The sequence below is a fragment of the Lithobates pipiens genome, unplaced genomic scaffold (assembly GCF_037356315.1).
Source record: "Lithobates pipiens isolate NorthernLeopardFrog02 unplaced genomic scaffold, aLitPip1_a1.2 Scaffold_25, whole genome shotgun sequence".
NCBI lineage: Eukaryota > Metazoa > Chordata > Amphibia > Anura > Ranidae > Lithobates > Lithobates pipiens.
Genome location: NW_027507787.1, coordinates 98,077,577 through 98,221,755, shown reverse-complemented (window position 1 = coordinate 98,221,755; position 144,179 = coordinate 98,077,577). Strand labels below are relative to the sequence as shown.

At 46.5% G+C, this 144,179-nt stretch overlaps 1 protein-coding gene across 1 annotated transcript; it reads left to right on the top strand.

Annotated features, from left to right (window-relative positions):
• Positions 1–51,480: 51,480 nt before the first annotated feature.
• Positions 51,481–126,049, top strand: LOC143930443 (uncharacterized). The gene is made up of 7 exons (XM_077454762.1): positions 51,481–51,519; positions 84,669–85,865; positions 86,454–86,567; positions 99,035–99,091; positions 106,242–106,454; positions 112,850–112,966; positions 125,796–126,049. The coding sequence occupies exons 2-7, from the start codon at positions 84,669–84,671 to the stop codon at positions 125,868–125,870; spliced, it is 1,773 nt and encodes a 590-aa protein (XP_077310888.1). The 5' UTR covers positions 51,481–51,519; the 3' UTR covers positions 125,871–126,049.
• Positions 126,050–144,179: the final 18,130 nt, after the last annotated feature.

Below are 144,179 nucleotides of genomic sequence, written 5' to 3'. Positions count from 1 at the left end.
GGACGAGCGAGCGCCCCCCCCTGGACCGTACCAGGCCGTGTGCCCTCAACATGGGGGGGTTGCTGCTTTGGGGAAGGGGGGCGCCCTGCGGCCCCCCCACCCCAAAGCACCTTGTCCCCATTTTGATGAGGACAAGGGCCTCTTCCCGACAACCCTTGCCGTTGGTTGTCGGGGTTTGCGGGCGGGGGGCTTATTGGAATCCGGGAGCCCCCACCCTTTGTGAATGAGTAAGGGGTACATCGTACCTCTACCCATTAACCTGGGGAAAAAATGTCAATAAAAAATCACAACACAAGTTTTAAAAGTCCTTTATTAAGCAGCTCCGGGGGCTTCTTCCGACGTCGGGGGGGGGTCTTCTGGCGACTTCTCCGCTCTGTTCGGCCTCTTCTCCCAGTGTCCGGCCTCTTCTCCCGGGCTCCTCCACTGTCTTCTTGCAGCTCTTTTACTAGCGGAGGAGTCCGGTCTCCTCCGCCCTCTGTCCTTCTTCTCTCTTCTTTCTTCTTCCGATGTTGACCAAGCGCTGTCTTCCGCTGTACTGGCGTCGTGCGCAGCGACTTATATAGGTATGGGGCGTGGTCACCGGATGATGTCACACGGTGACCTCACCCCATTATGACGTTACAGTCCCAGGGCATGCCTACCTTTAAATTATAGACTGATTATTTCTTTGTCAGTGGGCAAATGTAAAAAATCAGCAGGGATTCAAATACTTTTTTCCCTCACTGTATAAGCTTGTACTGTGCAGAAACAGGTTTGTCAAAGTGAGTCAGCACTTGCTGCATTCACCATAAGAGATCCACTTCCATAACTGGAGGTGGGCAAAGCACACTGTCACTCTGCCCCATTGCCAACACTTCAGCCAGGATTTCAGCGCTGTAGGCTGGCACTTCCTGATAGCACCAGGCAAAGGGAGCCCAGCCCTGCTGCTAAACAGTCTAGCAGCCGTATGTAAGCACTCACCAGCTCTCATTCCTGAACAGCTAGAAACTCCATAACGTCCCTTCCGCCCATAGCTCTTAAAGGGCCATTTTATTTTTTTATGACAATTTTTTTTTTTATTGCATTTTAGTGTAAATATGAGATCTGAAGTCTTTTTGACCCCAGATCTCATATTTAAGAGGTCCTGTCATGCTTTTTTTCTATTTAAGAGGTCCTGTCATGCTTTTTTGCTATTACAAGGGATGTTTACATTCCTTGTATTAGGAATAAAAGTGACACAATTTTATTTTTAAACAGTGTAAAAAATAAAAATTAAAGGTAAAATAAATAAGAAAAAAATGTTTTTAAACTTGGTCCCACCAAGCTCAAAGCGAATGCATACGTGAGTAGCGCCCGCAATTGAAAACGGTGTTTAAACCACACAGATATCGCCACAATCGGTAGAGTGAGAGCAATAATTCTGGCCCTAGACCTCCTCTGTAACACAAAACATGCAACCTGTAGAATTTTTCTAAATGTTGCCTATGGAGATTTTTAATGGTAAAAGTTTGTTGCCATTCCACGAACGGGTGCAATTTTGAAGTGTGACATGTTGGGTATCAATTTACGCGGCGTAACATTATATTTCACAATATAAAAAAAATTGGGCTAACTTTACTGTTTTAAAAAAGTGTATTTTTAAAAAGAAAATGCACTTGTAGGACCGCTGCGCAAATACGGTGTGACAAAAAGTATTGCAATGACCGCTATTTTATTCTCTATGGTGTTAGAAAAAAATGTATAATGTTTGGGGATTCTTAGTAATTTTCTAGCAAAAAAAACAGTTTTGAACTTGTAAACACCACATATAAAAAAGAGGCCCGATCTTAACCACTTTCAGACCGGACCATTTTGCTGGTCAATGACCAGAAGTCTTTTTACAATTTGGCACTGCGCTGCTTTAACTGGTAATTGCGCGGTCATGCAATGTTGTACCCAAACGAAATTTGCGTCCTTTTTTTCCCACAAATAGAGCTTTCTTTTAAAGGTATTTGACTGACTCTGCAATTTTTATTTTTTGCGATATAAACGTAAAAAGACCGCAAATTTTGAAAAAAAATGATATTTTCTACTTTTTGTTATTAGAAAAATCCAATAAACTCAATTTTAGTCATACATTTAGGCCAAAATGTATTCAGCCACATGTCTTTGGTAAAAAAAAAGTCAATAACTGTATATTTATTGGTTTGTGCAAAAGTTGTCACATCTACAAACTAAGGTACATTTTCTGGAATTTACGCAGCTTTTAGTTTATGACTGCCTATCTCATTTCTTGAGGTGCTAAAATGTCAGGGCAGTACAAAACCCCCCCAAATGACCCCATTTTGGAAAGTAGACACCCTAAGGAAATTGATAAGAGGCATGTTGAGCCCATTGAATATTTTATTTTTTTGCCTCAAGCGATTGAATAATGACAAAAAAAAATGTTTTTTTTTTTTTTTTTTACACAAAGTTGTCACTAAATGATATATTGCTCACACATGCCATGGTTATATGTGGAATTGTACCCCAAAATACATTCTGCTGCTTCTCCTGAGTACGGGGATACCACATGTGGTCGACTTTTTGGAAGCCTAGCCGCGTACGGGGCCCCGAAAGCCAAGCACCGCCTTCAGGATTTCTAAGGGCATACATATGTCATTTTACTCCTCACTACCTATCACAGTTTTGAAGGCCATAAAATGCCAAGATGGCACAAAACCCCCACAAATGACCCCATTTTAGAAAGTAGACACCCCAAGCTATTTGCTGAGAGGCATGTTGAGTCCATGGAATATTTTATATTTTGCCACAAGTTGCGGGAAAATTACAAACTTTATTAATTTTTCACAAAGTTGTCACTAAATGATATATTGCTCACACATGCTATGGGCATATGTGAAATTACACCCCAAAATAAATTCTGCTGCTTCTCCTGAGTACGGGGATACCACATGTGTGGGACTTTTTGGGAGCCTAGCCGCGTACGGGGCCCCGAAAACCAAGCACCGCCTTCAGGCTTTCTAAGGGCGTACATTTTTCATTTCACTCCTCACTACCTATTACAGTTTTGAAGGCCATAAAATGCCAAGATGGCACAAAACCCCCACAAATGACCCCATTTTAGAAAGTAGACACCCCAAGCTATTTGCTGAGAGGCATGTTGAGTCCATGGAATATTTTATATTTTGCCGCAAGTTGCGGGAAAATTACAAACTTTTATTTTTTTTTTTTTTTTTTCACAAAGTTGTCACTAAATGATATATTGCTCACGCATGCCATGGGCATATGTGAAATGACACCCCAAAATAAATTCTGCTGCTTCTCCTGAGTACGGGGATACTGCATGTGTGGGATTTTTTGGGAGCCTAGCTGCGTACGGGGCCCCGAAAGCCAAGAACCGCCTTCAGGCTTTCTAAAGCCGCGTACACACGGGCGGATTGTATGGCCTACTTAGTCCGCCGAAACACATTTCAGCGGACAGTCCGCTCGTGTGTGGGCTTCAGCGGACCTTTTCAGCGTGCAGTCTGGCGGACTAAGTATTTCGGAATTTTCGAAATTCTGTCCGTCATACTTTGGTTTCAGCGGACAATCCGCTCGTCAGTAGGCTAGTCGGATGGACTAAGAATGACTAATGCCCAGAAAGGATTTACAGGGCGGAAGCGCTCGGTCTTGTAAAACTAGTGTTCGTATTGAAGCTAGCATATTCGTCATGCTGCTAATTTTGTGTTTTTTTAATATAGCCCATTCTTTTCTTCTTCATAATGCAAGAAAAGTGAAGTAGCTTTGCTGCTTATATTCACACAGAGTTATCACAAATGTTTTTATTCATCCTCATCCTATGATTAATATTCCAATTTGAGAAAAATAGAAAAAAAAAAAATATATATATATATATATATATATATTTATGGTGTGGAGCCCTCTGACCGATACGGTTAAGGATGACAAACAAGGTTAACATAAACTCGCTTACTTGAAATGGACCTGAAAGTGTGCCCTGGTCTGACGTACGGTATACCAAAATAAGGGGGCATACCTTAGATAGAAAGTGGGTGATAAATGAAATGAATATGAATGGAGTGAAATGAGTACTCTCATGAGGAGTATGATGCTTGAGAAATGCCCTGAAAAAGGGGATGGGTGGGTGGGTATCGCGCACCGGAACCGACGAGGAAGACAGGCGAACGGGCTGGTTATATACTCCACCGGGCTCCTCCCATAATTTCAGGCCACCATACTGGCCTTTCTATTTATGGTGTGGAGCCCTCTGACCGATACGGTTAAGGATGACAAACAAGGTTAACATAAACTCGCTTACTTGAAATGGACCTGAAAGTGTGCCCTGGTCTGACGTACGGTATACCAAAATAAGGGGGCATACCTTAGATAGAAAGTGGGTGATAAATGAAATGAATATGAATGGAGTGAAATGAGTACTCTCATGAGGAGTATGATGCTTGAGAAATGCCCTGAAAAAGGGGATGGGTGGGTGGGTATCGCGCACCGGAACCGACGAGGAAGACAGGCGAACGGGCTGGTTATATACTCCACCGGGCTCCTCCCATAATTTCAGGCCACCATACTGGCCTTTCTATTTATGGTGTGGAGCCCTCTGACCGATACGGTTAAGGATGACAAACAAGGTTAACATAAACTCGCTTACTTGAAATGGACCTGAAAGTGTGCCCTGGTCTGACGTACGGTATACCAAAATAAGGGGGCATACCTTAGATAGAAAGTGGGTGATAAATGAAATGAATATGAATGGAGTGAAATGAGTACTCTCATGAGGAGTATGATGCTTGAGAAATGCCCTGAAAAAGGGGATGGGTGGGTGGGTATCGTGCACCGGAACCGACGAGGAAGACAGGCGAACGGGCTGGTTATATACTCCACCGGGCTCCTCCCATAATTTCAGGCCACCATACTGGCCTTTCTATTTATGGTGTGGAGCCCTCTGACCGATACGGTTAAGGATGACAAACAAGGTTAACATAAACTCGCTTACTTGAAATGGACCTGAAAGTGTGCCCTGGTCTGACGTACGGTATACCAAAATAAGGGGGCATACCTTAGATAGAAAGTGGGTGATAAATGAAATGAATATAAATGGAGTGAAATGAGTACTCTCATGAGGAGTATGATGCTTGAGAAATGCCCTGAAAAAGGGGATGGGTGGGTGGGTATCGCGCACCGGAACCGACGAGGAAGACAGGCGAACGGGCTGGTTATATACTCCACCGGGCTCCTCCCATAATTTCAGGCCACCATACTGGCCTTTCTATTTATGGTGTGGAGCCCTCTGACCGATACGGTTAAGGATGACAAACAAGGTTAACATAAACTCGCTTACTTGAAATGGACCTGAAAGTGTGCCCTGGTCTGACGTACGGTATACCAAAATAAGGGGGCATACCTTAGATAGAAAGTGGGTGATAAATGAAATGAATATGAATGGAGTGAAATGAGTACTCTCATGAGGAGTATGATGCTTGAGAAATGCCATGAAAAAGGGGATGGGTGGGTGGGTATCGTGCACCGGAACCGACGAGGAAGACAGGCGAACGGGCTGGTTATATACTCCACCGGGCTCCTCCCATAATTTCAGGCCACCATACTGGCCTTTCTATTTATGGTGTGGAGCCCTCTGACCGATACGGTTAAGGATGACAAACAAGGTTAACATAAACTCGCTTACTTGAAATGGACCTGAAAGTGTGCCCTGGTCTGACGTACGGTATACCAAAATAAGGGGGCAAAAACATTCAGGTAGGGGTTGCATTTTATTGATCCAAGTTTGTTTACTGGGTGAGCTCGACAAAGGCCTGGGTCATCTCCGCTTGCGGAATGGGTATGTAGCGGGCGAAACAGGTGGACCTCCATCTGCCCAACTTCTTGACAATGTGAGTAGGACAGAGGTGAAGGATACCCGGGAGTATCCTGACGCGTTCCACCGGGCAGCGTTCAGAGGTTTAGTGAGAAATGGCAGAAGAGGACTAACTCCTGGTTGATCAGCCAAAAAAAGGGGCCGACAGGCGCGTGAGAATGGCGACCGGGTACCAGCGGTTGTTGGACTTATAGAGGTGTATGTCCGAACCCGAGCCAAGCTGCTGCGTCTTGGAGACTGCTAAGTGTAAGACGAAATGGTCTTCGTATCGGACCAGGTGGTGCTCGCACAGCATGCGTGCTGTGAGGCTACAACAATTAAAACTCGCTTGGCCGTAAGAAGCCGTAGAAGGCCAGGTGTATGGCTGCTTGTAAATGACACTAATGTGGAGACCGAAAAGGTGAAGTGGCCAGGAAATCTGACATATTTCTAAACGTCTCCTGTAACAGGCAGTCGTTTTGGTGCCGGCCATCGGCTGGCGCTTTCTGGATACCGCGCATAACAGCCCGAACGGCGTAGTAAAATAGGAAGGCTACGGTAGGGTCCTGGAGGGACGTGAAATGTTGTACACCGGTCAGGTATAGCCGGATCGTATTAAAGGATAACGCCAACTGCGAGTGGCAGTAGGCAATGAAGGCTATGACTTGCTTGACACGGGACGTCTCTGTACTGTGATACGTGATGAAGTTGGTTAAAGGCCCTCCAGGCTGATTGATAGGCTTTGAGGGTATTGCGGGAAAGGGAGTGATCAAATGAGTTGGGTAGCCGCTAGGAGGTGAGGGGCTAATCCAGGGTCAGTTGAGACCAGTCCGAGATAGCTGCTGATGTTAGTCCGGCTCCGGGTACCTGAACGAAAACGAGACAAGGTTAAAAGCGGGAGAGGGCGTCCGCTGCCTGATTGACTTTACCGGGGATAAAGGAAGAATGGATGTTGAACTGAAACAACAACAAGAGCTGGACCAGTCGACGTAGGAAGGACATAACCAACAGAGAGGGCGCCTTGGCGCAGCCAGGAATTGCCAGTAACTGGGGAGGCCAGGGAGCTGCGAGCCAGAGGTGGCCAAAAAAACAGCCGCAAGCCCGTGGAGGCCGCTGCGTCGGTCATCACCTGGGGAGAAAGGGAAGACACGGAGGGAATGAACAGGGAGACGTCATTCCCAGACGATAGGTATTCCTCCCGCATAGCAAGGACTGCTATTGCCGCGGGAACCCGGCTGAGGACTTGCTCTGGATCCTGTGAGAGGGACAGTAAGACCAATAGGCGTGACACAAAGGCGCGACCCCTGAGGGATGATGTGCATAGCGACGCTCGACATGCCGTGAAGGGACTGTAGGTGTCTTTCGGATGACTAAACTGGGGAATATGCGAGGATATTATATGTCCGTAAAGATGGCAGTTGTAATGGGCGAGCATTGGCCGATGGCTATGGGCTGATGCCTCTGGACGCCTCGTAGTGGGGATCTTGCTGTATGGGCCGTAGCAACAGATGGCTCTCCGAGCATTGTAAGGATAAGAAATGTTGAACGCTGGCTAGAAATAGCCTGGGCGTGCTACAGGAAGAAGCCAGTCGCGTGTGTCAACATGATCCTGGTGCGGACGGAAGTAGAACTCAACTGTCCTAAGGAAGAGACGGATAGACAGACAACAGTGAATGGTTTGTAAGAAAGCCACGGGAGACGAGAGGCCAATTAAGTGCTGCTGAAAATGACGTGTAGCCAGTTTGTGTGCCACTGAGAACGTGCTTGCCAATGAATGATTGCAAGAAGTTATGCTAAGTCACGAGCCTTGGCGTGACTAAAAGTTGTGTTTAAACATGTGCTTGCGACAACTGCCCGGGAGTTTGTCACTGGAGATGTATACGTAGTGACTGTGAGCCATTCGTGTTACCGCATGTGCACTGCGAAGACTACAGGAGTTGTGCTTGAATGCATGTTTGGATGCGTGCTTGCGATGATTGCAAGATGTTACCCAGGATGCGTGCTTGCCATGACTGCAAGATGTTATGCTAGGATGCGTGCCTGCAACTAATGCAAGGAGTTGTGCCAGGACTCGTGCCTGCAATGACTGCAAGCAATTATGGTAGGCTTCATGGGTAGCCAGGCCGGAAAAGACAGAAGTCCATCCGGTCCAACCAAATCAAAATAAATAAGGTATCACACAACCCGACACCCAATTCTACGCCCGCAGCTGATCCAGAGGAAGGCAAAAAACCCCCAACAGAGCATAGGCCAATTTGCTACAGCCGGGGAAAATTCCTTCCTGACCCCTCGAGAGGCAATCGGATTTTTCCCTGGATCAACTATACCTATAAATATAAGTACCCCGTAATACAACGTACATTTAGGAAGGTATCCAGGTCTTCCCTAAAGCAATCTATTGAGCAAGCCAGAAGTGCCTGCCAGCAATGATTGCAACAAGTTGTGCCTGGACACCTGCTTGCAACGATTGCAAGAGGTCTATGCTCAAATGCGTGCTTGCCATGATTGCAAGAGGTCTATGCTTAAATGCATGCTTGTAATGAGTGTAAGAGGTCTATGCTCGAATGCGTAATTGTAATGACCGCGAGAGGTCTATGCTCGAATGCGTGCTTGCAGCGATTGCAAGAGGTCTATGCCCGAATGCGTGCTTGTAATGAATGCAAAAAAAGGTCTATGCTCGAATGCGTGCTTGCAACGATTGCAAGAGGTCTATGCTCGAATGCGTGCTTGTAATGACCGCGAGAGGTCTATGCTCGAATGCGTGCTTGCAGCGATTGCAAGAGGTCTATGCCCGAATGCGTGCTTGTAATGAATGCAAAAGGTCTATGCTCGAATGCGTGCTCGCAACGATTGCAAGAGGTCTATGCTCGAATGCGTGCTTGTAATGACCGCGAGAGGTCTATGCTCGAATGCGTGCTTGCAGCGATTGCAAGAGGTCTATGCCCGAATGCGTGCTTGAAACGATTGCAAGAGGTCCATGCTCGAATGCGTGCTAGTAATAAGTGCAAGAGGTCTATGCTCGAATGCGTGCTTGTAACGATTGCGAGAAGTCTATGTCTGGATGCATGCTTGCAACGATTGCAAGAAGTCTACGCTTGGATGTGTGTTTGCAACGATTGCAAGAAGTCTGCGCTTGTATGTGGAGAAAACAGCGAGACACGCCTAAACGAAGCTGTGTTTCCCTTTTGAAGGCAATCTATAATGAAATGAGGCCGAGGAGCAAGGCCCCCCGGCAGGCATCCAAACATTGAAGAATCAACTGGACCCAAGCCGGGAAGCGGTATGTGACAGTGAAATGAGAGAACCTGCCATGACAGAGATCCGGATCGCCATGCCACAACTTGCGACCGAGCACGAAACGGATTCTGGAGCATGTACTGAAATGAGGCCATTCCTGGGGCACGCCGAGACGAATTTGGTACACCGATGTGACTATTCGTACCGGAACGTGATAGGTGAAATGAAATGAAAAACCCATGACAAAGACAAGAATCAGAGGACGAGCCCATGAACCAAACAGATGAATCCTGTCTTTGGAGCATGTACTGAAATGAGGCGTAGCAGCTGGGCACACCAGAACGAATCGGTGCATAAGGAATGCGACAGGATTCGAATTGGCGCGTAATAAGTGACAGAAATGATATGCCATGACAGAGACAAGATTCAACGACTGGACTGATGGTTACAACAAAGAATCCGTCTCTGGAGCATGTACTGAAATGAGGCGTAGCAGCTGGGCACACCGGGACGAATCGGTGCATAAATAAACGCAACAGGATTCGAATCGGAGCGTAATAAGTGACAGAAATGGTATGCCATGACAGAGACGAGAATCAGGGACCGTGCGTGAACCTGCGAGTGATTCAGTCTCTGGAGCATGTACAGAAATGAGGCCGAACCCTGGGGCACTTCAAAGCGAATCGGTGCACCAGAGGTGCGACAAGATTCGCGCCGGAGCGCGACTAGTGACAGAAATGATTTGAAACGGTAGAAATGACTGGGAGTGAAATGATTTGACATGAGATAAAATAAGATACATAACATAACTGCATGAATGAAGAGACATATATTCGAACTGGAGCAGACAAAGCGAAACGTGCGGACTGCTTGCCTTGTCGTAACAAGCAGTCGGCTGTGAGTCGAACGATTCGACCGATACTAATAGAAATGCTCGGGCAGACGAATGGTTTCGAATGCCGTACCTGCGAATGAATCGCCTGACGTGGCGTAATCGAACGTGTCGAAAAGTGATAACGACTACATCGAAAATAGAAAATAGTGACATGCGTACGAGGGCCACAGTAAAACATTCGATTTAAAAGAAGCGAGCGGGTCGAGAGTACAGGGAATGTTGATGGTACATCGAAATACATATCTGAAAAGGGGATGCCGAAGCCAAACCTGCGACAGCCGGCCCAACGTGAAACGACAAATTCGATGGGTACGACGACACTCCGACGGCGAAACCCACGGACGCTGATGTACGGGAAGACGAGTTGTCAAGACGGAAACGAATAACGCGGGAGCTCACGAACAGGCTCACTGCCTCTGGTCTGGATAGTCGGCCCTTGATGTCTGACGTATCAGATATCGCGCACCGGAACCGACGAGGAAGACAGGCGAACGGGCTGGTTATATACTCCACCGGGCTCCTCCCATAATTTCAGGCCACCATACTGGCCTTTCTATATATAATTTTATAATTTATCTATTACTATATATTTTTTGAACTACTATTGTCAGTTTAAAATTATTTATTTATTTATTTATTTTTTGTGGGGGGGGGGGGTGTTTAAACAAGATGGACTTGTTTTTTTTTTGGCCAAGCAGACTATGTAAGTAGAGATAGATAGATAGATAGATACCCAAACCAGCATTTTAGCTTACACATGATTGAATGTTCAAAATCAGCAGAGCTTCCCCTCATTTCAAATGTTAGCCTCAAATTTACAGCGACTGCACTTCCAAGTTCACTTGCAGTGCTTTAAAAATTGCACTTGAAGTTAGCATATTTATATTAACATGGACGTGTGTTTTGTAAATAACCCCCATAGTCTTTTGACATGTACCTGCCTACTCACAAATAAACTCTGTTTTTTTAAGCCAAAAAAAAATAAAAAATTACAATATTTTTGGAGACAATTTTGAAGTTTGTGAAGCCTTTTGTCCCCCAGGCACACATCAAGTGAGTGGCCACCAAAATTCAGATCCTGTGTAACATGAAAATAGGGAGCACAACATGGTCCTAGAATCCCACAGACCAGGAACAGCAGCAGATGAGATCTATGTCCCCAGACTGTGGTACTACAACAGCCTGCATCTTCTGTTAGAGCAGACTGAAGCCAGGCAGTCACTTCTGACTCTTCCGTCTAGCCTTCCCTCCACGCTTCGCTGGAGGCTGTGCCTCTGGTGGTGGACTTGTGGTAGGAGGAGGAGGAGGAGGAGCAGTAGGGTCTGCGTTGTAGAGTCTGGTGGTTGGTGTTAGCTCACCCTTCAGACCCCGTTGAATAGTGTAAAAAAAAATGGCTTCGCACAAGTTGCGCTGTCCCTTCTCCATTTCAAGCAACTTGCTTGCCAAATATGTAGCGTAGGCCTCCTCAGGTTTGGGGGGTTTACTCAGCACTTGGGTGGCTTGGCGTATAAGTGCCAATGACTCCTCCTCTGTCTGCGTCATCCTCCTGGGCCTTTTTCTGGCTAGGCGGAGGGGAGGGACCTGACTTTCGGCCCGACTCCTGCTGGGCCCAGCTAGCTCCTGCGTGTGGCTGGTCCCGGCCTCCTCCTCCATACCACTGGTCCCGGCCTCCTCCTGGGTGAGCTCATCCTGTGTAAAAAAATAAATAAATAAAATATGTCTATATTTTGAAATCATCAATCACTGACAATTTTACAGTTCTCACTTGCAAATACATTTGTCTGGAAATACAAAAGGCTATCATTTTGACACCATCATTTTTCCATCAGTTCACCAAGATTTGAGCCACATTTGTGGAAACTACTGTATCCTTATATCTAATTTAATTTGTGATGAAATCCTAGATTTGGAAGCAATTCAAACATTGAACTTTACATCATTAATATTTGAGCAATCCTAACTTTAGAAACTAAAATATACCTGGCTCCAGCTGGGCGCATCAACTTCGTCCAGCAAGGAAGGGTCTGGATCTTCCTGGGGTGGCTCACCTGAGGTGGAGGGAAGGGTGGAGGGAAGGGTAGATGGAAGAGTGGAAAGTGACTGCCTGGCTTCTGACGTGTCATCCAGAAAACGCAGCCTGTCATAAAAACCACAGCTTAGGTACATATATCTGTGTCACGTACCAGATAAGACCAGAACTGTGTGGACTGCAACAGAGGAAACCCAAACGTGTATAAGTGAAATATGATTTATTAAAGAAAGTGAATAATATGAATACAACCACACAGTGCAATAAACCAACCAACAAAGACCCCCAAACAACAACAGACAGATATGTACAATAAATGGGAAATGCAAGTACCGTAAACGATAGGCAGGCCAGGGTCATACACAGAGGATCAGCAAATAAACAAGGGCAGTCCAGAATCAGAGTCACAAGCCAGGCCAAGGTCATACACGGGGAGATCAGCAAATGGGGTAAGGAACACAGGACAGGGAGAGGATGGATGGATCAGACTTCAGGACAGGAATAATGGTAACAGGTGGGACAGGGTTGGGACCAGGACAGGGAAACAGGATCAGAGCCACGGGTCACAGGTTCAGGGTACAGGAACAGGTTCAGGATCGCAAGCAGCAGGTCAGGGCACAAGGAACAATACCGAGGCAAACATATGACTGCTTGCCAGCTATTTATAGGCCTGTGATTGGCCTCAAGTGACACCTGATTGCAGGAGGTGCTGCCTGCTCCATACTGCCAGGATCCATCCGCTGGTGGACGCCAGTACTGCGGCCCAAAGATGATATAGCATCAGCAGGGAAAAGCTCTCCTGACAGCTCAAAACTGACAGGAGACACCTGCTGGTGGACCTCAGTACTGCACGCCAAGAGACAGATATTATCAGCGGATGGAACATTTCCTGACAGTAACCCCCCTCAAAGGAGCGGCCTCCGGACGCACCAACTAGCTGCTGCTGGGACAAGTCCATGGCATCAAGCTGGGCAACAGGCAGAGTCATAACAGGTTTAGCAGCAGGCACATCAAGCGAGGCAGCGGGTACATCAAGCTGGGCAGAGGGCACAGGCACTCCAAGCTGGTGCAATGGGCACCGCAGGCTGGACAGCGGGCACCGGCACTTCAGGCTGGACAGCGGGCACCGGCACTTCAGGCTGGACAGCGGGCACCGGCACTTCAGGCTGGACAGCGGGCACCGGCACTTCAGGCTGGACAGCGGGCACCGGCACTTCAGGCCGGGAGGCAGGCACATCAGACCGGGAGGCTGCAGGGCAGGCACCGGGACGGCAGGCTGGAAGGCATCGGACTGGCAGGCCGGGACATCAGGCTGGAAGGCATCGGACTGGCAGGCCGGGACATCAGGCTGGAAGGCATCGGACTGGCAGGCCGGGACATCAGGCTGGAAGGCATCGGACTGGCAGGCCGGGACATCAGGCTGGAAGGCATCGGACTGGCAGGCCGGGACATCAGGCTGGAAGGCATCGGACTGGCAGGCCGGGACATCAGGCTGGAAGGCATCGGACTGGCAGGCCGGGACATCAGACTGGAAGGCATCGGACTGGCAGGCCGGGACATCAGACTGGAAGGCATCAGACTGGCAGGCCGGGACATCAGACTGGAAGGCATCAGACTGGCAGGCCGGGACATCAGACTGGAAGGCATCAGACTGGCAGGCCGGGACATCAGACTGGAAGGCATCAGACTGGCAGGCCGGGACATCAGACTGGAAGGCATCAGACTGGCAGGCCGGGACATCAGACTGGAAGGCATCAGACTGGCAGGCCGGGACATCAGACTGGAAGGCATCAGACTGGCAGGCCGGGACATCAGACTGGAAGGCATCAGACTGGCAGGCCGGGACATCAGACTGGAAGGCATCAGACTGGCAGGCCGGGACATCAGACTGGCAGGCCGGGACATCAGACTGGAAGGCATCAGACTGGCAGGCCGGGACATCAGACTGGAAGGCATCAGACTGGCAGGCCGGGACATCAGACTGGAAGGCATCAGACTGGCAGGCCGGGACATCAGACTGGAAGGCATCAGACTGGCAGGCCGGGACATCAGACTGGAAGGCATCAGACTGGCAGGCCGGGACATCAGACTGGAAGGCATCAGACTGGCAGGCCGGGACATCAGACTGGAAGGCATCAGACTGGCAGGCCGGGACATCAGACTGGAAGGCATCGAACTGGAAGGCCAGGACATCAGACTGCAAGACATCAGACTGGAAGGCCGGGACATCAGACTGCAAGACATCAGACTGGAAGGCCGGGACATCAGACTGCAAGGCATCAGACTGGAAGGCGGGGACATCAGGCTGGAAGGCGTCAGGCTGGAAGGCATCAGGCTGGAAGGCATCAGGCTGGAAGGCATCAGGCTGGAAGGCCGGGACATCAGACTGGAAGGCATCGAACTGGAAGGCCAGAACATCAGACTGCAAGACATCAGACTGGAAGGCCGGGACATCAGACTGCAACACATCAGACTGGAAGGCCGGGACATCAGACTGCAAGACATCAGACTGGAAGGCCGGGACATCAGACTGCAAGACATCAGACTGGAAGGCCGAGACATCAGACTGCAAGACATCAGACTGGAAGGCCGGGACATCAGACTGCAAGGCATCAGACTGGAAGGCGGGGACATCAGGCTGGAAGGCGTCAGGCTGGAAGGCATCAGGCTGGAAGGCATCAGGCTGGAAGGCCGGGACATCAGGCTGGAAGTCGTCAGGCTGGAAGGCCGGGACATCAGGCTGGAAGTCGTCAGGCTGGAAGGCCGGGACATCAGGCTGGAAGTCGTCAGGCTGGAAGGCCGGGACATCAGGCTGGAAGTCGTCAGGCTGGAAGGCCGGGACATCAGGCTGGAAGTCGTCAGGCTGGAAGGCCGGGACATCAGGCTGGAAGTCGTCAGGCTGGAAGGCCGGGACATCAGGCTGCAAGGCCGGGACATCAGGCTGCAAGGCCGGGACATCAGGCTGCAAGGCCGGGACATCAGGCTGCAAGGCGTCAGGCTGGAAGGCCGGGACATCAGGCTGCAAGGCGTCAGGCTGGAAGGCCGGGACATCAGGCTGCAAGGCGTCAGGCTGGAAGGCCGGGACATCAGGCTGCAAGGCGTCAGGCTGGAAGGCCGGGACATCAGGCTGCAAGGTGTCAGGCTGGAAGGCCGGGACATCAGGCTGCAAGGCGTCAGGCTGGAAGGCCGGGACATCAGGCTGCAAGGCGTCAGGCTGGAAGGCCGGGACATCAGGCTGCAAGGCGTCAGGCTGGAAGGCCGGGACATCAGGCTGCAAGGCGTCAGGCTGGAAGGCCGGGACATCAGGCTGCAAGGCGTCAGGCTGGATAGCAGGCAGATGATTGGCAGAATCAGGAGGGTGATCAGGTTCGACTGGCATGCAGGCAGACTGGAGCAGGTTGGTTGATGCGGAGGCAGGTTGCGTTACTGGCAGGATCAAATGGGTAGGAAAGAACTTCCGTCTCTTTTTAGAGTTAGCTACTGAAGGCCTGTAGGTAGCTGCAGATCTATAGGTAGGGGATGAAGCAGACTGGAGAGAAGGGTTGGAATATGGCAGGGAAGAGGTAACAGTGGCTGGGGGAAGTTCTTGAGGGATAGTGGGCCGTAGTAAAGAGGCCGTTGGATTAAAGGCAGGATATGTGCAGCAGGAAGAAACAGGGTATTGATATTTGGTGGGAAGTAGAGTATATTGGGCTGAAACTGAGGTTGCCATAGGTGATGGAGGAAGAGACTCTTGGGCAGGCAGGTGTTTGGTAGCAGAGAGGGTTAGTTGTGGGCTGGCTGTGGCTGATTGCAAAATACCAGACCATGCTAAAAGTAGTGGTTGTACAAACTGCGGGTTACAGACTGCCTGTCTAACAAGGGATTGTACGGAATCAACACATTCTATTATCATCTGTTGGGAACAGGCTGTGTAATGCTCAAAAAAGTAAGGGGAATCATCTTCCAGAAGCCATACCAGTGATGCGACTTGATTAATACTGAAGGGGGGAGAAAAATCATCCTGGCCCTCTGGGATGCAGGGCAGGGCCAGCTCTGTGCAGATTTTAATTAACGGCTGAACATCCCCAAACAACATACAGCCCTGATCAACCCAGGAGTGAGCTAAACGAATGGTTTCCAACAGCTGATCACTGGTCCACCCTTTCAGTGTCTGGCGGAGATAGTCACCACTCTCAGACGCCAACAAAGCATAATAACGGATTACCTCTAAATTCATTTCAGTAAGCAACCTGAACCAAGATGGTTCCTCTGTGTAGCCACTTCTGGTCAGGGATGGCCTCGGTATTCTGTCACGTACCAGATAAGACCAGAACTGTGTGGACTGCAACAGAGGAAACCCAAATGTGTATAAGTGAAATATGATTTATTAAAGAAAGTGAATAATATGAATACAACCACACAGTGCAATAAACCAACCAACAAAGACCCCCAAACAACAACAGACAGATATGTACAATAAATGGGAAATGCAAGTACCGTAAACGATAGGCAGGCCAGGGTCATACACAGAGGATCAGCAAATAAACAAGGGCAGTCCAGAATCAGAGTCACAAGCCAGGCCAAGGTCATACACGGGGAGATCAGCAAATGGGGTAAGGAACACAGGACAGGGAGAGGATGGATGGATCAGACTTCAGGACAGGAATAATGGTAACAGGTGGGACAGGGTTGGGACCAGGACAGGGAAACAGGATCAGAGCCACGGGTCACAGGTTCAGGGTACAGGGTACAGGAACAGGTTCAGGATCGCAAGCAGCAGGTCAGGGCACAAGGAACAATACCGAGGCAAACATATGACTGCTTGCCAGCTATTTATAGGCCTGTGATTGGCCTCAAGTGACACCTGATTGCAGGAGGTGCTGCCTGCTCCATACTGCCAGGATCCATCCGCTGGTGGACGCCAGTACTGCGGCCCAAAGATGATATAGCATCAGCAGGGAAAAGCTCTCCTGACAGCTCAAAACTGACAGGAGACACCTGCTGGTGGACCTCAGTACTGCACGCCAAGAGACAGATATTATCAGCGGATGGAACATTTCCTGACAATCTGATCTGCTGCTGCTCCTGATGTTTGGGAGTCTAGGACCTTTTTGCGCTCCCGCCTATACATGTTACACAGGTTCTGAATTTTGGAGCTCACAAAGTTAAGGTCTGCCTGGGGGAGTCGGGTTTTCACAAACGTCAAAATTGTCCCCAGTGTCTTCCTCCGGCCAGGACGGCTTAAATATAGTGGGTGCTTGGAATCCCACAGGCTCCTGTGCATCTCTAACATATCTATAAATGTGGAGAGGAAGGCCTCCTCCTTAAAGGGGTCTGGAGTGTACTTTTGCATTTTGATTTCTGAAAAAAAAAAAACATAAATACTAATGTCAGACCAAATGCACACTATTTATATTGTGACAATGTAGGCGAGACACACACTACACCCACACTGCCCCCACACACACACTACCACACACACTACCCCCCCACACACACACACACTACCCCCCCACACACACACTACCCCCCCACACACACACACTACCCCCCCATACACCCACCCCCACCCCCACACACACTACCACACACACTACCCCCCCACACACACACTACCCCCCCACACACACACTACCCCCCCCCACACACACTACCCCACCACACACACACTACCCCCCCACACACACACTACCCCCCATACACCCACCCCCACCCCCACACACACTACCACACACACTACCCCCACACACACACTACCCCCCCACACACACACTACCCCCCCATACACCCACCCCACCCCCACACACACTACCACACACACTACCCCCCCACACACACACTACCCCCCCCCCCACACACACACTACCCCCCCATACACCCACCCCCACACACACTACCACACACACTACCACACACACTACCACACACACTACCCCCCCATACACCCACCCCCACCCCCACACTACCACACAAAACACCAACCCCACTCAACCACCAACCCACATAAAAATCAACTAACCATCCACAAGGTGAAATCCCACTATATACATTCCTAACGCAGGCCTAAAACCCTAGAAATAAAAAGATAACCATCTTACCGTCGCGTGTATCACTCGCTGCTTCCGTTCGGACAAACGTACGGCCTCGCGGTATGTACAGCGCATGCGTTCAAGCTCCGCCTGCGTCGCCCACGTTGCCCGCCCCTGACGTTCCGTGTGACCGTATTTCCCCGCCCCTTTTACCCTCGTTCCACTGTGGGAGAATGATAGATGAAAATGGCGGACGGAATTTCAGTGAGCAGCGCGGAGGAAAGCCCTGAACCCCATGCTTCTGGAGCAAGGAAGAGGTATAAGGCCACAAACATGGCCTTTGAAGAGATGGTGGAGATGGTGGATATACTGAGAAGGGAGGATTACGATGGGGAAAATGGCCCGTATCCCAAACCCAATATCAGAAAAAATGGCATCATGAATATAGTTGTGAGCACTTTGGAAAGCAAATTTGGGGTCCGAAGAGCCAAAGATCAGCTCCGGAAACGATGGTCTGACATCAAATCCAGGGAGCCGGACCAATACAGGAGAATCAAAAAGGCCCTGAAAAAAAGTGAGTACTCTGCGCTTATCGTGACGGTCGGACATAATCGTTCGTATAGGTATACGATATTTTTGTAAATCTGGCGAATTTTATCGTTCGTGTGGTTGATAGTCCATGTAATGAGCGAATATGCTCGTTCGTATATGTGGACATAAATAGCATGAATTTGTATATGGTGTAAATTTATCTGGTGTTGGATTAGATTTTAATTAGTTATACATTTTTTTTGTATTGTTTATGATAAACTGAATTATCACACTCAGTTTAGGATATCTTTGTGTGCATGTCTTTATAGCTGCAGCTGTTTCATAAATGTATTCAGTGTAATGTAGTCTAAATAAAAAAAAAGAGATAGATAGATAGATAGATAGATAGATAGATAGATAGATAGATAGATAGATAGATAGATAGATAGATAGATAGATAGATAGATAGATAGATAGGTAGATAAAATGCTGGTTCAACATCTGGACTGGGAATCATTTAGTGTAGTTTGGGACATCATAGAACATTTTTTGACATAATCACACACAGGTACTCCAGGGCATGATTAGAGTGTGTCCGTCTGTGAAACTTGGACAAAAGATATAAAGTATCGCAGTTTGGTTAAAGGCTAGGTTCACATTGCTGCAATGTACGAGATCGAATGTGATTTGCACTGCACTGCAGTGCAAATCACATGTGATCTCTGTTTGATGCGATTTCAGCCATACATATAGTATGGCTGAATTCGCATCACATCCGGCCCAAACTTGTACATGGCCCTTTTTTTAGTCCACAGCAGAATCGGATCACATGGGTGTTCACACCATGTGGTCCGATTCCTGTCCGAGTTTAAAGATTGCACTGTGATATGAGAACTAATTTGGAGGTGTCAATAAAACTTTACACTGACACTGGGAGTGTCAGTGTAAAGTTTTATTGACACCTCCAAATTAGTTCTCATATCACAGTGCAATCTTTAAACTCGGACAGGAATCGACCTGGGAGCAGGTCACATAGGGCAGTGTGAACTGCCTCCGGGAGGCATGCGATGCGTGAAACCACAGTAGATTTGCAGCGTTCGCACATCGCAGCAGTCTGAACACAGCCTAACTAAAAAAATGTCATTTTAATGATGTATTAAACTAGGATCTTGTAATAACCAGCTAATAATTGTACACCACTTCAAACCAATGTTTCATATTCCAATTTCTGAACTCAAATATCACTATGCTTAAAAGTATACCTTTTTTCTTTTGTTTTTTTCATTCTCATAGGGGAACAAAGACTCAGACAAGAGGCGGAGCAGCCCAGGACCCCCCGACCTCACCAGCCTGATTGGGCAGTTAGCCCAAGCCCAGTGTCCGAGCTGGAGCAGCCCAGCCCAGTGTCCGAGATGGAGCAGCCCAGCCCAGTGTCCGAGATGGAGCAGCCCAGCCCAGGGCTAGATGTGGAGGAGGAAGAGGTGGTGGAGATACGCACCCCACAAAGTGAGTGTCTGACAACCCAGCTTAAGGTAAACAATTAATGGCTGTATATTTTAACACATTTTTTTATCTACACATGTTTTTAGGTGATGATCTGGTTGTGGAAGGACAAGCCGCGGAGCCATTTTCCTCTGACAGTGCCCAGAGACTGATTGGTCAGATCATGGCCTGGAATGGCAAGATTGATGAAATGCAGAACAAGATGCAAAACATGCAACGAGAACTGGACACTATGAGGCAGGAAATGAAGAACATGATCGATGTTTTAGGGAGAATCTAAGCCCCTTTTCCCTAAAACGAAAGATCATGTTCTTCATTTCCTTGTAAAAAAGTTTTTAATGTTTTAATAACATTGTTTTTAGAGGCCAAATTTTGAAGATGCACGCGGTGTGTCAACATGTGCTATGTGCCATCAGAGGATCGCAATGTACGCATTTTGTGTTTGCAAACCCTTCCTCATTCTAGTATGTGAGAGGAAGGGATTGCACCCACCAAACACGTCCATTGATCACTCATGATGGTAGATAGCACATGTTGGCATTACCAATTTTTGGTGTGCATCTTCAAAATTTGGCTTTACCCCTTGTTTTCTGTAAATAGTTAAAAATTCGATTTTATGTATTTTTTTTATTTTATTATATGTATATATATATATATATATATATATATATATATATATATATATATATATATATATATATATATTTAAATGTTTACAAAAACAAAACAAAACAAAAAGAAAAATATCTAAAAAAGAGGCACTGGTTGGAATGTGCACTATTAAAAATTAAAAAAAAAAGATGTGTGTGTGTGTGTGTCTACTTCTTTCAATACCAGTTTGGGAAGTCATTTTGTGTTGTCTGTCACAAAGGGCCTTATTTACTATTGGCAAAAACCACTTTGCAATACAAATGCACTAGGACAGGAATATGCAATTAGTGGAAATCCAGCTGTTGCAGAACTACAAGTCCCATGAAGCATAGCAAGACTGGCAGCCACAAACAAGCATGAGACCCAGAGGCATGATTGACTTGTAGTTTTGCACCAGCTGGAGGTCGGCCAATTGCATATCCCTGAATTAGGAGAATGTAGGAGACAAGCACCGTGAAAAGCAAACAAGAACCAAACTTAAAAATTTGATCAGACAATACATATTTAAACAAAAAGAAATTTTTATTGGTCAGCTGGCATTGGAATAGCCCCCCTACCATTAAAATAGGTGACATACCGGTCACGCACCTCACGTGCTGTTTGGGGGGCTAAGCCAGGATGGGCATGATCCAGCCCTGTGAGTTCAGGTAATATTAGTCCGGCCTCAGGCCCAATTGGTTGCAGGTACTGGTTTCCAGAAAGTTTGCGTAAAAAATTGTGCAAAATGCAGCAGCAAAGAATTACATAGTTCAGTTTGTACTCTGCCAAGTTTATTGCTGTCATCAACAGACGGAACCGGCTGGTCATAATACCAAAGGCATTCTCCACAACCCTTCTTGCTCTGGCCAGCTGGTAATTAAAAACACTCCTCTCCGGGGTGAGGCTCCTTTGGGGGAAGGGTTTCATCAAATGGTCACTGAGACCGAACGCTTCATCAGCAATAAAAACAAAAGGTAGACCCTCCACATTATCGGCATCTGGTGGCAAGTCCAGGCCACCAGTGATGAGACGGTGGCAGAACTCGGTCTGCCTAAACACTCCTCCGTCAGACATCTGGCCGTTCTTCCCCACATACAGAAAGTCACATTGTGCTGACACCACCGCCATTAACACCACACTATGGAACCCCTTATAATTCCAATAGTAGGACCCCGAATGGGGTGGGGGCACAATCCTCACATGTTTCCCATCGATCGCCCCTCCACAGTTGGGAAAGTCCCAACGGGCAGCGAATTGGGAAGCCACAGTCTGCCATTCCTGTGGCATGGAAGGAAACTGGGGAGTCAAACACAGGAGAAAAAAAAAAAAAATTAGTCATTAAATCAAAACAATTCATAACAAATAAAACTCAAAAACATTTTGGAACAACAGTTAAACAGAAATATTGAAAAAAAAATTCTGCCAAAAAAAAAAATAGACGGCCCAATTCACAGATTACTCAGCCCTCTGATGGACCAGGGGACATAAGTTAGGTGGGTGAGTGGGGTGGGGGCCTAATTAATGAGTATACTATCCCTGCAACCAATTTGAGTGGGGTGGGGGACTAATTAATGAGTATACAATCCCTGCAACCAATTTGAGTGGGGTGGGGGCCTAATTAATGAGTATACAATCCCTGCAACCAATTTGAGTGGGGTGGGGGACTAATTAATGAGTATACAATCCCTGCAACCAATTTGAGTGGGGTGGGGGACTAATTAATGAGTATACAATCCCTGCAACCAATTTGAGTGGGGTGGGGGCCTAATTAATGAGTATAAAATCCATATATATATATATATATATATATATATATATATATATATATACATACATACACACAAAGGGTGTATACAAAGAGTATACAAAGGGTGGGGGGCAGTAAAACAGTACAATGGAGCTGACAATATGAATTAGAGAAAAACAGTCTCGGCTGTGGGTGTATAGGGGCCCAGGATTGCATGCTGGGGACGTTAGTGAAAGCAAATATGCACGTGGGACACAAAAAGGTAAAAGCTATAAAAAAAATGACACACAAAAAAAAAAAAATTACATAAAGAAAAAATAATTGCATGCATTAATATAAAGGGGACATTCACAGCATATTCCTGTCATGGATATTAAAAGTCATGATGAAATTAATACAAACATACAATGCATATAATGCAATATTAAAAGAACAAACTTACCTTCATATATTCCTTCTGCAGGACCCGAATAATGGCAGAACAGGTCTCTGGAATAATGATCCCCAGAGCCTGGGGGGAGATGCCTGTAGAGAACTTGAGGTCCTGAAGGCTTCTCCCTGTCGCCAAGTAGCGCAACGTGGCGATGAGCCTCTGCTCCGGAGTGATGGCTTGCCGCATGCAGGTATCCTGCCTGCTGATATAAGGGGTCAGCAAAGCCAGCAGACGGTGAAAAACGGGGTCCGTCATCCTGAGATAATTCCTGAAATCATCAGGATTATTCTCACGGATCTCACGAAGTAAAGGCATATGCGAGAATTGGTCACGCTGGCGCAACCAATTCTTTGTCCATGAGCTCCTCCTCACCCTGTTCACAGACTGGGCTCGGGTCAAAGTATTAACCCCAACACCAAGCCCCAATATAGCACGAACTCGTTCCCGAGTACGTCCACTCTCCATGGCTTTGAAACGGTCGGCTAGACAAACAAGCTTAACTGAACGCACTGAAGAACAGCCAGACCTATGAAGAACGACCTGAAACCCAGAAACGAGCGGACCAGAAGCGCCTAACAATAGGTACCAACTGATCCACGCGTACCGAAAGACAGATACAAACCTCACAGGTAGACTGCACCGCAGAAAACGGACAAATTAAGCTGAAGTCTGAAAAGCGCGAATTGTCTCTAACCAAACTTCTACTAACGCAAAGTCAGCAGAAGGAGCCCAAAGGGTGCTTTGCTGTGTCTTGGACATCCTATTTCTAGTCCCGTCGTACGTGCTGTACGTCATCGCGCAAGCTTTCGTCGGACTGTTTGGCTATCCGTGTGTGGTCAAGTCCGTTCAGTGGAAAGTATGACGGACTGTCCGTCGGATTGTATGACGGACTAAGTAGGCCATACAGTCCGCTCGTGTGTACGCGGCTTTAGGGCGTAAATTTTTGATTTCACGCCTCACTACCTATTACAGTTTTGAATGCCATAAAATGCCAAGATGGCACAAAACCCCCACAAATGACCCCATTTTAGAAAGTAGACACCCCAAGCTATTTGCTGAGAGGCATGTTGAGTCCATGGAATATTTTATATTTTGCCACAAGTTGCGGGAAAATTACAAACTTTTATTTATTTTTTATTTTTTTTCACAAAGGTGTCACTAAATGATATATTGCTCACACATGCCAGGGGCATATGTGAAATGACACCCCAAAATAAATTCTTCTGCTTCTCCTGAGTACGGGGATACCACATGTGTGGGACTTTTTGGGAGCCTAGTCGCGTACGGGGCCCCGAAAACCAAGCACCGCCTTCAGGATTTCTAAGGGTGTACATTTTTGATTTCACACCTCACTACCTATCACAGGTTTGAAGGCCATAAAATGGCAAAATAGCACAAACCCCCCCCAAAATGACCCCATTTTGGAAAGTAGACACCCCAAGCTATTTGCCGAGAGCCATGGTGAGTATTTTGCAGCTCTCATTTGTTTTTGAAAATGAAGAAAAAAAAAATAATGTATATTTTTTTTCTTTTTTTCAATTTTCAAAACTTTGTGACAAAAATGAAGGTCTGCAAAATACTCACCATACCTCTCGGCAAATAGCTTGGGGTGTCTCCTTTCCAAAATGGGGTCACTTGGGGGGATTTTGTGCTATCTGGGCATTCCATGGCCTCCGAAACTGTGATAGGCAGTGAGGAATGAAATCAAAAATTTACACCCTTAGAAATCCTGAAGGTGGTGCTTGGATTTTGGGGTACCGTACGCGGTTAGGCTCCCAAAAGGTCTCACACTTGTCGTATCCCCGTACTCAGGAGAAGCAACAGAATGTATTTTGGGGTGTAATTTTACATATAACCATGGCATGTTTGAGCAATATATCATTTAATGACAACTTTGTGCAAAAAAAAATAATAATAATAATGTCTTTTTTCCACAACTTTTGTCAAAATATAAAATATTCCATGGACTCGACATGCCTCTCAGCAAATAGCTTGGGGTGTCTACTTTCTAAAATGGGGTCATTTGGGGAGGTTTTGAACTGTCCTGGCATTTTATACACAACATTTAGAAGCTTATGTCACACATCACCCACTCTTCTAACCACTTGAAGAAAAAGCCCTTTCTGACACTTTTTGTTTACATGAAAAAATATTTTTTTTTGCAAGAAAATTACTTTGAACCCCCAAACATGAAGTGCTTTTTTTAAAGCAAAAGCCCTACCGATTAAAATGGTGGGTGTTTCTTTTTTTTTTTCACACGGTATTTGCGCAGCGATTTTTCAAACGCATTTTTTGGGGAAAAAACACACTTTTTTTTATTTTAATGCACTAAAAATCACTATATTGCCCAAATGTTTGATGAAATAAAAAATATGATCTTAGGCCGAGTACATGGATACCAAACACGACATGCTTTAAAATTGCGCAGAAACGTGCAGCGGCGACAAACTACGTACATTTTTAAAAGCCTTTAAATGCCTTTACAGGTGACCACTTTAGATTTACGGAGGAGGTCTACTGCTAAAATTAGTACCCTCGATCTGACCTTCGTGGTGATACCTCACATGCATGGTGCAATTGCTGTTTACATATGACACCAGACCAACGCTTGCGTTCAACGTTGCGCCTTAGCAGGGGGGGACAGGGGTGTTTTTTTTTTTTTTGCTTTTTTTTTTTTTTTTAAACTGTTCCTTTCATTTATATATATTTTTTTATGATTTTTATTGTTATCTCAAGGAATGTAAATATCCCCTATGATTGCAATAGGTAGTGACAGGTACTCTTTTTTGAAAAAATTAGGGTCTATCAGACCCTAGATCTCTCCTCTGTCCTCAAAGCATCTGACCACACCAAGATCCGTGTGATAAAATGCTTTCCCAATTTCCCAATGGCGCTGTTTACAACCCGCAAAATCTAAGTCATGAAATGCTCGTAGCTTCCGGTGTCTTAGGCCATAGAGATGATTGGAGCCATTCTGGTCTCTGATCAGCTCTATGGTCAGCTGGCGGAACCACCGGCTGTATTCTCAGGTTCCCTGTTGGGACAGGAGAGCCTGAGAAAACCATGGAAGATGGTGCGGGGGGGGGGACATTCCCTCCCACTGCTTGTAAAAGTAGTCTAGAGGCTAATTAGCCGCTAGGATTGCTTTTACATAAAAGCCGACCGCTGGCTGAAAAGAATGATACCAAGATGATACCTAAACCTGCAGGCATCATTCTGGTATAAGTACTCAAAGTCCAGCAACATACCAGTATGTTGCTGGAACTGGTTGGGCATATATTGTAATTTTTTTTTCATGCAGCCTGTGGGCTGAATGAAAAAAAAATATTGATCGGTGGGTATGCCCACCATTAGATACCTCCCTTCATCCACCCACTTCTAATGGTGGGCATACATGCACCATTTATATATGCCGAAGCATGGGGGCATCCTCCCGCAAAAGGTAGGAGCAGATCGCTCCTCCACCCCTTATGCCCCCATGCTTCGGCATATATGCTCTTTTTTAACTGTGGTGGTGAAATCACCCCCGACAGTGCTGGAGTCGCGGCTTTATGTATCGTGGGAGCAAACGCTGTTGCTGTCAAGATAAATAAATCCACGCTGCAACTGAATGGCGTACCTGCTAAGCAAATGATGGTTAACAATAAAACAAAGTAACATTACAGTATAACAGTAGGACTTACCATACCTGCAAAGCAAATACAAAAAAAAATAGCAAAAAATAACACATTTAACACAATCTGTGCCTAAAATATATATATGCCGAAGCATGGGGGCATCCTCCCGCAAAAGGTAGGAGCAGATCGCTCCTCCACCCCGTATGCCCCCATGCTTCGGCATATATGCTCTTTTTTAACTGTGGTGGTGAAATCACCTCCGACAGTGCTGGAGTCGCGGCTTTAAGTATAGTGGGAGCAAACGCTGTTGCTGTCAAGATAAATAAATCCACGCTACAGCTGAATGGCGTACCTGAAAACAAAAAATGGTTAACAATAAAACATTGCAGAATAGAATACAGTACAAAGGAGCAGAACAATAGAGAGAGAATAGAGAGAGAGAGAACAATAAAACGACAACTATTTTTTTTTTTTTTTTTTTATATATTTTTTTTTTTTTGACTTTTTTTTTTTTTTTTAAACACTTTTTTATGTAACTTTAACACTTCTGTTGTAACGGTTCCAGCGGTTTGGGTCTCTCAAAATGCGATGGCATCTTGGGAGACCCTGTGAACGTGTGCCTAGCCTGTGCAATGCTGTACCCTACTCTAAAACTCAACTAGTTCATGGTAGCGTTTAAAACATTCACCAATGCAAAGACCAGGATTGTCAGGACAGCGGGGACAATAATGACGGGAGTCACGCCTATATCCGCGCTTTCTGCAGACACGACATTTTCTTTGGGGGGCTCGTTGGGTAGGGGTACTCGGGAGGACATAAGGATAATGCCTCTCATGCAGCCGGCTTACTGCATCTGGTTGGGGAACGTGAGGTGGAGCACCGCCTGGATACAGAATGGCTCTGACGATATCCTCCTGGAATTTAAGGAAGGATCCAGTCCGTCCTGAAGCTTTGTGTAGTACATAAGCATTCAGTATAGCTAATTGGAATAAATAAACAGACACTTTTTTGTACCAGTGTCTGGCCTTACAGGCAACTAGATACGGCGCCAACAACTGGTCATTGAGGTCCACCCCTCCCATATTAAGGTTATATTTGTGGACACAGAGGGGTTTCTCCACAATACCAGTCGCCGTAGGAATTTGGACCGTTGTGTCTGCATGAAGGGAGGTAAGAACGAAAACATTCTTATTATCCCTCCACTTCATAGCGAGCAAATTATTACTGCGCAAGCAGGCTCTCTCCCCCAGCCTAAGACGGGACTCTACAAGCCGCTGGGGAAAGCCCCGGCGATTAGGTCGCACGGTGCCACATGCTCCAATCTGCTGATCAAACAAGTGACTAAACAGTGGCATGCTTGTGTAATAATTGTCCACGTACAAGTGGTACCCCTTTCCGAATAAAGGTGACACCATGTCCCACACTATCTTGCCAGCGCTTCCTATGTAGTCAGGGCAGTTCTCCGGCTCTACGTGACTATCTTTACCCTCATAAACCATAAAACTACGTGTATAGCCTGTGGCCCTGTCACAGAGCTTATACATCTTGACCCCGTATCTGGAACGCTTGTTGGGGACGTATTGTTTGAATGACAAGCGACCAGAAAACTTAATCAGGGACTCATCAACGCAGACAACTTGATGGGGAGTAAACAAGTCTGCAAAACGTTGGTTGAAGTGGTTTATGAGGGGCCGAATTTTGTAGAGCCGATCGTATTCAGGGTCTCCACGAGGACGACAGAGTTCATTGTCGCTGAAGTGCATGAACCGCAAAATCTGCTCGTATCGTGCCCTGGACATGGAAGCAGAGAACACGCGCATATGGTGAATTGGGTCAGTGGACCAATATGACCGCAACTCACTCTTTTTGGTTATGCCCATGTTGAGGGAGAGGCCCAGAAAGATTTTAAATTCGGAAACCGTAACTGGTTTCCATTGTCTGGCAAGGGCGGACTGGGGAATAGTGGCGATGTGTTGACCAGCGTACAAATTGGTTTGGTCCACAATAGATCTATAGAGATCTTCGGTGAAAAACAGTGAGTAAAAGTCAAGTGTCGTAAAATCAACTGTTTCCACGTTAATGCCAGGTTGGCCAGTGAATGGGGGAAGTACGGGTTCTGCAGAAGTGGTGGGCACCCAATTAGGATTGGCGAATTCTGCAGGAAGGGCACTATGGGTAGGACGGGCCTGTCTTTGTCTTTGTCTTGGTGGCAGCGGGACACTACTTGTGCTTGCCACCTTGCCAGCTTGAACTGCACTTATGGGACTCGCCACGTCACCACGTGTTACTGCAGTGCTGGATGTACGTCCAGGGTGTACTAGGCCGCTGGTGCTTGCCAGTTCACCAGAAGGATGAGCGGCTCTAGTACGTCTCTGCTCCATACGAGTGACCTGCGGTTCCTGCACCTGAACAACAGAATACATTCGGGATCGGGCACACCTGTCCTTAACAGGGACCTCATCTCCGTCGTCAGAGCTATCTGTCATGGAGCCGCTGTCCTCTACAGGATCGTATTCTGAGCCTGAATCTGACAGATGAGTGACGTCCTCTTCACTATCTGTCATGCTCAGAAACGTGTAGGCCTCTTCACTAGTGTACCTTCGCTTTGCCATTTTGGGCTCTAAATTTAGGGGTACACTAGTGAGACTCACAGGTAAAAAAGCACCTAGCCTGTCAGCGACTGTTTCAAAACGCTACAAAAAAAACTGTTAGCGAATGCAGGGATCAAGCCTGACTCTGCGAACGCTGCAGTTATGTGTGTTGTGTTTTGTAAGTGACAGTGATCGATCGATACTGCACTTGGGTGGGCTGGGCTGGGCTTGGCGGAGGGGCTAAACGCAGGTGCTAGCAGGTATCTGGGCTGATCCCGCTAACAATGCGTTTTGGGAAACCTAAAATGCTGGCAACGCTAATATAGATCTGATCAGATACTATATTACTAAGGGAGGTGTATGCTTTGCGCGTGGGTGTTAGCGGTACTGGCACTAACCTGACGCTGCCTGGGGCGACGCAGACCCTATCTGACCCTCAAACTTATATCACCCGCTGGGTGATCAGGGGGTTAAACCTTTATTAGGTAATAAATGGCGGGTGCCCTGAAACAAAAAAAAAATAACTAACCAACCAGCGTCACCTGTAACAGTTATATGGTGATCACTGGCGAAAGGGTTAACTAGGGGGCAATCAGGGGGCTTTATGCGGTAGTATATGGGGGTCCCTGACGCTATAAAAAGCTGCGGCGAACCTAAATACTTACCTGCCTAACTAGCGTCACCTGTGACACTAATACAGCGATCAGAAAAACGATCGCTTATTAGTGACACTGGCGACGGGGGGTGATCACGGGGTTAAACCTTTATTGGGGGGGTTAGGGGGGTACCCTAGAGCTAAAGGGGGCTAACCCTAACTGCCCTAACAGTTATTACAGTCACAAATGACACCAATGCAATTATAAAAAAATAAAAAAATGCAATTGGTGTCACTGTGACTGGGGGTGCAGGGGTGATTGGGGGGGTGATCGGGGGGTGAAGGGGGGGTGAAAAGTGTGCCTGGCGTGTTCTACTGTTAGTGTAGTGTTAGGTGCAACTCACCGATCCTCTCTCCTCGGTGCCAGAACGAAAAAGACCGACACGAGGAGAGATTACATCACTTCCTCTGCCTGTGTTTACATTACAGGAGAGGAAGTGATGTTACACTGCATTTCCATTGGTCAGGAGCGATCGCGAGGGGGTGGCCATGAATGAATGGCCGCCCCCTCATCCCGGATCGCTCCTGAATGGATACCGACCGCTGCTGGCACCGGGGGGGGCCCGATCGGGCCCCCCACCAGCGGGAAGGCAGGGACGTACAGGTACGCCCATATGCCTGCCCGTGCCATTCTGTCGACGTACATCGTCGTGCGGCGGTCGGCAAGTGGTTAAAGTGGTTAACCAGCTTTCTTTTCAAAATCTGCTGGGTGGCAGAGCAACAGCATGGCGTTGTGCTGCAGCGTCTAGCTGTGAGCTCCATGCATCTCCCAGGTGAACTGTTAGGAGAGAGGGCTCTCCCACATAAGCAACACCTGTTACCACATCTGTTTCATGTGGCTTATCAGTCTGCTGGATCGTTACCTGTACATGTGTATTAGTCGTGGCTGGACCTGAACGCGCAGCCGTACTTGTCCGGATACAGGCTGCTTTGGCAGTTTTTGTGCCCGCCGCTACCCGCCCGTCTGCTCTAGCTGTTACCAGCTGTTACCAACCAGCTGCTGCTCAGCCCGCGAAAGTCGCTGATTGGGAGTGTGAGAGGAGGTGCTCAGAGTGGCGGTTTTATGTCCAGAGCTGGGAAAGGCTGCTGAAGATCTCTGCATGTCACCTGACCTCCTTTCTGTGGAAGTCAGAATCCTCCGCCCCCCCTGGAGAGGATCGGAGAAGATCGCAGGCCTGGAGCGGTGAGTGGTGAGCAGGGCCGAGCACTGAGAGGAGAAAGCCAGCTTCTATACTGTACCCCACTCCTGTATTGCGGGGAACGGATCCAGTGCATCCAGTGGGTCAGTGAAGAGCTGCGGAGGACTGAGTGAGAGGCAATCTTGCAAAGGATTAAGAATCATAGTTTATTGGAAGCATCCAAGGATGTAGGAGGTCTACAGGAAAGGTAAAGAAGGGGGTGTAGAGGTGTAGCAGAGACAGTTTCAGTGCCAGGTGATTGTGCTGCATTGATCTGGACTGGCTTTGGGTATGGTAAGCAGGCTGTGGACTATACAAAAGTCTGTATAAAAGAGGGTGTGGCTTGCGCACGATCCGCATGGCCGCTCGTGCTTGAGGCTCCCGCTAGCCGACCGGATAATCACCGCTAAACGGGCAAGATCAACCACATCGAAGGGATTACCGAACTCTGGTAGTTGCGCACAACTCGACAGCATGTCATCCCGCAAACGAAAGGACGAAAGAAACGTCCAAAAGCTGACGGCCCTCTCTTTCCAGCGCGGAGGCCTCAGACAAGATGGCGCCGCCGGTGCAGCATCGCGAAATACGAAGGCTTATACCGATCTTCCTGACGGGGATCCAGGAGACATGGCCAGAGAATGTTCATCCTCGCCCCGAGCAGACTCTCCTCCGCTAACTCCGAACTCTCAGAGCCCAGCCAAAGCGCGGATGCGCCTGGATGCAGCTTACCAGGCCGGAACCACTGTGAGTACAGACCTCCATAATGCTAGCGCCATAGCCTCACTACAATCCTCCATAGCGGCCTTCCCTACATCGGGGCAACCAGTCCTAGACTCTACCATGAAAGACATGTTACTATCCCTCCAGTCTTCCCTCATGTCCAACTTATCTTCACTGATACACAACTTCTCAGCAGATATGAGACGCATGGGGGACAGGGTGCAGTACATGGAGGACAAAATTGAGGAGTGTACAGAGACTGTTAATGACTTAGTTGACTCCTGTACGGCCCAGAAAGAGGACACGGAATGGATCAAACATAAATTGGCGGACCTTGAGGAGGAGGTATGAAACTGCTTCATTCCTGGGGCATACACCAGGATCCCCCTCAGAATCACCAACCAGGCCCTAACAAACAGGCCTCTCCACCCCACAGCCGTCCGAGGGACCGCTCTCACCCCAACTCAAAATTAAAGCTCTTGCCCGTTCTTACTACGAGCTACTGCTTATAATCCGGACCGGCTAGAGGTTTGCTTCTCCTGAGTCTGAACTCTACCCCCTAGTCTACTCAGCTCCCGCTCAGGCGGGTGTTAGCTGATCTGTTCTGTTGTGAAGCTCAGTTCCTGTTAGCTGCTTCTTGAACTGTTAACATTTCACATTTCTTTTTTTTCTCTTTTTCTTTATTTTTCGAGTGTTTTTGTTCCCAGCTTACACCAGTGTTCCTGATTCTAAGGCACACCAGCCCCAGAAGCGACGTGACTGATCGGTGACCCCTCGTACCTCCAAGTGCGCTCATCGGAATCCTGCTATTCCCATCGTGATCATCGCAACTGACTATCCACCGCGAATACCTACGCAACTAAAGTACAACAGCGCCCAGCGGCCGTAAGCTTGATATCTTCCAGCTGTAAGTGCAACCTATTCTTCACCTACGAACATTAGTCACCATGTCATTCACAGTCCTCTCCCTAAATGCAAAGGGGTTAAACCACCCGGCTAAACGTGCATCCCTATGGAAAACAGCCCTGTCGCTTAATAGCGATGTGTTCTGTGTACAAGAAACACATTTCACCACTGACTCTCCTCCCACTTGCCAACATAAGCTATTCCCTCATATCTTTAAAGCATCCTTTACGAAGAAACAAAGAGGAGTTTTCATTGCAATTCGTGACACTGTTGACTTTCAACTTCAACAATGCATCACGGACACCGAGGGTCGCTACATTATCTTGATATGCAGGATCAACAACACTCTGTATACTTTGGTGTCCCTCTATGCCCCCAACCATCGCCAAATGACATTTCTAAAGTCCCTATGGAGGAAGGTTGAGTCCCTCCGGCAAGGGCAAGTCCTCTGGTGCGGGGACTTTAATCTTGTTCCTAACTTCGATTTAGATTCTACAGCAGGATGCAAGAGACATGCTTCACCACTAGATGGGTTTTTACATTCAAATGACTTGTTTGATGTATGGAGGTGTTGTCATGCGACTGAACGTGATTATACATTTCTTTCACCGCGTCATAACACCTACTCACGTATAGATCTATTTCTATCTGATAAGATTTTGCTTTCCAGAATCTCAGCCTCGGTGATTCACACTACCACCTGGTCGGACCACGCACCTATTAGTATCACTATTGACTCGAAATCGCAACACCCTAACTCCAAACTATGGAGGCTCATTAGCTATCTTCTTAATAACCCGTCCACAGCCACTCATATTCAACAACAATTGGAAGAATTTTTCTCCATTAACGCCAATTCTGTATCTGACCCAGAGGTAGTGTGGAACGCCCACAAGGCAGTTATTAGGGGTGTTCTCATACAGGCAGGAGCCAGAGCGAAGAAAAAGAGAGCTCAACATATAGACAATCTGACAACCGCTATAGCGGCCGCTGAAACTCTCAACAAACACAACCCCTCCCCCGCTACACAAACGCAGATTTTTAAACTCCGCCATGAACTAAGATCTCTATTGTTAGAGTCCTTCGAGAAATCGTTCACTAAGTTAAGGGCGACAAACTACTCCACGGGCAACAAGGCGGGCAAACTCATGGCCCTGAGATTAAAAGGTCATAGGACCAAATCCAAGATTCCGTATATATATCATCCTCACACTAAAGCTAAAGTTCTCAAACCTACTGAAATTGCGGATGCATTTGGCACGTACTATAGTGACCTGTACAATCTAAAAAAGGACAAGAGCACCATACAACCCACGCAATCGGACATACTAGACTTCCTCGCCCACGTAGACCTTCCCGCTTTATCCCCCACACAACTAACTACACTTAACGAGCCCTTCACGGTCCCTGAGATAGAACTCACGATCAAAAAACTCCCCATCGCTAAAGCCCCTGGCCCTGATGGATTCAATGGGGAATATTACAAAAGATTCCACAAACTATTAGCTCCTGTTCTATGCGAAGTATACAATTCGGCAGCTCAATCCTCAACATTCTCAAAAGACATGCTTAGCGCAACTATAATAACTCTTCCAAAGCCAGGTAAGGAGCCTAATGTACCTCAGAATTTCCGCCCCATCTCCCTACTAAACGTAGACATAAAAATCTACGCAAAAATGATCGCCAATAGACTATTAGACATTACCCCAGGCCTGATACACCCAGACCAATCGGGGTTCACGAAGGGTTGCCAGGCTTCAGATGCCACCAGACGAATGGTGGATATCATTCACCAGGTGCCGCACACGGGTGCCCCCTCTGTACTCCTGTCCTTGGACGCTGAAAAAGCGTTCGACAGAGTGCACTGGGGGTATCTGTCTGCGGTACTGGAAAAATTTGGTTTCACGGGCCCCATTTACAGCGCTATAATGGCTCTTTATTCCTCCCCCTCTGCCCGGGTATATTCGGCGGACGCACTATCATCCCGGTTTGACATCTCCAACGGTACTAGACAGGGGTGCCCCCTGTCCCCCCTAATCTTCAATCTAGTAATAGAACCCCTCGCGCAATCCATCCGAATGACTGATAACATACAAGGTATAACCATAGGCAAAAATGTCCATAAGATAAGTTTATTTGCGGACGACGTTATTCTCATGCTCTCTGAACCCACCACATCCCTTCCGGCAGCTCAAAGTATCCTTGCACATTTCAGCAAAGTATCATTTTACAAAGTAAATGAAGCCAAATCGCAAATTTTGAACCTGGGCCTTGATGCCTCCACCAGCTCCATACTACAAAACCTGTTTCCATACTCATGGGCAGACAGGAGCATCACTTATCTAGGGGTTCAACTAACCAATAACACTGCCGACCTTTTCTCCCACAACTTCATCCCCTTTCGCACTCAATTACAGATTGACCTCCGCAAACTGGCATCCTTTCAGCTGTCGTGGATGGGCCGCCTCGCAGCCTTCAAAATGCTTCATCTACCCCAAGTGTTGTACCTATTCCGGACCTTACCGATCATCATTCCCCACTCCTTTCTTAAATCATTACAAGCTATTCTTTCAGCCTTTCTATGGCAAGGCAAAAAGGCCAGAAGTGCACACAAACTCCTTGTTAAACATCGCTCGGCGGGTGGGGCAGGCTGCATTGACTTCCACGACTATTACATGGCCTCTATCTTGACACAAACACGAGAATGGATAGCCCCCTCTCAAACTACTCTTTGGGGACAGTTAGAAGCATCACTAACCCCGGGGAATCACCTGCATGTATGGTTGCTCTCCTCCAAGTGCCATCCCACCAGAAATCCACATTTTCCCCCCACTATGTTAGCCACCCTCAGGACATGGAACAGCTTTCTACACCTCACCAACAATCATACTAACAGGGCCACTTTAAAAACTCCGATACTCGTCCTCCAAGAAAAAATTGACTTGGTATCCTATGCATCTTGGCGAGCCAGAGGTATATCGCATATCAATGATCTCTTTGCATTGGGGCATCTGAAAACGTTCCCTGACCTGCAGAAAGAGTACCAACTTCCAAACTCAGGCCTCTACCTGTACCTTAGAACCAAGCATTACCTCCATGCATCCCCAAATTGGGAATGCAAAATCCCCCACCTTGCATGGTCCTTACGAACCCGACTTGCAAACACAAAGGCATTTCTCTCTTCTATGCTATACTCCAACAAAAACACATACTTGTTAAATCAGCTCCTATGCTCAAATGAGAAAGAGACCTCAGCCTCACGTACACACCCGAACAATGGGCCAAGGCAATCAAAACTACTTACCAATACACTAGATGTGTCACATTATGGGAACTGATGATTAAAATAACCCATCGGTGGTACTTGACCCCAGACAGGATGTCAAAGTTCTCTGATCAGCATTCTACGAATTGCTGGAGGCAGTGTGGGAACAAAGGGGATGCACTCCATATTTTCTGGAGTTGCCCCAAACTGGTACCCTTTTGGGAATCGACCTTTAAGTTAATATCTGCTATATCCCAAGTTGTAACTACCCCACGTCCTGACCTAGCGCTGCTCTCCTTGAGCCTTGACCAATTCCCAACGAAGATGAGGCACTCTATCTCACATGTCTTGCTGGCAGCTAGACTGGGAATAACCAGACGGTGGAAAAACCCTACCCCACCGACTTTAGCGGAAGTGATAAGCACCACGCATTTACATCACATTTACGAGCTAACGCTTGCACGCAGTAATCCCAAGAGGGACCAGGTGATTCACAACTGGTCCCCTTGGTCAACTTGGATTGCACACACCAACATTCTTCCGCTGGAAATTTGCTCTCAACCACCCTGAGGTTCTTCTTCAATAGGATTAACAGACGTTACTTTAGAGATTCTCTGTTCCACTTTCGTTATGATAATGTACTCAGTTGTTGTGCTTATGTTATTACTGTATTATGGTTTGAAACAATATGCTCTCGGAACGAATGGGATCCCGAACCGCTTCCTGGGGGTGCTGCTCTCCTCCCGGACACAGAAGTGTTCCCGTAAGGGGTGTCTAGGTGGAGAGGAGTTCCCCGCCAAATTTTGGGTCGCGCTCTTTAGCTCTACATTTAAGAGGTGTTCGCACCAAGGGTTATCATCTGGTTGTCTACATAGACCTATGCATAATGTTTATTCTGTAGCTAGATATTTTGTATGTTACCTTTACTGTTGACATGTAAGAAATTATTCGACCTGCGATACTTGTAATATGTGAAAACCTAATAAAAATTTAACTTTTAAAAGTCTGTATAAAAGACTGTATGGAGTAGAGACTGTGAGAGGTCTGGTGTAGGCGGGAACCGACAACAAACTGGTGGCAGTTTTGATACTTTTCTCCGGTATACCCCACTGAGTGTTATTAAACGGATTGTAAAGTGATTTTTTTTTTTTTTTAAATAACAAACATGTTATACGTACCTCCACTGTGCAGCTCGTTTTGCACAGAGTGGCCCCAAACCTGGTCTTCTGGGGTCCCTCGGCGGCTGTCTCGGCTTCCTCCCGCAGGTGCTTCTCACATTCATGTGAGCTCCCTCGCATGGTGAGAAGCATCTGCGGGTGCGCTCCCGTGATACAGCCGGCGGCTATAGCCGCTCGATGTATCACACGGCCCCGCCCCCCCTGGCGATCTGCGTCAGTGGATGTGATTGACAGAAGCGCGAGCCAATGGCTGCGCTGCTTTCCATCCATCCACTCCAGCCAATCAGCGGCCAGGCTGAACGGTGGAAAGGACGTCGGGGGACGAGCGCGGGACTTTCGAGAGGTGAGGTAAGTAAAACGGGGGGGCTGGGGGCGCAGGCACTGTCAGATGTTTTTTCACCTTAATGCATAGAATGCATTAAGGTGAAAAAACATTTACCTTTACAACCCCTTTAAGCTCCTGGAAAGAAGGGAGGGAGAGAAGCAATCCTACACCTTTGGTTGGGAACCATTGGAGACTATTGGTGTCCTATGAGTATACTTGTCTGCACCTTATAATTGTCTTTAAAGTTACATACACCTAGCCTGCTCCTCTCAGCATAGGACTACATAGAAATTAATTAAATACCTGCACACCCGCTTGCAAACGCAGCATACTTCCGCATACCCACCTGCATTTCCACCCCACAGCAAGTGCACAATTTCACAATTATGTAAGTATTATTTTGAATATATACTTATATGACTTGGTCACTTAATATAAATATTATTTCAACATCATATAACAATTTTGACTGCATACTTGCCTGCAAAATTGACATCAACAAATCTGATCGTATTGACAATACGCAACTATTAAGCTATCTGCATACTTTTGTATCTTTTCATATGTTTAAGGGTCAGTTCACACCAGTTGCAGTTCCATGCAGTTCCGTGCAGTTCCCTTTTTTCTGCACCAGAAAGTGACCAGAAACTGACTGCATGGTGTGAACTAGAGCCATTGGAATACATGGAAAACACACTGTGCAGGCATTTTTAGTGCAGAAAAAAAGCACACGGAAGTGAACAGAACTGCGTCTGGTGTGAACTGGCCCTTAAAACAGCTTTCTTTTCACATACATCTGCTTACTGAGTTTCAAGTTGGCAGAGACCATCATTCCTTGACTGTTAAATGTAATAATGTCCTTTTGCATTATACAACCTAAATGCTTGCAGTGCCCTCAAATGTCAGGGCCCATAGTCAGTATGCAAGAGGGCCCTGCAGCCCCCTTCAAAAGCCCCTGTCCTGGCTGGGTCTGTCACGCCATAGTTGGCATGTTCAGGAGAGAATGCAAGCCCCAGTAATGCTTCTGGGTAGTGGGAACTCCTACTTCGGCACAACACTGGACATCCAGACACCGGAAAAACAGCAGCAGTAGCTCTAGGATCCAGACCTCTGTCACTTTTTATAGCACATAGAATGGGGGGGGGGGGGGGGGAACAACTGAAAAGAACTTGAGAAACACAATTAAAGAGGAGGTCCACCCTAAAAAAAAAAAAAATGCATAAAAAAGCTCTAAATAAATAAATAAATAAATAAATAAATAAACATTTTTCACTTACCAGAAATGGCTGTTGCTAGGCGGATCGTCCTAATCTGCCTCTTCCTATTCCGCAGTGATCTTCGGTCTTCTCCTCCTCGCGTTGTCTTCTGGTGAATGGTGCGCGACGTATTGTGGGAAATGTGTGTGTCCCACAACACAGCGCACCCCATTCACAAAGAGCTGCACGACTTGCGCATGTGCAGTAGAAAACGGGCAGTGAAGCGGGCACCCTAGAAAGGTAAGTGCTTATTAAAAGTCAGCAGCTACAGTGTTTGTAGCTGCTGACTTTTACTTTTTTTTCGCTGGCCCACCACTTTAAATTTCAACTTCCCGGGTCGGACATCGTTCACTATTACCTGTCTACATGTGTTACTATTGTACTCAAAGATATGGAAATTACGGGTGTAGCTGTGACACTTTGGGTAAAGTGTCATTCATGTGCAAATTTAGTTTTTGCCTCAGAACAGTAAAGGGGTTCTGAGGGTTAATTATATAGATTAACTTTGACATCATTTTGGCTGGGCTGTGTTAGAGTTCTGCCTGGTCATGTGTACGGTGAGGTGCACATGACAGGCCAGAACCAGGCCTGGTTGGACATTTTGGGTATCAGCTTCCCCGGAGCCAATCAGTGGGTGTGCCAGGCCCTGCTGAGGAGTCTGGGGAGGGGTAATTAAGATGTTGAGGTCACGTGTTCCGGGTGGTTCGTTCGTGAGGCCCTAGCGGTCTGTTCCTGATTCTGGACCGGGGTAGCCCATGAGGGGTCCCGGTCACGGGAGTGTTCGTCACTCCGCAACATGCTTTGGTTTGTTTAATCCCAATAAACTCGCCTTGTCTGGGGTAGGGATCCATCTGTTCCCAAGTCTCGGAACCGGCTGGTCCAAGGCGCAGTAACTGAGGGAGGAATCAAGGTGTCCGGGTGTGCTCGGGGGGGAGGACTCTTCGGAGGAGGGTCAACAAGCTGGCATCCTGAGTAGGGATGAGCTTCGTGGTCGAGTCCAACATACGTTCGACTCGAACATCTGCTGTTCGCCCGTTCGGCGAATACGAACGTTATGGGACGTTCGCGCCAAATTTGTGTGGCGCTCATGCCCCACAATGCACTGCACCATAGCACTGCATTGCTGGCTCATGATTGGCCAAGCATGCACTGTGACCCCGCATGCTTGGCCAATCACAGCACCGGCAGTGAGGAGAGCCATGATTGGCCACAGGCACAATGCCTGTGGCCAATCATAGCTCAGGCTGTGTAGTACACGCCCCACACTATATAAGGCCACTAGCGCGGCGGCCTTGTGTAGTGTGTTGGCGTCTGTAGGAGTTAGTGGGTGTTCTGTGTACCTTCAACACAGTATACACCGTTAGTTATCGGCCGATTTTGCATTCTTGCTCTTCTGTAGTGGGTGTTGTCTGCGTGCCCTGACCGCAGTATACACCGTTATATACACCTATATAGCTAGCTATATTGCTCTTTTTTAATAGAGCTTGTAGTCAGTTGTAGGAGATTGTGCGTGCTGTCTGCGTGCCCTGACCGCAGTATACACCATTATATACACCTATATAGCTAGCTATATTGCTCTTTTTTAATAGAGCTTGCAGTCAGTTGTAGGAGATTGTGCATGCTGTCTGCGTGCCCTGACCGCGGTATACACCGTTATATCCACCTAAATACCTAACTATATTGGTCTTTTTTAATAGAGCTTGCAGTCAGTGGTAGGAGATTGTGCGTGCTGTCTGCGTGCCCTGACCGCAGTATACACCATTATATCCACCTATATAGCTCTTCTCTAATTGAGCCATCTGCCATCTGCAGGAGTTAGTGGGTGTTGTGTGCCTCCAGCACAATATACACTACCCAATTGCTGGTTTTCCCATCTCCCTTCAGGCCATTACCATGTCTGGACAGGCAACAAGGAGAGGCAGACAGGCGCGAGCCGATAAAAGAGGGCAAGCAGGCTCTGTGTCTAGAGACAACAGTGCTGGTCGTGGACGCGGTGCATCGTCATCATCAGCCCGTGGCCATGGGACACTCTTGTCCTTCTTTTCGGCAGCTGGACATGTTGAGCCGCAACATGCCGAAGACTTGGTAGAGTGGATGACCAAGCCCTCTTCATCCTCCTCATCCTCTCTCAACCAGGCTCAGGGTACTAGCCAAGCAGCTGCCAACACATCGTCTTCCCTCCTCTCAATGTCATCATCAGTGACTCCTTCCCTAGACCCACCATGTCCTCCTGAGGAGTCTCCTGAACTCTTTGAGCACAGTGTTGGGTACATGCTCCAGGAGGATACCCAGTGTTTTGTAGGCTCTGATGATGATACTCAGCTAGAGGAAGGCAGTAGCGTGAGCGCAGAGAGAGGGGATGTTCAAGAAGGACAGCATTCTGGCAGTCATGTTCCACAAGCTGCAGCATACTGCCAGGTTTGTTCCAGCGATGAAGAGGGAGGGGATGATGAGGTCACTGACTCCATGTGGGTGCCTGGTAGGAGAGAGGAGGAGGCACATGTCCAACGAGGCAGGATGCCCTCCGGGGGCCAGCTTAGGGGCAGCATACCGACTGAATCACACCGCAGAGCTCCACCTGTGCAGGGCGCTGCCTCTGCGCGTTATTCTAAAAGTTCTTTGGTGTGGGCCTTTTTTCAGATCGCACCGCTGCTATTTGCAACATATGTCTCAAGCATATCTCGCGTGGCCAAAACATCAGCCGCTTGGGCACCACATGCTTGACCAGACATATGTTGACCCACACCAAAGAACAAAGCGGACCTCTCCTTGCTCCTCATCAGCTGGGATCTCCAACCCCACTAGACCTTCAGTCCTCTCTGAAACCTGCTCTGAGAGGAATGAAGGTGTAGAATTAGGTGTGTCACAGCCAAGTGCTTCCGGGCACTCTGCTAGCAGTACACCCCCGTCCGATTATAGCAGGCAAATGTCCCTGCCCCAACTGCTGGACCGTCAAAAGAAGTTCACTCCCAGCCATCCACATGCCCAGCGGTTGAATGCTAGCTTGGCTAAATTGATAGCACGTTAACTGCTGCCATTTCTCAGTCGGTAGACTCGGCCCCTTCCGTGAGTTTGTACAATATGCGGTTCCTCAGTAGCAGGTCCCCAAATGCCACTTTTTCTCACGGAAGGCGATTCCGGCTCCCTACCGGCATGTGGAAGGCCATGCCTTTGCCTCGCTGGACAGGGCGGTCAGCGGTAAGGTGCATATTACCGCTGACTCATGGTCCAGCAGGCATGGACAGGGACATTACCTGTCTTTCACGGCCCATTGGGTCACTTTTTCTGGCAGCTGGGAAGGATGCAGGACATGGTGCAGTAGTGTTGGAGGTTGTTCCGCCACCACGCCTCCAAAATGCTACTATTGGTTGTGACACACTTCTCTCCTCCACCCCCTCCTCTACTTCTTCCTCCATGGCCTCTTCCAGTGCTCTGTCCTCAGAACCAGCGGTGCTTCGTAGGCGTTCCAGGGGCTACGCAAGTATGCAGGCAAAACGATGCCATGCCGTGCTTGCGCTGGTTTGTTTGGGGGACACTAGCCACACTGGGGCAGATATTTTGTCAGCTCTGCATGGGCAGGCGCGAGAGGTTGTTGACGCCATGCCAGCTTAAGCCAGGAATGGTGGTTTGCGACAATGGCCCCAACCTCCTCTCCACCCTCCGACAGGGACAACTGACCCATGTGCCCTGTGTGGCTCAAGTCCTTAACCTGGTGGTGCAGCGGTTCTTGGGCAGGTACCCGGGCTTACAGGATGTCCTGAAGCAGGCCAGGAAAGTCTGTGTGCATTTCCGCCGATCATTTAATGCCTGTGCTCGGCTGGCTGAGCTCCAAAAGGAGTTGAACCTGCCCAAGAACCGCCTTATATGTGACATGCCCACCAGGTGGAACTCAACGTTGGCCATGCTGCAGCAGCTGCACATGCAGCAGAGGGCCATCAATGAGTACCTGTGCAACTACGGCACCAGGACAGGGTCAGGGGAGCTTGGTTTTTTCTCACCAAGCCAGTGGGGCATGATCAGGGATGCATGCACTGTCCTGTCACCGTTTGAGGAGGCCACAAGGATGGTGAGCAGTGACAGTGCATGCATCAGTGACACTGTACCTCTTGTCCACCTCTTGGAGCATACGCTGCGTGGAATAATGGACAGGGCACTTGAGGCAGAACAGAGGCAGGAAGAGGAGGACTTGCTTGCCTCTCAAGGCCCCCTTTACCCAGACAGTGTTCCTGCTTTGCCACCCATCACACAGGAAGAGGATGAGGAGGAGAAGGAGGAGGAGGAGGATGATTGTGTCAGCATGGAGGTGGAGGCTGGCACTCAGCAGCAGCAGCAGTCTTGTAGGGATGATTTACAGTCCCAAGAAACCCCTGGACTTGTATGTGGCTGGGAGGAGGTAGCTGCAGATCATGTTGTCCTTAGTGACCCAGAGGACTCCGGACTGAATGCCTCAGCTAACCTACGCTGCATGGCCTCCCTGATCCTGCAAAGCCTGCGGAAGGATCCTCGTATTCTTCGGATCAAGGAGAGGGACCATTACTGGCTGGCCCCTCTCCTTGATCCACGGTACAAGGGTAAGGTTGCCGACCTTATCTTGCCGTCGCAGAGGGAGCAGAGGATGAGACATCTCCGGGAGGCCTTGCAGAAAGGTCTGTGCAACACGTTCCCAGAGACTGGGAGGTTACAAACTCCTGGTCCTGGACAACGTGTTGCTGAGGCATCGGTCAGAAGGAGCAGTGGAGAAGGTGGCCGTCTGACCGATGCGTTCAGACAATTTTTTAGTCCGCAGCCCAAGGTATGATGGTTCCAGCAACCATCACCAGTGTCTGATTTACATGGTGCAGGAATACCTAGGGGCTAGGTCAGACTTGGACACCTTCCCGCCGGACTTGCATTTCGGCGGACAATCCAGCCGTGCGTATGCCAGTCCGCCGTACTTTTGAAATGAACAGACTTTTCCCGCCCGGAGAAAAGTGCGCTCATTTTGAGCATGTTTCCAGGTAGGCGGGGCCTGCGAAGGATGCATTGCTGGCCCCGCCACCTGGTATAGACTTAAAGGGGAACCCCAACGCCGAAAAAAATCGGTGTGGGGGTCCCCCCAGGTCCACATCATACCCTTGTCTGAGCACGCTACCCGGCCGGCCAGGAAAGGGGGGGACGAGCTAGCCCCCCCCCCCCCTCCTGAGCCGAACCAGGCTGCGTGCCCTCAACATGGGGGGGTGCCTTGGGGAAGGGGGGCCGCACGCCCCCCCACCCCAAAGCACCTTGTCCACATGTTGATGAGGACAAGGGCCTCTTCCCGACAACCCTGGCCCCCCACCCTATGTGAATGAGTATGGGGTACAATGTACCCCTACCCATTCACCTGTGGAAAAAAGTAAAAATAAAACACAACACACAAGGGTTAAAATAGTTTATTGCACAGCTCCGTGGGTCTTCCGTCTTCGGGGGTCTTCTCACCGGACTCCTCCGCAATCTTCTGCTAGCTCTTTTGCTAGTGGAGGAGCCCGGCTTTCTTCCTCGCCGCCGGTCTCTTCTTCCGACTTCGGGGGTCTTGTCCCCCTCTTCGGTTCTTCTTGCCGGGCCACCGCGCCTTCTTCTAGCTCTTTTACAGGCGGTGGCCCGGTCTTCTGTCGCCACCGCCGTCGCCGCCTTCTGTTCTTCTCTTCTTCTCTTCAGATGTTGCCTCGTCGCTCCCTCCGCTCACAATGACGGGGACCGGGCGCGCGGCGACTTATATAGGGAAATCGCTGGATGATGTCCCCGCCCAGTATGATGTCACAGTCCTAGCATACTCTGGGACTGTGACATCATAATAGGTGGGGATATCATCCGGTGATGTCCCTATATAAGTCGCCGAGCGCCCGGTCACCGTCATTGTGAGCGGAGGGCGCGACGAGACAACATCTGAAGAGAAGAACCGAAGATGGCGACGGCGGCGGTGGCGGTGACAGAAGACCACCGCCTGTGAAAGAGCTAGAAGAAGGCTCGGTGGCCCGGCAAGAAGAACCGAAGAGGGGGACAAGGATGGTGAGCAGTGACAGTGCATGCATCAGTGACACTGTACCTCTTGTCCACCTCTTGGAGCATACGCTGCGTGGAATAATGGACAGGGCACTTGAGGCAGAACAGAGGCAGGAAGAGGAGGACTTGCTTGCCTCTCAAGGCCCCCTTTACCCAGACAGTGTTCCTGCTTTGCCACCCATCACACAGGAAGAGAATGAGGAGGAGGAGGAGGAGGAGGAGGATGATTGTGTCAGCATGGAGGTGGAGGCTGGCACTCAGCAGCAGCAGCAGTCTTGTAGGGATGATTTACAGTCCCAAGAAACCCCTGGACTTGTACGTGGCTGGGAGGAGGTAGCTGCAGATCATGTTGTCCTTAGTGACCCAGAGGACTCCGGACTGAATGCCTCAGCTAACCTACGCTGCATGGCCTCCCTGATCCTGCAAAGCCTGCGGAAGGATCCTCGTATTCTTCGGATCAAGGAGAGGGACCATTACTGGCTGGCCCCTCTCCTTGATCCACGGTACAAGGGTAAGGTTGCCGACCTTATCTTGCCGTCGCAGAGGGAGCAGAGGATGAGACATCTCCGGGAGGCCTTGCAGAAAGGTCTGTGCAACACGTTCCCAGAGACTGGGAGGTTACAAACTCCTGGTCCTGGACAACGTGTTGCTGAGGCATCGGTCAGAAGGAGCAGTGGAGAAGGTGGCCGTCTGACCGATGCGTTCAGACAATTTTTTAGTCCGCAGCCCAAGGTATGATGGTTCCAGCAACCATTACCAGTGTCTGATTTACATGGTGCAGGAATACCTAGGGGCTAGGTCAGACTTGGACACCTTTCCCACCGAAAATTCTCTGGCTTACTGGGTCTTGAGGATGGATCACTGGCCAGAGCTTGCACAGTATGCAATTGAGCTACTGGCCTGTCCTGCATCCAGCGTTCTTTTGGAACACACCTTCAGTGCTGCTGGTGGCTTTGTTACCGATAACAGGGTGTGCCTGTCCACCGACTCAGTTGATCGACTGACCTTTATCAAGATGAATCAGTCTTGGATCACCCACAGCTACCAAGCACCTGAAGCTGATGTAACCGAATTATTATTTTTTAAATATCACATCCCTTCAAGACTGCCTATGCTGATGCTGAGTGACTGTCCTGTTATGTTGATTGTCTATCCTCTTCCTCCTCCGCTGATATGTTGGAAGAACATTTTTGGTTTTGGGTGATGCCACCAGCCCAATTTTTCAGCCCCTGTTTAACAGGGGCGTTTCATTACAATTTTTGATGCAATGCTTTGCAGCAGGGCTCATTCCTGCACCACAACTAGAGTATATGGGAAAGGTTGCAGTGTCGTGGAACCAGCACCAGTGCCAGCAGCCCAATTTTTCAGCCCCTGTTTAACAGGGGCGTTTAATTACAATTTTTGATGCAATGCTTTGCAGCAGGGCTCATTCCTGCACCACAACTAGAGTATATGGGAGAGGTTGCAGTGTTGTGGCACCAGCACCCGTGCCAGCAGCCCAATTTTTCTGCCCCTGTTTAACAGGGGCATTTAATTACAATTTTTGATGCAATGCTTTGCAGCAGGGCTCATTCCTGCACCACAACTAGAGTATATGGGAGAGGTTGCAGTGTCGTGGCACCAGCACCAGTGCCTAAGGCCCAATTTTTCTGCCCCTGTTTAACAGGGGTGTTTAATTACAATTTTTGATGCAATGCTTTGCAGCAGGGCTCATTCCTGCACCACAACTAGAGTATATGGGAGAGGTTGCAGCGTTGTGGCACCAGCACCAGTGCTAGCAGCCCAATTTTTCAGCCCCTGTTTAACAGGGGCATGTAATTACAATGCTTGATATAATATTTCACAGGAGGGCCCGTTCCTGTGCCCACCCAGAGTAACTGTGAGGACTTATAGTGTTGTGGCACCAGCACCACAACCACCAAAGGTCAATTTTTCTACCACTGTTCAACAATGGCATGTAATTACAATTCTTGATATAATCGTTCACAGCAGGGCGCTCCAGCGCCCATCAAGAGTCACTTTGAGGGCTTACAATGTTGTGGCAACACCAACACCTTGTTCCGCCATTTCTGCAGAGCATATAGGGCAGGCCCCTACTTTCAAACATCCAACTTACAAACGTCTCCTACTAGCAAACGGAAGGAGACAACAGAAAGTGAGATGAAAAAAGACGGATGGCAAAACAAATTATACAGGGGTGATAACCCTTCCCTATGTTTTCCAAAAAGCTTAAAAATAGATTTTTTGACTGGAGCTACACTTTAAAAATGTACCAGTTCAAAATTACACACAGATTCTACTTAACACAACAAATCTACACAGTCCCTGTCTTGTTTGCACCGCCTGTATACTGCTGTTCTGAGTATATAGGGCCTGGGGGCCCCAGGTCTTTCCCTTTTTTAATATGGGTACGGGGTTCCCCTTAATATCCGTACAAGACCCAAAGGGGCTGGTAATGGGCAGGGGGGGCTACCCATGCCATTTTTCTCAATGATTTTCATCCATATTGCCGGAACCAGATATTACATTAAAAACGCAAGCAGTTTGAAATGACATTTTTTCCGTTAAATGTCATTTTGTGCAGGGACTGTTCTAAACACGGGAAACACGTGGCACTTCACAGGCATACTATAGACACCCCCCAGGCACCATATTTAAAGGAATATTTCACTTTTTTTTTCACTTTAATCGGCATTAAAATCAGTGCTCCCGCCAAAACGGCCATTTTTAAAAACAGGAGCCAGGTCCCCAAACCCTTTTTAGGACAGTATCTTGCATATTAGCCATTAAAATTAGCACTTTTAATTTTGAACGTTCGAGTCCCATAGACTTCAATGGGGTTCTAAAGTTGGTACGAATTTTCGGTCCATTTGAAAGTTCTGGTGCGAACCAAACCGGGGGGTGTTCAGCTCATCCCTAATCTTGAGAAGTAACTGGTTACTGAGTAGTGAAGGACATTGACAAATCCACACTTTTTACAGTACTGTCAAGGAGACAGAGAACGTTCCAGGTACTGAGGAAAAAGGTTCCTGTTCACTTTCAGTTACAACTTGTTCAAGGTCAGAAATTTCACAAGTTCTGAATCAAAGTGCTGATTGCCAAAATCTCTGGCTAGAGATTTGTTCAGCCTTGAAGCGCCCACTCCCTGGGTGGTACTAGAGACTTTGTTATATTTGCAGTTCAAGGTGCCTGAGTTTTTTCACCCATTGCCCTCTGTTCCCATAAGAGACTGTATTGTTGGATGTTACCCCTGCAAATAAAAACCTTTCAAAAGGACTTTATTGGTGTCAGAGTCCAAAGTTGTTGGGTACCAACCCTGGGAACCCCTAGATGTGGAAGAACAAGCCAAGTGGAGGTAACCGGTAAGCCCAAAAGTTAAGGCCGCCCTGCCATGGGTTATGGCTGCTACACAGGTAAGTCAAATTTCCTCTTAACTGTACAGTAAAGGACATAGGCTGAGTATTCACAGACCCTGGGATGTGTCCAACCAATAAATGAAAAGGGTGAGCAACATCTAGGCAAATGGATCTGTGGCAACAGTGCCAACATTAATTAAGGTCAACAGCCCCAACTTCAGAGTGAACTAATTTTTTTCGATACAGGTCCTTCATGCCCACATCCAGGGGTGGTGCCAGGTGAGTACTTGGGTGGGCTGAAGCACCCCCATAAAAACCTAACCAAATCTAGCATCCATAACATATATCAGAATTTCACCTACGTTTATGCCGCATACACACGATCAATCAATTGGGTGAAAAAGTCCAGCAAACTCAAGTCCGCCGGACAATCCCCCCGTGTGTAGCCTCCGGCGGACTTTTTTTACCTGAAAGTACGGCGGACTTAGAAAGCAGTTTTGCACTCCAATCTTCCCGCCGGACTTGCATTTCGGCGGACAATCCAGCCGTGCGTATGCCAGTCCGCCGTACTTTTGAAATGAACAGACTTTTCCCGCCCGGAGAAAAGTGCGCTCATTTTGAGCATGTTTCCAGGTAGGTGGGGCCTGCGAAGGATGCGTTGCTGGCCCCGCCACCTGGTATAGACTTAAAGGGGAACCCCAACGCCGAAAAAAATCGGTGTGGGGGTCCCCCCAGGTCCACATCATACCCTTGTCTGAGCACGCTACCCGGCCGGCCAGGAAAGGGGGGGACGAGCTAGCGCCCCCCCCCCCTCCTGAGCCGAACCAGGCTGCGTGCCCTCAACATGGGGGGGTGCCTTGGGGAAGGGGGGCTGCACGCCCCCCCCCACCCCAAAGCACCTTGTCCACATGTTGATGAGGACAAGGGCCTCTTCCCGACAACCCTGGCCCCCCACCCTATGTGAATGAGTATGGGGTACAATGTACCCCTACCCATTCACCTGTGGAAAAAAGTAAAAATAAAACACAACACACAAGGGTTAAAATAGTTTATTGCACAGCTCCGTGGGTCTTCCGTCTTCGGGGGTCTTCTCACCGGACTCCTCCGCAATCTTCTGCTAGCTCTTTTGCTAGTGGAGGAGCCCGGCTTTCTTCCTCGCCGCCGGTCTCTTCTTCCGACTTCGGGGGTCTTGTCCCCCTCTTCGGTTCTTCTTGCCGGGCCACCGCGCCTTCTTCTAGCTCTTTTACAGGCGGTGGCCCGGTCTTCTGTCGCCACCGCCGTCGCCGCCTTCTGTTCTTCTCTTCTTCTCTTCAGATGTTGCCTCGTCGCTCCCTCCGCTCACAATGACGGGGACCGGGCGCGCGGCGACTTATATAGGGACATCACTGGATGATGTCCCCGCCCAGTATGATGTCACAGTCCTAGCATCCTCTGGGACTGTGACATCATAATAGGTGGGGATATCATCCGGTGATGTCCCTATATAAGTCGCCGAGCGCCCGGTCACCGTCATTGTGAGCGGAGGGCGCGACGAGACAACATCTGAAGAGAAGAACCGAAGATGGCGACGGCGGCGGCGGCGGTGACAGAAGACCACCGCCTGTGAAAGAGCTAGAAGAAGGCTCGGTGGCCCGGCAAGAAGAACCGAAGAGGGGGACAAGACCCCCGAAGTTGGAAGAAGAGGCCGGCGGCGAGGAAGAAAGCCGGGCTCCTCCGCTAGCAAAAGAGCTAGCAGAAGATAGCGGAGGAGTCCGGCGAGAAGACCCCCAAAGACGGAAGGCCCCCGGAGCTGTGCAATAAACTATTTTAACCCTGTGTTGTGTTTTTTTTGTACTTTTTTCCACAGGTGAATGGGTAGGGGTACATTGTACCCCATACTCATTCACATAGGGTGGGGGGCCGGTAACCGGGGGCCCCCTTATTAAAGGGGGCTCCCGGATTCCGATAAGACCCCCGCCCGCATACCCCGACAACCAACGTCCAGGGTTGTCAGGAAGAGGCCCTTGTCCTCATCAACATGGGGACAAGATGCTTTGGGGTGGGGGGGCCGCGCGGCTGGTCCCCCCCTTTCCTGGCCGGCCGGGTAGCGTGCTCAGACAAGAGTCGGATGTGGACCTGGGAGGGACCCCCGCACCGATTTTTTCGGTGTTGGGGTACCCCTTTAAGTCCTTACCAGGTGGCGGGGCCAGCGACGGCTCCTTCGCGGGCCCCGCCTACCTGGAGACGTACTCAAAATGAGCGGACTTTCCTTCGCGTGTGTGGGCGAGTCCGTTCATTTCAAAAGTACGGCGGATAGTCCGGCGGACTTAGTACGCCATATTAGTCCACTGAAAACGTGCCGTGTGTGGGCAAGTAGCCCGTTCGGAAAGTCCGGCAGACAGTCCGGCGGGAAGTCCGCCGGACTAAGTCCGCCGGATAGTCCGCTACGTGTGTACGCGGCATTACATACACTATATTGTGAAAAGTATCAGGATGCCTGCCTTTACACGCACATGAACTGTAATGGCATCCCAGTCTTAGTCCGTAGGGTTCAATATTGAGTTTGCCCACCCTTTGCAGCTATAACAGCTTCAACTCATCTGGGAAGGCTGTCCACAAGGTTTAGGAGCGTGTCTATGGGAATGTTTGACCATTCTTCCAGAAAGGCATTTGTGAGGCATTGATGTTGGACGAGAAAGCCTGGCTCACATTCTCTGCTCTAATTCATCCCAAAGGTTTCCCATCGGGTTTAGGTCAAGACTCAAGACTCAGACTATGCAGGCCAGTCAAGTTCCTCCACCCCAAACTTACTCACCCATGTCTTTATGCACTGTGCAGTCATGTTGGAACAGGAAAAGGCCATCCTCAAACTGTCTTGGTATGCTGACGCCTTAAGAGTTCCCTTCACTGGAACTAAGGGTCCAAGCCTAACCCCTAAAAAACAACCCCACACCATAATCTTCCCTCCACTTAATGATTTAGACCACTGCACAAAGAAAGGTCCATAAAGACATGGATGAGCGAGTTTGGGGTGGAGGAACTTGACTGGCCTGCACAGAGTCCTGACCTCAACCTAATAGAACACCTTTGGGATGAATTAGAGCCAAGACTGCGATCCAGGCCTTCTCGTCCATCAGTGCCTGACCTCACAAATGCGCATCTGGAAGAATGGTCAGACATTCCCATAGACACACTCCTAAACAGCCCAAGTTACAAGGGACTTGTTTCTCTCTGTGGAGGGAAATAGAATCGCCTGGCCGCTGTTTCTGATGCTTTGCTTCTAGTTACAGCTACAGGAGCCCTCTCAGGACTGCTCACACTGGCAGACTGATCTATTAACCACTTGTGGACCAGCAAGCGCTGATTTACGTCAGCAAAATAGCACTAGTGGGCAAAAGGGTGTACAGTTAGAATCACTTCCTAAGACACACTTAGCTTACGGCGCCTGGTATTCCCAGGCGGTCTCCCATCCAGGTACTAACCAGGCCCGACCCTGCTTAGCCTCTCAGATCGGACGCTTTCAGGGTGATGTGGCCATAGGGGCGTGGCTGTATGGCAATCATCATGTTACATGTGACGCGACACTCCGCACCAGGAAGTGGAAGTTCGAGACTGAGGAGTGGGTGAGGGTGAGACAGTTACCGCACATCTTGACCGCAATATATCGTTAAAAATCTGCATGGAAGTTATTTGCTGTGGTATTTCTGCTTGCTTTGCATTTTATTGATGTGAGTGTGATGGTGGAAGATTACGAAGTGTTTTATTAAACTGGTTGTACTTTATCACACTTTTGGAGCACTTTTTATTATTTACATGTGGAGAGATCTCTTATATACACGGTTGGATTTCAGAGATTATTTTAACCCTTTCTGTGTGGTTTAAAGCGTCTTGAGCCAAACACGGGAGTGTGAGGCATATCGAGCTGGTAAGTGCGTTGTCTGAAGGGAGCAGAATCACTGGCACAGAGGTGTGGTGGATAATTAGAAGGATACTACACTGAAAATTAACACATTGGATTTTTCATATGGACTTTTGAATATTAAGCTTATTTGTTTTCACTTGTCACAGGGTGATAATAATATTTTAAGCACAATAAGTTTTGTTCATTATTCATATGTAATTTTTATTTGGTTTTCACTTGTCATAGGGTGAAAACAACATTTGAAGCACATTTTCATTAGGATAGGCATTTATTGTTTTTACTATATCATTATAATTTCAGCTCCACTATTTTTCTTTTTAATTTTGATAGGGGTTAAAATACTATTCACATTTTTATAGCACTGATCTCTGTATGAATGACAATGGTCCCAAAATAGTGTCAAAAGGGTCCGATGTGTCCACCATAATGTCGCAGTCACGATAAAAATCGCAGATCGCTGCCTTTACTAATAAAAAAAAAAGAATAATAAAAATACTATAAAACTATCCCCTATTTTGTAGACGCTATAAATTTTGTGCAAACCAATCAATATACGCGTATTGAGATTTTTCTTCACCAAAAATATGTAGAATACATATCGGCCTAAACTGAGGAAAAAAATGTTTTTTAACCACTTGCTGACCGCCGCACGACGATGTACGTCGACAGAATGGCACGGGCAGGCATAAGGGCTTACATGTACGTCCTTGCCTGCCCGCGGGTCGGGGGCCCGATCGGGCCCCCGCCCGGTGCCTGCGGTGGTCGGTATTCGTTCGGGAGCGATCCCGGACGAGGGGACGGCCATTCATTCATGGCCACCCCCTCGCGATCGCTCCCGACGAATGAAAATGTCCCGTGACATCACTTCCTCTCCTGTAATGTAAACACAGGAGAGGAAGTGATGTATTCTCTCCTCCGTGTCGGTATTTTTCGTTCCGGCACCGAGGAGAGAGCATCGGTGAGTTGCACAAGCACTACACTACACAGTAGAACATGCCAGGCACACTCACACCCCCCCTTTACCCCCCGATCACCCCCCAATTACCCCTGCCCCCCCCCAGTCACAGTGACACCAATTGCATTTTTTATTTTTTTTGCATTGGTGTCATTTGTGACTGTAATAACTGTTAGGACAGTTAGGGTTAGCCCCCTTTAGTTCTAATGTGCCCCCCTAACCCCCCCAATAAAGGTTTAACCCCGTGATCACCCCCCCTCGCCAGTGTCACTAAGGCTGGGTTCACATTGCAGCGGTTTATGAGAACAAATGTGATTCGCACCGCACTGCAGTGCAAATCACATCCGATCTCTGTGCGATTCGAGTTCAGCCATACAGATAGTATGGCTGAATTCGTGTCGCACCCGCCGCACCCGCCGCAAATTCGCACGGGACCCTTTTTTTGGCCCGCAGCAGAATCGGATCGCATGGGTGTTCACACCATGCGATCCGAGTTTGCAGATCGCACTGCGATATGCGAACTGATCTGGGGGTGTCATTAACATTTCACTGACACTCCCAGCAGTTCGCATAGGGCAGTGTGAACTGCCGCCAGGAGGCATGCGATGCGGGAACCCGCCGCGGATTCATGGCGTTCCCGCATCGCTCCAGTGTGAACCCAGCCTAATAAGCGATCATTTTTCTGATCGCTGTATTAGTGTCACAGGTGACGCTAGTTAGGCAGGTAGGTATTTAGGTTCGCCGCATCTTTTTATAGCGCCAGGGACCCCCATATACTACCGCATAAAGCCCCCTGATTTCCCCCTAGTTAACCCTTTCACCAGTGATCACCATATAACTGTTACAGGTGACGCTGGTTGGTTAGTTATTTTTTTATAGTTTCAGGGCACCCGCCATTTATTACCTAATAAAGGTTTAACCCCCTGATCACCCGGCGGGTGTCATTTGTGACTGTAATAACTGTTAGGGCAGTTAGGGTTAGCCCCCTTTAGTTCTAAGGTACCCCCCTAACCCCCCCAATAAAGGTTTAACCCCGTGATCACCCCCCGTCGCCAGTGTCACTAAGGCTGGGTTCACATTGCAGCGGTTTATGAGAACGGATGTGATTCGCACCGCACCGCAGTGCAAATCACATCCGATCTCTGTGCGATTCGAGTTCAGCCATACAGATAGTATGGCTGAATTCGTGTCGCACCCGCCGCAAACTCGCACGGGACCCTTTTTTTGGTCCGCAGCAGAATCGAATCGCATGGGTGTTCACACCATGCAATCCGAGTTTGCAGATCGCACTGCGATATGCAAACTGATCTGGGGGTGTCATTAACATTTCACTGACACTCCCAGCAGTTCGCATAGGGCAGTGTGAACTGCCGCCGGGAGGCATGTGATGCGGGAACCCGCCGCGCATTCGTGGCGTTCCCACATCGCTCCAGTGTGAACCCAGCCTAATAAGCGATCGTTTTTCTGATCACTGTATTAGTGTCACAGGTGACGCTAGTTAGGCAGGTAGGTATTTAGGTTCGCCGCATCTTTTTATAGCGCCAGGGACCCCCATATACTACCGCATAAAGCCCCCTGATTGCCCCCTAGTTAACCCTTTCACCAGTGATCACCATATAACTGTTACAGGTGACGCTGGTTGGTTAGTTATTTTTTTTATAGTTTCAGGGCACCTGCCATTTATTACCTACTCTCACTAGTGTACCCCTAAATTTAGGGGTGTCTACTTTCCAAAATGGGGTCATTTGGGGGGGGTTTGTGCCATCTTGGCATTTTATGGCCTTCAAAACTGTAACGCCCTTAGAAAGCCTGAAGGCGGTGCTTGGTTTTCGGGGCCCCGTACGAGGCTAGGCTCCCAAAAAGTCCCACATATGTGGTATCCCCGTACTCAGGAGAAGCAGCAGAATTTATTTTGGGGTGTCATTTCACATATGCCCATGGCATGCGTGAGCAATATATCATTTAGTGACAACTTTGTGAAAAAAAAAAAAAAAAGTTTGTAATTTTCCCGCAACTTGTGGCAAAATATAAAATATTCCATGGACTCAACATGCCTCTCAGCAAATAGCTTGGGGTGTCTACTTTCTAAAATGGGGTCATTTGTGGGGGTTTTGTGCCATCTTGGCATTTTATGGCCTTCAAAACTGTAATAGGTAGTGAGGAGTGAAGTCAAATATTTACGCCCTTAGAAAACCTGAAGGCAGTTCTTGGTTTTCGGGGCCCCGTACGTGGCTAGGCTCCCAAAAAGTCCCACATATGTGTTATCCCCGTACTCAGGAGAAGCAGCAGAATTTATTTTGGGGTGTCATTTCACATATGCCCATAGCATGTGTGAGCAATATATCATTTAGTGACAACTTTGTGAAAAAAAAAAAAAAAATTAAAGTTTGTAATTTTCCCGCAACTTGTGGCAAAATATAAAATATTCCATGGACTCAAAATGCCTCTCAGCAAATAGCTTGGGGTGTCTACTTTCTAAAATGGGGTCATTTGTGGGGGTTTTGTGCCATCTTGGCATTTTATGGCCTTCAAAACTGTAATAGGTAGTGAGAAGTGAAATCAAAAATTTACGCCCTTAGAAAGCCTGAAGGCGGTGCTTGGTTTTCGGGGCCCCGTACGCGGCTAGGCTCCCAAAAAGTCCCACATATGTGGTATCCCCGTACTCAGGAGAAGCAGCAGAATTTATTTTGGGGTGTCATTTCACATATGCCCATAGCATGTGTGAGCAATATATCATTTAGTGACAACTTTGTGTAAAAAAAAAAAATATATATTTTTTGTCATTATTCAATCGCTTGAGGCAAAAAAATAAAATATTCAATGGGCTCAACATGCCACTTATCAATTTCCTTAGGGTGTCTACTTTCCAAAATGGGGTCATTTGGGGGGGTTTTGTACTGCCCTGCCATTTTAGCACCTCAAGAAATGAGATAGGCAGTCGTAAACTAAAAGCTGCGTAAATTCCAGAAAACGTACCTTAGTTTGTAGATGTGACAACTTTTGCGCAAACCAATAAATATACAATTATTGACTTTTTTTTTACCAAAGACATGTGGCTGAATACATTTTGGCCTAAATGTATGACTAAAATTGAGTTTATTGGATTTTTCTAATAACAAAAAGTAGAAAATATCATTTTTTTTCAAAATTTGCAGTCTTTTTACGTTTATATCGCAAAAAATAAAAATCGCAGAGGCAATCAAATACCATCAAAAGAAAGCTCTATTTGTGGGAAGAAAAGGACGCAAATTTTGTTTGGGTACAACATTGCATGACCGCGCAATTACCAGTTAAAGCAGCGCAGTGCCAAATTGTAAAAAGACCTCTGGTCATTTACCAGCAAAATGGTCCGGTCTGAAGGTGGTTAATATATTTTTGGGGGATATTTTTTATAGCAAAAAGTAAAAAATATAGTTTTTTTTCAAAATTGTCTCTATTTTTTTGTTTATAGCGAAAAAAATAAAAACCGCAGAGGCAATCAAATACCACCAAAAGAAAGCTCTATTTGTGGGAAAAAAAGGACGTCAATTTTGTTTCGGTATAACATTGCACGGCCGCGCAATTGTTTCTTAAAGCAACGCAGTGCCGAATCGCAAAAAGTGCTCTGGTCAGGAAGGGGGTAAAATCTTCTGGGGCTGAAGTGGTTAATCTATTGGAGAGAAGCTGTGAGTGTATGTGGGTGGGAACAGGAAGAAGCTGCACAGACAGTAAGTGCGGAAACAGCAGGGCAGAGAGGAGAGAAGCTGGCTGCCTATTACCAGATTAAATATGTAAGTATTCTTCTGATAAAATGTTGTTGTGTCCAATGTATTTATGCATGTATTTGAGTGTATGTATGTATCTCGGTGTGTGTGTATATATATGTGTGTGTTTGTATACATGTATATAACTGAGCATATATACAGTATATATCTGTGTATATATCGGAGTGTGTATATATGTGGGTGCATGTGCGCACATGTATGTAACTGAGCATATGTATATACAGTATCTCACAAAGGTGAGTACACCACTCACATTTTTGTAAATATTTTATTATATCTTTTCATGTGACAACATTGAAGAAAAGACACTTTGCTACAATGTAAAGTAGTCAGTGCACAGCTTGTATAACAGTGTAATTTTGCTGTCCCCACAAAATTACTCAACACACAGCCATTAATGTTTAAACCACTGACAACAAAAGTGAGTACACCCCTAAGTGAAAATGTGCAAACTGGGCCCAAAGTGTCAATATTTTGTGTGGTCACCATTATTTTCCAGCACTGCCTTAACCCTCTTGGGCATGGAGTTCACCGGAGCTTCACAGGTTACCATGGGAGTCTTATTTCACTCCTCCATGGCAACATCACAGAGCTGGTGGATGTTAGAGACCTTGCACTCCTCCACCTTCCATTTGAGGATGCTCCACAGATGCTCAATAGGGTTTAAGTCTGGAGACATGCTTGGCCAGTCCATCACCTTTACCCTCAGCTTCTTTAGCAAGGCAGTGGTCATCTTGGAGGTGTGTTTGGGGTCCTTATCATGTTGGAATACTGCCCTACGGCCAAGTCTCTGAAGGGAGGGGATCATGCTCGGCTTCGGTATGTCACAGTACATGTTGGCATTCATGTTTCCCTCAATGAACTGTAGCTCCCCAGTGCCGGCAGCACTCACGTAGCCCCAGACCATGACACTCCCACCACCATGCTTGACTGTAGGCAAGACAGACTTGTCTTTGTACTCCTCACCTTGTTGCTGCCACACACTCTTGACACCATCTGAACCAAATAAGTTTATCTTGGTCTCATCAGACCAAAGTACATGGTCCCAGTAATCCATGTCCTTAGTCTGTTTGTCTTCAGCAAACTGTCTGCGGCTTTCTTGTGCATCATCTTTAGAAGAGGCCTTCTTCTGGGACAACAGCCATGCAGACCAATTTGTTGTAGTGTGTGGCGTATGGTCTGAGCACTGACAGGCTGACCACCCACCCCTTCAACCTCTGCAGCAATGCTGGCAGCACTCATACGTCTATTTCACAAAGAAAATCTCTGGATATGACGCTGAGCACGTGCACTCAACTTCTTTGGTCGACCATGGCCAGGCCTGTTCTGAGTGAAACCTGTCCTGTTAAACAGCTGTATGGTCTTGGTCACTGTGCTGCAGCTCAGTTTCAGGGTCTTGGCAATCTTCTTATAGCCTAGGCCATCTTTATGTAGAACAATAATTATTTTTTTCAGATCCTCAGAGAGTTCTTTGCCATGAGGTGCCATATTAAACTTTCAGTGACCAGTATGAGAGAGTGAGAGCGATAACACCAAATTTAACAGACCTGCTCCCCATTCACACCTGAGACCTTGTAACACTAATGAGTCACTTGACACTGGGGAGGGAAAATGGCTAATTGGGCCCAATTTGGACATTTTCACTTAGGACTGTACTGACTTTTGTTGCTAGCGGTTTAGACATTAATGGCTGTGTGTTGTTATTTTTAGGAGACAGAAAATTTATACTGTTATAGAAGCTGTACACTCACTACTTTACTTTTACTTTATTATTTTACATTCTTTCTGCTGTCGCTATAGGGAGAGGTTGCTGTGTGGAGCAGGGAGAGACTGCAGTGACCCAAATCGCTAGCTATTAGGTCCACAAAAGTTCTTTTAAGGACTGGTATGGTATAGGTCAGTGATGGCGAACCTTTTTGAGTCTGAGTGCCCAAACTGAAATAAATAAGTTGGTTTTGTGTTGTAAAGTGCCAACACGGCAATTCACGAGAGAGGGGTGCTGAGAAAAAGAGAGTGGGTGTGTGAGAGATATGGGGGTGTGTGTAAGAGAGAGAGGGGGTTGTGAGATAGGGGTTTGTGAGAGAGCGAGAAAGGGGGCTGTGAGAGAAAGGTGACAGAGTGAGGGGGGACAGATAGATAGAGATGGGGGCACACACAGAGAGGGGGGACACACGGGGGGCAGAGAGAGAGGGGGGTCAGAGAGGGCGAGGGGGAGGGGTGTGAGAGATGCTGAGAGAGAGAGGGGGCAGAGAGAGAGAGAGGACACATAGAGAGAGAAAGGTGACAGAGTGAGGGGGGACAGATAGATAGAGATAGGCGACACACAGGGGGGCAGAGAGAGAGGGGGGCAGAAAGATGGGGGCACACAGAGGGGGAGGAGTGTGAGAGATGCTGAGAGAGAGGGGGGGGGGCAGAGAGAGAGATATGGGACAGAGATAAAGGGGAGGGCACAGAGAAAGAGGGGACAGAGAGAGGGGGGACACACAGAGGGGGGACACACAGAGAGAGGGGGACACACAGAGAGAGGGGGGACACACAGAGAGAGGGGGGGGGACAGAGAGGACACAGAGAGAGAGGGGGGACAGAGAGGACACAGAGAGAGAGGGGGGACAGAGAGGACACAGAGAGAGAGAGGGGGGGGGACACGGGGGCTGAAAAAGTGGAGAGCTGAGAGAAAGGGAGACCTCTAGCTATGTCCTTATCTGCAATCCCTGCTCTGCCTCCCTGCCCCAGTCTTCGTCTGCAGGTATTCAGTGTATAATTGTGCCCGGTACCTGTCTCCATCCCTGTTCCATCCAGCGGCTCCCTCACAGCCTGTGCCTCTCGCCTGTCCTTGTCTACTGGGCCCACAGTCAGTCTGTTCTCCGGGCCTCACTGTTGAAGGAGGTTTGAGGAGTTCAAGCTCTGGAAGGCACTAGGGATGCTGCGCCCCTCTTCAGCCATAAAATGAAGCAGTGAAGCTCTTCTCTCCCTCCCGTGCGTGCTGTCAGGCCTGTAGCCTACCACGCGGAGAATGTGGGGCCGCCCACTCACTCGTGCAGACAGTTTCCCACACCTCGCCGCTGCCTGCTTCTCTCCCTCACGTGCTCTCAGGTCTGTAGCCTTCCGCACGGAGGCTGCAGAGCCACCCACTCACTCGTGCAGTTAATTTCCTGTACCTCGCCGCTGTTTGCTGCCATGTTCTCCCCACCGTGAACCAGGACCCTCTCGCGTGCCCACAGAGATGGCTCTGGGTGCCAGCTGTGGCACGCGTGCCATAGGTTCGCCATCACTGGTATAGGTGTTAGGTGTAGTTCAGGATATAGGTTTGAGGCACTGCTATTCAAGTCATTGTTGCAGCAGCCTGTCTTTTGTCAGTGTAGAGAGAGGGACAGGACGCTGTGTGCAGCAGGGACAGTCAGTTTAATCATTAGCTGTTACTATTAGGTCCACAAAGTCCTTTTCAGGACTGGTATGGTAAAGTAGTACAGGATATAGTTTTGAGTGCTATTCAAGTTATTGTTGCAGCAGCTTGTGTTTTGTCAGTTTAAATAGGGACAGGCAGGAAGCTGTGTGTGGCAGTGAGGGACAGTCAGTTTAATCAGTAGCTGTTACTATTAGGTCCACAAAGGTTCTTTTCAGGACTGGTATGGTAATAGGCTTGTACACGTATAATATTCTTTCTTCCAAATATAAAAAGAATATTATACTTGACTGCTGCTCTTCTGCTGCAGTAGTCCTTTATGAGTATAGGGACTGAGATACAGTCTGCTAATCACAACCTACTAGTTCCACAAAGGTCCTTATAAGGACTGGTAAGGTATAGCGTACTACAGTACATAGGGTTGAGTGAGGTACAGTCTGCTATTCCTTAAGGACTGGTATAGGTCCACAATATATAGGGTTGAGGTGCACTACTGCTGACTGCTGCTCTATTCTGCAGCAGTCCCTTATCAGTATAGGGACTGAGGTACAGTCTGCTAATCACAACCTACTAGTTCCACAAAGGTCCTTATAAGGACTGGTAAGGTATAGCGTACTACAGTACATAGGGTTGAGTGAGGTACAGTCTGCTATTCCTTAAGGACTGGTATAGGTCCACAATATATAGGGTTGAGGTGCACTACTGCTGACTGCTGCCCTATTCTGCAGCAGTCCCTTATCAGTATAGGGACTGAGGTACAGTCTGCTAATCACAACCTACTAGTTCCACAAAGGTCCTTATAAGGACTGCTAAGGTATAGTGTACTACAGTACATAGGGTTGAGTGAGGTACAGTCTGCTATTCCTTAAGGACTGGTATAGCTCCACAATATATAGGGTTGAGGTGCACTACTGCTGACTGCTGCCCTATTCTGCAGCAGTCCTTTATCAGTATAGGGACTGAGGTACAGTCTGTTAATCACAACTAGGGATGAGCCGAACAACCCCCGGTTCGGTTCGCACCAGAACTTTCGAACGGACCCCAAATTCGTACGAACGTTAGAACCCCATTGAAGTCTATGGGACTCGAACGTTCGAAATTAAAAGTGCTAATTTTAACGGCTAATATGCAAGATACTGTCCTAAAAAGGGTTTGGGGACCTGGCTCCTGCCCCAGGGGACATGGGTCAATGCCTAAAATGTTTTTAAAAATGGCCGTTTTGGCGGGAGCACTGATTTTAATGACGATTAAAGTGAAATATTCCTTTAAATATGGTGCCTGGAGGGTGTCTGTAGGATGCCTGTGAAGTGCCACGTGTTTCCCGTGTTTAGAACAGTCCCTGCACAAAATGACATTAAACGGAAATAACACCATTTAAAACTGCTTGCGGTTTTAATGTTATATCTGGTTCCTGCAATATGGTTGAAAATCATTGAGAAAAATGGCATGGGTAGCCCTCCCTGCCCATTACCAGCCTATTTGGGTCTTGTACGCATATTAAGGGGAACCCTGTACCCATATTTAAAAAAGGAAATGTGTGTGGCCCCCAGGCCCTATATACTCAGAACAGCAGTATACAGGCGGTGCAAACAAGACAGGGACTGTGTAGGTTTGTTGTGTTAAGTTGAATCTGTTTGTAATTTTCAACTGGTACATTTTTAAAGTGTAGCTCAGTCAAAAAAACTATTTTTAACCTTTTTGGAAAACATAGGGAAGGGTTATCACCCCTGTATAATTTGTTTTGCCGTCTATCTTTTTTCATCTCACTTGCTGTTGTTTCCTTCCGTTTGCAAGTAGGAGATGTTTGTAAGTTGGATGTTTGAAAGTAGGGGCCTGCCCTATATGCTCTGCAGAAATGGCGGAACAAGGTGTTGGTTTTGCCACAACATTGTAAGCCCGCAAAGTGACTCTTGGTGGGCGCTGGAGTGCCCTGCTGTGAACGATTATATCAAGAATTGTAATTACATGCCATTGTTGAACAGTGGTAGAAAAATTGACCTTTGGTGGTTGTGGTGCTGGTGCCACAACACTATAAGTCCTCACCGTTACTCTGGGTGGGCACAGGAAGGGGCCCTCCTGTGAAATATTATATCAAGAATTGTAATTACATGCCCCTGTTAAACAGGGGCAGAAAAATTGGGCCTTAGGCACTGGTGCTGGTGCCACCACACTGCAACCTCTGCCATATACTCTAGTTTTATTGCAGGAATTAGCCCTGCTGCAAAGCATTGCATCAAAAATTGTAATTAAACGCCCCTGTTAAACAGGGGCAGAAAAATTGGGCCTTAGGCACTGGTGCTGGTGCCACCACACTGCAACCTCTTCCATATACTCTAGTTTTATTGCAGGAATTAGCCCTGCTGCAAAGCATTGCATCAAAAATTGTACTTAAACGCCCCTGTTAAACAGGGGCAGAAAAATTGGGCCTTAGGCACTGGTGCTGGTGCCACAACACTGCAACCTCTCCCATATACTCTTGTTTGATTGCAGGAATTAGCCCTGCTGCAAAGCATTGCATCAAAAATTGTACTTAAACGCCCCTGTTAAACAGGGGCAGAAAAATTGGGCTGATGGCATCACCCAGAACCAGAAATGTTCTTCCAACATATCAGCGGAGGAGGAAGAGGATAGACAATCAACATAACAGGACAGTCACTCAGCATCAGCATAGGCAGTCTTGAAGGGATGTGATATTTCAAAACAAATTATTCTGTTACATCAGCTTCAGGTGCTTGGTAGCTGTGGGTGATCCAAGACTGATTCATCTTGATGAAGGTCAGTCGATCAACTGATTCGGTGGACAGGCGCACCCTGTGATCGGTAACAAAGCCACCAGCAGCACTGAAGGTGCGTTCTGAAAGAACGCTGGATGCAGGACAGGCCAGTAACTCAATTGCATACTGTGCAAGCTCTGGCCAGTGATCCATCCTCAAGACCCAGTAAGCCAGAGGATTTTCGATGGGAAAGGTGTCCAAGTCTGACCTTGCCCCTAGGTATTCCTGCACCATGTAAATCAGACGCTGGCGATGGGTGCTGGAACCGATCATACCTTGGGGCTGCGGACTAAAAAATTGTCTGAAAGCATCAGTCAGACGGCCACCTTCTCCACCGCTCCTTCTGACCGATGCCTCAGCAACACGTTGTCCAGCACCAGGAGTTTGTAACCTCCCAGTCTCTGGGAACGCGTTGCACAGACCTTTCTGCAAGGCCTCCCGGAGATGTCTCATCCTCTGCTCCCTCTGAGATGGCAAGATAAGGTCGGCAACCTTACCCTTGTACCGTGGATCAAGGAGAGTGGCCAGCCAGTAATGGTCCCTCTCCTTGATCCGAAGAATACGAGGATCCTTCCGCAGGCTTTGCAGGATCAGGGAGGCCATGCAGCGTAGGTTAGCTGAGGCATTCGGTCCAGAGTCCTCTGGGTCACTAAGGACAACATGATCCGCAGCTACCTCCTCCCAGCCACGTACAAGTCCACGTGTTTCTTGGGACTGTAAATCATCCCTACAAGACTGCTGCTGCTGATGCTGAGTGCCAGCCTCCACCTCCATGCTGACACAATCATCCTCCCCCTCCTCTTCCTCCTCCTCATCCTCTTCCTGTGTGATGGGTGGCACAGCAGGAACACTGTCTGGATAAAGGGGGCCTTGAGAGGCAAGGAAGTCCTCCTCTTCCTGCCTCTGTTCTGCCTCAAGTGCCCTGTCCATTATTCCACGCAGCGTATGCTCCAAGAGGTGGACAAGAGGTACAGTGTCACTGATGCATGCACTGTCACTGCTCACCATCCTTGTGGCCTCCTCAAACGGTGACAGGACAGTGCATGCATCCCTGATCATGCCCCACTGGCGTGGTGAGAAAAAACCGAGCTCCCCTGACCCTGTCCTGGTGCCGTAGTCGCACAGGTACTCATTGACGGCCCTCTGCTGCGTGTGCAGCCGCTGCAGCATGGCCAACGTTGAGTTCCATCTGGTGGGCATGTCACATATAAGGCGGTTCTTGGGCAGGTTCAACTCCTTTTGGAGCTCAGCCAGCCGAGCACAGGCATTAAATGATCGGCGGAAATGCACACAGACTTTCCTGGCCTGCTTCAGGACATCCTGTAAGCCGGGGTACCTGCCCAAAAACCGCTGCACCACCAGGTTAAGGACGTGAGCTACACAGGGCACATGGGTCAGTTGTCCCTGTCGGAGGACGGAGAGGAGGTTGGTGCCATTGTCACAAACCACCATTCCTGGCTTAAGCTGGCGTGGCGTCAACCACTTCTCGGCCTGCCCCTGCAGAGCTGACAAAACATCCGCCCCAGTGTGGCTCCTGTCCCCCAAACAAACCAGCGCAAGCATGGCATGGCATCGTTTTGCCTGCATACTTGCGTAGCCCCTGGAAAGCCTACGAAGCACCGCTGGTTCTGAGGACAGAGCACTGGAAGAGGCCATGGAGGAAGAAGAAGAGGAGGGGGTGGAGGAGAGAGGTGTGTCACAACCAATAGTAGCATTTTGGAGGCGTGCTGGCGGAACAACCTCCAACACTACTGCACCTTGTCCTGCATCCTTCCCAGCTGCCAGAAGAGTGACCCAATGGGCCGTGAAAGACAGGTAACGTCCCTGTCCATGCCTGCTGGACCATGAGTCAGCGGTAATATGCACCTTACCGCTGACCGCCCTGTCCAGCGAGGCAAGGACATTGCCTTCCACATGCCGGTATAGAGCCGGAATCGCTTTCCATGAGAAAAAGTGGCGTTTGGGGACCTGCCACTGAGGAACCGCACATTGTACAAACTCACGGAAGGGGGCCGAGTCTACCAACTGAAAAGGCAGCAGTTGAAGTGCTAGCAATTTAGCCAAGCTAGCATTCAACCGCTGGGCATGTGGATGGCTGGGAGTGAACTTCTTTCGCCGGTCCAGCAGCTGGGGCAGGGACATTTGCCTGCTATAATCGGATGTGGGTGTACCGCTAGCAGAGTTCCCGGAAGCACTTGGCTGTGACACACCTAATCCTACACCTTCATTCCTCTCAGAGCAGGTTTCAGAGAGGACTGAAGGTCTAGTGGGGTTGGAGATGCCAGCTGATGAGGAGCAAGGAGAGGTCCGCTTTGTTCTTTGGTGTAGGTCTTTGAGGTACGCTTGCCACTGAGCTGCATGGCAGGTCAACATATGTCTGGTCAAGCATGTGGTGCCCAAGCAGCTGATGTTTTGGCCACGCGAGATACGCTTGAGACATATGTTGCAAATAGCAGCGGTGCGATCTGATGCACTCGTCTCAAAAAAGGCCCACACCAAAGAACTTTTAGAATAACGCGCAGAGGCAGCGCCCTGCACAGGCGGAGCTCTGCGGTGTGATTCAGTCTGTGTGCTGCCCCTAAGCTGGCCCCCGGAGGGCATCCTGCCTCGTTGGACATGTGCCTCCTCCTCCTCCTCTCTCCTTCCAGGCACCCACGTGGAGTCAGTGCCCTCATCATCCCCTCCCTCTTCATCGCTGTAGCAAACCTGGCAGTATGCTGCAGCTTGTGGAACATGACTGCCAGATTGCTGTCCTTCTTGAGCATCCCCTCTCTCTGCGCTCACGCTACTGCCTTCCTCTAGCTGAGTGTCATCATCAGAGCCCACAAAACACTGGGCATCCTCCTGGAGCATGCACCCAACACTGTGCTCAAAGAGTTCAGGAGACTCCTCAGGAGGACGTGGTGGGTCTAGGGAAGGAGTCACTGATGATGACATTGAGAGGAGGGAAGACGATGCGTTGGCAGCTGCTTTGCTAGTACCCTGAGACTGGGTGAGAGAGGATGAGGAGGATGAAGAGGGCTTGGTCATCCACTCTACCAAGTCGTTGGCATGTTGTGGCTCAACATGTCCAGCTGCCGAAAAGAAGGACAAGCGTGTCCCATGGCCACGTGCTGATGACAATGCACCGCGTCCACGACCAGCACTGTTGTCTCTAGACACAGAGCCTGCTTGCCCTCTTTTATCGGCTCGCACCTGTCTGCCTCTCCTTGCTGGCCTTCCAGACATGGTAATGGCCTGAAGGGAGTTGGGTAAAAAAGCAGTTGGGTAGTGTATATTGTGCTAGAGGCACACAATACCCACTAACTCCTGCAGATGCCTTTATTATAGAACACCAGAGATAAAGGGGTATATACAGATGTATACTGTGCTGTGCTGGAGGCACACACAACTTCCAATAACTCCTGCAGATGGCAATTGGTCTCAAATAGAGAAGAGCTATGTAGGTGGATATAGCGGTATGTACTGGGTACAGAGCACGCAGACAGCACGCACAAGCTCCTAACACTACTGACTGCAAGCTCTATTATAAAAGATAGATCACTAGCTATATAGGTGAGGTGAATATAGCGGTGTATACTGCGGTCAGGGCACGCAGACAGCAACCACTACACAACAGCAAGATCGAAAATCGTCCGAAAACGATCGGTGTGTACTGTGTTGAAGGTACACAGAACACCCACTAACTCCTGCAGATGCCTTTATTATAGAACACCAGAGATAAAGGGGTATATACAGATGTACACTGTGCTGTGCTGGAGGCACACACAACTTCCAATAACTCCTGCAGATGGCAAGTGGGCTCAAATAGAGAACAGCTATGTAGGTGGATATAGCGGTATGTACTGGGTACAGAGCACGCAGACAGCACGCACAAGCTCCTAACACTACTGACTGCAAGCTCTATTATAAAAGATAGATCACTAGCTATATAGGTGAGGTGAATATAGCGGTGTATACTACGGTCAGGGCATGCAGACAACAACCACTACACAACAGCAAAATCGAAAATCGGCCAAAAACGATCGGTGTGTACTGTGTTGAAGGTACACAGAACACCCACTGCTTCAGACGTGGCCTTATATAGTGTGGGGCGTGCACTACACAGCCTGAGCTATGATTGGCCACAGGCATCCTGCCTGTGGCCAATCATGGCTCTCCTCGCTGCTGGCGCTGCAATTGGCCAAGCATGCGGGGTCACAGTGCATGCTTGGCCAATCATTAGCCAGCAATGCACTGCGCCATCGCAGTGCATTGTGGGCCGTGAGCACCACATGAATTTGGCGCGAACGGACCAAAATGTTCGGACTTCGCCGAACGGACGAACAGCCGATGTTCGAGTCGAACCTATGTTCGACTCGAACGCGAAGCTCATCCCTAATCACAACCTACTAGTTCCACAAAGGTCCTTCTAAGGACTGGTAAGGTATAGTGTACTACAGTATATAGGGTTGAGTGAGGTACAGTCTGCTAATCACAACCTACTAGTTCCACAAAGGTCCTTCTAAGGACTGGTAAGGTATAGCGTACTAGAGTATATAGGGTTGAGTGAGGTACAGTCTGCTAATCCTTAAGGACTGGTATAGGTCCACAATATATAGGGTTGAGGTGCACTACTGCTGACTGCTGCCCTATTCTGCAGCAGTCCTTTATCAGTATAGGGACTGAGGTACAGTCTGCTAATCACAACCTACTAGTTCCACAAAGGTCCTTCTAAAGACTGGTAAGGTATAGCATACTATAGTATATAGGGTTGAGTGAGGTATAGTCTGCTAAACACAACCTACTAGTTCCACAAAGGTCCTTATAAGGACTGGTAAGGGTGTACTATTTGGTGTGCAGTATATAGTTGTGTAATACACGTATAAAATACTTGCACATATAGAAAGCATAGTATAGTGCGTCTCCACTGTGAGGCATTGTGACCGCTGAGCCGTTCTGCAGCGATACTACAAAGAGTGACAAACGCAATCCAAAAAGAAAGTATTGTAACTGGTGTGATAGACCCAAAAAAAGCACACCATACTATATGCCCGTACTCTCCTGTTTGAAGAGGTTGAGCGGTGTCATATTTCTCCTGGGGCTGCTTATTATGAGGGGCTCCCACCATCCCTGTGCTGTGCTGACTTCCTCCTGGGGCTGTACCTCTGCTGTGCATATTATGAGGGGCTCCCACCATCCCTGTGCTATGCTCATTATGAGGGGCTCCCACCATCCCTGTGCTGTGCTGACTTCCTCCTGGGGCTGCTTATTATGAGGGGCTCCCACCATCCCTGTGCTATGCTGACATCCTCCGGGTGTTCCTTTTTATGAGGGGCTCCCACTATCCCTGTGCTGTGCTGACTTCCTCCTGGGGCTGTACCTCTGCTGTGCATATTATGAGGGGCTCCCACCATCCCTGTGCTATGCTCATTATGAGGGGCTCCCACCATCCCTGTGCTATGCTCATTATGAGGGGCTCCCACCATCCCTGTGCTGTGCTGACTTCCTCCTGGGGCTGCTTATTATGAGGGGCTCCCACCATCCCTGTGCTATGCTGACATCCTCCTGGGGCTGCTTATTATGAGGGGCTCCCACCATCCCTGTGCTATGCTGACATCCTCCTGGGGCTGCTTATTATGAGGGGCTCCCACCATCCCTGTGCTGTGCTAACTTTCTCCTGGGGCTGTACCTCTGCTGTGCATATTATGAGGGGCTCCCACCATCCCTGTGCTATGCTCATTATGAGGGGCTCCCACCATCCCTGTGCTGTGCTGACTTCCTCCTGGGGCTGCTTATTATGAGGGGCTCCCACCATCCCTGTGCTGTGGTGACTTCCTCCTGGGGCTGTACCTCTACTGTGCAGATTATGAGGGGCTCCCACCATCCCTGTGCTCTGCTCATTATGAGGGGCTCCCACCATCCCTGTGCTATGCTGACTTCCTCCTGGGGCTGCTTACGGTGCTGTATATCACCGTGCTGGTGTCAGTGCTGTATATCACAGTGCTGGTGTCAGTGCTTTATGTCACGCTGCTGATGTCTGTGCTCTCTATCACGGTGCTGGTGTCAGATCACTCTATCACGGTGCAGGTGCCATTGCTGTATGTCACGCTGCTAATGTCAGTGCTCTCTATCACGGTGCTGGTGTCAGTGCTGTATATCACGGTGCTGGTGTCAGTGCTTTATGTCACGCTGCTAATGTCAGTGCTCTCTATCACGGTGCTGGTGTCAGATCACTCTATCACGGTGCAGGTGTCATTGCTGTATGTCACGCTGCTGATGTCGGTGCTGTATATCATGGTGCTGGTGTCAGTGCTGTATATCACGGTGCTGGTGTCAGTGCTTTATGTCACGCTGCTGAGGTCAGTGCTCTCTATTATGGTGCTGGTGTCAGATCACTCTATCACGGTGCAGGTGTCATTGCTGTATGTCACGCTGCTGATGTCAGTGCTCTCTATCACGGTGCTGGTGTCAGTGCTGTATATCACGGTGCTGGTGTCAGTGCTTTATGTCACGCTGCTGATGTCAGTGCTCTCTATCACGGTGCTGGTGTCAGATCACTCTATCACGGTGCAGGTGTCATTGCTGTATGTCACGCTGCTGATGTCAGTGCTCTCTATCACGGTGCTGGTGTCAGTGCTGTATATCACGGTGCAGGTGTCATTGCTGTATGTCACGCTGCTGGTGATCATCTCCTGCACCCTCTTCTTTGCCTACCCTGACCTTCCCTCTCCTCCATTGCCTTCATGCGCTCCACAGTCCTGAATTGTCACAATTTCACATATAAAAAAAGAATGCTTGTAGTTGTCGATCCCAGATTCACCTCATACATGTGTTATGTCATTGGCCATGTGGTGGGACTATGTTTGCACAGCTAGTAATTATTTTGTGGCTGCAAATTTGACCTATAGGTTTGCAAAGTTCGCCTCCCATTGAAGTCAATGGGGCCCGCCGCGAACGTTATGGTTCCGAACTATCGGCCGCGCTCGCGGTCCACGTTCGCGAAACGTCCCGTCGGAAGTTCGTCCATCACTATATGTATGTATCTGAGTGTATATATCTATATATGTATGTATGTTTGTGTGTATGTATACATATACTCAAATAAGCAAATATTACTTATCCTCCATTGATGTGAACTTAAAATGTGATAATTCATACAGTTAATTCCTAATCATTCCCCTATATACATATACCTAAAAATGAACATAATGCTTTATATAAATAAATTCAATAAGTTATAAAAACAATACTGCATATGTGTACATTCAATGAATTTATGTAAACATCCACTGTGCAATAACTTAAAGTTGTAAAGGCACAAGGTTTTTTTTACCTTCATGCATTCATGCATATGCATGAAGGTAAAAATCTTTCTGTGTGCAGTGGCGTTCACAGCCCCTCTAATACCGATCCAGCGATGTCCACAAGAGCCTTGCCTTTCCGGGGACTCGCACTCCTGATTGGCTTTTTGCATTGGCTTTTAGCCATTGGCTTCCACTGCTGTCAATCACAGCCAGTGAACCAATCAGTAGGCGGAGGTGGTGGGGCCATGCCACAGCTCTGTGTATAAATAGACACACAGAGCCGCAGGGCACCCGGCAGGAGGGAGGTGCCAGGAGCAACAGAGTGGTACCCGAAAAGATGTGGAAAACCTCAAATCCCCCCCCCCCCCCCCAAGGGTTTACTATTATCACTTCAAGGCCATTCATGTCAAAAAATAAAAAGATGATAAATTCTTCTTCCATGCCTCACACCTAAAGACAGCATTTCACCCATACTTTAGACCCCCAGAGCAGAAGGTAAAACAGAGCTTCAGCATATGTCCATAGCCAGCTGCTCCACTCTAATGCCCCATACACATGGTCAGACATTCCGACCACAAAATCTGATGGATTTTGGCCGAAACTTTTGTTGCATACACACGGTCACACAAAGTTGTCAGAAAATCCGATCGTTCGGGACAAGGTGACATACAAAATGTACAATGGGACTACGTAGAGACCAGTAGCCAATAGTTTTTGTCTCCAAAAAATTTCTGAGCATGCGTGGCACTTTGTGCGTCGAAATTCTGTACACACGATCGGAAAAAGTCTGATTGGATTTTGTTGTCAGAAAATTTTAGATTCAGCCCTCAAACTTTTTCCGTCGGAAATTCCAACGGAAAAAGTTCGATAGAGCCCAAAAATTTTCTGACAACATAATCCGATCTGACTTTTTTTCCGGCAGAATTTCTGACCATGTGTATGGGGCTTAAGGATCACAGACAGTGCAAGCAGATCTCACAGATCGAAATCCACATAAGCTCATCAAGGGGAAACAGAACTCCTAATTGTAAAATACCATTAAGAATTTTTATTAAAAAATAAATAAGAAATGTGCACTCACATGATCAAAGCTTCAAAAAGTATCTAGGGACATAGCTGACTGACATAAAAGCAAACCGGCCATCCCATCCTTCCTATCTCTCAAAGTATGTCAGTGTTTGTGGTGACATCCCAAAGACCTCCCCCTCAAAATTAAAATTTTCCATATTTTGTCATGTTACAACCAAAAATGTAAATGTACAGTATTTTATTGGGATTTTATGTGATAGACCAGGGATTTGCAATTAGCAGATCTCCAGCTGTTGCAAAACTACAACTCCCATCATGCCTCTGCCTCTGAGTGTCATGCTTGTGGCTGTCAGAGGCTTGCTATGCCTCATGGGACTTGTAGTTCTGCAACAGCTGGAGGTCCGCTAATTGCATATGGCTTTGATAGACCAACACAAAGTGCCACATAATTGTGAAGTGGAAGGAAAATTAAAAAAGGTTTTCAAAATGTTTTACAAATATCTGAAAAATGTGGCGTGCATTTGTATTCAACCCATCTGAGTCAATACTTTGTAGAACCACCTTTTGCCGCAATTACAGCTATAAGGCTTTTTGGATATGTCTCTGCCAGCTTTGCACATCTAGAGAGTACAATTTTTGCCCATTCTTTCCAAAATAGCTCAAGCTGTCAGATTGGATGGAGAGCATCTGTGAACAGCAATTTTTAAGTTTTGTCACAGATCCTTAATTGGATTTAGGTCTGTACTGTGACTGAGCCATTCTAACACATGAATATGCTTTGATCTAAACCATTCCATTGTAGCTCTAGCTGTATGTTTAGGGTTGTTGTTAGAGGTCGACCGATATGGGTTTTTCTCTGGCCGATGCCGATATTTAGAAATCATGGCGGCCGATGGCCGATATATGATGCAGTTTTTTTGGGGCCGATGTGTTAGGCTGATTTTTATTTTATCTTTTTCCTTTTTTTTCCCCCTTCATCTCATAAAATCTAACAGACACCTTTCACACGGAGGCGTTTTTTAGGAGCTTTTAGGCCAAAATAGCAGCTGTAAAGTGCCTGCAAAACGGCTCCCCTGCGTGTCTGTGTGAAAGCCCGAGTGCTTTCACACTGAGGCGATGCGCTGGCAGGATGTTAAAAAAAGTCCTGCAAGCAGCACGTTTAGAGTGGTGTATACCGCTCCTCCACCACTCCTGTCCATTGATATGAATGGGCACCACTGCCAAAGTGCTTGCAATGCGATTTGGCAGCGGCGCTTCACGGGCGCATTTAACCTCTTCCTCGGCCGCTAGCTGGGTTATATGCACCCTACCAGCAGCCGAATAGCACTGCTTAAATGACGGTAAAGCGCCACTAAAATTAGCAGCGTTTTACCATCAATGCCTGCCTGCTTCAGTGTGTAAGCAGCCTTAATAAGTGATACAGAAAATGTCTTACATTTAAACATTTATTAACCACTTCCCGACCAGCGCACGACGATGTACGTCGACAGAATGGCACAGGCAGACATATTGGCGTACAGGTACATCCAATATTCGTTGCCGCCGTGCCATCGGGAGCGCGCCGCCGGCGGCGCGCTCCCGCGCTGGTCGGGACCCCCGTGAGTCCGGTCGCGGGACCCGCGGACTCGATCGCCGCGGGCATCCCCGCGATCGTCTCACGGAGCGGCCGAATGGAGGAAATGCTATATAAACAACATTTTTCCATTCTGCCTAGCAACTAGTGACGCTGATCTCTGCTCCATGTGATTGGAGCAGAGATCAGTGTACACTAAATGAAAGCCCAACCCCCCCACAGTTAGTAACACACCCCTAGAAACACTTAACCCCTACACTGCCACCCACTGGTTAACCCTTTCACTGCCCGTGTCATTTACACAGGAATCACTGCATTTATATAGCAGTGATTACTGTATAAATGACAATGGTCCCAAAAATGTGTCAAAAATGTCCGATGGGTCCCCCACAATGTTGCAGTCACAATAAAAATCGCAGATCGCCGCCATTACTAGTAAAAAAAAAATAATAAAAAATTATTAATAAAAATGCTATAAAACTATCCCTATTTTGTAAACGCTATAACTTTTGCGCAAACCAATCAATAATCGCTTATTGCGATTTTTTTTACCAAAAATATGTAGAAGAATACGTATCGGCCTAAACTGAGGGAAAAAAATGTTTTTTTATATATTTTTGGGGGATATTTATTATTACAAAAAGTAAAAAATAATGCGTTTTTTTCAAAATTATTGCTCTATTTTTGTTTATAGCGCAAAAAATAAAAACCGCAGGGGTGATCAAATACCACCAAAAGAAAGCTCTATTTGTGGGAAAAAAAGGACGTTAATTTTGTTTGGGAGCCACGTCGCACGACCGCGCAATTGTCAGTTAAAGCGACGCAGTGCCGAATCGCAAAAAGTGGTCTGGTCTTTGACCAGCAAATTGGTCCGGTCTGAAAGTGGTTAAACAAAACAAACCTCCAATCAGTTCACTTGTATGTATAATTTAGATTAAAAAAAAACCTATATATTACCGTATATACTCGAGTATAGGCCGACCCGAATATAAGCCGAGGCCCCCAATTTACCCCCAAAAAAACTGGCAAACTTATTGACTCGTGTATAAGCCGAGGGTAAGACATGCCTGTCCATCCCTGTGTGTGTGTCCGTCCATCCCTGTGTGTCCGTCCATCCCTGTGTGTCCGTCCATCCCTGTGTGTCCGTCCATCCATCCCTGTGTGTCCGTCCATCCATCCCTGTGTGTGTGTGTCTCCATCCATCCATCCATCCCTGTGTGTGTGTGTGTGTGTGTGTGTGTGTGTGTGTGTGTGTGTGTGTGTGTGTGTGTGTGTGTCCAGCCTACCTGTGTCCTGAGCCTTTGTCCCGAGCCTCCGTCCCGTGCCGAGCCTCCTTGCCTCCGTGCCTCGCCGCCGTGCCTCGCCGCCGTGCCTCGCCGCCGTGCCTTGCCTCCGGTCCCGTCCCGTCCCGTCCCGTGCCGTGCCGTCCTGTGCCTTGCCTCCGTCCCGTGCCCTCTTCGTTCGTCGGCGGCCATTGTAAAATTCAAAAGCTGCGCCGCCGCCTTCGCCTGTGATAGGCGGAACACTGAATTTCCCAGCAGCCTGTGTTCCGCCTATCACAGACGTCGTATCATCCTCGTCCGTAGTACGAGGATGATACGAAGTCCGTGATAGGCGGAACACAGGCTGCTGGGAAATTCAGTGTTCCGCCTATCACAGGCGAAGGGGGAGCCGGAGGCGCGGCTTTTGAATCAGAATGGCCGCTGTCTGTCTGCTCGACACGCTGATCGAGCGGGCAGACAGCGATGACTCGAGTATAAGCCGAGGGGGGCACTTTCAGCCTCAAAAAAGAGGCTGAAAATCTCGGCTTATACTCGAGTATATACGGTAAATAAAAACAGGTAGTCAAAACTTTCGGATGAAAAAAAAATGGGCTAACTTTACTGTTTTAGGTTTTTTTTTTCCCAAAAAATTGCCTTTGAAAGACCTCTGCGCAAATGCCGTGTGACATAAAATATTGCAACAACCCCTATTTTATTCCCTAGGATCTCTGCTAAATATATATATATAATTTTTGGGGGTTCTAAGTGATTTTCTGGCAGAAAATACAGGATTTTTACTTGTAAGCAACAGGTTTCAGAAAAGATTTAGTCTTTAAATGGTTAAACTGAGAACTTCTACACTGAGTTTGAGTTCATTCAGAAGTGTAAATATTGTATCTCTTTGCTCTTTTCTTGGCAGACTGCCCAGAGGGGAGGAAAGTCGCTTCACTGAAGACTCAGGCAACTTGCATTGACTTCTATTACAGAAATAATTTGGAAGTCGCGCTGTGATTAATTAAAAAAATGGCAAATATCGGCCGATATATCGGTCGACCTCTAGTCGTTGTCCTGCTGGAATCTTTTGTGACCGTGTATATGCTGTATCGGTCTTTTACTGCCGGAATTCCAGCCAGCAAAAGATTGAGAGCATGTTCTCTATTTTTTGGTTGGGAAAAGTTCCTATCCGAAAATGCGATTGTCTTTATGCAATTCGTACACGCAAAAAAAAACACATGCTCGGAAACAATTCAACGCATGCTCGGAAGCATTGAACTTCATTTTCTCGGCTCGTCATAGTGTTGTACGTCACTGCGTTCTTGACAGTCAAAAGTTCAGAGAACTTTTGTGTGACCGTGTGTATGCAAGCCAAGCTTGAGCGAAATTCCATCGGAAAAACCATCCAAGATTTTACGGACCAAAATTCTGCTCGTGTGTATGTGGCATAACAGGTTTTCTGCTAAGATTGTCCTCTATGTGGCTCCATCCATCTTCCCATCAACTCTGACCAGCTTCCCTGTCCCCGCTGAAGAAAAGCATCTCCACAACATGATGCTGCCACCACCATGTTTCACGGTGGGTATGGTGCGTTCAGGGTGATGTGCAGTTTTCCGCCACACATATCGTTTTGCTTTTAGGCCAAAAAGTTAAATTATGGTCTCATCTGACCAGAGCACCTTCTTCCACATGTTAGCTGTGTCCCCCACATGGCTTCTCGTAAACTGCAAACAGGACTTCTTATGGCTTTCTTTCAACAATGGCTTTCTTCTTGCCACTCTTTCATAAACGCCAGATTTGTGGAGTGAACGACTAATAGTTTTACTATGGACAGATTCTTCCACCTGAGCTGTGGATCTCCGCAGCTCCTCAAAAGTTACCATGGGCCTCTTGACTGCTTTTCTGATTAATGTTCTCCTTGTCGGGACTCTCAGATAAGGTGGACAGCCATCTCTTGGTAGGTTTGCAGTTGTGCCATAGTCTTTCCACTCTCAAACTTTTTCACAAATGTATCCCTAACCTGTCTGGTGTGTTCCTTGGAAGTGCATGGAAATAAAATAACGAGCTGGCTGCACACCCCTAAATATTCTAAAAAAGAATGAAAGGACATGTTCCCCTTGGGGTTTTCAGGCAGTGACAAGAAGCAGAAATAAATTTGTAAAAATATATTTATTTTATTAGTTCAAAGGCTTAATCGCCGTCATAAATTTAAAATACGGACTCTGGTATATGTTAGTACAGCATATCGATGGGTAAAGGATATATGCAACATTTGGTACAAAGATAGTTACAGGAACAGTTTACAAATACATCAATATTTCAAAAGCTACAAATAGCACCCATGCTATCCCAATGCCTTTCGACCTCCAGGGTCTTCTTCAGGGGGGGAAAAACCCAAGCAGAAGGGGTGATTATATTGTATATTCTGCAAATAGTCAAAAGAAAAAAGACTTTCAATAAAAAAGTTTTTTAGCCTACAAATTAGCTAATTATTATACCTTATTTCAGTAATATTTACCAGTTCCACCAAACCGTTACTGTTCAACCAGAGACTTTTATTAAAATCTGAAAAAGAAATTAGTGCCTTCTCTCGAAGGGTCATCCTGGTACCGCTGCCCTGCTGTTCTAACCCACTTCATCCACCCTATTTGTAGCTTTTGAAATACTGATGTATTTGTAAACTGTTCCTGTAACTATCTTTGTACCAAATGTTGCATATATCCTTTACCCAACGATATGCTGTACTAACATATACCAGAGTCCGTATTTTAAATTTATGAAGGCGATTAAGCCTTTGAACTAATAAAATAAATATATTTTTACAAATTTATTTCTGCTTCTTGTCGCTGCCTGAAAACCCCAAGGGGAACCTGTCCTTTCATTCTTTTTTAGAATATTTAGGGGTGTGCAGCCAGCTCGTTATTTTATTTCCATGCACTTTCTCTTTTTTCTTACATTTAGAAGCGGTACTAGGACCTTTGTGAATAGTTTGGGAGCAGAGCATAGACCAAAGGCAGTGCAACAAACTGGAAACGATTGTCTGCGACAGCAAAGCTCAAAAAAAACTGAAGAGGTGGATAAATGTTAATGAGGAAATAAGCATTTTGGATGTCTATGAATTCCAGGCATTCTTTTGTCTCAGAGAGAGGTAATAATTCTATGCAAATTTTTCAGATTAAATAGTATTTGTTGAGAAATATTAGGTTTAAAATAGAACCAATTTCCCCCGCTGGGCTTTGGTGCTGTGAAAAGGTTTGAATAGAATCCTTTCAACCAGTCTTGTGGAGTTACTGGCACAACTACTCCCTCGGATAACAGATGGCTCAGGGCATTTTGCAAATCTGTATGTCCTTGGGCAGACTTTGGTTGATTTGACAGAAGAAAGTTGCGGGGGGGTAATGTTTTGAACTCTATTTTTCATCCCTCTAAAACCACTAAGTGAACCCACAGGTCTGTGAAATCTCTAATCCAGATAGAGGCAAACTGTAATATGCTATTGAAAAGTGCTTTATGCAAAAATGGACAGTCTGTGTACAGGACCCTGTCATCTTTTGTCTTAACAAGATACTAACAGTTCTTGTAGAGGATAATTCTGTGTTCAAAGACAAAGTGGACAAAATGTTATAGAGGCCCTCTTTTAATACCAGGATTTTAATTACCAGGCTTTGCCTTGAAAACCTGCTGTTGCTTCCTTGGCAGTTTTCCATACCCTAGTTGTCTGGACTAAGCACATAGGAGACCCTTACTCTATTTTAATAGATCCCTCTGTTCAACACAAACTTCAACGTTTACTTGTAGGTTTACGCTACTTTGTGAACAACCTGGCAGATACACTTCGACAGATCTCCAGGATGAGCCTCTTCTATGTTCTGAACTCCTGTGCAAGAAAGGTCTTGATCATCTGTTCTTTGAGGGAGAATGCCCATTTGGCTCCTCCTTCGATAAGCACATCAAGGAGATCACAAGAGGTAAAAGTAGACTCCTCTCCCAGAAAAAGAAGCCTCACAGTTCCATGGGCAGACCTTCTACTCCTGAGGTTTGAAAAAGTTCATTTTTGTCCCTCTCAGGTCTCCAGCCCCAAGCTAAGTCTGAAACAATCTTTACAGGGACTACCACACACTATTTTGCCTGGCCGACATTGTTCTCCAAACCTGTCAAGTCTGGCTCCAAGCCCTCTTTTTAGAAAGGTTTGTCAGAAAGAGGGATGCCTGTCGACCTTTTCAGCATTCTAGTTCCAGGAAATCTCAGATGTGTAGGTCAAGAGTGTCATTTATAGGGGGTACAAAATGGAGTTTTGCACTCCTTGCATCATGCTCTTAAATTTACCTCTCCACAAAAACAGGCTGATCACCTTGCTGCAGTTCAGCAGTTACTCTTGCACAAAATCATCGACTTAGTTCTGAACAAGGATCGATTTCAGGGTTTTAACTCAAACCTGTTCACAATTCCCTGGCCAAATGGAAGAGTTTGGCTAATTCTGCATCTCAAGACTCTCAATGCCTGTATGAGAGCCTTGGTCCTTCTGGTAGCCTCCTTTGAGGCAGTGCCATTTACCTAGTTTCACTGAAGACAATTGCAACTTTACATTCTGGCATCATGGGACAAAAAGACCTGGTCCTTGAATAGTCTATGTACCTGAACTGCAAGGCCAGACTCTTTCTGGCATGGTAGATTTCCAAACCCACACTGGAGTCAGGGAAACCCTTTTCCCAAAAGTTGTGGAAATTTTCATGACAGATGCCGGCCTGTCAGGTTGGGGAGGAGTTCTAGATGGTGGACTTGGTCATCGGAGGAAGCCCATCTTCCCATCAAAATCCAGTAACTCGGGTGATTACATTTTTCCTTCATTACTGGACCCCTCAGTTGCAGGGTAACCCAAAAAGAATCTAGTCAGATAATGCCACAGCCAAAATAAACCACCAGGAGGATCCAGAAGTTGTGCCTCTCAAATGGAAAGAAACTTGATCTTACTTAATCTGCTATCCATATTTTAGTAATGGGAAATTAGCAGGTGGGCATTTATAGCCTCTGGATCCAGGGGAATGTCGTCATCATCTGAAGGTACCCCAAACCCATTTCGATAGGTGAATCCAGATGTGATCTACAACAAAGTGGACAGGCTTTTTGCTAGATCCAGGGATCCTCGAGCCTTTGCAATGGGCACACTGGTTGCCTAATCTTTGCCTTTTTTTTGCCTTTCTAGCTTCTTCTTCGTATGCTCTGCAGGATAAAGATGGAGGGAATTCTAGTGATTCTGATCACACAGAACTGGACCAGTAAGAAATGGTAGTTGGGCATACTCAGGCTCTTGGTAGATTCTTCATAGGCTGTTCTAGATTGTCCAAGCCTTCAGTTCACCATCCTGGTAATCAGGCAGGGACTTTAACAGCTTGGCTGTTGAAGCCCAGATCTGAAGGGAAAGAGAATTAATTAAGGAGTGATGAAAGAGGACTACAAAGCTCAGCAGACCCAGGATATCTGCACAAGCGCATATGACTCCTGTCATTGGGACTCCAAAGCAGCTGGAGTGATGAAGGAAAACTACAAAACTCAGCAGACCTAGGATGTTTTCATAAGCGCATATGACTCCTGTCATTGGGAGTCCATAGCAGCTGGTGAGTGAGTAGGTACACAGGAGGGGAGCATGATTTGCACCGTGTTTGAGTTTACAGCACTTGTCACTTTAGCACGATGGAACTTTATTTCACTGTTATGAATATTTGAGATAATTGGCTTTATATACACTTTATCACTTTTGACTTCTCCTTAGTTAAGACATTTTTGCAGGGTGTCACGCACATCTTTTCCTCTGAACATTCTCTTGTGACTTCATAGGACCTCAACCTGGATCTTTTGACTTTTCAGGGGCTGATGTGCCTTTTTGAGATAATCCCTTATCTGTACTTACTTGGGAGGTAGCCCTTCTCAGGGCTATCACCTCTGCACAGAGGGTCTCTGAGGTAACAGTCTTCTTGTACAGGGCCTTTCCTAATGTTGCACAAGAACAAGGTTGTCTTTTTTCCCTATTGTGGTTTCCTCCTTCTACCTCTACCAGAACATGGTCTAGCTCTCCTTATGTCCTGCTCTGAAACATTGCAAGTATATTTCTCCTCAGTGGCAGATTCCCTCTGTGTACTTCCTGCAGAGGTCTCCCTCAAGCATTGTTAGGTTAATTAGGCAAGTCACCACTCTACTAGATCCATTCTTCATGGGCTTTTTAGCATCAGGTATCTGTTTCTCAGATTTGCAAGGCTGCATCCGAACTTCTGTTCACACAATTAAGATTTACCAGGTGGATGTCCAGGCCTACTCTGATGTCAGTTTTGGAGGTAAGGGGCTCCAAGTTGCTCTCTGGGTCTGTGGAGCCCTACATGTCCTGTTTGTTACCTGGGCCATTTGGCATTTCCTTGCTGTATTGCCCACCCCTTAGTTGGAATGCTTTTGGACGTCTCATGGTAAAACACTAAAGATCTTGTGTCATGCACTGTACAATAGGTTTTGATTTACTAAAGGCAAAAAGACAGTGTACTTTGCAAAGGGCAGTTGCGCTCTTCAAGGACAGTTGCTCTGGGGCTTATTAAATGAGGGATTCTAGATAAAAGCAATAATTGACATTCCTGTAAAAAACTAAAATTTGATGCCCCTGTCACACAGTTGCAGAAAAAATGGTCTTTGGGTGTTGGTGGTGCCTTCACTCCATAACCTTCCAGAGGTACTCTTGATGAAAGCAATAATTGGCCTTGCTGTAAAATCAAAATCAAAATTTGATTCACCTGTCTAACAGGTGCAGAAAAATTGGTCCTTGGGTGTTCATTGTGCCCATGAAACCTATACCAAAAATGACTTCAAGATAACATCAACACCCACAAAGCTAGGCAGCCTAGACAGAGATTCAAGATCCCAATAACACTTAATCAGCGACATCGGCATCAGGGGCTTGATAGCTGCTGCTAATCCAGGACTGATTCATTTTGACAAATGTCAGCCAGTCAACGGAGTCTGTGGAGACATAGTTACATAGTTACATAATAGTTGAGGTTGAAAAAAGACTCAAGTCCAACCCATGTGTGTGATTATATGTCAGTATTACATTGTATATCCCTGTACTGTATGTTGTCGTTCAGGTGCTTATCTAATAGTTTCTTGAAACTATTGATGCTCCCTTCTGAGACCACCGCCTGTGGAAGGGAATTCCACATCCTTGCCGCTCTTACAGTAAAGAGCCTTCTACATAGTTTAATGTTAAAACTCTTTTCTTCAAATTTTAATGAGTGGCCACGAGTCTTGTTAAACTCCCTTCTCTGAAAAAGTTTTATCCCTATTGTGGGGTCACCAGTATGGTATTTATATATTGAAATCATATCCCCTCTCAAGCATCTCTTCTCCAGAGAGCATAAGTTCAGTGCTCGCAACCTTTCCTCATAACTAATATCCTCCAGACCCTTTATTAGCTTTGTTGCCCTTCTTTGTACTCACTCCATTTCCAGTACATCCTTCCTGAGGACCGGTGCCCAGAACTGGACAGCATACTCTAGGTGTGGCCAGACCAGAGTTTTGTAGAGCAGGAGAATTATCGTTTTATCTCTAGAGTTGATCTCCTTTTTAATGCATGCCAATATTCTGTTTGCTTTGTTAGCAGCAGCTTGACATTGCATGCCATTGCTAAGCATATCATCTACTAGGACCCCAGGTCCTTTTCCATCCTAGATTCCCCCAGAGGTTCTCCACCCCAGTGTACCCAAATGCATTATTTTAAATTTTTCTACATTGAACCTAATTTGCCATGTAGTTGCCCACCCCATTAATTTGTTCAGATCTTTTTGCAAGGTGTCCACATCCTGTGGAGAAGTTATTGCCCTGCTTAGTTAGTATCGTCCACAAATACAGAGATTGAACTGTTTACCCCATCCTCCAGTCCACTGTTTACCCCATTGCCACTCTTCCATAAAGGCCAGATTTGTGGCGTGCACAATGAATAATTGTCCTGTGGACAGATTCCCCCAGCTGAGCTGTGGATCTCTGCAGCTCCTCCAGAGTTACCATGGGCCTTTTGGTTGATTCTCTGATTAATGCTCACCTTGTCCGGCCTGTCATTTTAGGTGGACGGCCATGTCTTGGTAGGTTTGCAGCCATACTCTTTCCATTTTCCGATGATGGATTGAACAGTGCTCTGTTAGATGTTCAAAGCTTGGGATATTTTTTTTATACCCAAACCCTGTTTTAAAGTGTTACTAAACCCACAACAGTAAAATCTGTCTGTGTGTGCAGAATAGCATGCTTGTTATACTCACTGTGGAACTTAAGGGGTTAATCCTCTGCATTGTGTCAAAAGGCTCTTTGATCCTGTATGGACAGATCCTCCTCTTCCCGCAGGGTCTCTCTTGGCAAGGCCAGATAAGACACAGTGAGGGTAGTACTGCTGCACATGCTCAGTTTGGTCTCTATTGCTGGAGAGAACATTTCCTTGTAGTTCAGAGCTAGCCAGGTCACATGATATTGACATCACACATGTGGGCATGTATACAGATGCTAAATGACAGCCCAGTCCCTCCCGCCTCCTCCATGTCCAGTACCTAAAAAAGAACACAGTGGTTGGCATGTCACATCTTGATTGATGGATAATCCGCCTCCCATAACAGCATGAGGACACAGGCTATAGTGGAAATCTCCTTCTACCTGAACACTCAGCACTCAGCCAAAAAAGTATATATAGTGGCAGTATTTTAATATAAAAAGAAGATCTATAAGCTGTGGGCACTGTGGGGGTGGGGGGAAGATGAACTATTTTCATATTACTGGGTTTAAACACTTTAAACTTCTCCACAACATTTTTCCTGACCTGTCTGGTGTGTTACTTGGCCTTCATTATGCTGTTTGTTCACCAAGGTTCTCTAACAAACCTCTAAGAGCTTCACAGAACAGCTGCATTTATACTGAGATTAAATTACACACAGGTGGACTCTATTTACTAATTGGGTGACTTCTTAAGGCAATTGGTTCTACGAGATTTTAGTTAGGGGTATCAGAGTAAAGGGGGCAGAATACAAATGCACACCACACTTTTCACATATTTATTTGTAAAAAATGTTGAAAACCATTTATCATTTACCTTCCACTTCACAATTATGTGCCACTGTGTGTTGGTCTATCGCATAAAATCCCAATAAAATACATTTACGTTTTTGGTTGTGACATGACAAAATGTGGAAAATTTCAAGGGGTATGAATACTTTTTCAAGGCACTGTATGTAGGAAAGAAGGTAGAACCGAACACTGGACTGAATGTTAGCTGATTTTCTTATTGCACAGACAGAAACAAATTACTGGTTTTATACCCTGTCACTACCCTGTCACTTCTGCAATATCTGCAGAAAAAAAGTTTCTATACCTGGGGTCTCCAAACTTTCAAAACAAGGGGCCAGTTTATTATCCTTCAGACTTTAGGGGGCTGGGCTGTGGCCAGCGGGAGTGGACATTTTTCCAGTTGGAGTTAACATCACCACATTTGGTATTAGGGAGAAGAACAGTGGCCCATCTTTGCTATCATTAGAAGGAATAGCGCCCCATCGCTTGTATCTTTGGGAGAAATAGTGCCCCATTAGTGGTGTCAGTGAGAGAAATGATGCCCCATTGTTGTTGTCAGTTGGCAGAATACTGTCTCATATCAGTGGGAGGAATATTGAGTGCCCCAAGGGTCGGATAAATTAAAGCAAAGGGCCGCATCCGGCCCTTGAGCCTGTGTTTGGAGACCACTGCTCTATACTCACCTTACTAGCAGCATGTGTCCTAAAAAGTTCAGTGCTGTTCCCTTGCTGCTGCAAATATTCCACCTGCCGGGTGAGTTGAACACCTGTTTCCCTCATCGCATATAGTGGTTCCTCTCGCTGGCTTGAATGTGCAGCGACTGGGGAGAATCATCATGGAGGCTTTAAGATATGGGCTACCTGTCAAAAAGGTAAGTACAGAGTCTTTTATTTTTGCAAGTATTGTTATTGGCTTTTTTTGACCTGTTAGTTCCTTTTTTTAATTGGGGCTGTTGGATGAGGTAGAAATTAGAAATAGTTTTTCAATATTTTAAGGCTGAATGGGAAAGGAAAAATGCTCCCTTGCAGGGGGGCTGGATAGTAAAATATTTTTTTTCCCGCCAGTAAATAACTTATGCAGCCCACTCCCTGTTTCTTGTCTGGTAAAAAGCCTAGACTTATGACATCATGAACAGCTCTCTCATTCTCGTAAGAGTTTGCCAGGAAGGAAGAAAGGGGGTGAGTCATAAGAGGGCCAATGAGAGCTGCAGGGCTGCAGAGCTGGAGGTGTGCCTCTGTGTGTCTGTGTAAATCCAGGAAGTGAACAGGCAGCAGCTTCAGTTGCCCGCAGTTAAAATGGTTACAGCCAGACTCAGTGGAGGGAGATTTTTGCAGCATATTTGGCAAGTGCAGAATCACAGTATATATAAAATAATATGCAAAGTGGTTGGACGGAAGCTTCAGAATGGCAAAGATGTTTTTATTACAAATTTTGTGAGCAGACTGCAGTTTCTATTTAAGTCCAATGCAGAGCTCATAGCTTTGCAATAGATATGAGGTTACTGAGGGACATGAGGGGAGTAGAGGAGAGTTGCCAGGGGAGTGGGAGATCAAGGTAAGTAAAAGTGCTTTTTGTGGCCCCCCTAGACCTAAATGAGCATTAAACCTTGCAGTACAGTTGTAGCTCCACTACAAAGGAAGATTTTTCCTTTCCCTATAGATAGGCTTTAATAATAATATTTTTGCAATATTAATATTTTTTTATGTTTCAATTATTTTTACCTGGACACAAGATGACTGCAGTGAGCACAGCACACACTAAGGATGGGAAAGTCATCTGTGAGACTCCCGAGGAACCAGTCATAGGCATCAACATAAACAATATGTCCTCAGCCAGCACAATCAACACCAAGGATGGGAAAGTCGTCTGTGAGACTCCTGAGGAACCAGTCATAGGCATCAACATAAACAATATGTCTGCAGCCAGCACAATCAACACCGAGGATGGGAAAGTCGTCTGTGAGACTCCTGAGGAACCAGTCATAGGCATCAACATAAACAATATGTCTGCAGCCAGCACAATCAACACCAAGGATGGGAAAGTCGTCTGTGAGACTCCTGAGGAACCAGTCATAGGCATCAACATAAACAATATGTCTGCAGCCAGCACAATCAACACCGAGGATGGGAAAGTCGTCTGTGAGACTCCTGAGGAACCAGTCATAGGCATCAACATAAACAATATGTCTGCAGCCAGCACAATCAACACTGAGGATGGGAAAGTCATCTGTGAGACTCCCGAGGAACCGATCATAGGCATCAACATAAACAATATGTCTGCAGCCAGCACAATCAACACCAAGGATGGGAAAGTCGTCTGTGAGACTCCCGAGGAACCGATCATAGGCATCAACATAAACAATATGTCTGCAGCCAGCACAGTCAACACCAAGGATGGGAAAGTCGTCTGTGAGACTCCCGAGGAACCGATCATAGGCATCAACATAAACAATATGTCTGCAGCCAGCACAGTCAACACCAAGGATGGGAAAGTCATCTCTGAGACTCCCGAGGAACCGGTCATAGGCATCAACATAAACAATATGTCCGCAGCCAGCACAGTCAACACCAAGGATGGGAAAGTCATCTCTGAGACTCCTGAGGAACCGGTCATAGGCATCAACATAAACAATATGTCCGCAGCCAGCACAGTCAACACCAAGGATGGGAAAGTCATCTCTGAGACTCCTGAGGAACCGGTCATAGGCATCAACATAAACAATATGTCCGCAGCCAGCACAGTCAACACCAAGGATGGGAAAGTCGTCTGTGAAACTTCTGAAGGAAAAGTCATAGATATTAACATAAATAAACCATCCTGCCTGGATGGCCTTTTGGAAGCCATTACGATTTTCAGAGTTGTAAAGAACATTGGTGATGATAAAAAGCCAGCCAGACAGACTGGTTCTGCAGTACTTCTTGGAGCTGGGGTGATTAAAAAGCATACATCTTTCTACTTAAAGTGAATAAACCACATGTATTAATTGTACAAACTAGCAATAAGGCTAAAAATATCCACAGCTACACTTTATACCTTCTAATTGTTTTCTATGTGCCCAAGGAGTGACCTAGTCCCTAGTGTGCAGTCCAGATAGGACTTTTAATACTCATAGGGTCTCCTACAAGCCTATTAGCTTCTCACTATTGGCTTTGGAGACAGGGTCAATGATTTGTGGTGGCCAGTGGGCAGTGGAAGAGATGTTCCATGATGCACAAAATATTGTGTGGACAGTGTGCCTGTGACTGGGTGGGCTTATCTGAAAGTTTGTGCTCTTTACTTTTATTGTTAGTTTGTACAATTATAACAAAAATGTTATTTCTAATTCATGCTTTTGTAATCATCATTAATTTTTCAATCAAATACCATGATTTCTACAAACGACCTGAAATGTAAAATCAGGCTGAAATTGGATCACCATTGATGGCAGTATATTTATATTACCAGTCAAAATCCCAAGAATTTACACACAGTATATATTACAGTTATTGTACATATTTAACATTTTTTTTCTCTTTAGGCTTCCTTTATCAGTTTGGGTTTCTTTGTTGTCGTGCTGGCTGTAATTTTTGCTGTTGTACAGCCAAATCTGTACTTCTGGACATATGGAACTTTTTTCTGGGTGGGATTTCCAGTAAGTATTATGTACAAAGCAGTGTTACAAAGGGTTATCTGCAAGTGGTCTCTAGGATTAAGAGAGCTGACAGTAGGGTTCTTCAGACCCCTTACACAAGTTCCCTATTAACATTCCCCTCCTGTTCATATTTCAGACCAGCATGATGGAAAACCAATAGACAATCACATATCCGTGGCGGCCCTCCATATGGGGCGCAGGGGCGCCGCCCCCTAATCCATGCACCCGACCCTAATCTACATGCAGGGAGCATGGGATTCCAGTAGTTTTTTTTAAGCACCCGATTAGAGCTTGAAGCTCTAATTGGCTTCAAATAGAGTGGGCTCGGGGCAAAGAGCACTGCGCCCTGTGCCCACCCAGTTGAGACCCAATTGGCCAAGGAGTCTTAGCACCACCCTGTTCTCATACATGTAACGCCAGGGGTGGGTTGGGGGGTGCTTGTGGAGATCGTTGCCTTCCTGTCCATCCTGTGCGGGGGGAGGGGATTTGGCGTTTGTGGTGATTGCCACCTTCCCAACTGCCATCCGTCTCCCACGTGGGGGGCTGCTTGAGTGGCATTAGTTTGACGCCCACCCCACCAAATCTTTAGCACCAGCCGCCACTGATAATGATAATGCAGCACATGTTTTTTTGATTGTACTACATAATCAGAGTTCAGATGCCTTTATTTGATAACAATAGGGACATACTGTGTACCTTGTGATAAAGTTGCATACCTATAAAACTGTGCACTGCATCGTCATTATAAAATGGGATCCTCTATATGCACTCATTGAATCCAAAATGAAAGTTGATTATTTACCCGCTGTGTTTTAGAATTTATTTACTCATATTACAAAAAAAGGTTAATATCTTAATTGTACAGTACAGGACATGAGACTTGTATTAATACACCATGGGTTATATGCAGGCTACTTTCAGGTGATTGGACACTGCCAGAAAAACTTGCTCAGGCTCATCACCCCCATGTAAAGATTCATATAACCCCACCCACTTTGTAAGACTCCAGTTTTTTGGTTTGTGTCCTTAGATGATGAACTTGTTCTCCTCTGGATAGGTGATTTTCATTTTAAGTCATTCAATTTCTTGTTTCTGTCCCCCTCCATTAAGTTCTGCTTATCGCTATGGGCTATATAGCAGTTTCCAGATTAGTAACCCTTGTTGTGTACCTTGGGGACCATACCCTGACTTCACTGGAGCCAGTCTGTGTTGCCAGTCTGTAGACAGGTGCAAGCATCCTTCTGCTGTATAGGTGGCACTATACTGATGCTACAGGGGAATGGGAGTCTGTTAAGGTGAAAAGTTGTCCCTGAGAGACTCTGTTAGTCCTTTCTATGAAAGTAAATACCTGATTTTATACTGAATTCCCACAAAAGTTCAGCCATTTTAATAGGGGAGTCTTTAAATAGGGCATGCTATGAATGTGTGGACAGGTTAGGGAAAGGAACCCGCTGGTTAGGGAAAGGTTCCTGATGAGTAGGGATAGCGCAAGGGACACTTCCTGACCCTGAAGAACTTCTCTAGGTTTCCCTGCTTTAGGTTACATTGTTACATAGTTAGTCTGGTTGAAAAAAGACACATGTCCGTCTTGTTCAACCAATAAGTTAGTGTTATCCATTGGTACAGCAGACTGCCACCTCTCCAGCACAGCCAACCATTAGTAAAGCTTTTCCAGCTGCAGAACAATCATAGTGGAGCACACTCTAGCTAGTGTGCTAGTATACTGTACATAGTTGTTACAGTAGGTAAATTTGGCTTGGCTGGCAGCCAAGTCTGGGTTTAATTTGGGTCAGGGCTGAGTGACTCTGGAAAGCTGAATGGCTAAGCAAGCAGCACCTCTGGTAACTTCGCCTGCTCTCTAGAACATTGGAGAAGCTTCCAGAAGTAGAGGGTGGAGTCCAGGAGGGGCTGTTTGGCGTATTGATGAGCCCCCCAGCCAATCCCCAGCAAGTGGGCGGTCAGGCGCAGGTACCTCACAAATACTCATGGGTCAGCAGGCGATAGTGTGTCTGGTGGAAGATGGAGGGCTGAGGAGGCGGTCGGAGGCCCTTGAGGGAGCCCACGAGTCTGGGGGAGGGGGTGACCTTGGGCCTGGTGCTTGGGTGCTGGAGGGACCCTCTACAACACATGGAGGACATCCTTCCCGGAGGTAAGGGAGCAAGGAGAGGATAGTGGGAGCAGGTCAGTACCTCCAGGAGATCTCCTGAGAGGACTGGTGAGTGTAAGTCTGGAGAACTGGGGAATGTCAGTGTGGAGGACTGTGGAGAGGAAGCCAGGAGGGCTGGTGTAACGGGCAGCTGCAGTCAGGAGGGCTGACAGTGCCTGAAGATGTGGTGCTGTGATCGGTGACCACAGGAGGTGAGGTGCTGGAGGAAGAAGTGGAGTGTACATAGAGAGACTATATATAGATACATAGAGACTATATATAGACTGTATATACTAGGAGATTGTCCCTAAAGTTTTTCTAAAGTCAAGGGGGCATCCCATAACTTTCCATCCCCATCTAAGTGTATTAACCCTCAACAAACCATAAAAACAAAGATTTGGTTGGCTGTACGGGGTGAGGGATCCTATTTCACCAGCTGCTCCTACATGAGGTGCGCTACATAAAATTCCCACTTTACTGAAGCCTGTGTGCATGCATTCCCTTCCAAGTGATACCTTAATAGAGGGCCCCCTACAAAACATTAATGTTAGCCTCTGCACTGGATCCTGCATTAGGCACTCACCTTGGCAACAAGTGTCCATTTCTATGGTTTCCAGACCCTGAAGATATTTATGGGTATGCCCACTGTGACTAACCTGAACCTCTGGTAGAACCAGCATTTTGGATAAGGTAAGGCAGGGTTTCCTAGGATATTAATACAATTTCTTTACTTTTAATAAGACAAACTGCAGTGCGTAGCATATTATGTGGTTTTATAGGCAGATGCATGGGGAGTCATTCACTTTGTGGTGCCCCTAATATATTTGTCAGTAGCGCTTCTTGCTGTAAGCAGTTTTAATCTGGCTTTATCACCTTCTATCTATACTTAGTGTCATGAAAATTAGGTCGTTACGTCACATCTGTGGACTGACACCTTCCCACCCACCCTTTCCGCTGATAATGCATAAAGCACATTGTTGTCCTGTTACTACAATCTGCTACAGAGACACAGCCACAAGAACACAGTCAGTGCCTGGGTTATATTGGATCCTGTACAAGCAAAACTCCATCCAGTCCAAACTCAGTTTCATGACTACTCCACTGGGGCTCCCTCAATTAGCAATGATGGGGTCACAGGCCCAAGGGAGTTTGTAAAAAGAGAAAATTCATGTATTCTGCACATAGGAAATGCCTAAAACCATTCAGAATGATAGGTGTTCCTTTTTACCAGAGCAATTTCCTGTTGTGACACCGCTCCCCTCCTCTGATTTTAACTCCTTCTGAGGCACACACCATGCAACGTGTCTGACAAAAGCAGATTTCTCTGCCACTGTGTCTGAATTCTTTGGAAACATGTTGGCAGTTTTAGAACCTTTGGTTCAGGAATCAGAGGTGGAACCTCCTTTACTTGAGGATATTATGGAGGGAATTATTGGAGACCCTAAATTTGTAATGGAGTCAGAAGAGTATTTTCTTTGCCCTGCTTTTAATGAGGTACAAGCTACAGTTTCACACCAAATGTTCTCTGCTGTGGACACATTCATTGACGCAGTGTACACTTATCTTTGCCTAATAGCACCTTCACAGCCAAAACAAGCCCCTATGGACATTAAGAGCCTGGCTAGGAAAAACTTTTCCAATACACGCATAGATTAATTGTGCACTTTTTGAGGACTGGCTAAACCCTGAGAGGGTATTCACTCCTCCTAAACTTTTGTTTCTGGGATTTATCAATAAACACCTTACAATTTCTATTGAGAATGTTCCCTCTTTTAAGGATTCTGTTGATAGGCATTTTGAAGCCCCCTTAACCACTTCAGCTCCGGACCAATAAATACCTTAAGGACCAGAGGTCTTTTTGCAATTTCGCACTGCGCTGCTTTAACTGGTAATTGCGCGGTCATGCAATATTGCACCCAAACGAAATTTGCGTCCTTTTCTTCCCACAAATAGAGCTTTCTTTTGATGGTATTTGATTGCCTCTGCGATTTTTTTTTTTTGCGATATAAATGGAAAAAGAGCGAAAATTTTGAAAAAAAAAGATATTTTCTTCTTTTTGTTATAAGAAAAATCGAATAAACTAGATTTTAGTCATACATTGAGGGCAAAATGTATTCAGCCACATGTCTTTAGTAAAAAAAATGTCAATAAGCGTATATTTTTTAGTTTGCGCAAAAGTTATAGCGTCTACAAACTAGAGTAAATTTTCTGGAATTTACACAGCTTTTAATTTATGACTGCCGATCTCATTTCTTGAGGTGCTAAAATGGCAGGGCAGTACAAATCCCCCCCAAATGACCCCATTTTGGAAAGTAGACACCCCAAGGAAATTGCTGATGGGTATGTTGAGCCCATTGAATATTTATTTTTTTTGTCCTAAGGGATTGAATAATGACAAAAAAAAAAAAAAAAATTTTTTTTTACAAAAAGTTGTCACTAAATGATATATTGCTCACACATGCCATGGTTATATGTGGAATTGCACCCCAAAATATATTCCGCTACTTCTCCCGAGTATGGGGATACCACATGTGTGGGACTTTTTGGGAGTCTAGTCGCGCACGGCACCCCGAAAACCAATCACCACCTTCAGGATTTCTAAGGGTGCAAATTTTTGATTTAACTCCTCACTACCTATCACAGTTTCGAAGGCCATAAAATGCCAAAATAGCAGAAAACCCCCCAAAATGACCCCATTTTGGAAAGTAGACACCCCAAGCTATTTACTGAGAGGCATGTTGAGTCCATGAAATATTTTATATTTTGCCGCAAGTTGCGGGAATATTACAAACTTTTTTTTTTTGCACCAAGTTGTCACTAAATGATATATTGCTCACACATGCTATGGGCATATGTGAAATGACACCCCAAAATACATTCTGCTGCTTCTCCTGAGTACGGGGATACCACATATGTGGGACTTTTTGGGAGTCTAGTCACGCACGGCACCCCGAAAACCAATCACCACCTTCAGGATTTCTAAGGGTGCAAATTTTTGATTTAACTCCTCACTACCTATCACAGTTTCGAAGTCCATAAAATGCCAAAATAGCACAAAACCCCCCCAAATGACCCCATTTTGGAAAGTAGACACCCCAAGCTATTTACTGAGAGGCATGTTGAGTCCATGGAATATTTTATATTTTGCCAAAAGTTGCGGGAATATTACAAACTTTTTTTTTTTTTGCACAAAGTTGTCACTAAATGATATATTGCTCACACATGCTATGGGCAGAAGTCAAATTACACCCCAAAATAAATTCTGCTGCTTCTCCCGAGTACGGGGATACCACATGTGGGGGACTTTTTGGGAGCCTAGCCACGTACGGGACCCCGAAAACCAAGCACTGCCTTCCGGATTTGAATATAAAATGCTACCAAAAAACCTGTTAGCGATGGCAGGGATCAGGCCTGACTCTGCGATCGCTGCAGTTATGTGTTTAGTGTTTTGTAAGTGACAGTGATCGATCGATACTGCACTTGGGTGGGCTGGGCAGAGGGGCAAAACGCAGGTGCCAGCAGGTATTTGGGCTGATCCCGCTAACAATGCGTTTTTTTGGAACCCTAAACTGCTGGGGAAGCTAGTATAGATCTGATCAGATCAGATATTGATCTGTTCAGATTCTATACCACTACGGGAGGTGTATGCTTTGTGTGTGGGTGTTAGCGGTACTGGCACTAACCTAGCGCTGCCTGGGGCGACGCAGACCCTGACCCTAAAACCTAATTGATATCACCCGCCGGGTGATCAGGGGGTTAAACCTTTATTGGGTAATAAATGGTGGGTGCCCTGATGCTATAAAAAACAAACTAACCAGAGTCACCCGTAACACTTATACGGTGATCAGTGGTGAAAGGGTTAACTAGGAGCAATCAGGGGGTTCAAATTTTTATTAGGTAGTATATGGGGGTCCCTGGCACTATATAAAAACCTGACGGGGAACCTAAATGACTAACTGGCTAACCAGCGTCACCAGTGACACTTATACTGTGATCGCTGGTGAAAGGGGGTGAAAGGGTTAACTAGCAGAAATCAGGGGGTTAAAACCATTATTGGGTAGTATATCGGGGTACCTAGCGCTATAAAAACCTGGCGGTGAACCTAAAAAAATAACTAGCTACCTAGCGACTGTAGCGACACTAATGCAGCGATCAGAAAAACGATCGCTTAGTGACACTGGCAAAAGGGGGTGAAAGGGTTAACTAGCAGAAATCAGGGGGTTAAAACCATTATTGGGTAGTATATCGGGGTACCTAGCGCTATAAAAACCTGGCGGTGAACCTAAAAAAATAACTAGCTACCTAGCGACTGTAGCGACACTGATGCAGCGATCAGAAAAACGATCGCTTAGTGACACTGGCAAAAGGGGGTGAAAGGGTTAACTAGCGGCAATCAAGGGGTTAAAACCATTATTGGGTAGTATATCGGGGTACCTAGCGATATAAAAACCTGGCGGTGAACCTAAAAAAATAACTAGCTACCTAGCGACACATGCAGCGATCAGAAAAATGATCGCTTAGTGACACTGGCAAAAGGGGGTGAAAGGGTTAACTCTAGGGGCAATCAAGGGGTTAAATCTTTATTGGGGGGTGATAGGGGGCTACCCTGGACCTAACACTAACTGTCCTGACAGTTTTTACTGTCACAACTGACACTGAATGCATTGATCAGTAAAGAAATGATCAATGCAATCAGTGACACTGTGACTGGGGGGGGAGGGGGGGCGGGGGGGGATCGGGGGGCGATCGGGGGGGGGATCGGGGGGGGGTTTGTGTGCCTGTGTGTACCTACATGTCAGTGTAGTGTTGGTGCACACTTACTTTTACTTTTCTCCTCGTAGTCCGGTCAAAAAGACCGCCCCGAGGAGAATGACATCACTTCCTCCTTCCTGTGTAAACAATACACAGGGGAGGAAGCTTCTCATTGGCCAGGAGCGATCCAGAGGGGGTGGCCGAAAACCAACGGCCATCCCCTCATCACGGAGCGCTCCTGGACCGAATCGGACCGCCGTAACCAGCGGGAGGGGGTCCGATCGGACCCCCCACCCGCTGGAAGGCAATCACGTAGATGTACGTGATTGTGCCTGCCTGTGCCATTGTGCTGACGTACATTGGCAATACGGCGGTCCTCAAGTGGTTAAAGGCCTTATTTGCTCTTGCAGGTCTAGTCCTGTAGCCAGCGATAGCTGCCATGTTTAAATGCAATTGCCAGACTATTCCTAACAGGAGAAGACAAATGATCAGAGACCAAAAACATTTCTTTGAGGATTCTGTTCTAATACCGTGGTTTCCCGAAATTAAGACCTAGCCCAAAAATAAGATCTAACATTATTTTCCAGGAGGGCTGCAATATAAGCCCTACCCTGAAAATAAGCCCTGGTTTTAAATGCTTGTAAAATCATATAATCCACTCTGTTACAGTAATATATAATGTACAATGTGTGTGTTTCTGTAATATAAATGTAGGGACGAGAGCTCCGGCAGGTCACAGAAGTGCAGAACAACACTATAACAAAGGTATTTGGCACAATTATATTACAGAAACACACACATTGTACATTAGATACTACTGTAATAGAGTGGATTATAGGATTTTGCAAGCATTTTAACTCACACTGGGGATTCCTGTCAAGCAGGGAGAGAGAGGGGGAGAGAAGACAGCACATTGCATGGTAAGACTTACCCCGAAAATAAGCCCTACTGTGTCTTTTGTTGCCAAATTAATATAAGACCCGGGCTTATTTTCGGGGAAACACGGTCGAACAATTACAGCTAATGCTGTCAGCCTTATTGTTTTATGTTTACGTTCTAGAGTATATAATTTGCTAAGTCTCTAAATTATCTTTCATCTCTGTGCATATGCACAGGACTTTATGGCTAAAAGCTTATACTGCTGAGCCTGCTTGTAAGGACTCCTTCACATACAGTAGGCAGCCAGGGAGCAGTAAAAACCAATCTGGTCTTGAGCACCCTCAAGGACAGGTTTCTGCTTTATCCATTCTCTTCCAGAAGCATTTTGACTTTTCTTCAGGGATTTGCTAAAATAAATCTCCCAAATCGACCTCCCGTGTCACCTTGAGATATCAATCTTGTCCTTCAGAGACTGCGCTTTGAACAGTTTAGAGACATTGGTTTGGAAGACTTTACATGTAAGGTTTTTCTTCATTTACCATTACATTTGTTAGGAACATTTCTGAGCTGGCATCTCTTTCTTGTAAAGGGTCTTTCCTTGTTTTGTACTGACAGAAGGTGGTCTTTCTTTTTTGCTTTTTTTTGCAAAGATGGTTTCTTTTTTTCAGCTCAATTAAGACATTATCTCCTAAGGCCTACGCCCTTAAGGGAACGTTTCCTCTGTTTCTTCATCAGAGCTGGTTCCACTGGGGCTGCTCATGTATCTTGGGCCTTTCAGTATCAAGCATCTGTATCCCAGATTTTCAAGGCTTTTAATTGCCCTCTGTTCACATTTTCTCCAAGTTCTATTGTGGATGTTCAGATGTGAGTTTCGCCCACAAGGTGCTTCAAGAGTGTTTTTGGGTTCTTTAGCCATTGTGTTTTTGTGGGCCTGTTGGCAGTTCTGTTTGGGTATCTTGTTGCCAACCCCTTAGGTTATTGATGAGAAAGTTACACAGTCTGTGAATAGAAGTCCTGTGTCTTGTCCTGTACGATTAAGATACTAGGAATTTTGAATTACTTGTAAATTCCTCACTCCTTATAGCTTGCTAAAAAAAAAGCTGGAGTCTCTCAGACTGTGCAGAGTTATATGCGTGTGCACTAGGAAGGCCCTAGCCCATTTTTTTGCCAGTGTCCAATCACCTAGTATATAACCCATACTTTATGAATAGTAGTGCGTCCTATATTGTACTCCAAGATAAGGAATTTACAGGTAAATCTAAATTCCTATTTTTTTGTACACTGTAAAAATAAGCTACATTTTAAATAATGATTGACTGAATTAAAAGGAGATTATGTTTAAAAATTAGTTGTATATACCTAATTGTGAGTATCTGTATTCTAGAAGCGCCAAACAGGCTAGTCAAACAGCATGCCAGCTAAGAGCACCCCCTTTCTCCTCACACATTACTGGCCCATCTTGTGTTATTCTCTCACTTCCTTATGTATAGTGTGGTGTCTAAGGGTCCTTTCACACGGGGCGGATCAGTTCTGATCCGCCCCGTGGATGTCCGTTTGCTCAGCGGGGATCACTCCGCCGATCCCCGCTGAGCAGGGAGATGACAGCTCCGTCTCTGCACACTGCGCAGGGACGGACCTGTCACAGCGCCGCTCTCCCCTATGGGAGATCGGATGACGACGGACCGCAGTGCCCGTTGTCACCCGATCCGATCCGCAGACGGATGGAAAAATAGCTTTTTCCTCCGTTACACTTTTTCGGATCGGAGCGGGTCGGATGTCAGCGGACATGTCACCGCTGACATCCGACGCTCCATAGAGCTCTATGGAGCACCCGTTCAGGTCCGCCTGAAAAACTGACAGGCGGGCCTGAACGGGACGTCAGTGTGAAAGGGGCCTAACTGTTATTTCTTCCCTATGATTCTGATACATTGTATATCCTTTCCTCCTTACACACTATTGGCCAGTAGCTGTATCATTAATTTCTCCTTATAGACAATGCCACAATCATACCTCCCAACATTTTGAGATGGGAATGAGGGACATCTACTAACAAATGTATGTAAGCCTAGGACAGACCCCCTGTCACACCCCCTTAAAGGAGAATTAACCAAAAAAGGTTAATTACGGTAAATCTACAAGGACTTTTTTTTTTTTACCACTACACTACTATTCCTTTATATTGGCTTTTAAAATGGATTGGATGAACAGTTTAGAATTGGGAAACACTATTTGAAATATAAAAAGTGCATTTTATATAAAACTATATAGATCAGACCAAAATAAGGGACAAATGAGGTGAAATGAGGGACAGAGGGACATTGCTCCAAATCAGGGACAGTCCCTCCAAATCAGGGACAGTTGGGAGCTATGGTCACAATAGTTACATATCCATTTGCACCCCCTTTCTTTTCTTTCCTTGGACTGTAACTTTAAATTAATTCTGGCGGAAGATCAAGCAGTAAACAAGCCCAGTGTGTAACACATTTAATAGTGCTGGTTTTCCTCAATGTCCCTGTACAGCAGCCACGGAGAAGGTATAGAGTGTGGAAAGTTATGGTTATCATCTGCTGGTGTTTTATCAAGTCCAAAGTCAGCACAGCCCTCTACCAGGACATTCGAGAGCACTTCATATTTTCCTCTGCTCCAGTTTATATAGATATAGATGCTGATGCCAAAAGTACAAATACCTGGTTATTGATCATGGTATCACTGTGCTTGATTGGCCAGAAAACTCACCTAACCTAAAACCCATAGAGAATCAGGTGAGTATTGTCAAGAGGAAGATGATAGACACCAGACCCAGCAATGCAGACGAGCTGAAGGTCGCTATAAAAGCAACCTGGGCTTCCATAACGCCTCCATGCCATGTCGCATTTAACCACTTTCAGACCGGACCAATTTGCTGGTCAAAGACCAGACCACTTTTTGCGATTCGGCACTGCGTCGCTTTAACTGACAATTGCGCGGTCGTGCGACGTGGCCCCCAAACAAAATTGACGTCCTTTTTTTCCCACAAATAGAGCTTTCTTTTGGTGGTATTTGATCACCCCTGCGGTTTTTATTTTTTGCGCTATAAACAAAAATAGAGCGACAATTTTGAAAAAAACGCATTATTTTTTACTTTTTGTTATAATAAATATCCCCCAAAAATATATAAAAAAACATTTTTTTCCCTCAATTTAGGCCGATACGTATTCTTCTACATATTTTTGGTAAAAAAAATCGCAATAAGCGATTATTGATTGGTTTGCGCAAAAGTTATAGCGTTTACAAAATAGGGATAGTTTTATAGCATTTTTATTAATAATTTTTTATTATTTTTTTTTTTTACTAGTAATGGCGGCGATCTGCGATTTTTATTGTGACTGCGACATTGTCGGGGACCCATCGAACATTTTTGACACATTTTTGGGACCATTGTCATTTATACAGTAATCACTGCTATATAAATGCAGTGATTCCTGTGTAAATGACACTGGCAGTGAAAGGGTTAACCTGTGGGTGGCAGTGTAGGGGTTAAGTGTTCCTAGGGGTGTGTTACTAACTGTGGGGGGGTTGGGCTTTCATTTAGTGTACACTGATCTCTGCTCCAATCACATGGAGCAGAGATCAGCGTCACTAGTTGCTAGGCAGAATGGGAAAATGTTGTTTATACAGCATTTCCTCCATTCGGCCGCTCCGTGAGACGATCGCGGGGATGCCCGCGGCGATCGAGTCCGCGGGTCCCGCGACCGGACTCACGGGGGTCCCGACCAGCGCGGGAGCGCGCCGCCGGCGGCGCGCTCCCGATGGCACGGCGGCAACGAATATTGGACGTACATGTACGCCAATATGCCTGCCCCTGCCATTCTGTCGACGTACATCGTCGTGCGCTGGTCGGGAAGTGGTTAAGCAGTAATTCATGCAAAAGAACCCTGACCAAGTATTGAGTGCCTACTATACTGTACATGGACATACTTTTTAGTAAGCCAATATTGCTTTGGTTTTATGTAATATTCAAAATTTTCTGAGATACTAAATTTTGTGTTTCCACTAGCTGTAAAGCATAATCATCAAAATTAATAGAAAGAAATGCTTGAAATATATCATTCTGTGTGTAATGAATCTATACAAGGCCGCTGATTAAGGCAGTACAGTCAGCCCTCCTGTACTGAGCCTAAGCCTTACAAGGCCTCAAAAGGGAAGCCAGCAGTACTGACTTATTGCTGACACTTGTGACTCTTGTGCAGTGCTACTGGCTTAATTTTTTTTCCTCTGGTTGTGGGGGGATTGGTTCTAATATCTGTGCCACATTCCCCTAGTGAGCGGGGGGGGGGGGGGGGGGGCTCACCATCCTGAATGAACACAGTGAGCGATTCCTCAATTTTTTGAGATGCACCTGTATGTCTTCATGATGGTCTTTTCCCAAGTCTGTGGCAGACACACACAGGCTAGTAGTAGGAAACCTAAATACTGATTGTTAACGGCCCACCAAAACCTTGAGGAATTTGTGTCCAGTATGTTAAACCCCCATATTTGGCACTACTCATTTATTTGTCACAGACTCTTCTTTCACTGTCTCCCACTCCTCTCTTTTATTTTTGCCCTCAACTTTAGTTGTTAATTTCTATCTCTAGATCTCTTAACAATATACTATTTTTGTGCTTTGCAAAATCCCATTATGTTTTTACTTTTGCTTGTTTCCTAACAGTTCATTGGTTGTGGAGTTCTGAATGTTGTGGCCTCTAGATATCCAAAAGCATTTTGGGTAAGTACTTGTCCATTTAATTTCAGGCCTGCCTTCTTGTTTACAGCTGGAGCTATCTATCTGGAAACGAGCAATGTCCTCTTCACACTTTTTCATGCATTTCCTGCATGGAAGAGTGCTGCGTTAAGGCAGCTTGTTCATCTTGAATGGGCTGGCATTGTAGCACAATGCATGAAAAAATTATCTCCCTGCAGCACTTTCAGCAACATAACTTTTCACAATGCACCTTAGTGTGTTGTGGTGTACTGTAGTACAGGCGAATTGGCAGCTACTCTATGGGGTTGATTTACTAAAAGCAAATATATTGTGTACTCAGGGCCAGATTAAGAACATCATGGGCCTGGTGCTGAGGATTTTGGGGGGGCCTTTTATAAACAATAAGTAAATAAAAATGCAAACTTTTTTTGTTATAACAAATTAAATTAAAGAGAGGGAGGGAGGATGAGAGAGAGAGAGGGGATGAAAGAGGTGTGAGGGGTAAGGGATCAAGGATGAGAGAGAAGGGGGGGGGGTGAGAGAAAGAGGATGCACATGAGGATATGTGGGAATGACATCAATGATGCAGCCTGGCCAAGGCAAGTGACGGAAGGCACAGAACTCAGAAGGAAGTCCGGGTGAAGATGGAAGTACCCGGGCCCCACCGGATTGATCACAGCACAGCACTGGAGGGCTCAGTCTGACAATTTAAGTGTATCCTAATGTGCTAATATGCTGGGCATACTTGTACATTATGGCATAACCTACCCCAGGGCCTCTAAAAAGTAGTAATGTTCGAAAAGTTTACTACCGCTTTAATATCACGAGCCTCTCATGGGGCCCCCTACTGACCCTGTGGCCCTTGGGCAGTGCCTAAGTGCATAGTTGTCAACATTTCAAAAATATTTTCAGGAACGCTATTTTACAATTGCTATATTTAGAGTAGCTGACATCCCCCGTGTTCCTCTATACATCACAATAGTAATTACAAAATTAAATAAATAATAATGGGGCAGAACAAATATGAGGACTGTGAGATGTCCTTTAGTTGAACTGACAAAAGTGTGCCCATTCTAGAGCTGGTAACATTGAGGATATTCAGTATAATTTTAAAGAACAGTTTTTGTGGGTAAGAGGCATAGGGGAGGAGTATGGATGGTATAAAAGTGGGAAGTATGTGCAGGTGAGGGAGAGGAATGGGGAGGGTCTAACAGTGGGCACTATGTACATGAGGAGTGCAGAGGGTATGACAGAAGGCACTATGTACAGGAGAGGAGTGTGAAGGGTATGACAGTGGGCAGTATGCACAGCAGAGGAGTGTAGAGGGTATGACATTGGGCACTATGTATAAGAGAACAGTGTGGAGGGTATAACAGTGAGCAATATGTACAGGAGTGTGGAGGGTATGACAGTGGGCACTATGTACAGGAGAGAAGTGTGGAGAGTAGGACAGTAAGCAGTAATTACAGGAGAGGGGTGTGGAGAGAGGGTATGACGCTGGGCACTATGTATAGGAGAGGAGTATAGAGGGAATGACAGTGAGTAGTATGTACAGGAGAGGAGTGTGGAGGGTATGACAGTGGGCACTATCTATAGGAGAGAAGTGTGGAGGGTATGACAGTGGGCACTATGTATAGGAGAGGAGTATGGAGGGTATGACAGTGAGTAGTATGTACAGGAGAGGAGTGTGGAGGGTATTACAGTGGGCACTATGTATAGGAGAGAAGTGTGGAGAGTATGACAGTGGGCACTATGTATAGGAGAGGAGGGTGAAGTAATCTGGGAAGGAAAAATGTAAAGGTTTGTGGAAGGATGTTTAGGGACTGCGTAGTGGTTAATCGGGCCATACATGGATTGAAATGACACCAATTAAGCAGAGACCAGCCATAGTCGATCTATGTATGGGCTAGCTGGTTTTACACAAGTCAACCTATTAACCGACTTGAGTACAACCAGCCTGTCAGGTTTTCCCCAAAACAATCAGTGCTGCCAGCTATAGTTAGCAACACTAATCATTGTATTGTATTCACTGGCAGAACACAATAACACTGCGGGAGTGATTGCCCCATTCACAGGTTAGCAGGTGAGAGGGTGTGTGGGGACAGGCTGGGGAGAGATACTAGTCAGTCCCTGGGTAGGCACTGGTTAGTATCAGAGCCAGATACACACAGGTTACATACGCCACGATCGTTAGAACGAGAGCAATAATTCTAGCACTAGACCTCCTCTGTAAGTCTAAACGTGTAACCTGTAAAACAATTTAAAGCATCGCTTAGTACACAACAAAAAATAGTGCTAACTTTAGTGGGTTTTTTTAATGAATGAAACAGTTTCTTTCCAAAAAAAAAGTTTGAAAAATTGCTGCGCAAATGTCATGTAACATAAAAAGTTGCAAAGACCACAATTTTATTCCATAGGGTGTCTGCTAAAACAATATATAATGCTTGAGGGTTTTGAGTAATTTTCTAGCATAAAAAAAATGATGACTTTTACATGTAGGAGAGAAGTCTCAGAATGGGCCTGGGTGGCAAGGGGTTAATTATCATAAGTAATATACAAATAATTATTATGAGCACTGTGATGTCATCCTCTCCGTCTGCTGCAGAGTCTTCCAGATTGTGTTTAAACTGGCCGCTCTGTATGTAGCTTCTGACAGGCTGCGCAAGCAGCCCTGTATCTCCGGAACCATAGATGATAGCAGCCCCATATTTTAACCAGTGCTGGAGTGGGTCTTTAGCTACCTACCCCCCAAATGTGGGATCTCTGTGACTCCTGATCGCTGAGCTACAATCCTCTAAGTCAATATTTTTTTTTTTGATTTTTTTTTTTTTGGGCAAATGGGCCTATCTTGAGAAAGGGGCCTGGAGCTGCAGCTCCAATAGCCCCTATGTTAATCCGGCCCTGTGTGTACTTTGCAAATGCAGTTAGTCCAGAGCTTCGTAAATAAGGGAACTTCCATCACCCAATCATATGCAAGCAAAAATGCATTTTTTTTGTATTTTTCTTGCATGTGTTTGGGTATTCTTTGTAAAGTGAAGCTTTACCGCATATACAAAGCTCTGAAAAACTGCACTTGCAGAGTGTAACTGCACCTGCAATGTGCACAGTCTATTTGCCTCTGGTAAATCAATCCCTGTGTGTACATTTGAACATTCTAAAAGCATGGCAACTTATGTAAAGTGCATAGTACTGTGCATTAATGTGTGTTGAGGTAATGCATGGTAAAATATATAAATCCAGTCAATGTCACATAGGAGTTGATTTACTAAAGGCAAATAGACTTTGCACTCTGCAAGTGCAGTTGTTCCAGAGTTTAGTAAATGAGGTAAAGCTGCACATTGCAAAGAGTACCCAATCACATGCAAGGAAAAAAAACAACAACATTTTTTTTGCTTGCACATGATTGGATGATGAACGTCAGCAGAGCAATCCCTTCTATATATTATCGAATGTCTTTGGATTATGGAGCGAGGGGCGGGATTCGCTGACATTAAAAGGGCTTTATTTCGGCGTCTCCTCCCTCGGTATGTTTGCCTTTGGCGAGACATGATGTGAGAAGATATTGTGTGCTTTCCTTCTACACCGCTTGAGGTCTACTTAAATTGTTATATTGTATTCTCTTTTTGCGTAATCTTTTTGTTTTCTATGTTTTTTTGTTTTCATTTTATATACTATTTCTGAATTGTGAACGATGATGAGCCAGGAGTAGCGATAAAAAAGTATGTATTCTCTTCTGTAATGCATAAGACTTAAAGCGGAGTTTCACCCAAAAGTGGAACTTACACTCATTTGTCTCCTCACGCCCTCTGGTGCCATGTTTGGCACCTTTCGGGGGGCAGGGGGGAGCGGATACCTCAACTCCCTCCTCCTTCTTCCCTCACCGCCAGGCCCGTAGGAGAGAGCAGCGGTGCCTCACACATGTGCAGTAGAGACCCGGTATGAAACCGTAATGCTACACTGCTGGGTTCCCTAACTAGCAATGGCGGCGGCAGCACCCGACAGCTGATGGAAACATCAGCTGCGGTGCCGACATTGCTGGACTCCAGGACAGGTAAGTATTTTATTATTAAAGTCAGTAGCTGCAGTGTGTGTAGCTGCTGGCTTTTCATTTTTGCAGGGTGGGTGGACCTCCTCTTTAAATTCTGGTTTGTAACCAGAGACTGTTACCTTATACAATGGCAACTGCTGACTTTGTATACCAAAAATGTTTCTAAATAAAGATCACTGGAAACGGAAAGTCAGCAGAGCTCTCCCTCATTTACTAAGCTCTGGAGCAACTGCACTTGCAGAGTGCATCTGCACTTTGCAAAGTGCACAGTCTATTTGCCTTTAGTATATCAACGCATATGCATTTCTTCATGACCAGTTGTTGGAGGCAATCTCAAGTTTTGGAAATGAAATATAAAGGGGGCTTTCGTGTGGATTAATTTGGTACTTAAAGCCTAAACCAAACTTTCTTTTTTTTAGTTGTTTTAGATATTTAGATGTTTGGGAATAGAATTACCATTTCTGTTGAGCTCTTATTTCTCTCTAAGGTCCCACTGGGGATATTTTCCTTAACTTTGTGTGGAGATCGGGTTTAAAACAACCGCCGTACATGAGTTATTCAGCTTACAACCTAATGTATAACTAGCTGTTGACTAAATTTGAGTGTCCAACACACAATAAAAAAATTTATGTTAAAGGCTTTTTTTTTCAAGGGGGGAAAGTTGGGGAAAATCATCCAGCTCCTTATTGAGTTCCTGAAATAGTGGTGTGCTACTTCTTCTTGTCAATTCTGCTCTGCTTTAAAGTGGTCACTAAAGTTTTCAGGAAATACTATTGACATCAGGGATTACATCACTGGGTTTCCAGTTTTACTAAAATCTGGAGGCATTGTAGCTACATTGTATTATAGAGCACTCTGTAGCAGGATCGGAAGACCAGGAGCCAGGGGCGTACCTAGAGCATTTGGCACCCGGGGCGGATCCTATATTTGGCACCCCCCCCATTAAAATGTAAAAAATACCCCACTGTGCCCCCTGCATCCTTCAATTTCTCTTTGTCACTACTGCCTACCCCCTCTCCACAACTGCACCTCTGGACCCCTTTACATTACACAGCACCCTGCATCTCTGGGCCCCTTTAGATTACATAGCACCCTGCCCTTCTGGACCTCTTTACATTACATAGCACCCTGCACCTCTGGACCCCTTTACATTACACAGCACCCTGCACCTCGGGACCCCTTTACATTACATAGCACCCTGAACCTCTAGACCCCTTTACATTACACAGCACCCTGCATCTCTGGACCCCTTTACATTACACAGCACCCTGCACCTCTGGACCCCTTTATATTACACAGCATCCTGCACCTGGGGACCCCTTTACATTATATAGCACCCTGCCCTCCTGGACCCCTTTACATTGCATAGCACCCTGAACCTCTGGACCCCTTTACATTACATAGCACCCTGCATCTCTGGACCCCTTTACATTACACATCATCCTGCAGCTCTGGATCCCTTTACATTACACAACACCCTGCACCTCTGGACCCCTTTACATTACACAACACCCTGCACCTCTGGACCCCCCTGGACCCCTGTACATTACACAAGACCCTGTACCTCTGGACCCCTTTACATTACACAACACCCTGCATCTCTGGGCCCCTTTACATTACACAGCTCCCTGCACCTCTGGGCCCCTTTACATTACACAGCCCCCATTCGCCTCTTGGCCCCTTTACATTACACAGCCCCCTGCACCTCTGGGCCCCTTTACATTACACAGCCCCTTCACCTCTGGGCCCCTTTACATTACACAACACCCTGATCCTCTGGACCCCTTTACATTACACAACACCCTGCAGCTCTGGACCCCCTGCATTTTACACAGACCCCCCCTTCAGTGCAAACCCCCCCTTTAGTGTAGCCCCCATTCAGTGCAGACTCCCTCTTCAGTGTAGCCCCCCCATTCAGTGCAGCCCCCCTCTTCAGTGCAGCCCCCCTCTTTAGTATAGCCCCCCGTTCAGTGCAGCCCCCCTCTTCAGTGTAGCCCCCGTTCAGTGTAGCCCTCCTCTTCACTGTAGCCCCCATTCAGTGCAGCCCCCCTCTTCACTGTAGCCCCCCATTCAGTGCAGCCCCCCTCTTCACTGTAGCCCCCCATTCAGTGCAGCCCCCTTCTTCAGTGTAGCCCCCTTCTTCAGTGTAGCCCCCTTCTTCAGTGTAGCCCCCTGTTCAGTGCAGCCCTCCTCTTCACCATAGCCCCCCATTCAGTGCAGCCCCCTTCTTCAGTGCAGCCCCCTTCTTCAGTGTAGCCCCCTGTTCACTGTAGCCCCCCATTCAGTGCAGCCCCCTTCTTTAGTGTAGCCCCTTGTTCATTGCAGTTCCCCTCTTCAGTGCAGTTCCCCTCTTCAGTGCAGCCCCCCTCTTCAGTGAAGCCCCCCATTCAGTGCAGCCCCCCTCTTCAGTGCAGCCCCCCTCTTCAGTGCAGCCCCTATTCAGTGCAGCCCCCCTTTAGTGCAGCCCCCCTTTAGTGCAGCCCCCCTTTAGTGTAGCCCCCCTCTTCAGTGCAGCCCCCCTTCCTCAGTATAGCCCCCATTCAGTGCAGACCCCCCCCATTCAGTACCTCAGATCAGCGCGTCGCAGTGGCACATGCTCAGCAGATCCCCTCCCCCTGTTTACACATAAACAGAGAGGAGGGGGAGGTGGCTGCTCGGCTGTGCCTGCCTGTGTGACATCAGTGATCACACAGACAGACAGCCCGCGGCCGCGAGAGGAGGGGATGGAAGGTGCACCTGTGTCACCCTGCACCCCCCGCACACCCCCTCCCCCTTGTTGCATCACAGCGATAGCTCGCCTCTCCTCTCCCTGCCTGTGCCTATCACTGTGTGCTGCCGCCTAATCCCGCAATGCTGGCACCGCTATAATCGCGGAGGGGGTGCCGGCCTGACACCCCCCCAGTGTGTAGTACCCGGTGCGGCCCACACCCCTCGCCCCCTACTTAGTACGCCTCTGCCAGGAGCTAATGGATTCATGTCCTGGGCGCAGTGCTGGATTGACAGCTGGCTTTTCCTACACCTACATCTGCCAAACATGCAAACAGCAAATCGCAGCTAATGCCATATTACCACAGTGAATATTAAATATTATCATGAAAAAATCTTTTGTTTTATTCTTCCTCGCAGGAGGTTCTCGCTTTCATTTCAATGTTGGTTAGCCTTGCTGTGTCTATTGCTGCAACATTCCTCATAAGTAATGACAATGGTTGGACTATCAACCTGGTCTCTTTGTGTGAAAATGTCTCCCAAAGCCGTTATCTCCCCCCACAAGCCGCAAGATATTATCAGCCATCAGAATGGGAAATGGAGAACTGCAAGAGAGGCTTTCATCAAGCCCAGGTATTGTGTCCCAGGTACTCTTGTAAATGTTGTTGGTTTTACATCTGGCAAAGAATTATTAAAACTCAAGGTATATAGGATGATGGTGATTGTGATATTAGGGCTCAGCACAGTACGCCTCAGTATTTAATCATCAGTACCAAGAAAGAGACACTTCAGAAACAGCAGTAGTTTTATGTACATAAGTTACAGAAACTGAGAGCATCGAAAGGGGTCAGATGGGAAGGGTCACTTTCACTGCCACACACACCAAGGTCCTCAGGTCATGAATCTCTCCTTAGCAGGCTGTGATCAGGCCTTGAACACCACTGCCGCTGCTCTTCGCACTTATTTAATTTAATGACCACATAAGATTTACCAGGCTGCCACATCTGGGATATTCTCCTTTCTCCATTCAATACAAATTGGCTGAACAACTCGCCGGCCTACTGTTGCTTAACTCCTAAAATGCTAAAAGAGCAAGCACATTGAAGCTAATTTTTCAGGCACCGGGTTCTTTTCTTCACTGGTGTAATATATTTGGACTTAATTTATAGGACTTTATATAGCACACTTTATTCCACTTATACTACAACACTGCCTCATGTTCTAACTTTTGGTGGAATATGTTGGTGAAGACTTTTCGCTTTGCTCTGAATAGGAAAAATGGCAGTATATCATTAGAGGTTCCCCAAAACAGCTTGAGTGTCAGCTGATTCAACAGGAGTCCACTGAAGTTCAAGCAGAGGGTGTCCTGCAAACATCCCTGAGTTGGGTGAAAAATGATCAGCCCCTTTTAGTCCTCCACATAGCAGCACTTGAAGGAAGAGGCAGCACTAGCAGTCAATTGGGCTCTGATGTAAAGACACAAGCTTAGCAAGGAAAGAGAGCAGAGCCAGTAGTGTGAGCTATAAGTGTGTTGCTGTTCTTTCATTGTCCAATCAGTAGCCTGCAGGTAGGGAGGGGACACTAATATATTCCTTTAAGGTAATACACCTTTAGTGGTTCCCCTGCCACTTTATTAAGCTGCTGTGGATGAAGAACATTTCTGGTCCTTCCAGATATGTGATGCATGTGCCCCACTCAGCTTCCTGTAATGTGACAGTGCTGGTACTTGGTGATTGGCCCATACTGTCATATGGGATGTATAGCCAACCGTCATATCTACAGTATGTGAGCTTTAACTAGAGTGACTCAGAACTTACACATGCCTTCATTTCCTCGTATCCATGCAGCTGAACAAAGTGGGGGGGGGGGGGGGGGGGAATGGTAAAGGAGTATATGCTGCAAGGGAGGGGCAACAAATTGAGCCTATTGCTTTGCAATGCAAGGGTAAAACACAGGTTTGCTTAAAAAAGGTACCCCAGATGTATCCTGACTCTTTGTATCCTACATTACGGTACCCCCCATCCTTTTGCCCCCACTATAATTACCCCAAAAATATACTGACACAAAGGTTGGAGTAAAATGGCAGTTTTCTGCCTCTTTATTAAAATTAACAATTATGTAAACTAATGTTGCTGATCCTTGGAGGCACAAAGGATCAAAATTTTCCCTTTATCTGCATAAACTATTTCAACGGTCCCTGCTGCACTGCACCGACTCAGGGATGAACCACATTCTGCAGATTCACCATTGCAACTCCCTGTTAACCACCATAACTGCCATTCCACTGGGGATTCATACCTTAGGTGTGTCCCAATTATCTAATACAGCAGGTTATTTAAAAATGCCTCCGAAGACCCAACTGATACAGCACTAAGTGTGAAACCTCACACCTTTGTGCCCCCCCCCCCCCCCAAAGACATAATGCTCGCTATACACCATCTTGCAAACCCAGGGACCACAGGTCCGCACCCACCACATTCAGATGGACCCCATCACTGCGGAGATATCATCACGTATCCACTTCTAGCTCCCGATGCCTCACTACGACACCACCATTCCATGCTATAAACCTCCCAACCACCTTATTAACCTTTACTGACGTCCCGTATGAGGTGTCGGCTGGATCTAACCCCCAGGTCATTGCCTCCAGTGTGTATGACCAAGATGTCAGGGGCCCTATCCCATTTCGTGATCCTTTTCACCTCCGGAACCACCCTGCTCCATAACAGCCCTGGAACACCTATGCACCTAATGCTGGCCTGTAGATCTGGGGAAGCCTAGCTGATGACCATTAGGCCTAACATCCACCCTCTTAGCCCCCCAATCAACAAAGGAGTGTCCCAATATCCACACGAGGCAAACATGATAATGACTACACATGCAATAGGGAAAAAACAACAAGACACCCCATTAAACCCAGGGGTATTAAATCAAGCGTGGAAGCGAACATACATTTTTAACCTGTCTGACTCCCACCTGCCGATACGTTTTAAAACTGCACTATCCAATCCCCACCGGGCTGCCCCCGTGGCCGCCCCAATGCAGAAAAAAATGAGAGGTAAAGCTACTGGTCTCAAAGCCAGCAGCTGTGAGGTAGTGCCGTAGAATCGACACAACCTGAAATTTGACAAAGCAGAACCATTCGAATGGACGAGAAATGACCCAGCCACTATTGGGCGAAGCCGTAAGTACTCCACCAATGCGGCAACAGTGCATATGGGCAAACCAGGAACCTGTAGAAACCTAATGTGTGCACCTTTTCCCCCTTGATCCATCTTAGATCAGCAGATAAAGACCATAACAGAAGAGCCATCGTAGAGTATGTCCGCCGCCAACAATCCCCCACGGGCAGCCTTGGACAGGCTAACTAGCTCACCCAACCTAAGGGATCCATAAAAGGCCAAAGCAAAAGCCACCCAGAATAGCACATTTTCTAAGCTGGACGAACAAAATCATCTACAAAAACAATGATTGCAGGATAGCAAAAATAATAGGACGGCAGCCGTCTGGCCATCGAGTGCCCTTCCAATAACCTCTCAAGGCTTGTCTTATCAAAAAATCTTTGGTAAAATTGTGAATGCTCCGCAATTTAAACAGGAAGGCCAGGCCAGGCAATTTTCGGTTCATGGCAGAAATAGAAACGCCAGCCACAAAACACAGACAAACGAAATAAACTACCAGATGTCTAACTTGAGAACTATCCATGTCAACCCCCACCCAATGTAGAAGCTCTCTCCATTCCCTCCAGAAGGACCATGTTGACTCGTTCAAGGAGCTTCGAATCAAACTGGTGGAGAGTTCAACGCAATCCGCCACAGCTGAAGAGGACAAGGGATTCCCTGTTGTTCCCTGCCAGATGCCAACTCCTGGGACCTGTCCAACTGAAAGCGTGAGAGAGCGTCAGCCACCATATTCTCCACTCCAGGAATACGCACAGCATATAGAAAAAGATTTTTACGAAGACAACACAAAACCAGATATTGCAATAGATGTATCTGCAACCTAAAAGGTGAAAGCTGCGCTGGTAAACCAGTAGTAACCGAAAAGCAGACTCAATATAGGTTTTAGCCAATAAGGCACCCTTATCGTAGTGCCATACCCAAAACACTGCAGCACCAAACGAGGTATAAGACACTGCACACGCCTCGGGATCAAAAGCATCATTAACCAAACCGCCTTTAGGAAAAGAAAGATGGTGGATCAGGCATAACTTATTGGGCTCCTTCTTCAGAGCGAAAACCCAAAGACGAGACAATCAAATTATCCAAGGGGGATGAATAAAAGGGACTGCACATGTAACATAGTAAAAAGATAAAAAAGTAGTGATGCGCGGTACTATGACAGGAAATTGGCCTAGGAGGCTAATAAATTCTATAGGCACTAAGATTGTGAGTGATATATATATTCCCGTATAAAGTAAGAGAAGGTATATAAAAAGTTGTGCGTATTTTATGAGGGGGTGGTGGAAGACTCTCACCACTATAGCATAATGATGTTCAGAGTAAGAGACAAATGTAATAAATAAGCATAAAAAAAGGAAAGAATCACAATACTTAGAACTAGTGATCCCTAATGCGATTTGTTAAAACTGACAGAATCGCATAAAGTGCCAGTGCTAGACGATAAATAGAATCATGGAGGTATCTACTACACCATAGAGTAAATAAAACAATATACTTAAAGCAGTCACAAAGAATAGTGAATCGCAATGCGATTTGTTCAAGCTGACAAAATCGCATAAAGTGCCAGTGCTAGAAGGTGAATGGGTACGTGAAATGTTCTGCTACACTATAAGGTAAATTGAATAATATATATAAAACAGTCACCAACTCAATAAAACATATGTGCAGGAAGTGGTGGGTTGTAGCTGACAAAAGTCGCATAAAGTGCTAGTGCCACAAAAGTGGTAGAACAAGATCCGTGCGGGTGTCCTCTACCATAAAATAATCAGAACAATATTCATGCGACAGTGAGCAGCTCAATAATTCAATTGTGCAGAAAAATGACAGAAAATCAAAGTAAACGCATAAGCAATATTGGTGTTAGGGGAGTAAAGAAAATCCCTCAAAATAATCAAAAAACTGTGTACAATACCTACAAGAAATTATATAAAAAATTAAACAATAACATTTATCGGAGTGTGTCCATTCTGCTTTGTGCGATAACCAGTGGCGATTATGTCAAAAGTCGCATATATCAACAAATCGCATATAGTGTCAGTGTCTGTATATATGTGCACAGAGCAATATAATCGGTGATAGTGGTGAGAGAGGTGAGTATATCCCACGTGGTCCTGTGTGGTTGGAGTATGGGTGTCCCCTTACCTTACAGCTGTAAGGTAACAGCATGTGATATATATATCCTCAGAACTCCTGTTCTTTATCCCTCGAGGTCTTGTCCCGATATCCACAGATCCTGGTATCCACAGATCCTGGTATCCACAGATCCTGGCGTCTCCTGCCTATCACGCTGTGTTGGTCCCTTTAAGTATTTGCTCAGCCGCACTCAGCGTGGGGGGGGGTGGTTTACCTCGACAATTGGTGCGTATGTACGGGGTTAAAGAAATAAGGAGGAAGGGAGCCCCATAGTGTAGTAATTTTTAACACATATGATGATTTATTACAGCAAAACAGTTTTGTACTCACAAGCATGCAAGTTTCATATGCAGTGTATAAACGAGCCTCGAGCTCGATTGCGTCACTTCCGGTAGCGTCCCGACGCGTGTTCGTCACGGTCACGGTTCCCTGATGAAGTCACGCCGCCATTCCCGGTGCTATTCCCACCAGAGATGGGGCTGCACTCTCGCAGGTCTTCCTCCTCTCCAAGACCTGGGTTGGTGTAGGGTTGCGTCCCCGTCCGCAGAGCTCCGCCCTCGCCGTGGATTCCTTCCAGCTCCCATGCCTGAACCAGCCAGAGGAGGCTGGGCTGGAGGGTCCACGTCCGGGCTCCCTGCAAGGCGCTGAGCTCGCAGGGACTATGAGGGGCTGAATCGCTCTGTGGAGCGTGCCCGTCAAGCGCGTCTCAGCTGTATACCAGCTGGATCAGAGGCAGTTGTCCCCAGCATGGCTGTGATCTGGCTCTGCAGCCAATCAGTCCCCATGGCATCCGCAATCGAGCGGAGCTGTGCTGCCAGGTGCCGGGAATCGGACATCACAGAGCCGCAGAGGAAGGGCATTTGATCAGAACGTTTCTCCTCCTCGTGTGTTAACTGGATGTCCAGTTCCCCCTGACCCCCCTCACTTCTGACTTCTACAGTCCCTCCCCGACGCATGCTGCCCAATCCACTGTAGCCCCATGTTGCCTGACAAAATATATTAAACCCCACTTGCCCGGTGTTCTGCCTAATAGAGTCCGCCCATCAAATGGTGTCCGCTCCGTACTGCGCATGCGCAGTACGGAGCAGACGAAGCTTCGGAAAAACTCCGAAGCTGAACGGCGCCTGCGCCGTGAGTGGAGGTGGTAGCCCCACCATCCAAGCGGACATAGGGTTGTGGATTTTAGAGGGCCCCTCGCGGGCGAGCTTCGCTCGTCACGCTTCGGGCTCGGCCTCGCTCCGCTCGGCTCTTTTTTATTCTAACTCTATGTCCACTTGGATAGTGGGGATAGAACCTGGACTCACGGCGCAGGCGCCATTCATCCTTGGCAATTTTCGGAATCTGTGTTCCTGTGTACTGCACATGCGCAGTACGCAGGGGACACTATCTGATGGAGGACACTATTTTACAAGACACCGGCTTCCCTGTGCTCCTGTTGCTAGACCTACGCTATTTATTTATTTTTTCGCTTCAGGCTAAACTTTAAGCATTTAGATGCTGAGCAAGTATTCACTCTGTTAATTTGAAAATAGCTTTTACTGTACAGTATATCAAATTGGAAACCAGCAGTCTATAAAGTGTGAATTCAATTGGCCATCAAACTTTTTCATTAAAGAAAACTACTTCCAGCTGTTATTGACAAAAACTGAGATAAGTCCGGAGTTGTCCCGTATAGTGTTTGACATGCTAATTGTCTTCCCTTTTCATGAACAGAACTTGCTGTTTGGCTTGGATGTAATGTCCTTGCTTCTGATGATCTGGGGTCTTTGTATTTCCTCTATAACTCTGGGATACAGACTGGAGGTGGTTCTCGCTGCTTGTAAATGTGAGGTAAGTGGCAACTTATTTAATGAACACATAATGAATTAGAACATATGAACTGAAAAGCATTTATTGCAAAAAAAAAAATTAAATCAACCAAAAGCCTTTCATAGGTCAGAAGCATCACCATCTTCGGGGCTTTTGAGAAATATATGGTGGTTCAGTGATGAAGCAAGTGTCAAGGTTTCCATTGTAGAACATGCTGCTGCGTGACACTATGAAAGTCTTTAGATCGGTGGCCCATACACTGTGCAAAGCAATGTCCCATACACTGCGCAAACCAATATTACCAAAAATCAAGCACCACCTTACCTACCAATTTTCTTTACAGTAATAATAACTTGAGAGAGGTTCTATTCCTTACACATTTTACTGAGAACAGTGTTCTGTTGCACCCTTGGCTGCAGATTGCCTTTCTGAATAAAGTGGCTACCATTTGCTTTCTCAATTTAAATTTTCTCAAATTCTGAACTAAATTGAACCACACTGGTGGATTACTTTACAGTTTCTGGTATACATGTATACATGTATACATGTATTATCTGTAAATTATGTTTTTCCTTTTGAGCTGCTTTAGTAAAGCTGAATATATAAATATTCAATTTGTTTCTTATTCTTTTTAGTTCCTTTGCACACAAAAAAATACGATTTTTGAAGCGAACAAAGGAAGTGTGACAGTGTAGACCAATGGTCTGCATACTGCGGCCCTTTGCTTGCCTTTATCTGGCCCTTTGGGCACTGTTCCTCCCACTGACATTGATAATAACAATGGGGCATAATTCCTGTCACTAACACCAACATTGGGGCACTAGTCCATCCACTGACACCAATGATGGGGTACTATTCCCCTCACTGACACCAATGATGGGGCATTGCTACTGATACTAGGACATTTTCTACACCTATTGGCCACAGCCTGGCCCCTCTAGACCAGTGTAGACCATAAAGTGCCAAGACTTATCTAATCCGCCCTGCTAATCTGCTACACCAGACCTGTTAAACACACAGAACCATAAGCCACAGGGCACACATGAACCTCCACTGCCACAATTCAATGGTCATTACTGGGCCAGCCAATAACTAGGCTCGATGGCTGTCATATCTGCAGCCCCTGTCAGGGGTTTATGTGGAGTAATGGGAAATGCAATATCTTAGAACTGCCATCAGAGCAAGATGTGAGAAGAAATCTTCCAATGGTCACACCTGCTCTGGTGACAACTGCCTAAAAAGGAAATTCTCCTCACTTTGTATAGTAACAGGAAATCGCCCCACCAGGACAGAGACAGCAAAATCTAACAGCAGGGGCTTTAACCATTGCCTGCTTTAACCATAGGTAAAGAAAAGTTTGGGCTTCATATACGCTTTAAGGTAAGGTTAGGAACCTTTTGGTGCCTCATTCATAGTTTGAAATTTACCTCCTTGATACAGGTTCACCTCTAAAATATTATCATATCATTATGAAGGTGATCACACTCACACAGGTATAGCTAAAAGAATAAATAGACTACATTAACTTTAAGAGAAAATAATATTTAATGGTGCCTATCCATGGCAGCATACCTGTGACAAGCTCCGCTTTGGCTCCTCCCTCAGGACTAGTGAATATTATAAAATAAAAGGTTAGTACAGCCCCCGCATTCTCCTTTTTTTCCTCATACCTCATGGCGGTGAATTCTGGTCGGCATCCTTACCTTCTGCATTCGGCAGCTTCCATCTGGGTTCAAGCCTCTCCCGGACGCAGTTCCTTCTCTTGGGCAGCTAAATGCGCTTATAAGGTTGGAAGTCCCTTCTGTAGGATCTTTTGGGACAAGCAGTTTGTCTCTTAAGTAAGAGCTTTATCTGCAGTTTGGGTATTCAGGCTTCAGCTCATGGCAGCAGAGGTAGCAGCTTTTTTCTATTTTCCTTTCTGTCTCTCCCTTCCCTCCTGTCCTCCTTTTCTTTCCTTTTCCCTTTATCTTAGGCTTGTAATTTGTCTCTTGCCTCTCCTTTCCTCTTCCCTCCTCCCCAAATTTCTAGTTGCGTTCCCCTGGCTCCCCATACCCCCCTTCGTCGGCTCATTCCACCACTCGGCACATGTGCGGTGGATTTGGAGGCTCTGGCGGCCTTTTTTACAGAGGGCGAAGTGTCCACTTTGCCCTTAGAGCGTCAGGGGAGAAGCGTGCCCCCACTCCTCCTCCTCCTATTTATCTCCCTAATAGCCTCAGTGGGATAGTTTCATAGTTTCATAGTTAGTAAGGTTGAATAAAGACACCAGTCCATCCAGTTCAACCTGAGTGTCTACAATTGTCCCTGTACATTGCACACTTACATCAGTCCCTACCCTCAAAGAGCCCACAATCCAAGGTCCCCATTCATATACTAGGGCCAATCTTTGGAGAGAAGCCAATTACCAATTAGCCTACCTGCATGTCTTTGGATTGTGGGAGGAAACCGGAGTACCCGGAGGAAACCCACGCAGGCACAGGGAGAACATGCAAACTCCAGGCAGGTAGTGTCGTGGTTGGGATTTGAACCAGCGACCCTTCTTACTGCTAGGTGAGAGTGCTAACCACTATACCACTGTGCCGCCCGATGCCTTTGGCTGTGAGGAGAACTGCACTCTGGAGCTCCAGGTTATACCCATTCTTCTAAAGGTAGGCAAATGATTTAATGTATGTAGGTATATATATATATATATATATATATATATATATATATATATATATATATATATATATATATATATATATATATATATATATATATATATATATATATATATATATATATAATGTAGATGGATAATATATATATTAATTTATTTAAATAAATGTAAATTAATAAATTGAATTAATTGATCATTTGCGGTTCCAAAAAAAAAAAAAAAAAGTAAAAGGGGGGGGGAAAGTCATTATTTATGCAGGTAAATTCCTTTTTTTCCTCGTAAGTTAGGGCATGACCAGTTGACGCTTCTCCGCTGACTTTTTTCCTAGCCGTTGCCTCTGCTAAGCCGCCTAACATGAGCCTTTCGCCGCCCCCTCAAGATCCTACTCTACTCCCAAGGTAAGGACCTACGTCCAGGTAAGTCTTGGAAAAAAAAAAAAGAGTGCACTGAGGATGGTACTTTTTGTATTTCAGTCCTGTACGCCAGAAGACGTCTAAGAGGACCTCAAGGCGATATGAAGATGACAACGACTCTAGTCACAGTAGAGACAGGTCGCCCAGACGTGGGAATTACAGAAGTGGCAGGAAAGCTTCGGCCAAGAAGCGCCGTCATTTGCGCTCCCCGAGACCTAGACCCACTAGATGTCAGGCCTGTGGAGGCACCCCACTTCCGGACAAAATGATTTGTTGAAATTGTCTTAGAGACTCTGCAGCGGACAGAGTCTGAGGGCCTGCAAGTGGCGGATCTCCTTAAAAAGGCAGTAAAGGACTCCCTTGCGGAATTGGTTGCTACAATGCCGACGCAACAACCAGCATCCCCTCCTCAGGAGCAGATGGCTGAGGCCTCCATTCCCGGGCCATCCACGAGTGGAATTTTTCATCCGACGCCTGCATCTTCCTCTAAGCATCAAGATGAGATGGCCATTTCAGAGGAATCTTCTGATGACCTAGATGCCTCCGGCTTTGCCTTCGCCATGGTCCAGCCTTATGGACAGGCGGTTAAACAAGCGATCGGCTGGGAAGAGTCCAACACGGAGGTTAAGAAGTCAAAATCATACTTCCCCTTTCTCAAGCGCCAGATCTCCTTTTTCCCTCTTATGGAAGAGATCAAGGAAGTGATTGAGGAAGAATGGGGAGGACAGAAAAGAGATTTTCCACCAATCGCTTGGGAAAATTATACCCTCTCTCTGAGGCGGATTCCGCAATGCTGGAGGGCTCTCCAGTGGTCAATGCCGCAGTGGTAAGGCTGGCAAAGAATGTCACTTTGCCCCTGGAAGATTCAACTTCTTTCAAGGACCCTCTGGACAGAAGGATGGACCTTGACCTTAAGAAGGCTTATCAGATGGCAGGCAATGCCTGTAAACCTGCGATAGCCCTGACATCAGTGTCTAACGCATTACGCGTCTGGACGGATAATATAGAGTCGGCAATCCAACAGGACATCCCAAAGGAAGATATAATTAAGGCCTTAGATGAGCTGAAGCTCTCAGCGGACTTTATTGGGGAAGCCGCCATTGACTCAATTCGTTGCTTCGCAAGGGCAATGCTCCATTCAGTAATGGCCAAAACGGGCCCTGTGGCTGAAACCGTGGGCAGCGGACATTGCCTCGAAGCAGAACTGGTGCAAGATACCTTTTGACGGTAAAGCCTTGTTTGGGGAAAAGCTGGACAAGGCCATCTCTCGGGTCACTGGCGGAAAATCAGGCCTACTTAGCCAAGACAGACGATCCAGACGCTCCAGGTCATTCACACCCAGGTTCCAATACTCCAAAAATAAGGACTATCGACAGTCCAGGTAAGGGAAAGGCTTCAGGCACAATTGGAAAAGCACACAGTCTACGTTTCTCAAGACCCGGAGACAGAGGCCAGTGCCTACCCCACAGGATTCAACGAAATCCTTTTGACGCCAGGCCAGCCCAAGTGATCCCTGTAGGGGCCAGGTTAAAACAGTTCTCAAAGATCTGGGAACAAAAGTGCAGGGATCCTTGAGTAGTTGCCACGGTCAAACACGGCCATTTCTGGTCTTTTCTAGACAAACCTCCCAAGGACTTTTTCTCCCCGACAAGGGTATCAAGGTCCCCTCAAAAAGCGGAAGCGCTAAAGCGATTTCTTCTCTCCCTGCAGGAGCAACGAGCAGTAGTTCCAGTACCTCCATCCGAGGGATTTTCGGGTTTTTACTCCACCTTGTTTCTAGTCCCCAAGAGAAACGGAGGGTGGAGACCCGTAATAGACCTAAAAAGACTAAATCGCTATATTTTTCTAGAAAAATTCAAGATGAAGTCACTACAGACAATTATTCGTGTAGTCCAACCAGGGGACTGGATGTTGTCAATAGACCTGCAGGACGCTTACCTGCATATACCCATACTCCCTCCTTTCCAGAAGTATCTGAGATTTGCGGTGGGGCAGGTACATCTCCAATTTCAGAGCCTTCCATTTGGCCTCTGCACGTCACCAAGAGTCTTCACAAAGACCCTGATTGCCATCATAGCCCCTCTGAGAGAATTGGGGCTTCGGGTATATCACTACCTGGACGACCTTCTACTCCTGGCGAAGGATCCAGCCCAGTTAGTGGAGCACAGGAGCATCCTCTTTTTTTTATAAATTCTTTATTTTTTCATCTTTTCTTTCCATAGATTTCACATTACATTTCGTTATACATCTACAACTTTAACAACTATAACAATCTTATAATATTTCAATCCATACCTCAATTCCACGTCATCCTCCCCCCCTCCCTCACCCTTCCCTCCCAGAAAAATCAATAAATAAATATACAAACTAAACCCCCCCCCCCTCACTCCCCCCCCCCCCCCACCACAACCCGCCCGCTCTATCATATTTCAAAATACTTTACATCATACTTTCTCTATAATTTAGATATGGAGCCCAAATCTTCTGATATTTCTCATCTTGATCTCTCATTGTCATTGTTAAATTTTCCATTTGTTGGATTTCTGCAATTCTCTGAAACCACTGTGCTCTAGCTGGAGGGCTGCTTTTTTTCCACAGAACCGGAATACATGCCCTTGCTGCTATCAATAAATGTCTCAGCAAAGAATTTTTGAATCTTTCTATTGCCATTGGGATGTCCAGCAACAGAAAAGTTGCCGGTTTATCTCCCAGGTCAATTCCTGTAATCCTTACAATAGTATCGGCTACCATCTCCCAGAACACTCTAATTTTTGGACATTCCCAAAATATATGTAATAATGTTCCCTCTGCTCCATGACATCTCCAACATGTCTCTGATATCTGGGGGTACATTTGATGTAACACTTTTGGTGTTCTATACCACCTAGTAAGGATCTTATATCCCCCTTCTTGATATCTGCTTGCCATCGAGGCCTTTTGATTAAACAACAGCATCTTATCCTTTTGTTCTGGGGAAAACGTAGTCCCTAAGTCTCTTTCCCAAGCCTGCAGAAAGGGCAAATCTTGTGAAGTCTCCTGTTCTATTAACATACTATAAAAATAAGACATCAGATGTCTCAGTTCCTCTCCTTTCAAACAGATCTCTTCAAACTCAGTCAATGCCCTTATTTCTACATATACTTTTGATTTAGATCTAATAAAGGCTTCTAATTGCCTCATTCTGAAAGGATCTAGCCCTAATGTCATTCCGTTTTCAATATCTTTTTTAGTCATTAACCGATTGCCTACCGAGAAATGACAAATTCTGCTCATGCCTCTGTCTCGTATTGTTTTAAATTTTGGATCTGTCATTCCCGGTAGAAATGCTGGGGTACCAAGGATAGGAAGGAGCGGACTGGGAATTCTTGAAATAGATGTTTTCTTGAATACTCTTTTAGTTATTCGTAATGTCTCCCCAAGTATTGGATGTTTTCTCATTCCTATTGGTATTTCTGTATCTGGAATCCACACTAATCCTTCCAATGGGATATCTATCGCTGCTTGTTCTGTCTGTATCCACGGTTTTTCGTTTTTAAGCCTACACCATTCCACTACTCTAGTTAAATGTAAAGCTTCCTGATATTTTATTGGGTCTGGAAGTCCTATCCCTCCTTTTCCTTTGGGGAGTACTAGAATATCTCGACGTACTCTTGCTGGTTTCCCAGCCCAAATGAACTTCATAAATCTTGATCTAAGATCCTTAAACAAACTTGGAGGGATCTTGATCGGTATAGTTTGGATTATGTATAACAGTCTGGGCATCACATTCATCTTAATAATATTGGTTCTCCCGAACCATGTAAAAATCTCTTTGTCCCATTTTTGAAGATCACTTTTGATCTGTCTTTCCAATGGGATATAGTTAAGTTCGAACAGCTCATTTAGATTTTTTGACATTTTTGTTCCTAAGTAACTTATATATGAATTCGTCCATCTAAAATCAAATTGCGTGGATATTGCTTGTAGCTGAGACGAATCTATTTCTACCCCCATTGCTTCTGATTTTCCATAATTTATTCTAAAGTTGGATATTTTCCCATATTCTCGTAGCTCCATTAGTAAAGATGGGAGAGATGTAATTGGGGACGTTACAAAAAAGATCAAATCATCTGCATAAGCTGCCAACTTCTGATCTTCATTTTTTATTTTTACCCCCCTGATATCCACATTGGCCCGTATTTTCCTTAAAAAAGGTTCTATTGTCAAAATGAATATCAGGGGTGAAAGGGGGCATCCCTGGCGTGTTCTATTTAAAATGGAGAATGGCTCTGATAATCTGTCATTCACTTTCACCCTAGCACTTGGTTTTGAATATAAGTTTAGGATCCATCTCAGCATCCCCTCCCCCAGGCCTATATGTTGTAATACTGCTTTTAAGAATATCCAATCCACCCGATCAAATGCTTTTTCTGCATCCGCAGATACTATCACCGTTGACTTATGCAATTTTTGTACCAGGTAAATTGTATTCACCACTCGTTGCGTATTTTCTCTTCCTTCTCTCCCTGGGACGATTCCCACTTGATCAGGGTGTATTAGTTCCGGTATCAAATTTATCAATCTCATAGCTAATATTTTTGTGAACAATTTAAGGTCCACATTCAACAACGAAATAGGTCGGTAGCTGGGACACTGAGAGGGATCCTTTCCTTCTTTCGGTATTACTGTTATATGCACCAGTAACGTTTCTGTTGGAATTTGCTTCCCTTCCCGTATTGAGTTATAGGCTTCCAGGAGCATCCTCTTGACAACACTAACAGAATTCGGATGGAAGATAAACCAGGAGAAAAGTCACCTTTCTCCAACCCAGGAGATGGTCTATTTGGGCGCTCTGTTCAACACAAGGAACGGAACAGTGTCTCTCCCACCGCAGAAGGCAACTTCCATTATTCAGCAAATGAAGAGAGTGAGCACGAGATCCTACCTGACAGCCTCAAACTGCTTGAGCCTGATAGGTCGGATGTCGTCATGTATCCCTATGGTCCCCTGGGCCCACTGGCATTTGAGACATTTTCAGCTGGAGTTCCTAAGACTGTGGAACAGACGATATCTATCCCAACCCATACACTTGACGACCCTGATGCTCAGGAGTCTACATTGGTGGATGAAGAAACAGACGCTTCCGAAATCACGCCCGCTAGGGCATGTCGACTGGATCATAATTACTACCGATGCCAGTGCAGCTGGTTGGGGAGCACACTCCAACCAGACCTCAGTACAAGGAAGATGGTCCTTCCATGCAGCAGGCATGGTGTCGAATGTCCTGGAGCTCAGAGCAGCCTACCTTGCACTACTAGCCCTAGAGTTCGAGATTTCGGGGAAACCAATTCTCCTCAGGATGGACAACAGGGCCGCAGTATCCTATGTGCACCGACAAGGGGGGACGCACAGCAGGTCCCTCCTGAACGAGGTGGAACCCATATTCCTCTGGGCAGAAAGGAATTTGAAGGACCTAAGGGCAGTCTATCTGCCCGGTCATCTCAACTCGAGGGCAGACAGCCTTTCCCGCAGGTTCGCGGATACCAACGAGTGGTCCCTACACCCGGAAATCTTCAACTGGATAGTGAACCAGTGGGGTCCCCTCGAGCTAGACCTCTTTGCGACAGCATTCAACACCAAGCTTCCAAGGTTTATCTCGAGGCTTCCTCACCCCCAGGCGGAGGCAACAGATGCCCTCTCAGCCCCTTGGGCATGCAATCGGGCCTATGCCTTCCCTCTGCGGCCCCAAGACTTGTGAGGGAAACCTCGACGGTGATATCGGTCCTACCATATTGGCCAAGAAGGCCTTGGTTCCCCACAGCAATGGATCTGAGCACCCGACCTCCAGTCAAGGTTCCAATAATACCTCTCCTCCTGTCGCAAGGATGTCACACCCATCCAGATCCCCGCAGGCTGGACCTTCACATCTGGCAGCTGAAAGGAAAAGGTTCCAATCCCTAGGGTGCTCCGACAAAGTAATCGCAACCCTGCTCAAAGCAAGAAAACCATCCACGAACGACATATACGATAAAGTGTGGAACAAGTTCAGGGCCTTCATGCTTGACAGAAGCTGTGATCCAGGTTCCTCATCACCCTCTCAAATTCTTGAGTTCTTGCAGACAGGCCTGGACCTAGGTCTTGCATTAGGTGCATTAAAGGTGCAGGTATCAGTGATCTCAGCAGCAACCAGTAGAAGATGGGCAGAGGATCCATTGTTAATCCAGTTCTTCAAAGCTGTCAGAAAGATCCGACCACCAACCAAACAATCTTTTCCCACTTGGGACCTTGCCGTCATCCTGGAGTCCTTGGCCAATCCACCCTTTGCCCCTTCGGACTCGGCATCGCTCTGGAATCTAACCTTGAAGTTAGCCTTCCTGATAGCTATAACCTCTGGCAGACGAGTTTCGGAGCTCCAAGCTTTAGGAGCAGATCACGATCACATTATATTTTACCCAGACAGAGTGGAACTCAGAACAGTGCGAGGGTTTATTCCCAAGGTCGCATCATCCTTGAACATGTCGGAACCTTGGGCACTCCCAACATTTTCAGAACAGGACTCCGGTTCTCTTCATGAGCTAGACATCGCCTCCACTTTGAAATGCTATCTGCAGGCCACAGCATCATTCCGGGCTTCCATCAGACTGTTTATAATTCCCTGGGGTAAAAACAAAGGAAAGGAGGCATCAGCAAGAACGATTGCCTCATGGATCGTTAAACTCATCCACAAGGTGTACAGGACGAAGGGACTGGATCCCCCTTCGGCAGTCAGGGCGCACTCCACCAGAGCGGTTTCTGCTTCTTGGGCAGCAAGAGCGAATGTGTCGATCGAGACTATTTGTCGGGCAGCGACTTGGTCGTCCCAACATACATTTCTGAAACATTACAGGGTGGACCCAGGAGCTCTCTCTTCGGTGGAGTTTGGCAGACAGGCAGTCACTTCGGCCTTCGCTTCTTCTAAATAATAATTTCTTTAAAATAAACCTCTAAGCATCCCACCCGTCTCAGCTAGTTATTTGTCACAGGTATGCTGCCATGGAAGCACCAGGAAAACAGAAAATTGTACCATACTTACCGTAATTTTCTTTTCCTGGTGCCTATCCATGGCAACATACAATCCCACCCTCGGTATTCTATATTACGGAGAATGCGGGGGCTGTACTGACCTTTTATTTTATAATATTCACTAGTCCTGAGGGAGGAGCCAAGGCGGAGCTTGTCACAGGTATGCTGCCATGGATAGGCACCAGGAAAAGAAAATTACGGTAAGTATGGTACAATTTTCTTTTTTCTTTTTTCATTTTATGTAAACATGTAAAAAAAAAATCAATGTAACCACTTAAGGACCAAGCCTCTTTCTGAAATTTGTTGTTTACAAGTTAAAAACTGTTTTTTTTTGCTAGAAAATTACTTAAAACCCCCAAACATTATACTTTTTTTTTTCTAACACCCTAGGGAATAAAATGGCAGTCATTGCAATACTTTCTGTCACACCATATTTGCGCAGCGGTCTTACAAGCAAACTTTTTTTGGAAAAAAAATACACTTTTTTTAAATGAAAAAATAAGACAACAGTAAAATTAGCCCTTGTCACGCTTCAAAATTGTGCCCGCTCGTGGAATGGCAACAAACTTTTACCCTTAGAAATCTCCATAGACGACATTTAAAAATTCTACAGGTTGCATGTTTTGATTTACAGAGGAGGCCTAGGGCTAGAATTATTGCTCTCGCTCTACCGATCGTGGTGATACCTCACATGTGTGGTTTGAATACCGTTTTCATATGCAAGCGCTACTCGCGTATGCGTTCGCTTCTGCACGTGAGCTCGGTGGGATGGGGCAGGTAGAGAGGTAGAGCGAGAGAGGTAGATAAGGAGAAACAGCAGTACAATGCTCTTCCCACTAAATGGCTGTGCAGGGAGGGTTTGCGTGTGACCACAAGTCTGATCATTGGAGGACAGCACACTGAGTGCTCAGTACAGCCAGAAAACTGACCACACTGTGCTCTCATGCCTAGTGTGTTCAATGTTTAATAGGAAAGGAAGGGGACTGCCAGGAACACCAGGAATTTCACACAAAGGAAGCAATACAAAGAGAACAGGATACTTTTTCATACAAGTACATTGTACAGCAGGTACATATTGGGAATATGAAACGTTGTAGTAACATATTCTTTAATGTTTGCTAATATTTTAAAAGTCTTTTTCTATGTATGTGAAGCAATGCTTTCTCATTGGATATACAGACTCTGCTTCCACTTTGCAGTGTTACACAGTGATTGTGCTTCACTCCTTAACGCCGGAGCCTTGGAGGACCGAAACGACATCATGACATCACTTCAGCTCCAGGCTGGAAAAACAAAAAATGAAAGGGAAAATGTCTGCTTTTATCTTTTGCTTTTAAAGGTAAAGAAGAGATTTGAAGCCTTTTTGACCCCATATCTCTGGATGTCTACATTTCCTGTAATAGGAATAAGGGTTGGTTCACACTGATGTGATGCCAGACGTTGCATGCGATTCACACCACATTGCTGTGCAGACCACATGCACTGTCTGTGTGATGCGAAATCAGCCATACAAACTGTATGGCTGAATTTGCATCGCATTTGGACCAAACTCGTGCAAGACCCTTTTTTTTGTCTGCACCAGAATCGGATCGCATGGGTGTGAACACCCATGCGATCCGATTCCTGCCTGAATTCACAGTTCGCACTACAGTCTGCAAACCAATGTGGAGGTGCCATTAACTTTGTATTGACACCCACAGTGGTTAGCAGAGGGCAGTGTGAACTGCTGGCGATTCAGGTGCAATGCGGGACTCCGCAGTCCACACTGAATTTGCAGGGTTTCCCACATCGCACCTGTGTGAACCGAGCCTAAAAGTGATCACAAAGAAATGTAAACGGACAGTGTGAAAAGAAAAAGTAAAATGAAAAAAATGAAAGCACGCAGAAGTGAACACTTACGTAAGTCGCGCATGCATATGTAAACGGTATTCAAACCACACATGTGAAGTATCGCCATGAGCGAGAGCAATAATTCTAGCGCTAGAGCTCCTCTGTAACTCTGAAGAGGTAGGCTGTAAAGGCTTTTAAATCATTTGACTATCGAGAATTTTAAGTACCATAGTTTGTCCCCATTCAACGTGCTCATTTTTAAAGTGTGACATGTTAAGTATCTAGTTACTCTGCGTAACATCATCTTTCATATTATACAAAAAATTGGGGCAACTACAGGCATACCCCGCTTTTACATACGCAATGGAGTTTATTTACTAAAGCTGGAAAGTGCAAAATTAGGCTCACTTCTGCATAGAAACCAATGAGCTTCCAGGTTTTATTACCAAAGCTAAATTGCACAAGCTGGGGGTAGAAGCTAATTGGTTTCTATGCAGAAGTGAGCCTGATTTTGAACTTTTCAGCTTTAGTAAATAAACATCATTGTGTACTTAAAAGGGGGTATGCCTGTATTGTGTGTTTTTTGTTTTGTTTGCTTTTTATTCATTAAAGTGTATTTTTTCCCAAAAAGTTGTGTTCGCAAAACTGCTGCACAAATACAGTGTGACATAAAAAATTGGAACGATTGCCATTTTATTCCCTAGGGTCTCTGCTAAAAAAAAAATGTTATAATGTTTGGAGGTTATAAGTAATTTTCTAGCACAAAATGCTGATTTAAACTTGTATACAAAAAGTGCCAGAACACCTGGTCTTCAAGCGATTAATCTACAAATCTCTGTTTATTACAATACCAAAGATATGCTTGTAAAAGTATGAATGTTGTGTCAAAAAAACTTTTCCTATTTTACAGAACATGATAAGGAGAGAGGATCATAATGAATCTTCAGTGATACCAAGCCCTACTGAGGAAATCTTGATTGCCTAAACACATGGTATCTGGCCACTCTGCCCTCCTGGCACATAATCCACACTTTTGCCCTTTCGGTAAAATTCATTAGACACTTCCTATAAGATATGATCTCACCAATTTGTTCACATATCAAAATATTTAAATGTATCTGTTTTATTTTACTTCTAATAAAATTACAAACATCATTTTAAAAAGCGTTATGTTCAATGTCCTGTAATCCCTTTCTACATATCATACAATTCCACCAGCCACAAACAATACTTCAACTTCAAATCAGCATCAGCATTAACAGTGTTAATGGTGGCCAAGGCCGGGACAAGGGGTGGGCAGGAGGGACGGCTGCCCCTGGCGCAATGGTTTATTGCAGGGGTAGGGGGCACCCTGGCCCTAACCCTAAGGGAAAGGGGGAGCCGTTTGGCATCTTTGCCCTGGGCGCTGGATGACCTTGTCCCGGCACTGATGGTGGCAGCATGATTTCTGAAATAAGTGAGAAGAGAATAAGTAAGAAACGCTCCAATATTCTGGGGTATATTTACTAAAGGCAAATAGATGGAGCATGTTGTAAGTGCAGTTGCACTCTACAGGGAAATTCATGCCAGAGCTTATTAAATGAAATAAGGCTTCACTTTGCAAAGAATGCCCAATCACATGCAAGGAAGAAAAAATAAACAGCATTTTTTGCTTGCACATGATTGGATGTAGAAAGTCAGCAGAGCTTCCTCTCTTTTACTATGCTCTGGGGCAAATTCCCTTGAAGAGTTCAACTGCACTTGTAAAGTGCACAGTCTGTTTGCCTCTAGTAAACCTAACCCCATGTATTCCTCTCAGCGGAGTGATCACACCCCACATGTATATAAAACAGTGAATGTACTGTGTTCCAGACTTATCCAAGCTTTAGTGGAGAACATAACATATCGCTTTTTCTTAACACATGGCGATAAAGTTTACCCTGCAACATTCAGCAACAGAAACATACAGAACATGACTGAAAATCAGCATTTACTGTAAAACCATGTGACAACGTGACTTAATTACATAGTAGGTTACATAGTAGGAGAGGTTGAAAAAAGACTCAAGTCCAATGCGTGTGGCTAATTCTGAATCATGAAGAGCAAAGCTGGAAATTTTTGGCAAGTATATGGTGGGGGATTCTACACTGACCCCCAATGTTAGGGGGAATTTGCACTGACCACCATGTAACGGGGGATTTTACATCACCCATCAATATAAAGGGGGATGTTTACTGACACCAATATAATAGGAGCATTTACACCAACCACCAGTGTAAGGTACAATGACCTCCATGTAAGGGGGAATTTACACTGACAACCATGGTTGAGGAGATTTGTACTGACCACCAATGTAAAGGGGGATTTACACTGACTACCAGTGTAAGGGCAATTCTGCATTTACCACCGATATAAAGGGAAATGTACACAATGTCATGAAGAATTTACACTGACAACCAATGTGGGATTTTACATCAATAACCAATAAAGGGGGGTTTCTACACTGCCCACCAATGAAAGTGGGGATTTACACTCACCATCATTTTAAAGAGGGCTTCTACCAGGAAGGGAGGATTCGAAACTGACCACAAATGAAAGTTTGAATTTTCTTTACCAATTACTAATATAAAGAGGCGTTTCTACACTGGCCACCAATTTAATGGGGATTTACACTGACCATTAATGTAATAGGCGCATTCACAGGAACCACTAATGTAAGGAGGGATTTACACTGACCACCAATGTAAGGGGGACCTTTACACTGGCCACTAGTGTAAATAAAAGGATTCTACACCAAGCACCAATGTAATGAGAAGATTTACACTGACCACCAATGTAACTGAGGCATTTAGCCTGCGTTCACATTTGTGTGTGTTGGGAATGCATGCAAAATCGCTTTCCTAACACCCCAGAAACATGCTGCTCTTGTTAATGACACCCTCATGCATCTGCTGAGATGTGCGCATTCACATGCAACCCATTTCAAGGTGCTGTGGCCCCATGTTATTTTGAAAAAGGGTTCTACCTCCAATTTGCTTACTTTTGCAGAACAGGCTGTTGTTAGGCTTAATGACCACAGTTGTGGGCAGGACTATCAAGCATGCTCTTTTACCTCCCCATTGGGCAACTATCAGCAGAAGTGATGGTGGATATGACCTTAGGGGGCATGATACACATATGAATACCTCCTCTATTTACATATCAATGCCGGTCTGCAGCTATTTATATATTAATGCCACCACTATTTACATATCAATGCAGGTTATTTACATGTAAACACAGGGTCTGCTGGTGAGTCATCTGTACATGGTAATAGGCAGAGCTGGACAGCATTAGTAACAGAACTTCACAATGCGATATTAAGACACAGTACAGGACTAAAACTTCAAGGGACAAGGGAATGTGAACTGGGATAGTTGGCAAGTATGAGGCAGCTGCTTTGAGCCCCACAACAATGATGGGGCCCGGGGCAGATTCCCCTTTTGCCCTGGCTAAAGATGGCACTGCATGGTGTAGCCCACCAGGTGAGTTTACAGCAACAGCATTGCGGCTCCTTCCATGGGCTGCACTGCATGGATACAGCAGGAGCATAGACATATTAATATAAGGTCAGGTTCACACTTTCTCAGTGTGTCAGCATGCATGTTAACTCACCTATCATGTGTTTTAATATGCATTGCACCAAGGCAGCACATTCATAGGCTGTCAACGAACCCCATTGTAGCCAAAATTGTATTTGACCCTTTTTTAGAAACATGACTCATGGTAGTGGTGCACTGCAGTGCAGGTACATTGGGGTGCCATTCAAAAGCATGAATAGCATTATTTCCCAACACATTAGTGTGACCCTGGCCAACTTTAACCACTTGCCGACCGCCACACGACGATATACGTCGGCAGAATGGCACGGGCAGGCATATGGGCGTATATATAAGTCCCTGCCTGCCCGCGGGTGGGGGGCCCGATTGGGCCCCCCCCGGTGCCTGCGGCGGTCGGCATTCCTTCGAGAGCGACCCGGGATGAGGGGGCGGCCATTCATTCATGGCCACCCCCTCGCGATCGCTCTCGACGAATGGAAATCCTTTGTGACATCACTTCCTCTCCTGTAATGTAAACACAGGAGAGGAAGTGATGTATTCTCTCCTCCGTGTCGGTATTTTTCGTTCCGGCACCGAGGAGAGAGGTTCGGTGAGTTGCACCAACACACCACACATACAGTAGAACATGCCAGGCACACTCACACCCCCCCTTTACCCCCCGATCACCCCCCCAATTACCCCTGCCCCCCCAGTCACAGTGACACCAATTGCTTTTATTTATTTATTATTTTTTTTTTTTGCATTGGTGTCATTTGTGACTGTAATAACTGTTAGGGCAGTTAGGGTTAGCCCCCTTTAGTTCTAAGGTACCCCCCTAACCCCCCCAATAAAGGTTTAACCCCGTGATCACCCCCCGTCGCCAGTGTCACTAAGGCTGGGTTCACATTGCAGCGGTTTGAGAACGGATGTGATTCGCACCGCACTGCAGTGCAAATCACATCCGATCTCTGTGCGATTCGAGTTCAGCCATACAGATAGTATGGCTGAATTCGTGTCGCACCCGCCGCACCCGCCGCAAACTCGCACGGGACCCTTTTTTTGGTCCGCAGCAGAATCGGATCGCATGGGTGTTCACACCATGCGATCCGAGTTTGCAGATCGCACTGCGATATGCGAACTGATCTGGGGGTGTCATTAACATTTCACTGACACTCCCAGCAGTTCGCATAGGGCAGTGTGAACTGCCGCCGGGAGGCATGCGATGCGGGAACCCGCCGCGGATTCGTGGCGTTCCCGCATCGCTCCAGTGTGAACCCAGCCTAATAAGCGATCATTTTTCTGATCGCTGTATTGGTGTCACAGGTGACGCTAGTTAGGCAGGTAGGTATTTAGGTTCGCCGCAACTTTTTATAGCGCCAGGGACCCCCATATACTACCGCATAAAGCCCCCTGATTGCCCCCTAGTTAACCCTTTCACCAGTGATCACCATATAACTGTTACAGGTGACGCTGGTTGGTTAGTTATTTTTTTATAGTTTCAGGGCACCCGCCATTTATTACCTAATAAAGGTTTAACCCCCTGATCACCCGGCGGGTGTCATTTGTGACTGTAATAACTGTTAGGGCAGTTAGGGTTAGCCCCCTTTAGTTCTAAGGTACCCCCCTAACCCCCCCAATAAAGGTTTAACCCCGTGATCACCCCCCGTCGCCAGTGTCACTAAGGCTGGGTTCACATTGCAGCGGTTTGAGAACGGAAGTGATTCGCACCGCACTGCAGTGCAAATCACATCCGATCTCTGTGCGATTCGAGTTCAGCCATACAGATAGTATGGCTGAATTCATGTCGCACCCGCCGCAAACTCGCACGGGACCCTTTTTTTGGTCCGCAGCAGAATCGGATCGCATGGGTGTTCACACCATGCGATCCGAGTTTGCAGATCGCACTGCGATATGCGAACTGATCTGGGGGTGTCATTAACATTTCACTGACACTCCCAGCAGTTCGCATAGGGCAGTGTGAACTGCCGCCGGGAGGCATGCGATGCGGGAACCCGCCGCGGATTCGTGGCGTTCCCGCATCGCTCCAGTGTGAACCCAGCCTAATAAGCGATCATTTTTCTGATCGCTGTATTAGTGTCACAGGTGACGCTAGTTAGGCAGGTAGGTATTTAGGTTCGCCGCAACTTTTTATAGCGCCAGGGACCCCCATATACTACCGCATAAAGCCCCCTGATTGCCCCCTAGTTAACCCTTTCACCAGTGATCACCATATAACTGTTACAGGTGACGCTGGTTGGTTAGTTATTTTTTTATAGTTTCAGGGCACCCGCCATTTATTACCTAGTCTCACTAGTGTACCCCTAAATTTAGGGGTGTCTACTTTCCAAAATGGGGTCATTTGGGGGGGGGGGTTTGTGCCATCTTGGCATTTTATGGCCTTCAAAACTGTAACGCCCTTAGAAAGCCTGAAGGCGGTGCTTGGTTTTCGGGGCCCCGTACGCGGCTAGGCTCCCAAAAAGTCCCACATATGTGGTATCCCCGTACTCAGGAGAAGCAGCAGAATTTATTTTGGGGTGTCATTTCACATATGCCCATGGCATGCGTGAGCAATATATCATTTAGTGACAACTTTGTGAAAAAAATAAATAAAATAAAAAGTTTGTAATTTTCCCGCAACTTGTGGCAAAATATAAAATATTCCATGGACTCAACATGCCTCTCAGCAAATAGCTTGGGGTGTCTACTTTCTAAAATGGGGTCATTTGTGGGGGTTTTGTGCCATCTTGGCATTTTATGGCCTTCAAAACTGTAATAGGTAGTGAGGAGTGAAGTCAAATATTTACGCCCTTAGAAAACCTGAAGGCGGTTCTTGGCTTTCGGGGCCCCGTACGCGGCTAGGCTCCCAAAAAATCCTACACATGTGGTATCTACATACTCAGGAGAAGCAGCAGAATTTATTTTGGGGTATCATTTCACATATGCCCATGGCATGTGTGAGCAATATATCATTTAGTGACAACTTTGTGAAAAAAAAAAATAAAAAAAAATTTAAGTTTGTAATTTTCCCGCAACTTGTGGCAAAATATAAAATATTCCATGGACTCAACATGCCTCTCAGCAAATAGCTTGGGGTGTCTACTTTCTAAAATGGGGTCATTTGTGGGGGTTTTGTGCCATCTTGGCATTTTATGGCCTTCAAAACTGTAATAGGTAGTGAGGAGTGAAGTCAAATATTTACGCCCTTAGAAAACCTGAAGGCGGTTCTTGGCTTTCGGGGCCCCGTACGCGGCTAGACTCCCAAAAAATCCCACACATGTGGTATCTCCGTACTCAGGAGAAGCAGCAGAATTTATTTTGGGGTGTCATTTCACATATGCCCATGGCATGTGTGAGCAATATATCATTTAGTGACAACTTTGTGAAAAAAAAATAAAAAAAAATTAAAGTTTGTAATTTTCCCGCAACTTGTGGCAAAATATAAAATATTCCATGGACTCAACATGCCTCTCAGCAAATAGCTTGGGGTGTCTACTTTCTAAAATGGGGTCATTTGTGGGGGTTTTGTGCCATCTTGGCATTTTATGGCCTTCAAAACTGTAATAGGTAGTGAGGAGTGAAGTCAAATATTTACGCCCTTAGAAAACCTGAAGGCGGTTCTTGGCTTTCGGGGCCCCGTACGCAGCTAGGCTCCCAAAAAATCCCACACGTGTGGTATCCCCGTACTCAGGAGAAGCAGCAGAATTTATTTTGGGGTGTCATTTCACATATGCCCATAGCATGTGTGAGCAATATATCATTTAGTGACAACTTTGTGTAAAAAAAAAAAATATATATTTTTTTGTCATTATTCAATCGCTTGAGGCAAAAAAATAAAATATTCGATGGGCTCAACATGCCACTTATCAATTTCCTTAGGGGGTCTACTTTCCAAAATGGGGTCATTTGGGGGGGTTTTGTACTGCCCTGCCATTTTAGCACCTCAAGAACTGAGATAGGCAGTCGTAAACTAAAAGCTGCGTAAATTCCAGAAAACGTACCTTAGTTTGTAGATGTGACAACTTTTGCGCAAACCAATAAATATACAGTTATTGACTTTTTTTTTACCAAAGACATGTGGCTGAATACATTTTGGCCTAAATGTATGACTAAAATTTAATTTATTGGATTTTTCTAATAACAAAAAGTAGAAAATATCATTTATTTTCAAAATTTGCGGTCTTTTTCCATTTATATCGCAAAAAATAAAAATCGCAGAGGCAATCAAATACCATCAAAAGAAAGCTCTATTTGTGGGAAGAAAAGGACGCAAATTTTGTTTGGGTACAACATTGCATGACCACGCAATTACCAGTTAAAGCAGCGCAGTGCCAAATTGTAAAAAGACCTCTGGTCATTTACCAGCAAAATGGTCCGGTCTGAAAGTGGTTAAGGAGTGCTGGGGTTTAAATTTTAGGATATGTTTATTAAAGTACAGTTACCTCCATTCAAAAATTTTATTTTAATTTTAGATGGAGTTGGTTTAGAAATTTAGACTTTATTGCTTACTTCTGTTGCAGTAGTGATGGTCAACTGAAATAGGAAATAATGGGGTAATCTCTACAATAGGGAACACATATAACAATAAAAGATAGTTTGCACTTGGGGAGCATGGGATACCCCGGAACTGAATAAATACACAAATTAAGGACCGCTAGGCTTCTGGCTACTCTGTACACCAATGCAGGCTGTCTTGCACAACTCCTGGCTGTACTGGGCAAACTTATAGCAATATTGCACGCTCCTGCGCTTAGCACAACTCCTGGCTTCACTGCATTAGCTTGGGAGGATAAACCACCCCACAGTCACTGTTCCTCTGTATAGCAGGATCAATTACTCAATTACTCAGAGTCCCAGAATGGCTGGGCTTAATCCCAACAACTATCTTCTGGCTTTGCTCAGTCTCTGGACAGAGCTCACTTTGGTCGCCCCCCCCCCCCCCCCAAGATAAGCTTAGCTGAGACCTCAATGTGTTCAAGGACTCCTCTAGCATCTTCTCTGTTTCTCTCTCTGCCCCAGGGGCAGGGCCGTCTTTAATATTGATTGGACCCCGGGCAAAAAAATGTTTGGGGGACCCCTCCCATGCAATTTCACTCTCCACCTGCTCTGGGACATACAATAAATAGAAGCTAGACTTAAAATCAGTTTACTGTATCAGATCAGGCAGCCATTGTGATTGGTTGTCAGAGGTTACAGCATATCATTTCTGCTTACTGACTGGTTGCTAGAAGTTACAGCACATATTATGGCTCACTGATTACTGATAGTTGTTAGAGGTTACAGCAAAAGATTTCTGCTTGTTAATTAGTTGCTAGAGATTACTGTACAGTAATACTGCTGATTGCTAGTGGTTACAGCACATCATCTTCACACTGCAGGAAAGCATGATATAAATCTGAATGCCACCTTTATTTACATATCAATGCAGCTGGCCACAGCTATTTGCTTAGTAATGCCGCTGCTATTTACATATGAATGCCAGTTATTTACATGTAAACACAGGGTCTGCAGGTGACAACAGGGCTAAAACTTCAAGGGACAAGGAAATTTAAACTGGGATAGTTGGCAAGTATGAGGCAGCTACTTTGGGCCCTACAACAATGACAGGGCCCAGGGCAGCTGGCCCTTTTGCCCTGCCTTAAAGACGGCCCTGCACTGGGTCTCCTTCTGTAGGACTGAACACTCTCTTGGCTGCCAGCAGTGGCAGCTGGTGCTCAAAATTCTTTTTTGGAGGGGGGGGGGGGGGGCGCAATTACCTGAAAAATTCGGAAAAAAACCCATCAAATGCAGCCTCACTGTGCCCATTATATGATGTCACTGTGTCCCATAAAATGCAGTCACTGTGCCATCAGTTGCAGCTTCTGTGCCCATCATAAGCAGCCTGTGCCCATCATATGCAGCCGCTGTGCCCATCTTATGCAGTCTGTGCCCATGATATGCAGCTTGTGCCCATCATATGCAGCTTCTGCCCATCATATGCAGCCTGTGCCCATCTTATGCAGCCTCTGTGCCCATCATATGCAGCTTCTGTGCCCATAATATGCAGCCTGTGCCTATCATATACAGCCTCTGTGCCCATAATATGCAGCCTGTGGCTATCATATGCAGCCTGTGCCCATCTTACTGCCTCCATGCCCATAATATGCAGCCTGTGCCCATAATTTGCAGCTTCTGTGCCCATCATATGCAGTCTGTGCCCGTCATATGCAGCTTCTGCCCATCATATGCAGCATGTGCTCATCATATGCAGCTTCTGCCAAACATATGAAGCCACTATGACCCCCACTTGCCCGCCATCAGACCGGCACTTACCCCATCCGGGTGATGGTAATGAGCTGGGGGATGGGGATGGGCAGGCGACAGCTCCTGCATCCCGTGTGTCTCCTCCTCCATTCCAGGCTGTAGGTTCCTCCTCCTCTCCTCTTGTGTCAGCGGTGGTGGTGGAGGAGTCTGATCCTCCAGCTTCCTCCCCTGTGAGTATGGGGCCGGGCGCATGGATTGGGGGGTGGCGGCAGGGATTAGGAGGGGTGGCGTCTGTGCGCCCAGAATGCACGGGTGGCCCCTGGCTGCCAGGTCTCAGAATATTTATAGGCTCTTCCTCCACCTACTGGCCACACCTCCCTATGGATTGGCCAGAGTTCCATAAATATTGAGGCTGCCTGTCTAGAAGTCTCTAGAAGAGAGTGGGGGGTAGCTGAAAAAGCAGCCTATGAGACACTGAACAGCTCTAAATATTCAACACCTGCTCCACTGTTTACAGAGGAGCTAATTAATTTTATCTAGCAGCCTACTCTCAACTAGAAGGGTGCTACACCAGTTTAAGAAGCTCTGCAATGTATTTTTATTTTTCTACTGCCCTTTTGGGAAAATGCCTTTCACTTCCTTCCCCAGTGGTAGCGGTCAACAGGAGGGGAAAATCTCTCCTGTTGGTTCATAGACCTTGAACTGAAATTACACTTTGAAGTGAAGAATAAATCAGAATTATTTACTGGCCAGACAAGATTTTTGCTCTCTAACCAGTACTAAGCTATATTTAACTTTCTCATCATTTTAAATATTTGGAAAAATTGCTTCAGTAAAACTCTATTTCTCTGAATAAAGCAAGACTTGTCTCTGGGTTTGACGCCTATCCATCATAAATGATGATTAGGAGGCATTTCTGTATATAGGAAGGAGTTCCATCAACCAAGATTGTCAAAAGGAACTAAACATAGGGAAAATAAATGTTACTTTTTAGGTTTGAGTGTCACAGTTACACTTATGCCGCGTACGCACGATCAGACTATCCGGCAGACAATCCGCCCGTGTGGGGGCTCTGGCGGACATTTTTTCCCCAAAAGTCAGGCGGACTTAGAAAGTAGTTTTGACTCAAAAATTTACCACACACGGAGAAAAGTTCGTTAATTTTGAACGTGACTCCAGGTAGACGGGACTAGCGCAGGAGGTCAATGTCGCCACCTCCATGGGCGAGATTGACACATCGCTGGCCCCGTCACCTGGTATGGTCTTAAAGGGGAAGCCCGACGCTGAAAAAACGGCGCAGGGGTCCCCCCAAAGTCCATATCAGACCCTTATCTGAGCACGCAGCCCGGCCGGTTAGGAAAGGGCGAAGGACGAGCGAGCGCCCCCCCCGATCCATACCAGGCCGCGTGCCCTCAACATCGGGGGTGCTTTGGGTAAGGGGGGCCCTGTAGCCCCCCACCCCAAAGCATCTTGTCCCCATGTTGATGAGGACAAGGACCTCTTCCCGACAACCCTGGCCGTTGGTTGTCGGGGTCTGCGGGCGGGGGGCTTATCGGAATCCGGGAGCCTCCTTTAATAAGGGGGCCCCCAGATACAGGCCCTCCACCCTTTGTGAATGAGTATTGGGGTACAATGTACCCCTACCCATTCACCTGGTGAAAAAAAATGTAAATAAAACACAACACAAGGTTTCAAAATAATTTATTGCACAGCTCTGGGGGTTTTCTTCCGTCTTGGGGGGTCTTCCCGCCAGACTCCTCCGCTATCTTCTGCTAGCTCTTTTACTAGCAGAGAAGCCCGGCTTTCTTCTTCGTCGCTGCCCGGGGGTCTTCTTCCGACTTCGGGGGTCTTGTCCCCCTCTTCGGGGGTCTTGCCCCCCTCTTTGGTTCTTCTTGCCTCCACTTTCTTCCTTTAGCTCTTTTACTAGCGGTGGCCTGGTCTTCTGTCGCCGCCGCCTTCTCTTCTTCTTGTTGTTCTTCTTGTTGCTGTTCTTCTTCTTCCTTGAGATGTTGACTCGACGCTCTCTCTGGCCGCAATGACAGGGACGCGGTGTGCGGCGACTTATATAGGGACAGTGGGCGGGGTCACTGAGTGATGTCCCCGCCCCTTATGATGTCACAGATCCAGCACCCCCGAAGTCGGAAGAAGACCCCCAGGTGGCGACGAAGAAGTAAGCCAGGCTCCTCCGCTAGTAAAAGAGCTAGCATAAGATAGTGGAGGAGTCCGGCGGGAAGAGCCCCCAAGACGGAAGACCACCAGAGCTGTGCAATAAATTAGTTTGAAACCTTGTGTTGTGTTTTATTTTCATTTTTTTTCACCAGGTGAATGGGTAGGGGTACATTGTACCCAAATACTCATTCACATAGGGTGGGGGCAGGTATCTGGAGGCCCCTTATTAAAGGGGGCTCCCGGATTCCAATAAGCCCCCCCGCCCGCAGACCCCAACAATCAAACGGCCAGGGTTGTTAGGAAGAGGCCCTTGTCCTCATCAACATGGGGACAAGGTGCTTTGGGGTGGGGGGCCGCAGGGCTCCCCTTTCCCAAAGCACCTCCCCATGTTGAGGGCACACGGCCTGGTACAGCTCAGGAGGGGGGCACTCACTCGTCCCCACCCCCTTTCCTGACCGGCCGGGCTACATGCTCGGATAAGGGTCTGATATGGACTTTGGGGGGACCCCCACACTGTTTTTTCGGCGTAGGGCTTCCCCTTTAAGTCCATACCAGGTGACGGGGCTAGCGACATGTCAATCTCGCCCATGGAGTCGGCAACATTGACCTCCTGCACTAGTCCCGTTTACCTGGTGCCTCGTTCAAAATGAACGGACTTTCCTCCGTGTGTGGGCAAGTCCGTTCATTTCAAAAGTACGGCGGACTCCACAAGTTCGGTTGTGTGTGGGCAGGTCCGCTCGTTTGGAAAGTCCGGCGGACTTTCGGGTAGTTTGTCCACCAGACTAAGTCCGCCGGATAGTCTGATCATATGTATGCGGCATTATGTGACAAACAGATAACGCAGTCCATCTCAATATAAATTCCCTATATATGATATTGGTAATTATGTTGTGCCTCACTCTTTATAATTTTTCTGGTCTCAACAGCTCTGTTGTGATGGATGATGGTGATGGTTGACAACGTTTTCCTGTCTAAATTTGCGGGGGAAGTAAAAGGGCTGATACTAGTACAGGCTCAATTGTAACAGGGGCTCAGCCACAGCTAAGAAACTGCTCATATTAAATAGTTAAATGGAACCTATACTCAAATGGTAATGTCCAAAGTTGGGTAAAATAACAAAAGATCTGGAGAAAATGCTACTCTCTTCAATGAGCGCAAATTTTGAGCGGTTCCCAATGAACTGGCCTAAAGCTGGCCATACATTATACAATTTTCTTATTTCATTTTCTTTAGATTTACCTTCAACTATATAGTACAAGGGCCTGCCTGAATGCATATTAATTGAAAGTGTTTAGGTCTGACCTCATATTACATGGTTTTGGTTTATCTAAAGGAAAATTGTATACTATATGGCCAGCCAAGTTTGCAAATGGGTGACCCTGTTGCATACCTGCCAACTTTTGAACATGACAAAGGACGAGAATATTTAAGGGGGTAGAATGCAGCATGAATGGTGTACTATGATGAAAAGTGGGTGTGGTCAGTGAAAAGTAGGTATAACCTTATTGGTGTGGTTTAACCACTTGACCTCAGGACGATTTTAACCCCTTTCACGACCAGGGCATTTTTTGCTATGCAGCACTTCTGTCTTTGTGTGGATTAGCTTGCACTATGCCAAAAAATTCTATTATATTCCATGTCTTTGTTGCGCTTTCTGAAAAAAACACCTGAAAGGCTTTCAGAAAGCACATCTAAACCAAGGGTCATAATAGAAGTCTATGGCAAAGTACAGCCAACCCACATGAAAACCGCGCGTCCACTGTGCTTCATCCATGTTGTGAAAAAAATCACACTGCATTAGTCTGAAAGCTAAGATGACCGTTTATTACTACTGACCTCTGAACTCTGCCTTACTTACTACTGAACCCTGAACTCTACATCACTTACTACTGACCTCTGAAGCTTGCCTCACTTACTTCTGCCCCCTGAACTCTGCCTTATGCCCCGTACACACAAGTGGATTTTCCGTAGGAAAAAACTTGGATGGTTTTTCCGATGGCATTCCGCTCAAGCTTGGCTTGCATACACACGGTCACACAAAAGTTCTCTGAACTTTCGACCGTCAAGAACGCAGTGATGTACAACACTACGATGAGCCGAGAAAATTAAGTTCAATGCTTACGAGCATACGTCAAATTGTTTCCAAGCATGCGTAGGAATTGTACAGACGATCAGAATTTCCCATCGGAACTTTTTCCGACCGAAAAATAGAGAACCTGCTCTCAATCTTTTGCTGGCTGGAATTCTGCCAGCAAACGTCCGATGGAGCATACACACTGTCATAATTGCTGACCAAAAGCTCACATCCGACTTTTGCTGGCAGAATTTCTGATCGTGTGTATGGGCTTAAGGGTTCTGAATAGTGCTGAATAGGAAATAATGCCCTTATCATGAAGGGGTTAAAACCTTCTGGAGGTCAAGTGGTTAAACCACACCCATACGGTTATGCCTACTTTTCACTCACTACACCCACATTTCACCGCAGCACACCATTCATGCTGCATTCTACAATATAGCAAAGTACAGTGTACATAGGGGTATAAAATACATCATGGTGTATACTTTTTTAAATATATTTTTTTATTAGTTTTATGACAAACAGACGAACCAAAAACAAAAAAACAATATGCTTTACAATATCAAAACTTGGGCAATCATAGGTTTACATGATCAAATACTAGGCTCGCGCATTTGGGAGACTTATGATAATACATTGTTTAACCACTTGCTTACTGGGCACTTAAACCCCCCTCAGTCCCAGACCAATTTTCAGCTTTCAGCGCTGATGCACTTTGAATAACAATTGCGCGGGCATACAACACTGTACCCAAATGAAATTTTTATCATTTTTTTCCCACAAATAGAGCTTTCTTTTGGTGGTATTTAGTTACAGCTCGGAGTTTTATTTTTTGCTAAACAAACAAAAAAAGATGCAAAAAAAATAAAATAAAATCATGTTTTAATAGTTTGTTATAAAATTTTGCAACCTGGTCATTTTTCTCCTTCATTGAAGTGCGCTGATTAGGCGGCACTGATAGGCTGCATTGGTGGGCACTGATGGGCTGCATTGGTGGGCACTGATAGGCTGCATTGGTGGGCACTGATAGGCTGCACTGGTGGGCACTGATAGGCATAGTCAAGGCGGCACTAATAGGCACAGATAAGGCGGCACCGATGGGCACAGATAAGGCGGCACTGATGGGCAAAGATGGGCACAGATAAGATGGCACGGATGGGTGGCACGGATGGGCACTGATAGGTACCACTGATAGATGGGACTGATGGGCACTGATAGGTGGCACTGATAGGTGGCTCTGATAGGTGGCCCTGCTGGGCACTGATGGGCGGCACTGCTGGGCACTGATGGGCAGCACTGCTGGGCACTGATGGGCGTCACTGGGGTGCAGCACCTTTGAGGCAGATTGTGGGCACTGTGGGTGGCACTGTGGGTGGCACTGCTGGGTGGCACTGTGGGTGGCACTGCTGGGTGGCACTGTGGGCACTGCTGGGTGGCACTATGGGCACTGCTGGGTGGCACTGACGGGGGGCACTAACTTTTTATTAGGGTGGCACTGCAGGGGGCAGGTGGGCACTGGCAGGGGGCAGGTGGGCGCTTGCATTGCTGGCCGTGATCTAGACTGATGTCCCGATCACGGCCGCCGGTGATCGGCTTTTTTTTTTCTCCTCGCGCTGTCAGCGCGAGGAGGAATACTAGCCGATTACCGGCTCCGTTATGTCACCTGATCAGCTGTCATTGGCTGACAGCTGATCACGTAATAAGGGGTCGGGATCGACCCCTTGCACGGATCGGTGATGAGGCGACTCTCATGGACGCCTCAGGGCGCGCGCAGGCCGCTCGTACACGGGACGACGTCAATAGACGTAGTCCCGGAAAAGGAGATCCGCGCTGTAGCCGTCAATTGACTATAGCGCGGATCTCAAGTGGTTAAGCATCATACATTCGTATGTAGAATACAATCAAGGTGTCGGTTACTTAGCACCAGTAAAATTCTATATATACAGTATATAGAGTGGCACGACCTACAGGCAATCTGCAATCTATTTCTATTGTGTGGGGAGGGTCAGAGGACTAGCCAACCACCTGTCCCATATTTTGTGGAATGTTTTGCTTCGTTTACGAAGTTCTGTTTCAATATGTTTATTACGTTTTTTGGGGTAAACAAGAGAAATATAACAAGCTCTTGGATTGCCCACGCAGGGGCTAGAGACATATAAAAATTACCAATGAACAATATTATTCACAATTATCCTGTAATATAGTGAAAATAGGGGATGGTATCAAAAAATTACTACTGCATAAAATGCCCTGTCCCCAAATTTATCGCTGAAGGGGAGGCTCTTCTACAGCAACCCCCCCTCCATAGGAGGCCATGGTAGGAGTCAGACTAGAGAGAAACCAGAAAAAAGCGAAAACAGCAGAAAGGCAGAGAGAAGGGGTCATAAATAGGAGAGGGGGAAAGAGTACGGGAGATCTCAGGCGCGGGCACCTCACAGAAGGGAGTCAGACAAGGCCCAAACAGGATGCTTAAAGTGTGGGAAACTCGTAAAAGATCTATAGTTCCCAGATTTTGAGAAATTTGGCGTGTGAATCATTCACAATACCGGACATTGGTTTCTGAAGTAACATAGCAGTCATGCGTGTCCTCACCCCTTGGAAAGCTACTCGTTGGGTATTCCAGGCTTGAGCTATAGTTTGTTTAGCCAATATAATGAGGTAAGTGGCCAGCTTCTGCTGAGGAGTGAACAAACCAGGTATTGGACAATGTAATAGGGCTAGCTTAGCATCCCTTTAGACTGTTAGATGGAAAAGTGTCTGTAGTAAGCCAAAAACCCTAGACCAAAACCCCACCAGTCTTGGGCAGGACCACCAGGTGTGCATGACATCACCCCGTTGTCCACAGTTGTGAAGTCATCTATCAGTACTTCCCAGGAAGGCCTGAGCTGTGCAGGCTGGGACCCAGTATCATCGGAATAGGACCTTATATGCTGCCTCTATGTTTGTATTAAATGAGCATTTGGCTAACATTTTCCAGGCCTTACTCCAGTCTTCCAGGTCTATGGGAGCTCTGAGGTCCCTTTCCCATTGGGCCATATAAGAGAGGGGTGCTGATGACGGACGTCCATTCAAGGATGCATAGATAGCCGAGATGAGGCAGGGAGACTAAGGGGCATGCTGACATTTGTGTTCAAAATAGGTGTTTTGAAATGGGTAAGTGGATGTGCGGCGCAAGGCAGTAATCCAGTGTTTTAACTGGAGGAAATGATAATGTTTTTTTCTCTGATGGTCTCCCAGGAAGGAAAGGAGCGGGAGGAAAGAAAGTCTTGAACCCGTGGGTAGCCATGCGAGAGCCACCAAGAGAATGCCTGAGGCTCCTCAAGGCCTGGGGGGAAAAGAGGATTATGAGTGAAGGGGAGTAGAGGTAAAAAGGAGGACATCAATTTACCATAGTAGCGAACTGAGTCCAAAATCTGCAGACCATGCAGCATCACGGGGCTCAAAGAGGGGGGGCGTCATTTAGGAGGGAGCCAGAGCAGACTTTGGTGTGAGGATGAGTCGCAGTTGGGCAATTCAAGTAACACACTGTCAGAGAAGGACTTTGGCCACCCATGCTTGCCATGCTACGGCGCCCATGCACGACGGATTAGCTCTTCGCCGCACGTACATGTGTGGCCCAATGGTGCGGTGTGCGCAATTGTACACGTGTGCGTGCAGTGGCCCGTGAGTGTGCGCGATGGTGCACGGCTGTGCGTGATGGCGCACGAGTGCGTGCGCCATGGTGCACACGCTATGGCTTGGCTATTTTAGGCAGCTCTGGCGTCCAAACGGGTTGCTGGTTTGTTGTCAGCTTTCCGTTTGTGCCTGTTACCTGCTGTTTGCCTGATTACCTGTTTTTGATCCGGGCCATCCCTGACTACGCTGCTCTCATCCTCAATTGACCCTTGGCTTGCTTAACGGACCTCTCCTGATCTGCCTCATGGACTCTCTGATTGTTTACCTGGATTTGACCCTTGGCCTGCTTCACGGACTCTCTGATTGGTTAACCGGATTTGACCCTTGGCCTGCCTTATGGACTTCCTTGCTTGATTTCATGGATCTGACCTTTGGCTTGTTTCACGGACTTGCTATTCTGTTACCTGATCCCCTGGTGCCTCCGGGACTGTCTACTATCATGCACAGGATCATCAGCCAGTTCCTGATTCCCAGTGAACCCACCACTCAGCTCCTCAGCTCCTTCAGGAACCTACACCTGCTGGTGGCCAGTGCTTCTGCAAGCCACCCACTCCCTGTATTACCTCTGGGGGACGGTGTGCACGGAGTTGCAAGGGCTAACTGCTCTCAGCATCTCAGCCTCGGTAAGTACTTGTTGTAACACACCCACAGAGGAACATCTGGGGTCACGTGGAGCATGGTCAACAGGGAAATCTGCACCGCTGTATAGTACTTGGAGACATTGGAAACCCCCAGGCCTCCTTGTAGTCTATGGGTATGAAGAGTAGATCTAGGATCCTGTTCTGCAAAAGTTGAAGAAAGAAAGAGGGCACTCTAACTGGCAGAGTGCAAAAGTAATAAAGAACTTTGGGCAGGATCCTCATTTTAGCTGCCGAGATCCTTCCTATCCACGAATGGGTGGGAATTTGCCATGAAAGCATAAGGGTGGTCAAGGTACACAACAAGGAGTAGTAGTTGGCAGAGAACAAAGAAGAGTAGCAAGGTGTTAGTTTGATGCCTAAATATTCAATTGAGCGAGATACCCAACGATACGGGAAATGTTCTTGAAGACGCTGCACCATATCCGAAGGGAGGTTGACGTTCAGCGCTGTGGTCTTGGAAGAGTTAATTTGAAAGCCAGAGATGGCTGAAAATCGGTTGGGAAGGGAGATGAGTGGGTTTGACAGAATCAGAAGTGCATCGTCTGCAAAAAAAATTGGCCCTATACTGGGCTCCAGCGTAAGGGACTCCTGAAATGTCAACGCTAGCCCTGATCGCGACCGCTAACGGCTCCAGTGCCAAGATAATAAGTGCTGGGCACATGGCGTAGCCCTGCCTAGTATCCCAAAATATAGAAAATGAATTGGATAAGAAGCCTGCATATTTTACAGATGCTGACGGTGAGGAATAGAGGGCTTGGATCCACAGTAGGAAGTGTGTCCCAAATCCCCACCGGGTCAGAACATATTGGAGGTAGTCCCAAGAAAGCGAATGAAACACTTTGTAAATATCCAGGGAGAGCAAAAAGCCTGGGATTACATTGCGGACATTATCCCCTGCTTGACGACCCGGCACAGAACCTACCTGGTCCCTGTGA

Coding starts and splice junctions, on each gene's coding strand:
- LOC143930443 (XM_077454762.1), top strand. CDS start 84,669: ATGACTGCAGTGAGCACAGCACACACTAAGGATGGGAAAGTCATCTGT. Junction 85,866..86,453: donor CAGTACTTCTTGGAGCTGGG/GTGATTAAAAAG, acceptor TTTTCTCTTTAG/GCTTCCTTTATCAGTTTGGG. Junction 86,568..99,034: donor TTTTCTGGGTGGGATTTCCA/GTAAGTATTATG, acceptor GTTTCCTAACAG/TTCATTGGTTGTGGAGTTCT.